The sequence below is a fragment of the Mercenaria mercenaria genome, chromosome 4, assembly GCF_021730395.1.
Source record: "Mercenaria mercenaria strain notata chromosome 4, MADL_Memer_1, whole genome shotgun sequence".
Lineage (NCBI taxonomy): Eukaryota > Metazoa > Mollusca > Bivalvia > Venerida > Veneridae > Mercenaria > Mercenaria mercenaria.
Window position 1 is genome coordinate 6,473,755 of NC_069364.1, and position 144,179 is coordinate 6,617,933.

Here is a 144,179-nt window from a genome sequence, read left to right on the forward strand (position 1 = left end):
CAAATTGACTCAGTGTTGGTATTATTCCATTTAACATTACAATATAGTTCTGGTTAAGCCTGAGCTAGATGGCACGAGGGCTGTGGCACATTTCACTATCTCACATAAACAGACTCAATTACATAGTCTACTATTATTTTGCTTGGTTTCAATTAACGCTTACTTCTTTTTCTGCGGAATTTTTAGCTGAGACGGAGAAAAATTGGATAAACTTGTCCGGGGCGCAAAAATAAAATAAGATAAAAAAAACAGAATAATGCTAGTCTAATATGTTAATTTATGTCCAAATAAAGATCTGCGCCGTTTAAGACCACAAGTAACAGTGTCACCTCGCATATATAGAATCTTTGAAAGGCATCACTAAACACGTGACATGGCTACATTCAAGGTGTAGCGCATGCAGTGTATTGAACCCATGCCAAAATTTAATTACATTAATTCTTGTTCCGGGTTTAAAGTTTGGCCACGGAAGAATTACCAATCATAACCAGTGAAATTTCCAACAGAAGTTATTGAAATCGACAAAACAAATTCCCCTCATTTATAATTGTACATTGATTACAATCTGAATTAACATAAATATACCTCTTTAAAACAATTTACTTTATATCTTTTATACTACATAAAACAAGGATGAATATCCAACAGGGAAAGCCACGTTCTAAAAACGCAGCCTCCCCAAACGTACACGCGCACACGACCAACACACACACTTGCACAAAGCAAACACATAAAGACAAAACGAACAAATAAAGGAACACAATGTGGCACCGCCTTGGAACAGTCAGTGGCAAAACAATCACTGGGGAGCTTAAACCGGTTTATGGTGCACCTAACCTCACTGTTACCCCACCACGTTCACCGTAACCGTAAATAAAGAATCATTATTATACTTGAGTCTCATATAATGGTTGTTAGAAGAAAATCTGAAGACAAGAACTTTAGCTTATTTGCTCTAAGAGAAAAAGAGAACATGAATAGCTTTAACGAAAAAGCGACTAAAAAGAAACAGTCAAAACTCTTTAAAAATTAATCATGTACTAATTGAATGACAAATAAACATGAACAAAATACGATTTAAACTGATCATGACAAAGGGGCATAAAACGTAACAAAGAAGTTATTATATATGGTCTATAAACTGATCGTGTCTTCCGTATTGGCGTGAATACGAATGCCAAAACCTAGTTTTTGTCTGGGATCGATATTTGATTACGTGCATTTAAATGATCTTAATATCACTGTATGGTAGGAAACAATGGCATAGGAAGCTAAAATGTATATCACATGGATTTATTTTTTATGGCTTTTAATTACAGTCGGTAAGTAGATTTTGGATTTAAAAAATATATTTTACACTTTTATGGACTGTAAAATGTTCTCAAATTTATAGACTATATGTCTTGAAAATTAAAATTAATTGAATCGGCTGAGTTTAAAGGAAACGATTTTTAAAATCTATGACAGAAGAGGCAGGTAACGCTTTAGTTTAGGTTGTAATAGAAAGTTTTAACGAATGAATACGTTTATTTTAACGATTTCAACGGAACTATTGTTTACATTGTTTTGTATTCTGCTAATCGATCTTCCTTTATCAGATATGTTCTAATTCTCTTCTGGTATTGTAAATACAACAATAGTAAAACTGTCAAATGAAATAAAACCTTTCTTTTATATTTTAAATGAGTTAAATTTGACAATTTATTATTTACTATAACGCCTTTTGCGCAGTTACGGGTTCCAGGCATTTCGTTAAAATGAGGCAACCGACATCCTTGTAAGATCATTTAACCACCCTCCCAGCTTTTCACAGTTAATTTTCAGTTCATATCATAATTGTGAACTAAATTTTTTATGACAGACAGACAGAATTTATCTGCTATGCATTTAAGTATTCATAACTAAGAGTATGATCTGTATGAAAGTATGATGAAACTGTAAACTAGTCCACTGAAAAATGCATCGAATAATACTAAATAAAGAAGTTCAGAGCCATGAACATTTCTAGTCAAGCAAAGTCAAAGTTTTGATACTAAATTACTCCGGATGACTACGGGTATGGGGTATAATAGCTCAGAACCATCATAACGTTATCGAAAAAGTTACAATAAAAGCTATTTAAAGTAACAACAAAGCGAAGTAATTCTAAAGAAGGGAACTGCGCATGACACTTCGTCTCATGATGGTGTATAATTGTGCCAAGTTACATCAAAATCCCTCCATGCACGAAGAAGAAATGCTTCAGACAAAGTCATTCTTGTATCTGACCTTTGGCCTCTAAGTGTGACCTTGACCTTAGACCTAGTGACCTGGATCTTGCGCAAGACACTCCGTCTCGTGGTGGTGAACATCTGTGCCAAGTTATATCAAAATCCCTCTATGCATGAAGAAGAAATGCTCCGGACAAGGTTTTCATTCTTGTATCCTTTGACCTCTAAGTGTGACCTTGACCTTAGACCTAGGGACCTGGTCCTTGCGCATGACACTCCGCATCGTGGTGGTAAACAGTTGTGCCAAGATATATCAAAATCCCTCCATGCATGAAGAAGATATGCTCCGGACAATTTTTTTAAGAAAATATGATAAAGGGGAATAACTCAAAAAATAGGCAAGGTAGAGTTATTGTTCTTGCATACTGCACTTTCTCCCAATGTGTTCTATCAGTGTATGAAGTTTGAAGAAAATCCCTCCAGTACCTTTTGGGTTATGCTCCGGACAAAATGTTTTAAGAAAATATGATAAAGGGGAATAACTCAAAAAATAGGCAAGGTAGAGTTATTGTTCTTGCACACTGCACTTTTTCCCAATGTGTTCTATCAGTGTATGAAGTTTGAAGAAAATCCCTCCAGTACTTTTGGAGTTATGCTCCGGACAAAATGTTTTAAGAAAATATGATAAAGGGGAATAACTCAAAAATAGGCAAGGTAGAGTTATTGTTCTTGCACACTGCACTTTCTCCCAATGTATTCTATCAGTGTATGAAGCTTGAAGAAAATCCCTCCAGTACTTTTGGAGATATGCTCCGGACAAAGATCGTTGCAGACACACGGACGGACGGAGGCACGCACGGACGGAGAGCATTTCTAATATCCCCTTCGCCTTTGGCGGGGGGATAATTATATAAAAATAGCTTAAATTACTGGAGTGCATGAAAAGGGATAAAATCGAAATTGAGATATTGGTACCATTTTATAACTATGACTGTATATCACTAATAACGTCACAAGGTTTTATAAAAAGTGCATAGTCCATAGTACAAATGTAATACTGTTTTCCTATAAACTAAACGGATTAATGCCACGAAGACATGACTGACTGAAGTTCGTGAAAACTTTGGACTTGTTTGTTAAAACGTTATGATTTATAATAAATATTTTGTTAATTATAAGAACGAGGAAGAAACACTTGCCTTATTTCTTTACAGATAAAATGCTCGTCCCGAGCCTCGCGTTTTATTATGTTAATTAAATAGTTGAATAAATTCATTAAAAAAACTCACTTATGCAAGATCATCTATGTATTTCACTAACATCTGTAAATTTTAAGTATTAAGACCGTCGACATTTTCCTTTCAGATAATTCATTCATATGAATGTTTATCAAAATTATGTAATTCTGTATTATGTTGAAAGAATATACTGAATTTGAAATTTCCACCCTTTCATTGAAATCAATGAAAAATAGAATGAAAAGTTGGTTGCTTCGATGAATTGTTAAAAGTTTATGATTTTAAGCAGTGTAGTTTATAAATCTGCTAGAGTGTATGTTTCATTAAATTTGGTAATGCATGAAACATCGCTTCAAACATCACCGGGTGAACATCGCTATAGCTTGCAAACTACGGGGACCCACGCATATATTTTCTAATTAATGTTGATCTGAAAGCAACACATGATAAGTATAGTACATTAGCAATTTTGACTAAGTTACGTTCAAAATGTTGAATTATATTTTACTCGTCCAAAATACTTCTGACCGCCGACCTGTGTAGATCTAATTATTTTACGAATCTGTAGGGACTATACTCTCCTCTCTTATTAATATTCAATAAAGAAATTGTCAATATAGTTATGATATCTCCGCATTTCAAAATGCTGTTGTTAAAAGAACAATAAAATGCATAGAAACTCATTTTAGTAAGATATTTAGCTTCTTCTGACAAGATGTCGGATCTTTACAAATTTACACATTTGTTATGTGATAGAGGTAGCTCTTCCTTCCACATGACCATGTAAATAATGGAAAGTTTATCCATTGTGGATATTGTTTATTTTATTGCAAAAAACACGGTTTTTAGCGTTATACAGTATTTCACATATAAATGACGTCATCAGTGACGCCACAACTAGAAACGCTAATAATGTTATTATCACCATGACGTTCAAATACTTGCTTGTAGATGTATAAGCATTATTTATATATCAAAATATTTAATTACAGAAAACCATGCTAAGCCCTTTGAGAGAAATTTACATTCCTCATTCTAATATGCACATTTTAATAGAAAATAATGAAAATGGATCCCTCTACGGTAACATGCGATATACCGAATTAAGAAATAATAAGATCCCAAACGTGGTTTATCGTAGAATAACCCGAGTTTTGAGTTCTTATGCGTAAGAATATATCAGAAAGGCCGTAGGCCTGAGTGATATATTGTTTCGCATAAGAACGAAAAACTCGGGTTATTCTATGATAAATCACACTTGGGAACTTATTATTTCGATCCTAACACGACATACTAGTATCAACAGTGTTAGAAAAAAATGGTAACTACTTTTTACGACCGCGCTACGCACCTGGATCGGATGACGTCATTGCACGCGAGTGGTATATTGCAGAATAACCCGAGATAGATTTTGCTCTACATGTATGTAGGTTATTTGCTGGTCGTGTTAGAATGAGATATATACCATCGAATTAAAAAATTGCCTACTTCCGGCAGGTGCACAGAGCGTCTGACTTCGGATTTTTGAAGAATACGCCTTTTCCTTGTGCCTAATAAGCGTCTACATAACTTGTCCAAACCGCAACGTCTTGTACATCATACAAATATGGACACTGTTGTCTACATTTAAATCGATAGGGAATCGATCCTGCGCGAAGATCGATCCCTCTACGGTAACATGCGATATACCGAATGAGATATTTACTATCGACTTGAAAAATGCGTCCTTCGGTCCGTGCCGTTATTAGACAGTTCTTTTCAAAGTTTAGTTTAATCAGTTTAACTTCATATTTGATTGTATATGTATATATACATATTCTATACACACACATACAACAAGCATACTTAAATACATCAATGTAAATATACAAAAGGGTTGGGCCAGAAGTTATAACAACATTATCGGGTCATGGGATGATCGATTCCCGATTGAGGCAGTGCTTGATTTCATATTATGTACAGCTGCGTTAATATTATAATACACCCTGAAATATTGGCACATCACTACTGTTTTTTTCTGAAAACAAAAACTTCACAATGAGAAAAAGTAAATGCTAAAAATTGATTATTTCTACAAAAGTGATACAATGAAAATTTATTACCTCTTGTAATGGTAGATTGAATATTGATAAGGAATTGATGCCTGTCAAAAATGTTTGGAATATTGAACGAATATTAACTTTACGTCCCTGGTAGAATGAGCTAAATTGTACGACAATAGATGTTTGTATGTCTGTATTGTCTGTATTCTTTAATGCCCGAACTGTGTTTTCATGTAATGTCAATCATCATTCAGTATTCGTAGATTTTAAAATATATCATTATTTATAATCTTATTGAAATGTTAGTCTTGCTTACGTTTCGGGACAGGTTGGTTTTATGTAATACATTTCGTTTGTTTTAAGTATTAGCTCATTGCACATCATTCTTCAGTATGAGATCTTGTGACGTCCTACAAATTAGCGCGACTGAGTATGGAAATAAAGTTACATTTACCAGCTCAAATTAGTACGAAATAGGAAAATATATTTTATAGTTAGGTCTAAAACATTCTTTGTTTCCGGTAACGTGCTAAAAAAATTAGGGTAGATAGGTCGGATTTTTTCTTTGTGGAAATATTTTTTATTAAGTGAGACTTTTCGGAAATTATTTTTATGTAAAAATGAATACAAATAAGGGGGTTATGCCTTTAGAGCAAAAGTAAGTTGATTTCTAACATCACTGACCATGTTTAAAGCATAAAAGTGGAGGTTTGTAACTTTTTGTTAAAAAGTTGGAAAAAAAAATCTCCAAGGCCATAAAAACATTTAGGGTCGGGCCAAAAATTTAGGGTAGGTCGGGATACCGGAAACAAACAATTATATATTTTTTACAAAGCGATGACAAACGTCTGTATAATGTATCACTATTGTAGAAAAAAATTCATGTAAACTTACGGCCTTCACTTGATCCCGTTGTGATGCTGTCGCTCTTAGAAAATGTCAGTGGGTTGCAATTTATTTCGAAATATTAAATATTCGGTATAGATCTATTATCAAATTAACGCAACTGTCCGTTAAGTAGGCCTACGTTAACTTTCTACCACGTTTTTCTAGCCACGGAAAATCTCTTTTGCCCAGTAGCGTATATCTCCTATGTGAAGACAGAACTAAAACAACAAAACAATAGGACAGACTCCCCATTTTATCAGATTTATCAAAGTAAACGAACGGTTTTATTTTATTTGATCGAACAATATATTTTTGGATTGAATTAATACTTGTCATAAATGGAACTAAGTAAACTGGTTCATACAATTTGCAGTCTACATGTTGGGACTATTTAAATTGGGTAGATACGATCTCCTGCATATCTCTGTATTTACATTGCACTGAACGGAGTGTTGTCTGGTACACTTCAGCCGACAAAAACATGTTTTTTTATACAAGTAAAATAAACAATGTCTACTTCACGGCAATATAAACTTCAGACCAACGCAGTTTTTAATGAAAAAATATACAAATACATGAAAAAGGTAAAGTAACGGGACAGTATTTAATTCTAACACGATCCGATTCATTTTCCTATTAAACAAAGAAGGCTTGAAACAGTGAATTATTAAACAACAATTTACTGTTCTGACGTCACAATTATTACGTCATAGCGTCAAGCGGTGTAGCGGCGCGCTGGAAAAGAACCCGATTGAAAACGGGCAAATATTTAATGCATGCCGACAAGGGTGTACTTCAAAGTCCTTGATAACGTGTTAGAATCGAAATAATAAATCTCATTTAGTGATTTGCTCTTGAATAAATCACTGTTTGTCGATCAAATGCGTAGCATTAAATCACCCGGGCTGCGCCCTCGTGATATATTAAAATTCCTTCGCATCTGAACTCCAAACAGTGATTTATTCAGCGACAAATCACTGATGAGATATATTATTTCTTAAATAGTGTCCAAATAGTTTACAATAAACTCAGTATTAAAACGTGTAAAAACAAACCCATACTTTGTCATATTATCATGTTAGAAAGTTACCATTGCCTTTGATAATAAACATCGTATTATATGAAAAGTACGAGGAAAAAATAAATGATACAGTATCTCTAGGGCAACACCTCGTGTGTACAAATAACCGCCCTCAAATCGATATCCTAATAGCTGTATATTAGAAACAAATTGTGTTAATATATCAATCAACAATTATGCATTTAAATGAAACGTGTACAACAAAAGAGACTACAACTAACCTATAAAATTAACAAAACAAACAAACAAACACACGTAACATGTATAAAACATATAGACAAAAACCTAAAATCGTAAATTTGTTTGTATATTTGCAAAAAATGAATAGATAAAAAATAAAATAAAAAAGAAAAGAAACAAAAAGACGCATAACACTAAACGACATTCGCAATGCCATAACAACAAAAAAATAGTCATATCCGCGGGGTGAATGCGAAGGTGCTTTTTTATCGATGTGCACGTGCATTGCACTTGTTGCATTCACCCCTCAAACTATATGTGCAAAAATCTAACACATACAAAAAAGATAATTATTTTTCTATTGTACGACTGCTATTTCTTTGCAAAAAATACTCAAAAGCCTTACCCAAGGTAAAGCATATATGCAATACTAATTTAAGATATTTCAAGGACTGTATCACTTCAAACAAGAGGGTCATGATGACCCTATATCGCTCACCTGAGTAATATGAGCTACATGTTTCAAATGTCAAACTGATGATTTTTAGACATTTTTTGGAAGATTTACCGACGTACAATCAAGTAACCCCTGGGGCGGGGTCAATTTTACCCCGGAGGTCATGATTTGAACAAAATCTGTAGAAGTCTACTAGGCAATGTTACATATCAAATATCTAAGATCTAGGCCTTCTGGTTTATTTTTAGCAAATTTATGAAGATTTCCCTATGTACAATCAAGTAACCCCTGGGGCTGGGTCAATTTGACCCTGGGGGGGGGGGGTCAAGATTTGAACAAATTTTGTAGAGGTCCACTAGGCAATGCTACATGTCAAATATCTAAGCTCTAGGCCTTCTGGGTTTTTTTTTTTAGAAAATTTTGAAGATTTTTCTATGTACAATCAAGTAACCCCATGGGGCGGGGTCAATTTGACCTCGGGGGTCATGATTTGAACAAATTTTATAGAGGTCTACTAGGCAATGCTACATGTCAAATATCTAAGATCTAGGCCTTCTAGTTTATTTTTAGAATTTTTTTGAAGATTTTCCTATGTAAAATCAAGTGACCCCTAGGGCAGGGTCAATTTTGACCCCGGGGTTCATGATTTGAACAAATTTTGTAGAGGTCTACTAGGCAATGCTACATGTTAAATATCTAAGCTCTATGCCTTCTGGTTTATTTTTAAAAATATTTTGAAGATTTTCCTATGTAAAATCAAGTGATCCCTGGGGCGGGATCAATTTTGACCTCGGGGTCATGATTTGAACAACTTTAGTAGAGGTTCATTAGGCAATGCTACATGTCAAATATCTAAGCTCTAGGCCTTCTGTTTTTTGAGAAGAAGGTTTTTTAAGATTTTCCTATGTAAAATCAAGTGACCCCTGGGACGGGGTCAATTTTGACCCCGGTGTCATGATTTGAACAAATTTGATAGAGGTCTACTAGGCAATGTTACATATCAAATATCTAAGCTCTAGGGCTTCTAGTTTACGAGAAGAAGATTTTTAAAAATTTTCCTTTCGGTTGCCATGGCAACCAGAGTTCTGCATGGAATTCAATCTTCGAATAATTTTGAAAGGGGGCCACCTAAGGGTCATTTCTGTGAAGTTTGGTGTAATTCTGCCCAGTGGTTTTCAAAGAAGAAGATTTTTTTTAGAAATTGTTGACGGACGACGCACGACTGACGACGGACTACGCACGACGGACGACGGACATCAAGCGGTCACAATAGCTCAACCATGTCACTTCGTGACAGGTGAGCTAAAAAGACATAAAAATAGATTGATATATTTGCATAATTACAGGCATTTAAAATGTAAAGAACTTTTCTATGGTATAATATCCCTGACAGGACTTTTGAATTAATACAGGACATCTCCTAAGTACCATTTACTGTATAAGGTCTTGAGTAAACAAATGGACCTCTGTTAAATGCTACAAAACTAATACTGCCAATAGTCAATTACATTGTATACATGTGCAGATGACATATGATAAGCTACAGGATTTATGTAAAACAACCATTGACTAAAATCATGAACGTGTCTGGTAACATTTGAGACCTGTGCAAAAGTTCCTAATAAACAATAATGCGTAAGGAGCACCCTTCTTTTGTATTTCAGCCTGTAATAACATAGAGAGAGCCACATACTGTTATGGAGATAATTCTGCAGGTTCAAACATTGTTGACGTGTCATGTACCAGTGGCACCGTCTACATAAATGATGTCATAGCTGCAACAAAGCCTACATCTTTGAGTAAGGAACAGATTTGCAAATTCTGGCCATGATCTAGACCTTTTATTTGAGAGCACTTAAAGTGCCTAGATATATTGAACACACTATTAAATTTTAATAAATGTTGACATTAATTTTTTTTTAATTTGACGAGCAGTGTATTCATTGATCCATGCGAATAGATTCTACATTATAATTATTGTACTTTCTGTTCACAGAAAAAGTCCTAGGAATATACAAGTTATTATTGTACATTTGTAACTGGTAATCGCTTTTCGACAAAACTTTGGCATGGACTAATCAGTAAATTAAACATTTGTACAGTTTAAGTGGTCCTAAAACATATTAACAAAATGGGACAAAAACGGTATCTTAATTTAAATTTTGAAGACAGCTTTCTCAAAAATGTACTTTTCTTTTAAAACATGGTTAGGTTTTTCTTACGCTCAGTTCCAAACATGCTAATCTATTTGAGCGTTTTATGACTAAATTTTATATTCACTGTGCTACTATCCATTTAAATAATTTTTTTACAATCGTAACAAATTTGATAATTTGCTATTTTGAACGAATTATTTTAAAATGATAAGTATAAAGACTAAGAAGACCTCTTACCTTCTTTAATGAGAGATAGTGGAAAGGGCAAAGCCCCTCACGCCACCTAGAACTATCATAAGTAATCATTGAACAGATTCCAACATCCCACATCACCAGAAAAGATAACGACACTGAGTCCAAGTAAGGTAAGACTGTTTCAATCCGCCACATGTCACTTAAATACCATGGTTTCAAACTTTTCCTGGCAATCTGTTTACTTATTATTATTAATCATTATTACTATTTACTGTCATGGACCTTGATTTAAACGTAAACATTTTTACATGTCTGTGCACACTGATTTGTTCACAGGCTGTTCTCCTGAAGACCATATAGGAAACCCAGCAGGTCAAGAGAAATGTTGTACGTACAATGAGACCGACTGCATGAAATCATGGTCCGGATCATGGGATGCCTATCGGAACTGTATAGGAAAAATGACTTGTTATGGTGCTCCAGTTATCCGTGACGAACCTATATGTTCCACTGGTGATTTCCCCAGATTCAGCAACTATATGATCCTCGAATACTACTGTATGCCAGGTATTTCTCTTTGATATTGAAGTCTGAATGTGATTTTGGAGGAAGTAAGTTTTTAGATTAATGCAAGTCGTATTCTAAGAGGACTCATCTCTGTGAGTCTTGACCATTCAGATCAGTCAGTTTCTTTTAACCTTTAGCCTGCTAAATTTCTAAAATGGACTGGTCTATCATTCAATTTGGGCAGTACCATTTACTATTTGAAGGGGTGATCATTGAAAAATTTACTGACAGAATAGCGAACTGTGCAGACCACACAAGGATGTGCAGGCTGATCTTGGACTGCACTGATCGCAAAGGCAGAATTCCTTGCCACCAGCAGGCTAAAGGTGAAACACATTGATATACCAATGAAAATCCCATTTCATTAGTATGAAGCAGTAATATGTCTGTAAGTGTACGTAGTTTGGTCATCAAACCTTGTCTAATAAAATAATTTTATTACGAAAACAGTTATTTTTTCAATTCAGATATGATTATCATTTTATGAAATCATGTATTTACACGAAAAGGAACACTTTTCATTTCGTCAAGTCTTATGTTTGTTTTGGTATAATACATAAACCTTGTAAAGTATTTCCTTTCAGCTGGTTATATCTTTGGTCCATGCAATAGCACTGCTGACTGCAATAATCCTGCAGCAATGTGTAATGAAACTTACTGCGCATGCCAAACCGGGTATACCACATTCTCTGCCTTCGACGATTGCTGGAGAGGTACGTATGGCATAAATAGTGCAGCTTTATATTGGTATATACATAAACTCTGCAAAAGTTATAGTAAGTAAGCAAAGACATTTTACGATTTGGTTTTTTCGCTTCACCCACTGCCATTTAGTATAATGCATCTCTATATGTTTCAGATGGAGGCCTAAATGGATCTTGTACGGGTGCAGTCGGATGTCAAGACGCCAACACATTCTGCAATTTTACATCAGGACGGTGTCAATGCGATGTTGGGTATATTGCTTTTAATGGGAGCTGTCGACAAGGTAATAATAAGTTTAAAGTACAAATTTGATCAAAGTAAATATATCACATTCAACTTTTGTATTTCACTTTAAGTATATCCACATGTATTGCTATTTTCAGCAAATAATGTTCACGTCTTTACAGCCTACTTCATTGTCTGTATGGAATCATTTAATTGTAAATTAGCGGTATGTGTCTAAATATCCAATGATCATTTAAAAAAAAACCAGTAATTATGACATATAACCAGGTCTATTTTACAATAACCTAGACAATCTAATATATATAACACACATATTTCCGGACGTATTGTCAGTAACAAAGCATTACTAAAATATTCCAAGGTGGACATAACTTTGGCTTCTGTGTGGACACGGCTGACTGTACGGATCCTCAAGCGCTGTGTGACAAGAGTGTTTGTGTTTGCAAGGGTGGATACACAGCGTTTGCCGAGTTTGACGACTGTTGGAAAGGTATTCAACGAATAACACTTTGTTTTAACATGCAATAAATCGTTTCTATGATAGCATACAGCCGCCTTATGTTTTTCAATCCTGCTTTATGGATTGGTATTTTCATAATCTGCACTCTTTAAATGACACGACACAGATTGTTTGGTTTAAACAGTATTTATTTGGAAAACTGCACATATAACAATATACTTGAATTTGTACACAGATTGTTTCATTATACTTTCCATTAAACACACGTGTTTAAACAGAACTGCACTGCTTCGAACATTAAAATTAATTAACCATTTGTAGATTAGAAAGGAGAAAGGAATTGGCAACCGAAAATATCTGGACAGAAGCTTTAACTTTCATCCACGTTGATGAATCGTATTATTAAATTATTCAACGTGTTAAGTATTAAAACTATTAATAAACACTGAGCAATATTTTGCATTTAGCATGACAACCATGTACAAAAACTGACGAATATACATTCTTTTATTGAGCATTTCATACTTTAAAATATTATTTTGCTTTTAGCCAATTTAGATAGAATTTTAAAAAAGCGCAAGAAATTTACGTCCGTAAACTAAGAAGACATCGTGACATTTTAAGGGCGAAAAACAACAGAGGGCCCCGGGTTAATCTAATTATCTAGAGCGCAACGTTATGCATTTTTCTTAAACTATTTCTAATCTAGAAACATACTGTACGGGACAGAATGCGACTCTAAAGGTATTCCATCTTTATAACGTTTTACTTAAGAAATGAAACATTACTACATAGATTTACTAATTTGGTAGAGGTTGGAGTATATTCTGCTAGTAGATTGCTGTTGTACATGTATTATGCTTGCAGTTGTAGATTGCATTATACATACTTAATAGACGTCAATTTCTATGCCATCTTTCTTACTTTTCGCACAAGCACCATTCACTTTAATAGTATCTGCACAAAGTAGCATTATCACAGTTCACAATTTCTCTTCCGTTCTGCCAGATGGCGGCTTGAACGGTTCATGCACGGGTTCTATTGGTTGTCATAACAACAACACTGTTTGTGACACCACTTCTAACAGATGTGCTTGCAGTACTGGATATTCAGCTTACAATGGTTTGTGTTATGCAGGTAAGTGTTTTACAATTTGTATATATAGCTAAACCTCGAAGTTTTTTCAGCACCTCATTCTCAGATATGAGCGAAACGTTATTTCTTGATAGGCTTCCTTAAATACGACCATTACAGTGGAAATTATGTAGTTGTTTTCATAATGCGTCCAGCCTTTGTACCCCATCCCAGTTTTAAGTTAATATATTTCATTTGACTAAAATATACTTGCCCATGGCTATTTGAAGTAGCCCGTCCACTATATCTTTCCACTGCAATGTTTGTGTATGGATTGGATTGTGTTCTTTAAAAGAATTTACTTTTACATTTTAATATTTTGCTATTTGAACTTTCTAAAAAGAAACAAAATGTGTTATGACATTACAGAGCTAGTAGTTTTTAGTGATTTTAGAAAATTTTACCTACTTGTAACATTCGGAAAGATATTTAAGTTTTTGCAATTTGTTTGCTACAGGATACAATATGTTTCCCACATGGACTTATATATATTTCTTTCATGGTCAGCTGTGTAAGTTACTTGATTATACATAAATCAAATATGCCATTCAGATATGTGTTTGTACATACTATACAATTCAATCATGAAATCAAATTTATCGTGTAAACTGAAGTCTTTAGCTGTAAAGGTGACTGTTTTTCATGTTTTCCACGAACAAAACCGTGGCAAAAAAATGTAGGTCGTACTGAAGAGATAATCCTACCGTGCAAACTCATGGAAAACATGCAATTTTTTTTTTTCAAGCTTGGATTTCATTTCTAAAGTAGACACGATATTGCGCGTCTGTTAATTTCACCCTGTCTTTGCACATCGTGGAAATCATGCTGTGTCTTTTGTTTAAATAAATGTACACATTCTCTCCCCCCTCTCACCAGCTTTCAGTGAGCGCCTAACTTGCAAATTACACTATTTCATTAGAAAAGTATTCTTTGAAGTAGTTTTTCTCCTGTTGTCGAATGTTTCAATATTCCAAAGATATTTAGCTTTCAGTCGGAAATTATGTAATTTATGTTGATTCGTATTGTTTCCATAAAAAGTTTGGTGAAAAATCAAAGCTCTGCCTGTTCTATTCTGTTCTTTTCATTCTTTTCTATTTTTTTTATTAATTAGACAATTATGAACGTTATTATTTTAAAGACTATATTGAATCGTACGTCAGTTGTTGATATATGCAGTTCCGTAAATTAACACGGTTTAAGTTACATCAGAACTTTAAGAAATCCACAAGTTTTTTTTATTTCTTGGTACACTTTGAAGTAAAATGGAAGCAAGAAGCCTTTACCCTATTACACTTAAAATTATATTATTGTATTGTTTATAAAGTCAAAAATACCTACATATGTGATAATAAATTGTCATGCTTTGGAAAATATGATTTATTTGCCTCTAAAGTAGAAGAAATTGAAAAGTTTACTGTTTTTCACTATATGTTCAATATAAGCGACGGTGATACTTTTAAAACAAAAGTGGAAGCAAGAAGATGTTCAGTTAGAATAAATATTTTCACATTAAATTGAAGAGAAGAAATTGAAGTTTTCTGTCATATCTGGTAAAATATTCACAAACCAAAAGACATATTAGAAATAAATCATTACAAATAAATTTCCTATATAATCTATTGCTCAAAGTAATGTCAATAGGGAAACCAATATTGAGTATCGGATAATTTTCAAGGGGGACAACCTACTATAATAAGCCAGTCAAATATAATAAAAGCTGGGGATGAATAATTATTTTGATATAGAGATGGTCATATACAGAATATCAGGATATGTATGTATTTTGATTTTTATAAAGACGGAGATTTACATGGATTTTGCAACACCAATGATGACTGTGTAGATTACAATGTAGAATGTACAAACCAGAGATGTGAATGTATAACTGGCTATAGGGATATGGGTGGCACTTGTCTTGAAGGTATGGTATACATGTCTTCTGGTGTTCCAAATGTATATCATAATTTTATTTTTTCCTGACCTGAGTTCTGTCAGACAAACAAATTGTATTCCAAAGAAAAAAATCGTAATATGTAAGATGAAAGATCAGATACATTATAATATAAAAGTGTGTAAAAATGTACTTTTGTTATTTTTAAAGTTGTCTGTTTTCATTGCTGTATAATTTACTATTGTATTTAAATGAAAAAGTAAACCCAGAACGATTTTAAATACTAATGTGCTAACTCAAGATGGCCGTCTCAATGGGTACTGTGAAGCGTCTGTCATTGAATGTGTTGACGATAATACAACTTGCCAGACTGAAAATGGTACATGTGAATGTGTAGATGGATATACAGAAATAGGTGATACTTGTGAGAAAGGTAAGCTTGCTGTCGGTTATGCTTATAGATGTTGATTATCTACAGTCCGATACTTTAAATGCATGTGATTATTCAAAAATAAAAATCAACTATGCCTTTTTGTAGAAGAAATATATGTGAGTTACAGGGAAAGGCGATCAATATTTCAAATGAGCATAAAGCTTTTGCACAGAATTTCACTTAAGGTATCCGATCCACAAATAAGCAAGTTCTTCATATCAGTGCTATTAAATTATATCAAATATTAATGCCTATTAAGCTCATATTATTTTGATATCATTTGAAAGTGTATTGTCTGCTGAAAAAGAAAATATAAATCACATTAAAATTATATTATACTTTATAATCATCAATAATACTAAACAGAAATCCAGTTATTACAGTGAAAATTTTATGATTCGCAGTCAAAAAAAAAGACGACTGCAGTGATTCTTGCATATTATTTATGGCCATTTATTTTATTAATTCTTGTTGAGCAGACACAACTCTTTCAAATGATACCAAAAAACATACATGGGGGTTACCAGCGTTGAAATGTTACCTGTTTGTGGATCGGAAACATTAATTAAGTAGTCAACAAATCGCTTATACGATATATGTGTACATTGAAATCCACTTCATATTGTCTGTCTTGCAGATGGAGAACTGGGAGGAGTTTGTGTTGTGGATGGAAACTGTACAGATACTCATGCTGAATGCGTTTTACTGCAGTCAAATCCAGCACTTTCAGTGTGTGAATGTAAAGATGGATATACAGACATAGATGGTCAATGTATTGAAGGTATAGAAATAATGACCTGTTTTGAAAAGTAAACTTACCACTGGCAATGTTTACTTTCTTACAGTTTCAATGTCTTTTGTGATACTTTCTTACATTGACCTATTTTTGTTTAATTTTAAAACGAACACCTAAAAGGAAGCTTGCGTTAAACAATGATTGGTTAAGGAACACTATGACGCATGTCTACCTTTTCATTACTATACGAATGAATGGAGTTTAGCATAACTTTTGTCGCCTTTTTTAAATGTACAATGAAAACAAACAATGCCTTCTTGCGGTATATTATCGTTGTTCAGTTCCTGCGTACCTGAACTCTGAACTGTAATAATTCCGACCATAAACAAGGCATTGATTACTTGATATTCCCATGATGAAATTACTACCGAAATTACAATGTATTAATAGTCCTAAGCAATACTGACCTATTCTGATTGATACAGACGGAGACCTACATGGGTTTTGTAACACCAATGACGACTGTGTAGATGACAATGTAGAATGTACAAACCAGAGATGTGAATGCATAGCTGGCTATAACGATATAGGTGGCACCTGTCGTAAAGGTATAGCTTTAAGTGTTGTTTTCACACGCACACGCAGACGCAGATGCACACACGCATACACACAAACACACACACACACACACACACACAAAACGGAACAAACTTCATATAATAAGATGCAGAATGAACGTCTAGAGCCTGTATCAATCAATATTTTGACTCTGAAATTTAGACAGTGCTTTTACATTTTACTTACTACAGTTAATGTTTTACACCACCGTTGAAGCTTCTACTCGCAATGTTTGCATGGTGCATTGGCGCTTTTAAGTCTAATTATAGTTCCTGACACAGCGTTACGTTATGTCAAATAGGAACTCGTAACCCTTAATTTCATTGATAAATGTATAAAATGTTGTCTAGGTATGAAATTCGAAACAAAACTGATTAAATGTGTATAGGTGTCTGATAATTATTGTAGACGGACACCCTAAAGGATATTGTGATGCGGTTAACATTACATGTGTGGACAATAATTCGAATTGCTCAAATGGAATATGCGAATGTTTTATGGGGTATACAGAACTAGATGGAGAATGTAAGAAAGGTATGCATGCTGTGACCGATTTTCTGTAATTGTATAGATGTCTTTAGCAGCTTATTAGAAAAGAAAATACTTATTTGTATTTTTAAAACGATCCAGTAATACGTGTATGTGTTGTATAAGAGAGAGCAGAAATACTAAATCATTTAAGCGGTTGTGTGAACTTTATTCTTTTCTATGTTGTATCTAAGTCAAAGTAACTGCTCCGAGAATGATTCTTTGAAAGACATTCTGTGTTTAAAAGTCCATTTATACTTTAGGATATTATTTGCAGATGGAGATTTAGGAGGGGTTTGTGTTGTGGACGGAAACTGTACGGATGCTGACGCTGAATGTGTTTCACTGCTGTCGAACCCAGCGCTGTCAGTATGTGTATGTAAAGGTGGATATACAGACATAGATGGGCAATGTATTGAAGGTATAATACATTCTGACTGTCTTTTACTCTCTCACTTGTGCAACTAGTTAAAGCTATTGCATATTTAAAACTAAAACTAACGTTATAATGTTTCTATCTAGTCTTTTTACACCATTTACACTCTTCCCATTCTTCTTTGAAGACCTGGTATTTTTTTCTGCAATGCAAGCACGTTTAAAGCTTATAATGACACTCTTCAACATGACATTAATCGCAGCTGAAAATATGGCGTGAACCTTAAATCATAAGTTTGATTTTACTGGTGCTTCGAGGGCCATTATTGATAAAAACTGAATTTGCTGTCACTTTGCTTGGCTGCATTGTTTGCTTTAAGGTAGTTCTGCACGTTACGATCGAAATTTTTTCTACAATGTAGAATTTGATTAAACTTCAGAATCTACTAAGAAAATTCAGCAAATAAAAAAGATAGGGTCGTGTGCTTGATTTTTGGCTAGACTGATTTGAAAAATTTCGGCCTCATGCAAGTTTTCGTAATGGGAGTCTATGGGAAAATCGCAACTTTTATAACATTTTGGCGAATAGAAATTTTTCTACAATGTAGATTTTAATGAAACTTCTCACAGTTGTAAATAAATATATGGCCTATAATAAGGTGAAATAAAATGTATAGGTTCGTGTGCTTATTTTTGAGATATTTGGCTATGATTAAAGTGAACCGCCTATTTTAAGCTAATTTTAAGACATTATTTTGAATTATTTAAAGTGTCAGATATTTTAATATCATATATTAACTTTATAAAGATAGTAACAGTGCCATTTTAATAAATTTACTCACTGGTTGCCATTAATTCATAAAATGATTTTCGTTTCCGTACGCCGAATCCAGACATTATTCTACGTTTTCCGGATAAATGACGTTACGCCATGACTTCCGGTTTATCAAACGTGCAGAACTACCTTAAAAGATTTTTTATAGATTTAATTGACTGTCACAACAGAAGTTTTAAGTTGCGTTAGGAAGTCGTAAAAATATACTTAAACGTACCTCGACTCAATGTTGTTATATTTCTGTTTCTTTAAGTCCCTTAAATGTTTTGATTAAGTGAGTTCCACTTGAGCTCATGCTAGAGTGTGTGAGGGAATTTGCATCAACGGAATTAACCAAAATGTCTCTGCTGTATTTTGTGGCTTCGTTGCATTCAATACTTCCAAATTATCTTACAGATTTTGTTATTCAAATAAGGTATCAAATGTGTTGTTCTTTACTCTGCAACTTCTAGAGTCTCACTGTATATTGTTTATATATAATAAAGAAACTATTTTTAAAGTGACCTCGTTACATGTCTTATTATCTGAATAATAATAATAATGATATAGTTCGAACCGAGCGCTATTACAATAGCAGTGTGTATCAGCAAACATTTCATATATGTCAAGCTTTTTGCAAACTTTTCCATGCACTTTGTGCACAGGCATCTTCCTTTCAGCATCTGTAAACAATTGTCTTTATTTATTTTACAAAATAAACTTGTATAACATTAGATGGTACACTAAATGGTATATGTAATGGGTCGGTTGTGTGTAAAGATAACAACACAGAGTGTAACACAGCAACAAAAAGGTGTCAGTGTTCGTCTGGATATGTTCCCTATGATGATATATGTTACGGAGGTAATGTTTCTCACTCTTTCAATAAATGACCGTGCCCTTAATTTTCATCGCGTAACGTCAGAATTAATTTCTCGATATTCGTATCGTAGATTTTACTGGAAACCAGCAGAACTACGACTCCTGCACTTGTATACCTTTATTAATTTTTTTTTACAAAATAAGTACGTTTTGTCTGCGAGGAATATATTTTACAAATACTTTTTGATGATTCACACATGTTTAACTTAACCGATGTTCATTTGCAATCACGTTGTTTAATTTAGTCTGAAATTGAGTTTTGCCAATTATTCTATGAATATATCTTTGTTTAAATTAACTGGTTTATTTTTTTCAATGCAGTTTTTGTCACTGACCATTCCAATCTGGTGCCCCATTTTCTTCCTTTATGTATTTGTTTTGTTCTTGTGGTAAAACATTTTGTATTTACTTTACTTTATCTTTGTACTTTTGTGTAAATATCTGTCACCTACACAAGTCATCCTTACACATGTGTTGGTAGGTGTGTTCTTGGAACATGGCTGATTGGATCTTTCCTTAACTTTTTTTTGTAAAATGTAATTATATAATAGCAATGATCCCACCGATCATTTTTAGCAGTTGTGACCAAAAGAAAATGTACATATTAAAGAATTTTACCTTTAGCTTTAACAACGTTTGAATTGATTGAATAGAACAATCTGATAGTATATATGCAGCTATATGCGCTAAATCCAAATTTTGATAAAGTATAATTAACCATTTAGATGGGGATCTTCATGGGTTTTGTGTGCAAGATTCAGACTGTTTAGATGACAATGTGGAATGTATAAACCAGAGATGTGAATGTATAACAAATTATAGAGATATAGATGGACAATGTCTTGAAGGTATGGAACAGTGTAATATTTGGTAAAAAAAACAACAGTTTAACAGAAATTAAGTGAAATATTTACTTAATGCAGTCATGATAAAGTTGTTTTAGTGAATTTATTCATGTACAGTACAACCTCTCCAGAGCGCCCCCTCCACTCTCTTAAGCAAAAGCCTGTCTATAACAACATCATCAATATTTCCCTAAGCTGTAATATCCCATCAAATTTTACTCTCCAGAACAACAACCTCTTCATAACAGTCAATATTTGTATCTCCCAAAGGGTGTTGCTGTACAGAGGTTGCACTGTAATTCCCTACGTTAGGTGGTTATGGTAACAGACTTCTAATAATTTGTCCCTCACCAGTATGGGTTCAAACCTCGCATCGGATTATATAGAATTATTACATATGAGGCATACAGCTGGATTACGGAAGCCGTAAGGTCGATTGTTCTACTATGGTGTCCGCTCGTGCCTAAAATTATGTATATGAACTGGATAAAAGTCGGAAAATCACCATATGACATAATACTGTGTCGGTGTGACGTTACACCCAACAAATACAAAAAAAATAAAAACAAATCCCACTATAGTCACATTTATATCATAGAAGTAAAAACAGCTTTGTTGAATAACGAATTTAAAGGTATAGTTTACTTGAATTATGAGTTATATCTGCAGATTGGCATCTTAACGGTTTTTGTGAAGTAACGATCGACTGTGTGGATGAAAATACTGAATGTTCAGAGGGCATTTGTGAATGTATAGACGGATATACAGAAATCGATGGAACGTGCATGAAAGGTAAGATGTGGTTTGAAAGTAAGTACAATGAATGATTAACCATGACAGAAAATGAATACATAAAAACACAATTTGATAATATCTAAGAAGTCGCTTGGTGTACGGAGGTAGATAAAACATACTTAAAATAAAAATCTGCATTATAAGATATTGGTGTAAAAATAAATGCAACGCCCATGTCAGTTGAGATTTTTGTTGCAATGCAAGCGTAAAATTTGGTAAATAGGTAGTTCAGAATATGGTAAACATGCTACTTATAAAAATGTTTCTCTTTTCTCTTTATGTCTGTTCGTACATCTGTCAGTCATATGTTGAATTCTTTCAAAAGTGTTCTTTCATGAAACCTGTCGCATAGATAGAAAGCAATCTGAAGAATACACAGGTCATTTTATTGTGTCGTGTTATTGGTACTGTTTAGTTTCGCAGCTTGAACATTTCGGCCTGGGTGGTTTCAATACTCCTACCACTTTCACATAGCTTTTGGTATTGTATAATCACCCCTTGGATATAGTGCCTGCTTTTGGCAGTTCCTGTGGTGTGATGTACAGGCTCCATAACCACAGATTCTAAATTCCAGTTTGTTTAGTTCTCGTTTAGGACAAACCCATTATTTTAACTGCTTTTCATGGAATTACACGCTAGTATATCATTGAAGGTTCCATGTGCACCGCCGTATGAACACATTTGCGGATGTCTATAAATTGTTATTTGTACTTGAAGCATGTGTAAATGTTGAGTTCTGATCAACCCGGGGCTAGAGGGCGCGGACGATAGCATGCAATCCACTACCGTCCATGAACAGGCTCAACCAAACCGAGCCTGCAACATTTTCGTTTTTGTCGTGTTGAGCGACCTGTGGAGTTTCCACTTTTTTCTATTTTATCCTTGCGTTCTGCCGTCTGTCTGTCCATTCGTCAGTCACAAAAGATAGATAATTAAGCGTTAAGTACAAGAAAATATTTCCATATACTCTACAGGAAAATATTTCCATATACTCTGATTTACAGATGGTAGGTTATTTTGAAAATATACAGGCCACTTCCAGATCGTACGGCAAGCAAATAAAAAGAATGTTTTATGATATCAGGAAATTATTGCTGTATTCCTTAAGACGGCTTTGACACTTAGTACTCACAGATTATATGTTATAGAAACACATAGGAATTAGTTGTTTTCACTTATTTTCCCATTCAAAATTGAAAAAGCATTTTTTTCACGGGCTAGCGAAGGTAAATTGCCGTAATTATAAAGCTTTTTATAAACGGTTGTTAAGTATGAATTCCTCCGTGGTGAATTAGTCATGATTGTAAGAAAGTTTTTATTGTCTGGGCAACTCGGATTTGGTTACTGACTCTTAGCTTTTTTAACTGTTCTGTAACTGCGAAACATTGCGGGTAATAAATTTAACAGGTTAGTGATGTTTTGGCCACTAACCGTACCAAGGCGGTGTTTCACTCTGCTCCTTGATGTATTTATTTATTTGTTTTACTTTGTCCATGTTTTATGTTTATATGTCAGTCGTTTACTAAACGTTGTTGGAAGGTGGGCATTCCTGTTCTTGAACTATTTTCGTTCCAATACTTTTATTATTGGGTATCTGTATACATACTCTTATGATTTCACATTTGTATAAAGTGGAAATAAACTAAAACATCATTGATTGTGTTATTTACTTTTTGTAAATGTTTTCTTTGTGAAGATTGGGATATAGGAGGAGTTTGTGCTGTAGACAGTGACTGTCTAGACGATAATGCTCAGTGTGTCACTATGTCATCAAACACAGCCATATCGATATGTGAATGCAATACCAACTATACAAATATTGAAGGAGAATGTAAACAAGGTATAGTTAACATGCACTTGTATAACATCTAACACGAATATAAAGAACGTACAAAGTTAGGCAAATTGTCTTAAATGTTTGGTGAGAATGTATACAAGATACAATTTACTGAAAGTTTAAATGTGATACAAGCGTAACGTAAACAAGAATTAACCTTTACCCTGCTAAGATTCTAAAATGGACTGGTCCTTCATTCTTCATTCAATTTGGGCAGTACCATTTATTATTCGAAGGGTTGTTCACTGAAAAATATACTGACTCAATAGCGAACAGTGCAGACCATGATCAGCCTGCACGGATATACAGGCTGACCTTGTTCTGCACTTGTCGCAAAGGCAGAATCACTTGGCGCCAGCAGGATAAAGGTTAAGTACAGCGAAATACTGATAATACAGGTGTGGACCGTAAACAAGGCACACATTACATTAAGAAAGGTACTGGAGATAAAGGCAAGTAAACAGGAAACTGTTTACAGAAAATTTGTAAGAAACAAGTAAAATATATAAATAATGCTAGCAATTTCTAAAAGGAAATAGAAGAGAACTTTTCACACAGGATTCTGCTGAAAGAAATTTGTATATATTTAATGTTTTGTACTATAGACGGATTGTATAATCATAATAATTATGCAAGTGCAATAAAAGTAAGCGGTATAGAAAGATAGGTGAATGTAAACAATATACTTTTTACAAGTGGCATAAATTCAAACACGGAATGCTATTCGGGAGAATTAATTAAAATGCAAAAGGGATCTATTAACGAGGTACATTTAAACCACCAATCATTTTAATACTGACAAGGTACAATGTAGTACCAGTTATAAACATAAATTTAGGATTTTTTTTCATATCTAAACAAAACACAATTTAATCGTTAGCATTTAATGACATTAGTGTGTGTTCGGGTTTAACGTCTTTTTCAACAATTTTTCAATCATATAAACGACGGTGTATTGTCATTAGTATATAATTATGGATACAATTATATGTACAAATAGATAGTTATCTTCTGGAAAGAAGATTAGATGCACATAACACCGATTTCGACATAATTTCTAAGGCTGTTTTCTCTTTCTTTCAAAGATCGTCGTCTCGGTGGACGGTGCACAAACACTGCGTCCTGCTTAGATACGAACACCAACTGCTCAACAGAAGGTATCTGTACATGCATTGCACAGTACTCCGAGGTCAACGATATTTGTAAAGAAGGTAATTCTAAATTCTGTGTCTATTTTTACAGTTTAATCAAGCTACTGTTCCAACCTGGATAATCCATAACAGACAGGCCCGTGCGCAGGATTTGTTTGCTGGGGGGAGCCCAACCTGGGGTGGGTTCGGGAGGGGTACCCCCTCCGGATTGCGAAAATTTTTTAATATGGCACATGAATAGATGCATTTTCCTGCTACCTGAAACACCTTTAAGGATGCATGAATGTATCATATATTTAAGGAAAAGTCTATTTTTTAATCATTTCATCAAGCCTTTTTCAATATATGTATGATTGTACAGTCACAGTGTATGGACTTATTTTTCTGTATGATACCCAGTTGAAAAAAATGTTGAAGTTTTAAGATGATTATTAAGAAGACTAGCTCCTAGACTATGATAATTTTTTCCCCACATTTTTATGATTTCATGTAGTGAACTGAGCCAGTCTATATACTATGTCCAATATTACAATTTTAACATCAGTCCTCTTAGAAAATCTCTAGAATAGACTGGCTTTTGTCTCTATGAACATAAAAAAGAGAAAAAAATCATAGAAACTAGTGGCTAGTCTAATTATTAAGGGTATCCTATTTGCAAAATGGCCAAATGTTTTTAGATTTCCAACAAAACAAACGAAGTTTTATAACAATTACTATTTACATCATAGATTTCAAATGACAATGAACTCTTAACTGTACCAAAGATTTATAAAAATAAATAGATGTGTATTTTATACTTCTTTGACTGTACAAACTATAACATCACAGCACATATTAAATGATATTTTTATGTGTAAAACCCCTCATAAGTAACGAGTTTTAGATGCGTTTTGTGAGATTTACTGAGAAACTACTTTTAAAACTATGAGAGTTTTTAAGTAAGGTTATTAGACCCAAAAGAGTAAAATTGATACAGTAGTTTCAAATTCATAATTGTTGTAAAATAAAAAGATAGGATAAATATCTATCAATTTAATAAATTTGGGGAATGTGCCTTAATGTAGAAACAAAATTCAACCATCATTATGTTTCAATTTTCAGATTCATTTTAAGATTTACTTTACAAAACCAACAATGTTCTGCTCATTTTATAACACTTCCAAAGAGTAAAAAACATAATAGTTTCTCCACTACCCAATCAAGTACATGTACCGATCAAGCAATCAATGAAGCATGCACAGATAAACTTTTACCTGTGACATGCCTGGGGCTAATTTCCACTACCGGACACGGTTTTATGGCTCTTTAGCCTGTGTATTGCTGTCAAATCAAGCCAGTTGCGCTGGTGTATAAATTTGTTAACTGAGGGGCCCATAGTAATAAAAATCGTAACTGGGCAGCCAGCTGGGGGGGGGGGGGGGGGGGGGCCCCCTGGCCCCCACCTGGACACGTGCCTGAGTCAGAAATGGATCATTCATTTTTCATTTCGTTAAGAACAACTCCATGAATAGCGGCTTTATTTTGCAAGATCCATCTATATATTATGCATCATTCTAAAGGTCTCGTGTGTGGTAGTACAGTTAAAATTTTCTGGGATGTCTTTAATAATGCCAATGTCATGAGCAAAAACATTTATTTTCATAAGTAAAAATCGGACAAAGTCACAAGTTCGATTATTGTTTCCGAATTTTAAAGCTTACACGGAAATATTGCGTGTATGCTACGTTATAACAATCCGTGTACAAACAATGTTAAAATGGAATTTTAAGATATTGTTAAGACAGAAATTTAGAAAGGAAATATCCTATCAAAATCGTTTTTTTTTGGACGAAATATTCAAAACTAGTGAAAATATTTTGAAAATTTCCTATTACTAGCCCCTCTTAGTCCTTTATCAATGAAAACTATTATTACAGAAACATGTGGATCAAATAGTACATATTGTAAGTGTCAATATTCCTTCACTAGAATTGAAAGCTGTTGTTGTTAGTCTTGAAATTTATTGTTGACTGCTCTTTATCTGTGCTTTAACATAATGAGATATTGAGTTTTGGACGTTTTACGTAAACCATTGATAAAGAGAACATACTTTGTGCTTATTTCGATCATCATACACAAGTGGAGACGGACAAACGAGACAGTGGTTCACATTCTGATTTATTTCTGTAGATGAAAAAGAAGGCGGAGTTTGCGGTCAAAGTGTCCAGGGAGGACATGTAGGACAGTGTACCGAGGACCATACCGTATGTGAGGTGGACACACAGTTACAGTGTGGAGGCTCCAAGTGCACACCAGGCCTCTGTCAATGTAAACAGGGATTTTCTATTGGATTTGACAGTACTTGTACGAAAGGTAATATTTATCTCGTAACATGTTATAATAGCGTCAGTGCACTGGTCAGTCTATAATCAACTGCGCAGTCCGCTCCTTTTTACATATCATAAAGTATTATATCAGACACTACGAATTACATTCAAATCAATATTGTGTCACATTAGGTTTCTATAAATTTTGTATGAATTGATTTTCAAGTATCTTGGCATAAAAATTTACCATAACTAGACAGTATGTTGCATGCAAGACCTAGACCCATAGCTAAAGGGTCAACATCACCCTTTGAGGAATATATCTTTAGTATAAATGGTGGAATATGACCCGGTACAAACATTCACCATTACTACATGTTGTGTCGCGTGTAGCAGCCTAGTTCGAAGGTCAAGGTCACACTTACAAAGATGTTGTATCATTTTTCTTGTCTGGTCTATAAATGTTATATACATAAAATGATATTCGCAATAAAAACATCGTTTGTACTGGAAGGAAGCATGAATCATATAATTACAAGGTAAAGAATACTCATAAAATTTTAGATGGGGATATTGGCGGCGTATGTAACATGGACAGTGATTGTGCGGATGCCAACGCCAACTGTGTTGGTACACCTTTGTTCTGCACTTGTTCTACCGGATATAGAAACGTGGATGGCGCATGCGTAAAAGGTAACTGATATTAACGTTACGTTGGTGTCAAAATATAATTAAAATACATAGTGTATTCTGTTATCAATTTAATGACTTTAACTAGGCCTATACTACAATTTGTTACATGAAGTCGAAATACTCTTATAAGTATTAAAAATAAATATCTATTTAAGCCTTCAAATTGTTCAATGACAATATTTATATCGGCAGATAACTGAAATGATATTTCATATTTTATCTATAGACTATTGCTTCCCTTTGACGTAATCGTTACAGGTTTTCTTTATCAATAACACATTTACAATGTACACTAACATTAGATATTATACACTAATACATGTATATCATACCGGGAAATATCTATTTGATTGTATTTTTTTTTTTCAAAAATACACTTAGATCTACATTGTATTGAATTTTTTCTCAGTAGAACCTTGAATTAATTTCAAGTTGAGTATGCATATTATTATAGGTTAGATTTATATATTAAAAGGTTGAAAGTAAGATAGACAGTGAGTTTACGACTCTAGCTATTATACTTGCTTCTTATGTTTATAGATGGCGATCCGGGCGGCTTTTGCCTGTCAGGAAACATGTGTACAGATTCCCACTCTATATGTGTAAATGGAACATGTATTTGTAATGACGTTAGAGACTACGTCATCAAAGATGGAAGTTGTCAAAGAGATGGTAACCTTAATACCTAATTTCATTTATATGAAAGCAACTTTATTTACCAGATGGCAAAACCACAACGAACACTGTTGACTTCTAGTTGTTGGGGCTCGTATATTGCTCTACAGTTATTTTCTTTTAATTCTGTTTGCAATAGCCATCTCTGCAGTGTTTTTTTTTTCATTTTAAAAGATTCGAATGATGAAGAGAAACATTTGCAGTTCAACGCCAACAATTCTCGGCAACATCATTTTTGCAAAAGCTGCAAACATGCAATAAATCCAATGCATCCTGTGTAATAAGAAAACATGTAATTGACACTACAGAAATTTTACAAGAAATAATTGAAACCTTTGTAGCATAATTACGTCTTTTTTAATGAACCGTATTGAAATTAATACAATTAGATAATACGATCAGGAAATAATGTTTAGAGGGTAATATGTACATCAACACAAAATCTCTATTCACTGATCAATACTTCTGATACGGCACACACATAGCCGTTGGTTTTACATTTGTATATAGTGATACAACAAAGCTAACTTGTGAATATGGAGCTAGAAATATATTATATCATTACAAGATTTTATGAAATATTATAACCTTATTATAATTGAGCCGCGCCATGAGAAAACCAACATAGTGGGTTTGCGACCAGCATGGATCCAGACAGGATCCAGGTCAGGATCCATGTTGTTCGCTAACAGTTTCTCTAATTGCAGTAGGCTTTGAAAGCGAACAGCATGGATCCTGACCAGACTGCGTGGATGCGCAGGCTGGTCTGGATCCATGCTGGTCGCAAACCCACTATGTTGGTTTTCCCATGGCGCGGCTCAATTGTTTACTTTTGATTTTCCCATTGTTATACATTGTGAGAACTGCTTCCTTATTTACTCTTCAAAAAATATTCGTTAATCTACGCGGTTGACCCATTTCTTGAATGCCATTTGCAGGCTAGACACCTGCTATTACAATTTAAAAGCGATAATTTAAAATTTACCTACTTCCTTGTAAAATATTCCAAAGTTCACAGAGTATATTTCATTGCTTTATTGTTTTTTGCTTTTGACACAAAACATTATCCTTTTATACATATTATATATTCAGAAGATGTTTCATTGAATCATACGGGTTTCCTTACATTTTTTCAACCATTTCAAAGCCTTTATGTCAGAACAACCTGACCTAATGCCAGAACGACCTGACCTAGCGTCTGTATTTGTTTCCCTTGTTTTATTCAGAACAATGATATCAGATGACATTTAACTAATAATTATCAGGGCTTCTATGTTCATTTTCCTACATTTAACCACCTGGTCGTTTCATTTGAAGCTACTTTAATTTACTGGTGCATATTAATACAATATTATATTTTCTCTAAATGTTTTTTTTTTATATCATAGAAATATGATATTTAAATTCTCTAGAGAAAAACATGAAACAATTATAAAATCTCACATAGAAGCAACTTTAATTATATTTATTATTTCAAGAAGCAATTTACAACATTTATTCTGTCAGACTAAAGTTAACAGATGACCCCCCCCCCCCACACACACACACCAAACCCCCTCCCCCTCGCAACATTCACCTAACTCGATAAATAGATAACTTTGTTGTTGATGTTCCGGGAAAAGTATCAAATTTTGTAAATTTAACATTTCTGAAAATTTATCCCAGTCCTTAACAGTTGTCATAAAAGTTATTCGTTTGCAGAGCACTTATATACTGAGATGCATTTAATGAGAACGTATAATATAGCTGTTTTCCTGTTTACAGACAGTTACATCAGTGGTGAATGCGAGGGCGGTATTTGTTTTGATTCTAATGCAGTGTGTTCAGGAAACAAATGTATGTGTAAGTCAGGGTACTCGCAACACAATGGTATATGTACAACAGGTTCGTACAATTTATTTGCATTATATTGCTAAAGAGCATGTGTTTCTTTAATTGCATAGTCATATATATGTTGTTGTATGTTTTGGCTATACATTGTGATTTTTTAATTTGCCAGAGACATGATATATATGCCAATGTTCCACACAAAACTGTAAAAAAGTCTATAGAAGTAAAAAAAAAATAAGCTTTTCTTATAGCTATGCTAGGGATAAACAAAATTAATGATTTTGCACTAACTTTGTTCAAACTAATTATGTCTCCCACCGCACAGTGGTGTGGGAAACATATTGATTTACTCCTGTCTGAGTGGGTGTGTCACAAATCTTGTCCGAGTTCCAAGTCGAACATTTCTCATCCAATCTTCACCAAACCTGAACAAAATGTGTTTGACCATAAGTCTTCGGCCAAGTTCGATAACTAGCGAAATCGGCCAAGGTACTTTGGAATTATGGCCTTTGAATAACCGGCCTTTTCACTATTGTCCGCACTCTAAGTCAAACATTTCTCATTCGATCTTCACCAAACTTGAAAAAAATGTGTTTGACCATAAGGCCAAGTTCGATAACTAGCCAAATCGGCCCAGACATTTGGGAATTATGGCCCTTAAATTACCCAAAATCGGCTTTTTTACTCTTGTCCGCGCTAAAAGTTTAACAGTTCTCATTTGATCTTCACCAAACATGAACAAAATGTGTTTGCCAATAAGTCCTTAGCCAAGTTCGATTACTAGCCAACTCGCCCTAGGCATTGCAGAATTATGGCACTTGAATTACATAAAACCAGCCTTTTTACTCTTCAAAGGTATATTTGTAGTGAGTAAACAGTATATAAAGACTGAATTACTATTTAGATGATTAGTCAGTTGTGGGAGACATGCGCTTTTCTCAAAAGCAGCTCTAGTTAATTTATGCTGATGAAACGTAAAGTCTCGTTGAGTCATATTATGTCATGTGAAAGCGCTGTCAGTGTTCTCTAAGGTGGCTTAGCCACTACTACCAGTGAAATGCAAAATGTTCCATTCAATTAACATATTGTAGTCAATTTAGAATGTACTGCTTTCAAATATTTTATCAAACTTTAACAGGGGAACTATCGTCAGTAACGTCATGTAACGGAAGTTCACCATACAATCAACTATCTCCAGACTGTGATCAAGACAGCGTTCCTTTAATCATAGAACAGTACCAGCGCGTGAAAGCTGCTAGCAACAATTGTTCTGGAAACGTGTCTGTTTATTCAGATGTAATTTTCATGATGTGTTGTTCTTACGATGTTGGAGATTGTCGTCTGCACGGATCAGAAGCAGATGCTTGTAGTCCAGCTGACTTGGTTGGAGCATACACTACATACAATGTCATTGATTACATTTGTGCTAAAGGTAAGTGAATAACATCCCATCAACTGATACATACATGGATCACTAAAATCGTCATTAAAACATATAAATCCAGCTCAAATAAACATCCATACACAGTTCTTCTGTATAACCAAGGATAACAGCTACTCGCCTTAAGAACGCCGAAACACTGTATGTATGTAACGTGCATGACAAATATAGAAAAAGTTCAACATTTTATCAACTAGGACAAAACAAACACGAAACGAACCCACGTTTGAAGACTCCGGACACCAAACCTGCAATACCGTTTAGAGAAGCCTTTTATGACATTTTACTGAATACCATAGAAAATGTGCCATGTCTCAGAACCTTACGATGTTTGTAAGTAACATCCCTGTAAAGGTCTGGTTATCATATACATTGTCAGATTTTTAATTGCGATAGTAGGATAGTTAATTATTACTATTTATGGAACTTTTGATAACGGAACCCTGGTAAATGCGTTTATTGGTAATGTATTATTACGGTCATAGAAGTCACCAACATAACTACACGCTCAAATAAATCTAATTAATTAAAATATATATTCTATAATTCGTTCAAAATTTTACAATACTTTAGTACAGCCATAACTTACAATGGAAAGTTATAATTGTTCGGAGTCATTTGTATGACCATTTTAAAATTTGACGACGAATGCCCTTTTATAATTGATTTACCTTTCAATTTTCTTACTACATCCAAATATTCGATACAGTTTTATTTGTTTATACATGTTATTAACTTTTACATATTCTATGCTTCGTTACCAGTGCATCAAACTATCTTTTTTTTTTTTAGTCTTTGATATTTTAACAATAAGTACCCAATTTCGACCTCTTTAAGTATATAAGAAGCTATTTAAATATTTAAAGCTTTTGAAATAATAAACGTGTTTTCCACATTAAATATCAGCTGACTCAGTAATTGACGCATCTACCAATGACGACGTAACAAGCAATCAAGTTTACGTTACCATATCAACAGACAACGTGGGAAACACTGGGAAAACAATGTGTTCAGTTACAGCTTCTTGTCAGACAGATATATCCGTATATTTGGTCTTCTTAAATTTTGCGAAGGTAACGTTTACATGACAATAGGTTACTGAGTTGATAGTAATGAAACTTATGACACCCAGGAAATACCAAATAAAACAACCAAATGCCGTTTTGTTTCCTTTTACAGCGATTTGTGTGTAACCAGTTTTTTTATTTAGATCATCCCATCTTTAAGACATAGTAATTGTTAAATGTGATAAACATTACTCAGATTTTAAATTGCTTTATGTTAATGAAATGTAGTTGTTTAGATAATCGTACGTTTATTCAATATCAGATAAACCATGACATGACTATTTTTTAATAATACATATTTGTATATTTCGCTGTTTTAGGTTAATAATCAATGCAGCCAGACACTCACCATAACAGAAGGAACAAGTTCGACAACTTTTGACTGCGATTACACTGTAGAAAATACAACAATGGCTGTGTATTCGACATCGGCAGGTTTCTTCACGTTCAGAGTAACCAATCCGGATCAAGGCGGACGTTTTGTGTTGAATATTGAAGGTTGTTGATACTGTATAAATGGAAAAGTTCGCGACGCGGAATTTTTTTTTTTTTTGATTTAACGTCGCACCGACACATGATAGGTCATATGGCGACTTTCCAGCTTTAATGGTGGAGGAAGACCCCAGGTCCCAATTCTAGCCTGAACTACGCGAAAATATCAGCCATTGTAAATTTTCACGTTTATCAAGATACATAAATATAGTCAGTTATAGAGAAACAGACTTTGCCTTTGGCTTTTCAATTTTCGGCGATTTGCGAACTTTTCCGCCCGTCCGGAATTTGTATTTCGCGGACTCTATCTATTTATGCAATATTCATTGTTTCTTTCATCAAGACGACCTTTTTCTGCACATATTTATTGATATTTAATTTTTAAGTCATTTTCTGATTACTGTTAAGTGAATATACATTGTAAATGTTTTGTTTGAAAGTCGCCACATGACTTAAATGTGTAGGCGTGGCTTAAAACTAGCAAAACAAAACAAGACAAACAAAAAAGAAATGATTTTCGTTATGTTAGGATTGTGTTTGAATAGCAGCCGAAGATATTCTAGCTGATTATTATCACGTTGAATTTATGGTTAGTATAAGTGTCTAGACAGTTTAAAACCTCCCCTTTCATAACTGACATTTTCCAAAGAAATATCCCTTCGCCATTTTATCATTTATATTGCATACCATACGTTCTGTTATTTGCTTTATACCCTCGGTCGTTGGGACCCAGGAGTAATATAGTGTTTGAACTATGCGCCCGTCCGTAAGACCGTCACTCCATCCGTCACTTTCTTGTGTACTCATTTTTTTGCAAATGAAATGAAACTTGGTATATACCATACATTTGCAGTTGACATGCGCATTAATATCATTAGGAAATTTGAGGTCCGATTATCACTTTTGGAATTACGGCCCGTTTTTGAACTTTAACATGATATAGCTACATCAGAACATTGTGTTACACTTTTCATTCAATTAGAATGAGACTTGGTGTACATCATCAGTATAAAGTGGACATGCGCATATTATCGGCACATTCATGTCCGTCCGTTTACCTTTTTTAGTTGTTGCCTTTTTTAGACATCCAAATATAACATCTACATCAGAACATTTTGTACTGAACTCCTACTGTTTGGGTCCAACTGAAAAGATACTTAGTATACATTATGAACACGAAGGGGATATGCGCATATTGTCGGAATTTTCATGTCCGATTATTACCTTTTGAGATATGACCCTTTTTGGGCTTTGAAATATTACAACTTCGTCAAAATATTATGTACTCAACTCTTCCTACATCTCCGATCCAATTGAAATGAAACTTGGTATACATCATCAGCATTGTAGTGGAAATGGAGCTTTTATGTCTGATTACTATTACTTTTGGAGTTATGGCTCTTTTTTGGACTTTGAAATATTACAACTTCATGAGAACATTGTGTACTTAACTTCTCCTACAACTCCCATCCAACTGAAATGGAACTTGGTATACATCACCAGCATCAAGTGGAAATACGCATGTTTTCGGGACACTTATGTCCAATTCCTTAGAGTAATGGTCTTTTTGGACATTGTGTACTCAGTTTCCATCCATCTGAAATGAGACTTGGCATACGTCACCAACATGCATGTTTTCGGCACATTTGTGACTTGTTATTTTTTTCTGGAGTTTCAGACATATTCTGAACTTTTGTATTCTATTAAGCATTTTCAGGGGAGGGAGAGGGGTTCACATGAATACAATTCCTAATTTTTTATTTCAGCTGAAACAACAACAGCCGACTTACTGGTAGCCTGTGGAAGTGAAGCAGATTCGGAAGGTCCTGGGTCATTTGGAACATGTTCACCTGAGGCTGGTAAGCAACCATTTATTATCTGTAGGAAATTTAATAAGACTTCTTTGCCTAATTCTGTACATGTGAATCTGTCGTTCCCTGATTCTTAACATGTGAAGCGGACAGTTGCCTGACTTTAACATGTTCAGCAGTTGGTTTTCTGATGCCAAACATGTGAAGCGATCTAAACATGTGCAGTGGTCAGATTCCTGATTCTACTAATATGAAGCTGTCAGTTGACTGATTTTAGCATGTGAAGCGATCAGTTGCCTGATTATAACATGTGAAACAGTTAATTTCCTGATTCTATGCAAGTGAATCGGTAAGTTTCCTGATTCTATGCATACGGAGCGATCAGTTGTCTGATTTTAACATGTTAAGTGGTCGATTTCCTGATTGCATGTGAAGTGGTCAGTTTCTTGATTTTATGCGCGTGAAGTGATCGGCTGCCTGTTTTTAACATGTGAAGCGATCAGTTGCTTGATTTCAAAACTTGAAGCGACCAGTTGCCTGTTTTAACACGTGAAGCGGTCAGTTTTCTGATTCTATGCATGTAAAGTGATCGGCTGCCTGATTTTAACATGTGAAGCGATATCAGTTGCTTGATTTCAAAACTTGAAGCGACCAGTTGCCTGATTTTAGTATGTGAAGCGATCAGTTTCCTGATTCTATGCTTGTGGAGAGGACAGTTTCCTGATTTATTTAACGGCTACAAACTTTTTCCCAAAAGAGTGAGTGAGTGAGTTGGGTTTTACGGCGAACCGACACAAAAAGGCCATATATCGCCGAATTTCCCAAAAGAAGAAATACGGGCAAAATTTAAGATGAGAGGAGAAACCTTACGTCTCTTAGAATGTTAGTCTGTATAATGAATTGAAATGGATGTATACGTTGGCTGCATTTCATTATTATGCCGGCTGAGTTGCTGCAAGTTATTATTAAGTCTGCTGCGTGTCGTTGTTATGTCGACGGCGTGTAATAAATTACACATTTTGACAGCAGAAAATTTAATTTAGCGGACAATTTCACATGAAATCAGGTTAAAAGCTCTACGAAACTTCTTTACTGGTTATATCTAGACAAAAAATAATGGGCCCTCCTCTCTTTAGACTATTTTACGCATTTTGAAATTAAATTAATAAATTCCTTATGACGTTATAGAAGACTTTAACTACAATTTTGCTTGAATAACATGAAATTGAAATCTTGCTGAAAACTACTTTTTTACGTAATAATATCTTGATATTTATTTAAAGGTCCAATACTAAGGAAAGTGAACATTTTAATTTCTTTTAAAAAGCACAGAAACTATTTCATTTTATTGGAAAATGAAAGTTGGTATGTAGAAATTCGAAATAAATCGCAGTATATGTACAATTATTTTTCTATGAAGTATGAAGAAAGTTAAAAAGACCTGGGGGGTCATTCTGTCGATTCATTGAAATTTCAACATAATACACATACATTTCTTTGAGTTCCAAAGACCTTCTGTAAATTTTGACCTGCCAATCTTCATTATTTAGTATCTTGCAGAAGTCTATGCACTGGCTATGAAAAAAAATTGCCAACTCACTTTCCCTTAGTAATGGACCTTTAAAGGTATACTTAACATAGGAAGGGTCAATAACGACATTATATCTGTACACGAGAATGGTAGCAGATTGTACATTTATCTTCATATTTTTTTAAAGCATTCTGACTAACTTCGTGTTGTATAGACATGTAGGTTGTGAGTGGAGTTTAAGTAAATACAACGTTTTTGTGCACCATGCTTTCCCTAAATTGACTTGAATATTATTTTTACCACTATAATTGCTAGGACGTTTTTTTCACTTTATGTTTTTGTCCCCCGCCTTTTTCGAAGAAAAAAGGGGACATAGAAATAGGCTGCGTCCTTCCATCCTTCCGTCCGTCACACTTCGTGTCCGGTCCACATCTCTGTCATCCATGAAGGGATTTTAAAATGAATTGGCAAAAATGTTCCCCATAATAAGACGACATGTCATGCGCAAGACCCAGGCCTTTAGCTTCAAGGGCAAAGTCACACTTAGAGGTCAAAGGTTAACAGGGTCTGTTTCGTGTCCGGTCCATAATTCTGCCATTCATCCAGGGATTTTCAAATTACTTGGCATAAATGTTACTCATAATAAGAGGATATTGCCAAGGTCAAGGTCACAAATAATGGTTAAAGGTTAACAGGGTCTGTTTCGTGTCCAGTCCATAAGTCTGCCATTCATAAATGGATTTTAAAATTACTTGGCACAAATGTTCCCCATAATGAGACGACGTGTCGTGCGCAAGAACTAGACCCCTAGCGTCAAGGTCAATATCACACTTAGCAGTCGAAGGTTAACATGGTCCGTTTTTTGTCCAGTCCAAAACATCACGGGATTTTAAAATTACTTGGCACAAATGTTTCCCATAATGAGTTGATGTATATTGTGCAAGACCTGCTCTAAGGTCAAGTTCACCTTTGGAGATCTTTGGATTTTTTGTCTGGTCTAACTTTTATGTGCTTTTGATTATATTCAAATAACTTGGCAGGTATATATTCACCATTTCAAGACATTGTGTCATGAACAAAGGTTAAGGTCACAAGCACCCAAGTTAACTATCTTTTTTTGTATGTGAAATTACCTCCCTTTTATATGATAAAGTACAATACTTGGTTTTTATTTCAGTTATCCCACTAATTAAAAAATGAAATTATGTTTTAAGTAAGATGATTGGTAGTGATAGATTGATATGTAATGCAGCTCTGCATAATGACCAACAGTAGAATTAACGTTTTCTTGTGTTTCATTCAAAACCAAGTTTTTTTTAGTACCGTATGTCATGCATTTCATTTGTTTATTAATTACCTCCCTTCAATATATAGAATATTTCATTATATCTTCTTTCTTATTAATTTAAAAATAAGATCAAAATAAATTGTTAGTATGTTGCCCTATTACGTAAAAGATATTGTACTGGCATGTAGTATGTTTTGTGAAAAATGTCCCTAGGCGGGAGATGTTGGTAACTCTGTTACAGTTTCTTGTTTATTTAAATGTTTCAATCAAATATTCCTTTAAAGCAGTCCATATCTGCTTTTAATCTGTTCTTTGTCTTGGCCAAATTCAGCACTTTACTTTACGGTCCCATTTCTTTAAGAGTTCATTTATCTCGCACGTGAATGACTTAATACTTTACCCGCAGGGGTCCGGCACATGAGTGGATTTAGTTTAATGACTTATTTTTGTGTCCTAGAGCCATAATTATGAAACAAAAACATACCAATATAACTACGCCCTAGACAAGGGTTTTAACCTCTCAGAGGCTATGTTTTCAACTACTTTCTTTGTATGGCCAAGAAAAAATATCATCAGCTATTTTCCCATTCAAACATTGCCTTCAGTTATTCAAATGAATCAACTTTTTAAAATTACCTCAACACATTTTCATATATTTATCTGTTTTTCGACAATCCGACATCGTATCGAACAATACACAGAGCGAATCCTAAGTCTGACAACATCGCGAAACAACGAATCAAGCTATAAGCAGTCAGTAAAGTCAACATTCTGGACCTTCCGCGGACAAAGCAACCATTGCAATAAAAATGTGAATAAAAACAATAAACTAACCGGCAAAGTTCAATTCTTGTAAAGCCAAGGTTGTCTCCAACACTTCATTATTTTAATTCGATCAAATGTTTCATTCAAGTAGCTGTCATTACAAATCACGCGACTTTGGAAAAACCCGTAATACAATTAAGTCGCCTATTGGTCAGTTGAAAATAGTGAGACAGTCAGAGCGCGTATGTGTAAATATATGACGTACAAAGCAGAATGGTAGAGGTTAGAGATTTTAGAAACAAAAGATTGTGGCCGATGTTGGAGCTGTGCGAATAGAACTTTGGCGGTTAGTTTGTAGTTTTTAGTTAATACTCATATTGCAATGGTTGCTTTGTCCGCGAAAGGTCCAGAATGTTGATTTACTGACTGCTTATAGCTGGATTGTTGTCAGACTTGTTGTCGGGTCTGTAACTTTGTTATGGATGGATGTTTCTTGCACACCGGACTGGCGGTGATTTTGCCAATCCCGGCAAAACCCATCTGGCCACCCCCCCCCCCCCCCCCCCCCCCATGCCAGATGTCTCTCGTGCTGTTAATGACAACTTGTTTTTCATGCACTGATAAAATATTGTTTATGTAAAAATATGAAAAAGCAGGTACCTTGATAGTTTCTCTCCGTTCCTTATAATATATTTCTCGATTCAAAATACGTTAGTTTACCGAAAGAACATAATGTTACGCTACAAACGATAAAACTAAAGTGGAACTTTGTTGTTGTGCGTAACGCAAAACATCATGACGTCACTTCTGTTTACGGACGTTAATTTCCCGGGCTCTACTATAAGAAAGAGTGTTCTTGCACATCGGACTGGCGTTTCCGGTGATTTTACCCATTCCGGCAAAACCCATCTGGCACCCCCCATGCCAGATGACTCTCGTGCTGTTAATGACAGCTAGTGGTTCATGCACTGATAATATATTGTTTATGTAAAATACGAAAAAAGCAGGTACCTTGATAGTTTCTCTCCGTTCCTTATAGTATATTTCTCGATTCAAAATACATTAGTTTTCCGTAAGAACAGAACGTTACGCTACAAACGATAAAACTAAAGTGGAACTTTGTTATGATGCTTAACGCAAAACATCATGACGTCACTTCTGCTTACGGACGTTAATTTCCCGCTCTCTACTATAAGAAAGAGTGCTACAAAAAAAGTAGTTCTACTTGTTGTTTGTAAAATACGGTATGCAAGAAAAATAATCTGCCAGAATAAAATGCTAACATGTATACGATACCGCCCAATGCGCAGGTGCCCTCTGGATATTATTACTACAAAGAAAGTATTTCTACCTGTTATTTGTAAAATACGGTATGCAAGAAAAATAATCTGCCAGAATAAAATGCTAACATGTATACGATATGCAAGAAAAGTATCAGTCATGTGTTTACGAATCGGATAGAAATATCCGTCCCTCGGCCACCTGCGCATGGGCGGTAATTCGGCAAACCTCATTACCGACCAAGCCTCATTACCGCCCATGCGCAGATGGCCTAGGGACGGATATTTCTATCCGATTCGTAAACACATATATACACAGATATTATTAATATTTAGATAAATTGGCATAAATATTTATCATTGCAAGACAATGTCTTATGTGTAAAGGTCAAGATAAGAGGCACATAAGTTAACTTTCTTTTTTGTTGTTGGTACATGAAATACCTTCCTTTTAATAAGATAAAGTACTACACATGTGTTTGAAAATTGAGAAAATCAAAGAAATAACTACGTTTTCCTGCATTGGAGATAACATAGACAGAGTTCTTGTCCATTGCATTAATATAACATGGACAGGATAAAAATTGATGTTCATTCAATTAAAAGGTGGTTTCCCTTGAGTAAAGAGGGTTTATGACAAGTCTCACGATTGCTACGGGCTGAGTATTTATGGAGATACCTGAATAACCGTGTTCGAATCCCGTCTGGTGCCGCATTTCCTAGACAAAACTAAACACAAAATTAAAGAAAAAAAAAAGCTATTTTCATAGTTCACAACAATATTTAATTCTGTTCAAATTATCATACTAAACTACTAGTAATCCTTAGTGACACAATACTAGTACAAGACTTCCCTCCCCCCTCAGCTGCCTCTCCTCCGTCACCTCTTCCCCTCCCCCTCCGCTCCCTCTCCTCCGCTCCACCTTCCCCTACCCCCTACCCCTCCGCTCCCCTTCTCCGCCATCCCCCATACATCCTGAGATACATGGAAATGAATCTGTACATGTGTAAGAACTTCCCAACTTAATCACCTTCAATGAGGAATAAATGCAATTTAATTTGCAACTGGTCGCAAAAAGTGTTTGGCAATGTCTTGGAACTAGTACACTACGGTACGTGCAATTAAATGCTGTATGTTTCTAAACAATGAAATGTATAAGAGTGCAGCTGACATATGCTTGTCTTATATAATGTAACCGAAAACAAAGAAAAATTTAATTTGATGTAAAATAACCGCCGTGTATGATACCCGTCTCATGCAAGGTAACCAAAACAAAAAATATTTTAGACAACTAAATTGCAAATTAATATCTGATATCTTATTGTATAAAGATTTCATTTTCAGAATAATAACTTCTCGTTATGAAATATGATATGTTTCAAACTAGCCATTTGATAGACAATGTTTATTTCAAACAACAACGGATAGTTTATTGTCCTTTTACGTCGAAAGTACACTATATTAACGAGTAATAGGCAAATATATTAGATATAATTTTTAAGACATTTTATTTCAATATTTTGTAACATATACAGGCCGCCTCGGAGGCGAATGCTCCTCCGAAATTATCTGTGTAGATCCATACACAGTTTGCCAAAATGGAGTTTGCCGATGTCAAAGCGGATACAGCGAATCCAACATGGAATGTTTAGAAATTGGTAGATTTTTGTTTGATTGTTACCTAACACGGTGTACATGGTGTATGGTTACACTAATTTCTGAGCTGCTTTTGATATTTCATTAGAATAGTTGCAATAGGCTATTTCGTCTAAATAATCACATTGAATGCTAACTGTATATGCAATGAATTATGTTTCGTAGATTCAGTGGTATTATTGAAATTTGATACTCTAAACGAAATATGTGCTCTAAAGCGACTAACCCATACATTGTGATTTGTGATTTTTTAAAGTAAATATCACCGAAAGGCAAAATGCTGTCACGGTTTTATATATTTACATGAAACTTAATGGTTTTCCAGAATTACGGGAACATTCGAGTTTTCGAAGTTTTTCTCCTTCACTTTTATAAACCGTTGGAACGCTTTATAAATGTAAACATTGACAAAATACAGAACGAGAGGCGACGGTATTTTAAGACACTATCATCACGTGGGTGCGCATGGCAAAATGTGGCGTAATGAGGCGTAATGCTGTATAATGTTTGTTAAGATACAAACACTTTCTAAATGAAGCTGATGAATAAACATTTTATTGGAAATGGAATAATGAGTAACGATTTTATGGAATACGAAATAATTAATTAACTTCCATATTAATCCTCATTTATTCCTTACGTTGGCAGAGCATTGCAGAGTTAATGTTTGATTCAGCCCTTCCCGTATTAAGGTTTGTTGGGCATTGTTCGTAAGATTCAAGTATGAACTTTTCATAATTATAAGTATCCCAATGGATGTTTTTATGAAATCTTTTCATTTTAAGATATCTTAAATAATGTAGTGTTTTCTCTCGTTTAAAATTCCGTGCAATTTTTCCAATACAATCTAAAAATGTGCGACAACTTTTCATAGTAATCAAGCAATCTTGAAAGTAGATGCGTAATGATGCAAAATGAGAAGAATCTTTAAGGGATTTCATCCTGTGTTTTCCTTACAATAGATTCAACAGTCATCTGATTTATTTTCTCATTAAATCCTATCCTATGATTCTAACAAATATTTTGTTACAATTTACAGCAACAGCTTTATTAAAGATCAGTTATTTAGCAGACTGCAAAATTTGTTAAAATTATTTTACGCAATGGGAGTCAGAAATCGAAGTGTTTTCGTGTATTTTTATTATTCCATTTATATATCATTTTGTTAGTATGGGAAAGTCGCCAAGTGTATATTATCTACGTAAAGTGATAACTGCCTTACATAGTTTATGATTTGAAACTTATTTTGTAAGTTGTGTAAGAATCCAAATATTTAATACTTTTAAACTTTGATCAAGTTAGCTCACACGCTAGGCATTTGGCGTGGCATTCTTTTCTGCAAGATCCGCATGGAAATTGCACTTGTTTCTCCTCGACCCATAATCACAGATCACAATATTCTATATTGTTCAAATAATATTGTTTATATATTCCAATAAAACAATCACAATGCTCGATTTTTAGCAAATGCAAAGCTACGTATATTTATTTAGAATAAAGAATTACAATTAAATAAATCGTAAAAAAGGCATTTATATTGATAATAGTAACTCAGAGGCAACCAATCTTCAAACACTTTTTAAAATCTGAATAGTTTCTTTGACCAGTGACATTGTTGGATTAAAGATGCCTTTCATTTTGATCATCACCATGCGATCCTAATAGAAATTTAAATTTAAATTGGTGCTTTAATAATTTCAGTGTTCTTTTAAGCAGACTAAAATTTTACGATTAAAGACGACACATGTGACATTACACGGCAGTTGACTAAAGACGACACGTGTGATATATACTCTCTTGATTAATAAACAATCATGGATTACAATATCATTTTGATTTGATCAAATGTAATAACGATTTTGTTGATAAAAGTTGGAACAGCGGTATCATTTGAAAATATAAAGTTAGTAAATGGCATTTGACGCAATACTTACAATAAAATTGATATTGATTGTTTTTAATTGATCTCGAATGTCTTTGTATTCTTTCATAATATAATTATAACTACAAAAATAAAGAGGAAGAATTTATATAAATATAAGAAGAACAAATGTCTAAATATAAGAAAAACATTGACGTTCCCTTTATCGAACTGATTCAAATCAGTTGATGTATGAAAGAAAGAAATTGACCTAAAAAGGGTAATAACGGGCCGAATATATAAAGAGGGCAGTCATAAATAGTTTTGAATATATCTATACCTGATTTTTAGGTTACAAATATATGATTTAGTGCTAAATAACCTTTTTCCTTCCATTATAAATATCAATCTAAGATATATATACATTATGCGCAATTCCCACATTTACAATCAGAAGTACGCCTATATATACTAGGCTTTCATCATCAATACGCCGGACTTCGCTATGAGTGCTATCTATATAATGCAGTTTACCATAGATAAAAATATCATTTCTCATCAATTTATGAGAGAAAATATTTTTTATGCAATACACCATGTCAATCTGCAAGTATTTAGCTCAGGTATAAATTTCGTACATACATTACGCCTCTACTAGCCTTACTGATCAGCATTACGCTTAGATGGCTGTACAGGGCATCGCTACATAGCTTTGAATGCTACCTAGATAATGTGTTTTACCATATATAAAATAATAATTATCATAATTCATGAGAGAATATGTTTTATAAGCAAAACAAAACATGTCATTGCGCAAGTATTTTAGCTCTAGTATTAAATTTTTTATACATTACGCCCCATTTTGCTACATTACGCGTCATTTTGCCACATTACTCTACATAACTGTATTTTTCTCACTAACGCGTTGTGTTAAGAAGATGCTCGCTGAACATCCCGTTTTTTGTAAACTGGGAAACCCTTATCAGAAATCGTAGACGAATGCTTTTATTTTAGATTTATAAGAAAAACAACGATTTTCAACAGAATTCATAAAAACATCAAATATGCGACATAAGGGTATATATAAGGGTGAAAAGTTCGATATTTTAAGATCTCGCACCACGATGTGTGGGTTAGTCGCTTTAAATAAAATAATTATTTAAATTAAAAAAAATATCGAAAGCTACTATGATTTCTTTTGATTCATTTTTCGACCGAACTTCAATTTGAAAAAAGGAACAAAATACAATGTATACACAAAAGTCGACATTTAAAGCAGCATACCTCCAGATCGTTCAACAACAAAAAATAAATTTTTTTAGATATCTTGAAATAATTGCTATATTTCTTAAGAAGGCTTTAAAACTTAATTACTGACAAACTTTATGTTACGGAAACACATGAGAATTTGCTGTTTTTTATACTTTTTGCGATGAAAATCGAAAAGCGTTTGTCACGCTTTTACTCTAGGTAAACTGTTTCCATTATAAATATCTATATTTTGAAGTCATTATTCACTACTTCAGCTATAGCGCTATTATATTGGTTACGACGACGGGAAAATGTCTTTATTGCCGCGGCGGTCCGGGGTTCGATTCCCAACGCGGTCATCTTGTTTTCTTGATTTGGAACTTTTAAAATATGTTAGAAACAAAAGTTCATATTGTAATGTTCATAATATGACCAAACTTCAATTTGAAAGAAAGATTATTTTTTAGCCAAATCTGGAGGCATGCTGCTTTAACAAAAGAACGAATTTTATTATATAACAGGAAAGTCATGGCAAAAGCGAAATGACTTCTTTATCCTGCCATATATTAGAAACAGCTTTAATATAGCTTGAAACTTGATCATATATCGAAATAATCAAAGAGATAACGCTCTGCTTCCCTTGTTAATTAAAACATTATTTGAACTATTCAGGTATATTTTGTGACTTATATTGCACAAACAATTGACCGGCGTCATGTAAATAAAAACCATAGATTATAAGGATCTTACATGCCTGCCTGTGTAAGACGGGGTTTTCCCTACCCGAGGGACAGTGTGGAATAGAAAACCGAGCGTTAGCGAGGTTTTTTATCCATGCTGTTCCGAGGGTTGGGAAAACAGCTGTCTTACACAGGCAGACATGTTAGATCATTTTTCTTGCCTATCACTATCAAAAACGATCGTGGAGACAAAAAGACTTGGGTATTTCCTGACATTATTTATAGGTTATAATGCAGTAATTCGGTCCAAAATGTGCTTCCGTGGTGTAGTCGAAAGAAGTCCCTAATAAATAGATCCTAATTTTTCCATTTTTCGCGCATTTGCGCGTAAATCGGGGGCCAAATGGGCATTATTTCACTCGTGGAATGAATTTTACATAAAATAGGACACGTTTCATGCTAATACTCGCATGTTTTCGAGTTGTTTACTTGAAAACGAAAGTAGGGTGTTTATTCTGCGGACCGCTTTCTGAAATGCGGCAATATGAGGGTACCTGACTTCAGTTGACTTGCATTTCACTGCATACTATTCAACACCCCTTTTTCTTTTCGTTTTCTTGAAGCAAATGTATGGATATCTTGTGGAAAATAGGTCTACGATGGAGTGAAAATCTAGAAACTGTAACAAAATTGGTCTGAAGTAGCTGAATTTTATATGAAACAAAGAACAATTTCTTTTGTTGGTATATAGCCTATAAGAGCTGAAATAAGACTTTTCTCGAAACACATCACAATTAGTCTTCATAGTCATAAATCGATTGTATATGTTATAAAATGATGTTTTCAATGCAAAATAATCATTAAATTTGAAATTTTTTGAATTTTGACCATATTTTGAGTAGATGCGCCTATTTCGGCAGCAATTTCTGCAATAGAAAGGCCAATATTTTGTCTCCAGAATGTGTGAAAATGCACAAAATGCGTCCAATTGAGTCATATTCATGACGGAATGAATGCTATTTCAGAATCAAAGTGAAAATGATGCATACAGGTGAAACTTTTATCAAAATTTACAATGAAGCGACTATAGAGCCTAAATTTAGCCCAGAAAATGGGTAGGGGGTGGCCTCACTTAAATGCCTATATTTCTCTAAAATCTCGAATTTTCACAATGAAACTTGTTAACATGTTCGGTATTACATCTTTCTTGAAAATAGAGATGAAAATGTTATGAAATTTGATAAAAAGATATCTCTTATAAGAGCTGAAATAAGACTTTTCTCGAAACACATCACAATTAGTCTTCATAGTCATAAATCGATTGTATATGTTAAAAATGATGTTTTCAATGCAAAATAATCATTAAATTGAAATTTTTTGAATTTGACCATATTTTGAGTAGATGCGGCCTATTTCGGCAGCAATTTCTGCAATAGAAAGGCCAATATTTTGTCTCCAGAATGTGTGAAAATGCACAAAATGCGTCCAATTGAGTCATATTCATGACGGAATGAATGCTATTTCAGAATCAAGTGAAAAATGATGCATACAGGTGAAACTTTTACCAAATTTACAATGAAGCGACTATAGAGCCTAAATTTAGCCCAGAAAATGGGTAGGGGGTGCCTCACTTAAATGCCTATATTTCTCTAAAATCTCGAATTTTCACAATGAAACTTGTTAACATGTTCGTATTACATCTTTCTTGAAAATAAGATGAAAATGTTATGAAATTTGATATAAAGATATCTCTTATAGGTTATAATGCAGTAATTCGGTCCAAAATGTGCTTCCGTGGTGTAGTCGAAAGAAGTCCCTAATAAATAGATCCTAATTTTTCCATTTTTCGCGCATTTGCGCGTAAATCGGGGGCCAAATGGCATTATTTCACTCGTGGAATGAATTTTACATAAAATAGGACACGTTTCATGCTAATACTCGCATGTTTTCGAGTTGTTTACTTGAAAACGAAAGTAGGGTGTTTATTCTGCGGACCGCTTTCTGAAATGCGGCAATATGAGGGTACCTGACTTCAGTTGACTTGCATTTCACTGCATACTATTCAACACCCCTTTTTCTTTTCGTTTTCTTGAAGCAAATGTATGGATATCTTGTGGAAAATAGGTCTACGATGGAGTGAAAATCTAGAAACTGTAACAAAATTGGTCTGAAGTAGCTGAATTTTATATGAAACAAAGAACAATTTCTTTTGTTGGTATATAGCCTATAAGAGCTGAAATAAGACTTTTCTCGAAACACATCACAATTAGTCTTCATAGTCATAAATCGATTGTATATGTTATAAAATGATGTTTTCAATGCAAAATAATCATTAAATTTGAAATTTTTTGAATTTTGACCATATTTTGAGTAGATGCGCCTATTTCGGCAGCAATTTCTGCAATAGAAAGGCCAATATTTTGTCTCCAGAATGTGTGAAAATGCACAAAATGCGTCCAATTGAGTCATATTCATGACGGAATGAATGCTATTTCAGAATCAAAGTGAAAAATGATGCATACAGGTGAAACTTTTATCAAAATTTACAATGAAGCGACTATAGAGCCTAAATTTAGCCCAGAAAATGGGTAGGGGGTGGCCTCACTTAAATGCCTATATTTCTCTAAAATCTCGAATTTTCACAATGAAACTTGTTAACATGTTCGGTATTACATCTTTCTTGAAAATAGAGATGAAAATGTTATGAAATTTGATAAAAAGATATCTCTTATAAGAGCTGAAATAAGACTTTTCTCGAAACACATCACAATTAGTCTTCATAGTCATAAATCGATTGTATATGTTATAAAATGATGTTTTCAATGCAAAATAATCATTAAATTTGAAATTTTTTGAATTTTGACCATATTTTGAGTAGATGCGCCTATTTCGGCAGCAATTTCTGCAATAGAAAGGCCAATATTTTGTCTCCAGAATGTGTGAAAATGCACAAAATGCGTCCAATTGAGTCATATTCATGACGGAATGAATGCTATTTCAGAATCAAAGTGAAAAATGATGCATACAGGTGAAACTTTTACCAAAATTTACAATGAAGCGACTATAGAGCCTAAATTTAGCCCAGAAAATGGGTAGGGGGTGGCCTCACTTAAATGCCTATATTTCTCTAAAATCTCGAATTTTCACAATGAAACTTGTTAACATGTTCGGTATTACATCTTTCTTGAAAATAGAGATGAAAATGTTATGAAATTTGATAAAAAGATATCTCTTATAAGAGCTGAAATAAGACTTTTCTCGAAACACATCACAATTAGTCTTCATAGTCATAAATCGATTGTATATGTTATAAAATGATGTTTTCAATGCAAAATAATCATTAAATTTGAAATTTTTTGAATTTTGACCATATTTTGAGTAGATGCGCCTATTTCGGCAGCAATTTCTGCAATAGAAAGGCCAATATTTTGTCTCCAGAATGTGTGAAAATGCACAAAATGCGTCCAATTGAGTCATATTCATGACGGAATGAATGCTATTTCAGAATCAAAGTGAAAAATGATGCATACAGGTGAAACTTTTACCAAAATTTACAATGAAGCGACTATAGAGCCTAAATTTAGCCCAGAAAATGGGTAGGGGGTGGCCTCACTTAAATGCCTATATTTCTCTAAAATCTCGAATTTTCACAATGAAACTTGTTAACATGTTCGGTATTACATCTTTCTTGAAAATAGAGATGAAAATGTTATGAAATTTGATAAAAAGATATCTCTTATAGGTTATAATGCAGTAATTCGGTCCAAAATGTGCTTCCGTGGTGTAGTCGAAAGAAGTCCCTAATAAATAGATCCTAATTTTTCCATTTTTCGCGCATTTGCGCGTAAATCGGGGGCCAAATGGGCATTATTTCACTCGTGGAATGAATTTTACATAAAATAGGACACGTTTCATGCTAATACTCGCATGTTTTCGAGTTGTTTACTTGAAAACGAAAGTAGGGTGTTTATTCTGCGGACCGCTTTCTGAAATGCGGCAATATGAGGGTACCTGACTTCAGTTGACTTGCATTTCACTGCATACTATTCAACACCCCTTTTTCTTTTCGTTTTCTTGAAGCAAATGTATGGATATCTTGTGGAAAATAGGTCTACGATGGAGTGAAAATCTAGAAACTGTAACAAAATTGGTCTGAAGTAGCTGAATTTTATATGAAACAAAGAACAATTTCTTTTGTTGGTATATAGCCTTATAAAGTCTATGACGTCACAATGGTGCCAGTACTATCAGACGTCACCTTAGTACACGCTATTTTAGACAAGGTTTTTCCCTAGGGAAAGACAGGAATATCTATCCCGGGCGCGTGCTCGGACAAATGTATACTTTACCTACTTTTTCTTGCCTACCTATCGGGGAAAGTATACATTTATCCAAGCACGCGCCGGGGATAGATATTCCTGTCTTTCCCTAGGGAAAAACCTTGTCTAAAATAGCGTGCACTAAGGTGACGTCACATAGTACTGGTACCATTGTGACGTCATAAACTTTATAAATAATGTCAGGAAATACCAAAAACCTATTTGTCTCAACGATCTAGATTTTGAACATGATAGGCAAGAAAAATGATCTAACATGTCTGCCTGTGTAAGACAGCTGTTTTCTCTACCCTCGGGACAGCATGGATAAAAAACCTCGCTAACGCTCGGTTTTCCATTCCACACTGTCCCTCGGTTTGGGAAAACCCCGTCTTACACAGGCAGGCATGTAAGATCCTTATATTCATCTATATTTGCTTGCTGGAATGGAATAACGTCTTTGAAAAGCGATATGTGTTATTTTCTAGAATATATATTGTCCGCTAATACTCGTACTGTTCTCTATTATTGACATCGCATCATAGCTAAGCAGTTTATAGATAAGAAACTTGCTTATATCGATTTTTAGAACGCTTAATTTTCCAAAACGCATGAAATTTATAATATTATCTTGTTTACAAATGGAAAGAAAATGTAATGTAAATGTAAGTAATGAAACTTTTTCCGGTGTCTATGCGAAATGAACGACATCATAGGATCGGCAAATTAAACATGAATCTAGCGCAATTCATGGATTTGCCAATCCTATTCTGTCGTTCATTTCGCATTAATACCGAAAAAAAAAACATTTCTTAAATATGTCCTTATAAATTACAGGCTAAGATAGAAATATACTGATGTTAACTTTCTGTTTTTCTAAAATAAACTTAAAGACTGAATTGCCTTTACATGCAGTGCAATTGAATAACTAGTAGGTCCTTGGTTTATTTTGCTATTTTGTTATGTATCACAAAACAACATGAAATTCAATTCGGCTTTTATTTTAGTATCAGTTAAAAAATCTCTACCTGTTTTCCGAACAAACGAATATGATTGTTCATGTTACACTTTATTGTATTAATTGTAAATGTTCAGTGTTTTTAAAAACGTTAAATTCAACAACTCAATGCAAGAAAATGATATGTTGGTAACAGGGCTCGTTTATGCTTCTCCGGTTCAGTTGTTCGTTATCTATATAATTATGTTCTTTATACAATGTCATTACAGTGAAATGATATAATTTCCCGCCAAAATAAATGAAAAGAAACCTTATTAGACAGTAAAACTATTTTCACAAAAAAGAAATACATATTAACTAAAGTGATTAAATAATTAAATTTCATTATTGATCATGTCCACGGCACTAGCAAACGTCTGTACGTGACGCTACAACAACAACTTCGCCCTGAAACTAATTATTCTTTAAAACAAGTGAAAATAAACATCATTTAGGTTCATCAAATTCTGTTTGCATAAAACTGGAACATGTATTTTTCAAAAGATATATTTATTGTGAGCAAGAAAACGTTTGCACATAAGGTTTTACATGAATGGTTTTAAATCAGTTTTACTGTAAATGGCCATATATATGAGTTTTTAACATCTTATATTGAAAACAAAACGGGAATAAGACAAAATAAAATGACATTATAAATCATAGTATTAGTCAGCCAAAATAGAATATAAGCTTTATTTAAAAATATGGCACGGGTGTATGGATTAACATTTTGTATTATTAAGAAGAATGTGTACAAACCCTTCTTATTGTTATACAAAATATCTGACCGCTATTCATTTTCGACTTGAGGAATACTCTTCGGACGTAAAAGGTGGGGGTGCCCCGTGGGGGGGGGGGGGGGGGGGGGGGGGCGGGCGCGTTGATTGTCATTACTTAACTTTTCCCAGCCCAAGTTGCCAATTACTATGTAAAATGGGTTTAAAATTATCATGTTATGCAGCTGTATATGCAGTTTTATACAGTTGCATAACATAATTTTCAACCCATTTTTACACTGAGAACATTTGAAATAACTATCATTTGTTGGGGTTTTTTTTCAATCCAAAACATCAAAAGTTCTCTAAGAGTATAAGAATTAATTGTAAAGCTGATTCTTTTACTTGGTCGTGGATTTACGTAAATGACAAGTACCACACATTATTTCTTACAGAAATTGTTTATGTTTCAATATAAAATAAATTCTTTTAAGGCGGTGGACACTCGACTATTGCCATGCCATGAGGCTTTCACGTGTATCTATTTTTTTCTCATTTTCATCGTACCATCAGAAATTTGAGATTGTCACGTGTATTTATTTTTCATCCATCCATTTCATTCATTGACAGTCTTATATGTTATTAAATATTTCATTAGATTTTTACCAAAGACAAATGCTTGGTTTTAATATCACATTTAAAACAGTTCCATCCACGTATATTGCTCCTGATGTCAGCCGTTTAGTTAACTAAGAAAAATGAAATTAAAAACCTTCATATCAGTTCAGATTACAAGGAAAATGCCATATAAAATAAAACAACCTTATGTGCGGTTGTCATGGTAATACATGTGTGAATGCGGTGTCTAAAGACAGAAATTATTTTTAAATTATCATTTTATAACTGATTTTTGGTATCCTTTTTGCAGTTTTTATAACATTTTCATTTTCAATGTTGTTATGTTGACTTTTTCTTCAAATTAAAATTACATTTTGAGATTTGTTGTTTTCTGGTAACAGTTAAAATATTGGTAACACTTCAACATATTTTTTTCATTCCGCCTTCTCTCTTTTCATAATAATATTTCAAAGAAAACCAGTATAGTAAAATGTTTCATTTCAATAACATTTTTATTATTTAGCCATCGTTACCCTTTCATCTGTTTTGATTAATATTTTACCATATTGGCATTTTACTGTTTTGATAATTTTGCATACACCTGTTTAATTCTTTTTCAGCTTCCAAAGAAGAGGACAAAACGAACCAAAGTAAGATATGCTTTTAAAAGATTAAAACAAACTTTTTACTTGACTGTGTATTTGAATGAGTTGCCAGTAAGTTCAAATGTGTATACCGATGTTTTCTTTTAATTTGTACATCCCCAGTCCGGTCAGTTAAATTATACTTTGTGCGTCTAAATGGGTATAAACGACACTGGGACTTTTTGCAAATCTGAATTTCGCCAGAGGTTCTTGGGTGATTTGCAAGAATTCTGAAAATGTTTATACTCGTCTAAACGGATTATAAAAATATCTTCAATTCTTTTACGTTTTACAGCGGTTTGCTACAAAATTAAGTAGTTTGCTTTCTATGAGTTTAATAAATTCAAAATAAATGTCAGGACATAGATCTAGATCTTTTCAACATCTAAAAGACAAGCCCATGTTAAGTAGTAATTCGTCGTCCTTTCAAAAATACAGTATCCGCGCAGTCTGGTCAGGATCCATGCTGTTCTCTAACAGTTTCTCCGATTCCAATAGGCTTTAAAAGCGAACAGCATTGATCCTGACCAGACTGCGCGGATGCAAACCCACTATGTTGGTTTTCTCATGGCACGGCTCAAATGATAAACGTTTCTGTTTATTTTCACAGCCGCTTTACTAGCAGTGATTATTCCGGTGGCAATTCTTGTTGTCTTGGCAGTAGCTGCCATACTTTTCTGGTTGTTCAAGGATACCATACGCAAAAGATGTTTCCCTAAACAGGTTTGTATAATTTAAGATAAAAATATGTTAGTTACCGTCACATTTTTTTTTTTTTTGGTAGACGTAACATATGTAAGCCTTGTTAAAAAATTGATAATGTGTAAGACATGTTATTCCACTTATTGTAGGATCAGTTGTGCTGTATTTGTTAGAGATTGAAGCACCTTTCAAAAATGTGCGGTGTTGCACACTTACTATATAAATATTTGAAACCATTGCAAATTTTAGCGAATAATATTCCATAAAGTGTTGTTTATCTGTATAAGCTCTCTCAAGATTTTATCATATAATTTTAGATTTTGTTAGGATTAAATTGTATTTAATGCATTTTACCGGCGTGTGCCAAGTATTATTTAGTTATACCAGTACGTTGAATTTTTTAACGTGACAACGCACAGTTACATTGCGATATGAACTTAAACTTAAAATGAAAAGAAGCTGATACTACTGTAGTTATAGACATGATAGAGGGGTACAATTAAGGCAGGAAACAGTTTTAATGAGTACAAAACACGTAGATACGTGAATCAACATGGCGGCCGTTGTAACTTACAACGGCCGCCATGTTGATTCACGTATCTACGTGTTTTGTACTCATTAAAACTGTTTCCTGCCTTAATTGTATCCCTCTATCATGTCTATAACTACAGTAGTATCAGCTTCTTTTCATTTTAAGTTTAAGTTCATATCGCAAGATGCCATCTCGTTAAATGAATATTTTTAATCTGTCTTCTAGAACGGCAGTATAATGTCTAATGATTTGTTTTAAACTTAGCAATATTGTCAATATTCGCAGCATATATGACATTGTTACTGTGTACACACACACAGAACATGTCGTTATATTGATAACGTAGTTTAATTGACGCCATGTGTTTGTAAACCGGTTCCATGTTAAAATCGGTGCGATGAAAAGTTTCGGTTGCGTGCTGATATATTTAAACATGCGTATAAAGATATAATATCAATAATTGATTGTCCTTTGCAATTATATGTAAAGAGTCAGTCTCATGACTTCTTCGGGCAATTAACCCATAAATCGCACAGGGCAAAAAGTATGACTGCACAGGGTACAGTTTAGTATGGCATAAATAAGTAATCAGCATATAACCTTGTGTGCAATATTACACTCAGAATAAATCTCAAGTAAGTAAGTACGAGACATTTAAAAAAAAAAGATTAAAAATGCCCACTCGTGACTCACGTCTTAGAGAATTTGTTGTTAAGTGATTTAATAATGGCCTTATTATACACTGATCCGTCGTATGGTTTGGAATGTACGACTATCCTCAGCTCAATACCAAGGTCATTATGACTTCATTTCGTAATGTAAATCATAAGAATTAAAAGCTCTGTAATCTGCATTTTTCTGGTGTACATGTAGTGTCACTGTACTCTAGGGTCATTAAGACCCCACCTCAATGTTCCATAACATGACACTATACAGTCAGGCTATTGTTTTGTCAATTTTAATGTGCCCACGCACTCTGTAATTCCATAAATAATGTTTTATTTCATATCTTCAGTACATTTCAGCGGCTGTTTCTTTGTGTGCGTTTGTATAGGTTAGCTTGACATTGCGGTTAGCCTTCTGTTTAGATTAGATCTCGCTAAATTAAAGAAACACCCGATTCTTTCTTTAATAATGTGGGAAATCTAGAACATGACTTTTTCGGAGAAACATTTTATCCTGAAGTCGCGTAGTACATGGCCGCCATATAAGAAAGAAGAAAAAAGGCAGTTTTTCTCGTTTTAATATACAGCATGCCCAGTGACAATAACTTTTGATGCAGATAAAGCTTCAAAATAGCTTAGCTATATAACATGTAATAGGGATGTTATTCTTTTTTTCCCAATTGTTCTTAAAGTGACTGACATAGTTTGTTACCCACGTATACTTGAAATATTTTATTGTTAATGTGTTACCTAGCTTTAATTACCATTTCATGTATTAAAATGAATAATTTATAGCTGAAGCAATGAAATTAAAGATACATGTCTTAATAAAGAAATACGACAAAAAACATTCTTTTATGACAATAGCAGTCTAGGCCGGGTATTAGAGTGGAAAATAAGTACAGACAGGAAATATAATGCAAAAAAAACAAAACAAAAAAAAAAAAAACATTTAAGGACGCATGCTGCAGTGTTGGGTAAAAAAAAATTCCCAATAATAGAATTTGTTCAAACTTTGTATATGAACACAGTGTTAGAAACAGAATTATGAAAAAAATGAAGGTCACCATGCTTGTTAAGGAGTTACCTGCCCTTGAATATGCAAATTTGAAGAAAAATCTAGTTTTAAGAGCTGATAACTCCTAAACAAGTACGGTGACCTATGATTTTTTTTGCATTTTTCTGTTTCTAACATGAAACTGTGTTCATATACAAAGTTTGAACAAATTTAATAATTGGGAAATTTTTGCCCCATCTCTCGTACAAAAATCTGCAGCAGATGCCTTTATGAGTTACGCACCCCATCTCATGCCATCTATCACTATGCCATGTTTTATTTTATCCCCTTCAGCCGTTTTTAAGTAATAGTCTTGGCGGCAAAATTTAGAACAAAATGGGGTTCATTTCGAAAACTATGCAAGATAAAATTAGGGTTTTTTCATTCTGCACTAACTTTCATAAATACGTCAAGTTTCATTACATTACCTTTAGAGGCAACGGTTAAAATTATCGTCTGGACAAAAGTTTAACAGCCAAAGGGATATACGGTCAGACGGCCTGAATAATTATGCCTCGCCCCCCGCACTTCCGGGGCGGAGGATTTTAAACAACTTATAATTATTATTGAAAAAAAAATCATCATATTACCTTAAGTCGTTTAAAGTTTTCCCGCGAATAAAAGAAGTTAAATACAAAAATGGGAAATAACTTAAAACATTATAAAATGTTTGGTTATCATGGTTCGTTCACATTTTATCACGTTGAATGAAATTCCTTTCAGTGACATTTTAATTTATCTTCGACTTCGACGATATACTCTCCAACGCCTCTGTGGACATCGACTGGACATTGACAAAAACTTTGATAGATACAGGGACAGGCGGACTAAAATCCCTCTTTTGCTTTTTCCCGGCGGGGATAAACAACCAAATATATCGACTGAAAAAAATGAAAAGTTAAAAAAGTAGTTAGCTCTTGAGAATAAAAAGGACTCTACACAAATGAATTAAAGGAATAGAAAATTGTTTCATTCCATACAAAGATAGAGAAAATACATTAGACTGATACCTTCGGATATGAAAATGTCCATTTATTAGAGCACATTGTTTATATTAATGAAACCTTAATGTCATCTCAAACTGATAAAGACGCTTGTTTTGGTGACTTTAGATGTGTAATCAGCCTGCTAAGCGAAGTGCAGACAGAAAATAATCGAGAGGACGTCCTTCGCGGCGATATGACAAGAAACATTGCAAATATACTAAGCTGAGTGAGGCAATTGTCCGAGATGATCATTTAGATGATTTACAATTTGTCTGATTTCTATACCGTACTGTGTGGGTAAACTGTAGACGGATGAAACTAACAGTAACTAGATGTGTGTCCATAGGACACTGGTTTCCCCACTACCTTTCACTGTATAAGGTCTCTACCTGCAATATTTTTTAAGAAATAAATGAAACACGAACTTTAAGCTCTTTATATTTTTTCACTAAGCAAGGACCATAATTCTTATCTGGCTGAGTGAAATCCCAAGGAGTACACCAGGTGCACTACTTCAGAAGCTATTTAATAATCCTTGCATGTTTTATGACTCTTGGTCAAGTGCATTTTGAGATACATTGGACACAGACTTTTATGCCCTTGTTGCATATGTTTGACTAAGTGAAGGGCCTTAATTCTGGTCTTGCTGGGTGAAATAAAGAAATAAAGAAAAACAATGCACACATTCATATGCTGAATAATATTCCTACATAGTTTCATGACTCTATGTGAACTATTTTAAGACTTTTCAGCACTTTATGTGATTTTTACTAAGCAAGGACCATATCTCTGGTCTGGCTGAGTAAAATTCCAAACAGAACACCAGGTACACACCTTCATATGCTATTTAACGATCCCCTAATATTTTATTACTCTTGGTCAAGTACATTTTTAGATACATGGGACACAAAATTGTCATTTATATAGAGAATAATAGGTTAGTGCCGTAGATGAGAAAGTTTATCTGGCGAGGCGGAGGAGGCTATCGGGTGAGCCGAAGGCGAACCTGATAACGCCCGGAGCCGAGCCAGATAAACTTTCTCCATCTTAGGCACTAACCTATTATTCTATTTATCTTGTCATTACTTCATTTTCCGATATTTGGCAATTTATTTTACAAAAATAAGTGTGCGACAACCGCTTTAATGACGTCATATTCGTAATGATATCACTTATATAATGACGTGATTACCAGCAAAATCGCAGTAACTTCTTCGTTTTTGAATAAAAACTCATTATTTGACCACTCATTTTTTTAGTTCGGACATTTCCAACACAATGATGATGGTTTCGTTGCAAAATTTCTTAGGACAACAATATCGATCATAAGGTCACATGATCAACTGACCGTATATCACTGGTCACATGATCAACTGACGGTATATCAAGAAAGATATACGGCACCCTGATATCGGGTAGAAAATACTGCAAGTGACAGGATAAACATATTTTTGACAATCAAGGGTCATAACTCTGGTCTGTCCGACAGGAAGCCCAAACAAAACCCGATATGCACAACTTCATATGCTTAACAATATCCGTATGGTGCTTCATGACCCCTGGTCAAATATGTTTTCAGATACATGCGACACAAACTTTTCTGCCCTTTCATGCATATTTTTGGCTAAGTCAAGAGCCATAACTTTTGTCTGGCTGAAAGAAATCTCTAACCAAACTGAAGGCGCACGACGTCACATACTGAATAATAATAGTGACGTTTCATCATTCTATGTCAAGCACCATTGATATCCCCGCTCATGCATCACATCTATTTAATGTGAGTCAAATAAATCGTATATTAATTGACCGTTGTGACATAATTGGTAGACATTTTAGAAGTTACCGAGTAGAAACAAATTCTTACCGTTTGTTTTCAAGATTTTATTTCAATATCATAGCCCTAGAGCTTGTCACATATAAAACGGACCATATGTTTTGGCGCTGAGGATCAAATACATGTATACAGAAGGCCAATAAGTCCCGTGTATTATCTATAATTTATCAAATGGTACCGAATAAAGATAAACAAACATGCAGAGGCAACACAGAAATTTCTTTTTATGCCCCGAAGGTGTGCATATTAAAATTGCACTGTCGGTCCGTCCATCCGTCTGTGCGTAACTTAGCATAAATTTTCACCACAATGAGACGACATGTCATGCGCAAGACCCAGATACCTAGCTCCAAGGTCAATGTCATACTTAGAGGTTAAAGGTTAACAGGGTTTCTTTCGTGTCCGGCCCATAACTCTGCCATCCATGAAGGGATTTGAAATAACTTGGCATAAATATTTACCATAATGGGACGACGTGTCATGCACAAGACCCAGACCCCTAGCTCCAAGGTCAAGGTCACTCTTAGAAGTCACAGGTTAACAGGGTCTGTTTCGTGTCCGGTCCGTAACCCGGCCATTGATGAATGGATTTTGAAATGACTTGGCATAAATGTTTCCTACAATGAGGCGACGTGCCATGCACAAGAGTCAGACCCCTAGATCTAATGTCAAGGTCACACTTACATGTTAAAGGTTAACATGGTCTTTTTCTTGTCCGGTCCATAACTCTGCCATTGATGAAGGGATTTTAAAATTACTTGGCATTAAAGATCCCTATATTGAGATGACTTGTCATGCGCAAGACATAGACCCCTAGCTCCAAGGTCAAGGTCACACTTAGAAGTCAAAGGTGTTTCTTGTCTGATCAATAACTCTTCCATTTATCAAGGGATTTGAAAATAATTTGACACATAAGTTAACCATATTGAGAAGGTGTGTCACACTTATGACCCAGGTCTCTTGGGTAAAGGTTAAGGTCACGAAATAATGTGTGTGTTTTTTGCGCAGACAACTGTAGCATTCTCGGGCATGCTTCGGGGATATTTGTCACCAATAGTGACAGCCCTTGTTTACTGTTTATTTCAATATTTTTTTTACCTCATCGGTGTGCTGAAATATGTGCGCACGTGTAAACCAAGAACCTAGCCACATGCAACATGGATTAAAGAGCTAATGACGACATATCGAGTCAAAAGGGAAATTGGAAGTGATGCATTTGTATAAACATTTATTCGATAAACAGATAAAAGTCTGCATGCTCTGATTTATTTTACAGGAATCAGCATTACCAGTCAAGCCAGTCATTGAAGGACCAACTCCGATGAATGTTAAGTACACGGGTACTGGTGTACCGTCCGATGTCAAGGTACCAAAAGCTATGCCACCGCCATGGTTAAACTCTGGCTGGTCTCCATCGAACGAAAAGTTTCATGGAAATATTCCAAAAGATTCAAACTTGAGAAAAACACTTCCCCCTATAATCCGCCCGCAAATAGGCGCCACTCCAATGAATATGAAATATTCTGGCAAGTTGCCAAATGGATCAGGTCATTTGAATGAGGCAAATTATCTGCACAAAGAAGAAGTAGAAGCCGACAAAAATGTAAACAAGGTAAGGTATGATTTTGGACATGTAAGGTGTTTTAGAGTACACGTAAGATATGATTTATGGTACATAACAGAAAAAAATAAAACCACTGAAAATGTTGAGTCATATTCATTAACGTGTATTTCAGAATTTACATTTAACATGATGACATTTATATAAATCATTAGAAGACAAACAATTACACACCCAGTGAATATTTAGCTCTCAAATGGATTGTTCGGCTCTACAAGAATAAAAATTAAACGTTATACACATTAACTGCATGACATGTTCTAATATAAGATTCGAATCACAGTCATGAAGGCGGTTAGTCAATATAAAATGTAATAACAAAACATCTTAAAGTTTTATAATAAACAAATGCGAACACAATGGACGTGAACTGAATTTGCCATATCTCCAGAATATTCTTCTTATAAAACATAAAAGTATTATGACAAAATATTCGAAATGATTTCCTTTTAGAAAACTTCTGCTTTTGTAACATTTCACTAATTCTCCATCTATAATGTGGTAAGTACAAAATTCTAACATAACTCGGTTTGATTTCCAGTTAAACAAAGAAGGAAATCAAAATCTGTATATTCTGCGATAAACAACGGTTGACGCGCGAGAGCATTATGACGTCAATCATGACGTCAAATTGCCGCATGACGTCTGATACGTTACTCCTCGCGTAAATGAAGTCCAGCATAATATCTATTAAAATATATCAATGATCATGTCAGAATGAAAACAATCTAGGTCTTCTTGTGATTTATCGTCTAATTTACCACGGTTCATCGTTCAGATGCTTCATTATTTAACCACTCGGGCTAACGCCCTCGTGGTTCAATTCCTACGCATCTGAACTCTGAACCGTGGTAAATCAGACGATAAACTACTCGAAGGCCTAGATTGTTTGTTAAGTAACGTGTAACGCATTATAGGTAATTTCTTCCTCTAATAGCATCTTCTTGAACACAGATGTTAATGAAATGCGATGCAGTGTATACATTTAGTGTTTAATGATATATCAGGTTATTTATTATCTGATATATCACGGTATTTATTATCTGTTATATCACGGTATTATTATCTGATATATCACGTTATTTATTATCTGATATATCACGGTATTCATTATCTGATATATCACGGTATTTATTATCTAATATATCACAGTATTTATTATCTGATACTAGTATATCACGGTATTTATTATCTGATATATCACGTTATTTATTATCTGATATATCACGGTATTCATTATCTGTTATATCACGGTATTTATTATCTGTTATATCACAGTATTTATTATCTGATATATCACGGTATTAACTATCTGATATATCACAGTATTTATTATCTGATACTAGTATATCACGGTCTTTATTATCTGTTTTATCACGGTATTTATAATTGTTCTATCACGGTATTTATTATCTGATATATCACGGTATTTATTATCTGTTATATCACGGTATTTATTATCTGTATTCAGAAAAAGCAGAAGAAAATAAAGAGAAATACTATCAGTCCTATTAACGAAAATGACGTTCTACTGGCTAATGGAGCCGCAGGGTTAGCAAATACCGCTAACTTGAAGTCGAAAGGCAAGAAGAAGAATAAAAAACTGAGGAAGGTACAACTTGGAATTAAGGCAAAACAAGCCTTTGAATTACCAACACAACTGGGCAATTCACAAGCAGGGGTTTACAGACCAAATCAAGACTTTTACAATAGAAGCCTATCAGGAATGAATCATATGAATGGTACACCGGCTTTTAGTCAGTCCGTCCCAGGACCGAATATGCAAAATCTCAAGTCACCTGTTGGTCGATTGCCACCTCTACAAAATACTATCTCCAACACATTTGATCCTCGGGCTTCCTGGAGAACTACAGGATCAGTGGTCTCTGTAGCTGTTCAACCTAAAGTGAGGAGGCCCTCTGTGATAGACATTGCTTCCGTTGATGATCCATCGAATATTGAACATTTTGAGCTAGCCAATAACTGATTTACTTGATAAATTTTGTACTAACAATTTACCCTAATGTTTAGGCTTAAAAAGATTAGTCCAAGCAATTTCAGTTCCGGGCAGTGCATTCTTATCTTTTAACAAGCGTTTAGTCCATGTTTAATTATATTATTCTTTGATGTGGCCGTAGCCTCGTACTACATGATCAAGTTTTCAAAGCTTTGAAGTTAAGTGAATCAAATATGTAATTTTATTGACACTGAAACCGCATTATGATATGCAACGAATTTAAAATTTGCTTAATTTTACATGTAATAAGTGAAGATGCCATTCAGAGTTTAAAAACTGCAATATAAACTGAAATGTATTTCAGTAATACTTTGTCTGGTCAATAGATTTTCATCAGTCTAGCTCATCTGCGCCAAAGTATCAGTTTGAGCTATTCGGAACATTCAGTATTCGTCGCGGGTTGTCGTGAACCTTAACTTGTAGACAATTGAAACTGAAAGTGAATAATTTGATTAAATGCCTATTCTTATACAATGATATATTCAATGGCGTTGTGCATAATAATAATAATTATTATTATAACAATATTAATAATGACAATAATAATAATAACAGCCTTACTGTAACAAACAGTCATGACCGCCCCCCTCCCTTCAGGTCATTTTACCCCTATTGCGAATACCAGTGTTTAAAGCATCACGTGGTAGGCCCAGATGAGCTGCATATAGAGGTTCAAACTCCCCGGTTAATGGTGACATCATATACTATTTAAGAAATAAATACTACACACTACCATACCCATAGAGCTTTACCAACAGGTGCGTTTATTTAAACAAACCTTGGAAATTTAAATGTTGAAATGTGAAACCTTTTACAACATATATATTATGCGTCGCCTGTGGTAGTTATTCTTAACTTGTAGATGACATCCATTATTCTCTGTGATACAACCCTTTTAAAGAAAAAACACGTTCAAAAGCGCTTTAAACAGTAAAAAGGCAACCACTCACGGCGCCATATTCATACTCTACAGGTACAGACACACAGTGATCTGACAAAATGGACAGAGGGAGAGAAAGCCTTCAGAACAGAGATATAGAAATCCATTAGATATAGGCCTGTCATGCTAACTTAGCTTATCTCTGCGCGAATTCGTTTTTACAAACTGATATACTAGTACGCGAAGCCGTCTTTCTTATTATTATAGGAAGAACCAGTAATTGTCTCCAAGTTAGGTGGGATACATTCAAGAGAGATTATCCTTTGCCTGTCTCTATAAACCTGCACTTGTAAACAATTTTCATTGTCCACCGTCTGGCGTCGTAAACAATAACTTGTAGACAACAAAACATTCCGCTTAGACCAAACTCGCACAATTTTTAACCAAATTAAGGAGAATTCTATCACAATTTGGACACATGCCAGAGAGTTATGCCTCTTTAATTGTCAACTGTTACATTTTGTTAAAGATACTGTAGCACATCCAACCAAACTTACACAGTCGTTGTGAGACTATTAAAGCGACATTCATTTTATTGCTTTAAAAGGTGCATTTGGGAAATTTAGGTATTCAGGACAGCTACTGTATAGTTACCATAACTCTCTCGTGTACACATATGCCAATATTTATCAACTCTGGCGTATACAGGGAATTATACAAGACATTTATTCAGTTATTTGTCAAAACACTATTACATCTCCGGAACAAACAATAGAGCCTAAACGTGGAAAATGAAAGCTTATTTCTTCTTTTCCTTCATGTCATTTCTTAAAAGCGCCTTTAAGGCGTCATATCTCACCTCACGATGACGTTACTCCATTGGGTCAGGATGTTTCTAAAACGTATGTTATTTTTGATTTGATTATAAAGTTGTTGTTTATTTTTGTTACTTCTGTTTTCATTAAAGTATATTTTGTTTGTATTAGATTGTTGCTGCTTTTTGAGTGAGAGAAGTGCAGAAATATGTTTTCATCTTAAAGTCTTGTAGGCAATTCGTATAAAGTCAAACGTATATAATGTTTGTTTAGCTAGGGATTCAGTCGCACTGCCACAATTGCCACAACTGATGGTAGAAAAAGGGCCCTAATTGTTCCTGCAGACATTATTTCAGGAACTGGATAGAACCGTCCACATTCTGAAGCTAGCCATCTAGTGATTTCTTTTAACATGAAAAAAATTATATCCATAATACAGAACGAGTTTGCATGTGTTTATATAGTTTTTATAGCTCTTACTCTTCGGTAGAGGTCACTTGTACCTTGCTTAATGGCACTGCACTGTTTACATGTGTAACGGCAATTGCAAGTCTTTAGGAAATGCCGACAAAAGAAAGCAAGTAAACATTTGTTAAAATGAATCTTTACTACAAAGGTTAATTCCTTATCTTGAATAGAAAAAGCTATGACCCCTCGGACTCGGTTTGAATGAGTCTGTTCGTGAGAGGTAATTAATGGACAGTTCAACAGCCCTCGTGCTCCCTAGCACCGATTAGAGCTGACCTCTATTATACAGGACTCCATAATCCCAAAGAACCTGAAGACAGACTACCAAGTACTTACTAAAAGAATACATATATATAAGCTGAAAATATTTCTTGCATAAAAGCGAGGAATGGAATCCAACACGAAAAGCCACTTTCGAAAAAAGCAATCTCCCACAAACCAATTAAAATAAAACTACATTTTAATTTTTCTATTTTCGTTTTCACATGAGACTACGCAATAATGCAAAAAGATACCCGTATCAAATCAACATGTCTTCGTGTGGGCGAAATGAAAGCGAATCACAATATCTAATATGCAAATCAACCTCTCAAATATAAGATAGAAGATCTAGTATAGTTTGCTAATATAGAAATCATTTCACCTGTATCACGACAAACTAAAATATAACTATTTAATTATTTTGTCGCTTTGTGTGTCAGTGTCTGCTTTATATAACGAGATAACTGACGACATAACTGTATCATATTCCTTAAAAAGCATGACATTATGTTTATTTTAATTGAACTTTCCGAATATCTTTCTTCGTGACAAAACCTGTAACTGATTCACTTGCTATTAAAATATTTTTTGTTTTATGAAACAAGCAATATGTAGGTGAAAGCTATTTAGTTTTTATTATATTTCATAGTGTCTGGAAGAAGGTAAATATTCTGCCTATTAATCCAAAAAGAGGTATAGAGACAGTAGCCTTTGATGTCATTCTGTGCTAATACTCGACAGCCATGTTCAATGTAAACTTTATAAAAACTGGGAAAAACTTAATTAAGAGGGTCTGTCACCTTCGAAGAGTCATAGTAAGGTCAAAGAACAAGTTTAAAGGTAAAAAGTGCGTTTTTCTTCCAAAGGTAAGATTTTCGCCATTCAGTCTACTTTAGTGATATAACCTTCCGAATTTTAGGCAAATGAAAAGAAATTTAAAAAGGACTGTTATTCCACAAAAAGGTCTAAAACTTTCGGATGCGTTGATATTTTGTTATTATAAGGATATCCTACTAAAACTGCCATTTTTAGGCTAGTAATTCTAAAATGACAGGCTTGTCAATTGTATGACCATAACAGGATGAAAAAATCAACTAAGGCAATTACTAATTGTTGATACTTCAATAAAATTTTCATGTTTTGTTGTATTCAATTACTGTGAAAATGATACATTTCATAACTTTGAATAAGGCTAGAATGTTGTTTTTTTTTTACACACTAACCTAGAGCTTTAGAAATTGAAAAACATGAATCCAAACTTTCAATTATTTGCCATCTGAGCCTGACATCTACGATTGTTAAATAATTGTTCACGATTTAGATACAAAGTTGGGTCTATTGATATCATAATTTGCTTAATACTAGTGTCATAGTATATGACTTTTCATAAGCATTATGATCTTCATATTTTAAATGAAACAAATTGACTTCTTTGCAAATCAACTAGGGTATATATTCCTATGGCATGCTCATTATGATGAAATATCGAAGATCTGTTAAAAATGAATAGTCTTAGATAAACCGTGTCGTCTGCTCGCTGCTGGTTCTTCTTTAATTATTTCACATAATATGCCTAATTCTTTAATCTTATAAAATTCTTAATCAACCGCTTTGAAAGTACATGCATGCATCTTTCCGCAGTTGACAATATATATTATGATAACCATATAGCTGTCTAGCATCATCACTCATTGCCATCAGAGGTCACTTTTTTCAGATATATAGGCAGACTTTAATTAATAAGCCAATAAACAATGAAATATATTTTCTTGATATTTTTTTATCAATCTTATTAATAAAACATTCTAAGGCTTTAAACAAATTAAGGAGGTAAGTTAAAATAAAATGAGTGCACAATAGTATAGTCTATTTGTAAATGAACTAATTTGACCGCAAATATCTCAAAAGCAAGCACATGGACCTACACATTTTATTTCACCATCATAGTTTACAGACCACACGTTTATTTACACGTTTATTTACGACTGCGTGAAGTTTCATTAAAATCTACATTGTACAAAATTTTCTATTCGCGAAAATGTTAGCAAAAATGTGATTTTCCCCATATATGTCCATTATGAAAAATCAAGCATATGACCTTGTCTTTTTTATTTGTGGAATTTTCTAAGTATACTGTGAACTTTTGAAAAATAAGGGATTCATCAAATTCTACATTTTCTGAAATTTAATAACGAGACAGATACATTATTAACACTGGCTAATTGAGCCGCGCCATGAGAAAACCAACATAGCACTGCGTTTGCGACCAGCATGGATCCAGACCAGCCTGCGCATCCGCTGTACGTTGGTTTTCTCATGGTGCGGCTCAGTTAGGTTATTCGCAGTTATTAACGAAATAATATTTTTTCTTTTACTTGTCGCCAATTTAAAGCCTACATTCATTACTTTAAGTACGTTACTATAAATACATTGAGCGGGACACCAGCGAATTAAAATGTAAACATCCGGTTTACTGATACTGTAGATAGTGAACTTGGTATGTTTATTCATCATTTGACAGTTTACAGTTTAGTTATAGGATACTGTCGTAGACTAAGTGTACATAATGGAACATTTGTCCACCAGGAAGAGGATTCAAGCAATTGAAAACAAGGACAAGCGTGATCTGGTGTGTATACACACATTTTTTCTGCATATACTTTGCATAATATCTTGCCAGTATGCGATATATTTTATGTATATCGTTTATTGTAAGACTCAATATCTTAATGATTGTTTACATATGCACATAAACAAATCAATACAATATCACAAACGGGACACGTGTAACAAAATTGGCTAACTGTTAAGACTACTGGTTTTAAATGATCTTATCTTTGAGTTCATCAAGTGCCCTTAGTTGTCAAAAACATACTAAATGTCATCCCATAACCCGAATTTAACAGTTAATACAATTCTATCGAAGCTCTAAAATCTTTACATTTCGTAGCCGTTCCATGTTCCGTTGCTGAAAGTGAATTAGACGGCCGCACAAACAGATATGCATATACATATATTAACATCTACATATACTGTTACATATACATGAACGTATACATTAACGGTTAAAGACTCTTCTACATACTCTACTTCCATGACAGTTGATGCAACAGAGGAATTTATATATGCATACTTCTATATTTTGATCAAATCTTCAAATATTTAAGTGAAAAAAGTACATAAATCCCTACCTGCCTACCTACCAGTGCTGTCGGAGATATATATTGTTATACATTTACCTATGTAAAGAAAACAAACTATGCATAGCCTTGTAAAAGATGATTTCAGTCACCGGGGTTTATAACTAGAATCATTCGTAAACCTCGTGATTATCGTTAAATATTCGTAGCCGTAAAAATTTTGCTATTTTCAAACGTTGTAATATCGTACGGCCCCTTAGACAATTAAGGCCCGCCCAAATTATTTTCAGCGCTTCGTGATGGGTAACAGTATACTTTTAGTATTCATTTTCATTACTAATTACAGGATTTGTATCAGACTAAACTCAATTATTTGGAAGATATCAATTACATTTACGTTGCCGAGGAACACTGAAACTTCGTTTTGACCTTTTTCTAATATTAATTAATTCCACATGGATAATTATTGTTTACATGTGTCATTCAAAATAACCTTCAAATGATTTTTTTTTCTATAGATTAAACATCTGTTCAAATAATATTGCAGATGATGCATGTATTGAGAAAGCTTGATTCAGTCTTAATATAATTTTTTTTGTTTAGTTTACGTACATATTTGTTGTGTTGTTGTATAAATTATCACATGACTGACGTTGCAGGAGTGAAATATTTATATTGATTAAAGAAAACAGAAATTTTTATTTTTCAGCAGGAAAAGCTAACATGTGATGAAAAGAATGATACATTTGTGACTTTCCACATTGAATTTATTAAACGAGTTAAATAAAATGATAAAATGCTAAGCAGAGCCTCGCATTTTATTATTTCATTCAACTCGTTTAATAAATACAATATGAAAAGACACTCATGTAATATCCACAATTAATCAGTATAACGCAAGGCCATTTTAGCGCGTTTACAATTGCAAATATATTCTAATTCATTGTACATTCATTAGGTTGCTAATTCATTGTACATTCATTAGGTTGAGAAGTGCTTGTCTCCAGTAGTATTTGACAGTGTAAAACTTGAACGTATGATAAAGACGTTCGAAGATGAGATAAAGCTGGCCAACAGCACAGATGAAAACTTAAGGAAAAAGACAGATTTGTTCTGGGAAAATACATATGTGAGGAGACTGCTAGATGGAACTGGTAATCTTTACACAATGTTTCGATGTTCTAACTAATATATCATACATTGTAGCAAGATACTACTTTTATTTATGAAGTATCTCAGAAAGACAGAAAGAAGTGTATTGCCAATAAAGTTCACACAACGGTTTTAAATCCATAATTATATCTCCCATTTTAGATTGAATACATTTAAGGTACCTGTACTTACTCGCTTTAAAAGTGTTATTTTTTCATATGCATTTAAAATTTATGATACAAATGTCTATTCAATTTTAATAGACTGAATGCGCTAAATAACATTGGAAGTACCTCTCGCATGTCTTGCAATGTCGTCCGAAATCTGAAAATACTAAAATTCGTCTGGAAAAGCTGTCCAGTTTGAAACTGAAACAAAATTAGGCATAATCTACACGCACGCGCACACACAAACACGCACGTACGCACGCACTCCTGCACACCAATTATTCTTCAGTGTTGATATTCACTCACTGTATCACGTAGGTTTAGGATGAGAGGCATAATGTATTTAGTAATATCCTTTTCAATTTCGCCTGATTCTGTTCTGACATCAAATGAAATGGAAATATTTGGACTATTACAACATTGCTCTTTAAATTTATACTGATACCAAGGCCTATATCGAGTCAAGAAACCAAGGACTATGTAGCTAATTTAAGCATGGAATAAACTAAGTACTAGCGCACAGTAGAAACGTGACCAATGTAGACTGACTTGCAAACACTTTTTGCAGAAAATGGGACCTACCTGGGACTGGATCTTGGTGGAACAAACTTTCGTGTCGTACGAGTCGACATGAACAATGGTAAAGCTACAACACAGACAAAGTACTATAACCTGGAGAAACGTTTGCTGACTGGTCCAAGCTCTGTTGTACGTATACAAAAGTTCTCTAAAAACATTTAATGTGTCATATGTAAGGGATATATATTGTCTTTTCATAATAAATATATCAAACGAGCTGAATACAATAATGCGAGGCTATTCGAACATTTTAACAATTGTATTCAACGAGTATGATGAATGTAATGTGGAAAGACAAAAAAGTATTATGTTAATGTATTCTATTTTTACATATGAAAGACACTGCAAAACCGTCAAAATCTTCTATACTTGAAATGACGTCAACGTCAGTGTTATTACACTAGCGCAATGCCAATATTATGTAATGGCTGCGTAACATATATTATGTAAGAAATTGATTACTCATTGGTCGACATTTGTTTTGATTAAAGAATTACATTACTATTGCTGTTTTCGTTAAGAACGCTGTGACTATATAGAAGTTCATCAGGGCTGCTTTTAAAAGTTACGCTAGAATTATAGTATCCATCGAAAAGTTCTTTTTAATGTGTCATTTAAAGACAATTGCTTGTGTTATAAGTATTAATAAATAACGAAAATATATTATCAGACGTTTGAAACTTTATTTGTATCTAAGATTATCTAAAATTTTAATTTGACTGCCCAAATCGCCAGCTGTAATTCCATTTGAACAAATGTCTTTTATTTATATAGGTTACTGATCGTTCGGGGGCGGTGCTCATATCTGTCCATTTCGCTTTATATGTTATAATATGTATTGTCTTGCATGTTGGTTGTATTTCTTCCTTTCATCGCACCCCTTTTTTATACCCAAACTTTCTTTTGACGTTTTTAATCCCCCATATCCCCCCTGCTTCTCCTTTTACCCCATCCTCATTTTTAATATCGTTTATTAAATTAAAATGTTCTGTATTCATAGATATTTCAAACAACCCGCATTGTTGTTGACGTACTTTGTGATGGTGTGACTCGGGCTGTGATTGCTGTGATCATTGCTTACAGAGAGTGTACACTGTCCTTTTAATATTAGAGTGGGCGATAAGAATGCATGTATAATCTTGATTATCTCAGGCAGGCTAGAATTTCAGATTGTATTAGAATTGTTTTATACATGCAAAATTATATTATATCTGAATATTAAGTTGTTATTTTCTCTTTTGCTCTATTTGGAGATAGCCAGTAATAGTCATCAATTCGTTAACCATCTTGTAAGCCGATCATTTCAATTTGTGTTCAATGTCGCCGAATCACAAATCGAATCCGATTGACTCATAGTGGCCGCCAAAAATTTACGACTGGTTCTTGTTTAAATTTCAGAAACAGATAAAACGTACAACCTACGGCAAATATCTTGCTAGTCACTTACCTTTGTTTCACCGGAGACTGTCCACCCATAGGCCAGTCCGCCGGTCAGTCATAAAGAGTAGAATCCTGAGATAACTTTAAAAGTACAAAATATTTTTCCTGAAACTTGTCGACGTAGAGAATATGCGCGCTCTTTTATTTTATTGTTATGGCAAAAGTGCATTAGCTATACGGTTGCTATGGCAACAAATAGCCAAAAATATGACAAAATGTAGCGAAGTGGGATTCTATGATAAAAAGTTTAAAAGCTAGAAACATGGGTAGATGGCACAAGGAGAATATACATATTTTTATTTCGATGCTCTGGCAACAAATGTTGTTACTATGCCAATAGATAGCCCAAAATAAATTGATTCTGTGATAATTAAAAGAACAACTTTTTTATTTCATGAAATGTGGTAAATTGGTAAAACACTAGTAACAAGTATTGTTGAAAACATACACCTTATTTTATATTCCCCATTTTTTCGACATTCCTTCTGTCAGTCACAAATGGTGGATATTGTCATAACTTTTAAGGAATAAGCTATTTTTCGCGAAACGTTGGACATAGATAGAAATCAATATGTTGAATATACGGATCATTTTATTTTTTCTCTTTATCCATCCAGTTATCCGTTTGTCTATCCCTATTGGTAAATGAACTATGAAACTAAAAAATGAAGCAGTTATTATAGAAGTAATTGGCGAACTTCATATGAGCCGTGCCCTGGGAAAACCAACATAATGGGTGTGCGACCAGCATGGATCCAGACCAGCCTGCAAATCCGCGCAGTCTGGTCAGGATCCATGCTGTTCGCTAACAGTTTCTCCAATTCCAATAGGCTTTAAAAGCGAACAGCATGGAGCCTGACCAGACTGCGCGGATGCGCAGGCTGGTCTGGATCCATGCTGGTCGCACACCCACTATGTTGGTTTTCCCATGGCACGGCTCATATTATGTGGTTGATGTATAAATTCTCTAGAATAAATCTGCACCTTATTTTTGTCACTTGTCTCAGGTGCAGTTTATCATTTTTCGTAGTAGCATGAAACCAGAGGCAGTTTATCATCGCTGTTCACAGTAGCATGGAAGTGGAGTTATTTTCATATGATATTGACATTATAAGCTGTACGCAGCAACTATCCTGACGGTTATATTTTGCAACTTTCTATGCAGAACAAAATTACTTGATAAAACAAAACCACCATTGACACTTTGATATTTATTAGTATTCATTCATATCGCTAAACCTTTTTCACTTTGGACACTTTTACAATTTGTTTACATTATTCCCTGCTTCGAGACGTAAAGAACATCGTTCGGTCCCGTACTTGATGTTTTAATTGTAAATTTCCCTGCTCTTGGTGATGTACCCCGTAAAGGTTCTTATGGGGTTTATTTCACATCTTATAAGATTTGCCAAAGCATTCACCGTCCGATGACGGGATAGTTGACGGACCCTATGACAATTATGTCTAAAATCCTCCAGAGGACGGAACGATTCATAAATGTCCCTGTCCTGATTTGTCATTCCCTTAGGAATGTTTCTCTCTTAATTAAATTGTTGATTTCACTGAAAAGCAAATAGCAACGAGAAGAGTATAATTGTCGCATGTATAAAGTACATTTTAGATTTTAGAAATTGACTCATGTGTTTGTCGATTTTTCCAAGTCATTTATTTATCCGTCTTTGTAACATGATCATGAATTAACTTCTGTTTATTTCATTTCAGATGTTTGACTACATTGCAAAATGTTTGTCTGAATTTCTTTCCAAGGGAAGTTACTCGCAAGAAGAACCCCTACCTTTAGGTAAATATGAACAATTTTTGTTTAATATAAACAGGCCAATATCGTGATAGCGGTTATTTTGAATTGTTGCTCCTTTCTGGTTGAAATCCGATCGATTATTGTCATTGGTCAATAATTATTCCGAAAGACATCCCTGTCAAATCGACAGGCCAGTTTCATTCATACTGCCATGCGCTTTTAACACCCTTAAACAAAATAGCTAAACTAATGTCAAAACCTTTAAATTGTAAAACTACAAAAACACGAGACAAAAAGTTAAAAATCCTCGAAGAAAATAATGGTTAGGGTTTGATATTATTTCAGGGAAATATATGAGCCGTGCCATGGGAAAACCAACATAGTGGCTTTGCGACCAGCATGGATCCAGACCAGCCTGCGCATCCGCGCAGTCTGGTCAGGATCCATGCTGTTCGCTTTCAAAGCCTATTGCAATTAAAGAAACCGTTAGCGAACAGCATGGATCCTGACCAGACTGCGCGGATGCGCAGGCTGGTCTGGATCCATGCTGGTCGCAAAGCCACTATGTTGGTTTTCCCATTGCACGGCTCATATCTTAGTCGTTCTCTAACAAAATAGCTATTTAGATATAATAGATATTTGTTTCAGTGATCATAACAGAAAATTAATGCAAAGTACGTTGAAGAATTGAGGACATTAATTTCAGCCATAAACGGTAAACTGGGCCACATCATACTTTTGGATTTAGGTCAGTTTTTCAGAAACGGCAATATAGGAAATTTTGCAGAGAAAATAGCGGAAATACAATATTTTGATATAATTTTACAGAAAATATCACACGTATGCATTGAAACAGTGGCAAATGGCTACATGATATGTATAAAATACATTGTCGCAAGGGGTTGAGTCGGCTTTTCTCATATGAGAATATAAAAAAAGTTCAAAAAAAAAAAGAAAGAAAGAAATTACATATCAGAACTGAATTTGAAAGTATTTTAATATCACATAACATGTGTATTCGTTTTACACGCTTTATTGTATTTTTGAGTAAACATTACCCATATACTCATCAATCCATATACTGCTATATGGAGCTGCGCTTGAGGGCTTATCCTGATGGATATAAAAAAAGTTTCTTGTACAACGAAAGTCCCCACCAGGAATGGATGGAACAACTTATTTCCAGCCGAGCCCACGGCAGGAGTGATATTTACTTCCCCAGCATCCAGTCAAGGCCGATACTGCCAGATACAGTACAAATTTAAGTAAATCACCCAGCATCGAACACTGCTCGGGATATCAGCCGCGACTGGGAATCGAATTAGAACCCGGACCGCTGGTGTTGTAGTCCATCCTGCTAACCACTGCGCCACTGACTCCTTAATTGATATTTATCATTGTTTTATTTTTCTTCAAGTTTTTATTAAGACAAGTTGAACGTTAATTTTATTTGTTAAGCACAATAAAATACATCAACTTCTTTATCACAAATTAGTATGAACTGTCAGAAACAACATATTATTGCTCTCGGCAGAAATCCGGTTCTGTAATTACCCTGATTTTTGTGCAGTGAAAATATCAACTGAAATTTCGGTCTTTGAAATATTTTGGCTTAAACCCCTTCACTATTTACACGGGATTTTACGACTTAGGGATCTACTTTTTTGCCCATAAAAACTTCATGAAAATCATTCTTACAATACAGGTAATATACAGCTAACTACAAGTTTTCAGGTGGACTATTTAGACCCTTCCTGAATAAATGTGTTTACACAATTATCTGCAAACTTATTTAGTCAATCTCTTTTCAGCAAAGATGAATAATTGTCTTACACTGTAGGAAAGACCTGCGCACGGGCTTCTTGTACAGAGAATACAAACAAAATGCGACTGAAATTTAACTAAATACACTGATTTATGTACATATTACTACATTAATTCAATAAAATGTTAAGACATTAAACACATTGTCTTAGCCTAATATATGTCACTGTTAATTTGAAACTAAATTCTTATATATCTCATATCTTTCATGAAAATCATGTATAATTACCATCATGGAAATACAAAACAATACAGTTATTTTGTGGTACGTCTTTAGACTTATAAATCTTAAAGACTTATAAATCTTAAGAAACACCACAACCTGGTGGCCTACTTTTTCCTCTTCGTGAAAATCATTCTGATAGTACATGTATAAATCAGTTATGCTTCAAGGTGAGAGGTGGAAAATTAAAACCACCGCTGAATTAATAGAGAGTTTGAGATTTCAACCTTCGCCTTCCCCTTCAACGTCTCTTGCGAAGTTAACGTATGAAGTTGAAGGTCGATTAAAAGTCCTTGAGATTTCAAACTTTAGAATGAACCTTACTTCGTTTAATCCGCCAATTCAATTTATCGATAATTATGATCGTTTTTTTTTTCGTGCATTTTGATATCAATTGTCCGCAGGACTTTTATAAGAGATTTTAAAAAAGAAAATTAAATAAAAACATTTCAATTAATATAATAATCGCATGGATATTAGTGCGATTACAATAATAAAAAAAAAAACAAAAACAAAAAAAAAAAAAAACGAAACAATGTGAACAGTGTAAAAACTCGTTGGTGTTGCTCCGAAACATTTAGGTTTAATATAAAATGATGTCAGTATACAATACAAGATTGTAAATCATACATGAGAGGAAATAAAAATGATAATCATATCAACGTATTCTATTGTTGATGGTGTTCTTGAAAAATAATACATTTAATATTTTTTAAACAAAAACATGAGACACCAACAATTACAAATTCGTTTCTCGATATACTTGTGATAAAGCAATCATGCTGTTGACTAGTATTTCATAGTTTTTTCTTAAAGTTTTTTTTTTTACTTAAATTTGAACTAGTACTTTGTACATCGAATTCCTTAAAAGACGCGTTTTACTTGTAGAATCTCATAAACAATTTACCTGATGAACATCTAACATTTTAAAAGATGTGTTGATAACATGAGCCAATATGCACAATTTCTGAATACATTTAACAAGCGATTTGAAACAAATGTAAGATACTCCCGTGATACCATACGTTTTGGCATCATGACACTCTGTATGACTCTGTATAATGCAAAACTCTCAGACAGCACAATATAATCGTGCCAAGTCACCAATTGTGTAGCGGAACAGTCAAGAATTGTTAGGTGGAGACGAAAATTGTAGCACAATATAACATGTGGTCATATACACGTATTTGTTTGAATATACTATTTCATAAGTAAAGCATGTGCAAATCCAAGAATTTTGGTTAGAAAATGTAAGAATCAAAGGGGGGATTGACCCACAATGCCCCTCTGCCAGGTTCTGGGTTCGTGCATGTTAAGAATGGAGTTATCCCATACGGCTAACAGGAAATTTCTCGCATCATGATATCATAGATCTGAAATTGTCTGATACTTCAGAAGAATTTTCCGTCTTACTAGTTACATTTTATGTTTATAATTAAAATGCAATTGTCATGTCCGACAGAAACGGATTGATTTTATTTGGAAGTGAAAATAAAATGTTCCGCCAAATGATAATCGCGCGTTATTATTCCTTTTTCAAGTAAAATGACTGTCATGCCATGTGCCTCAATCCAGATTTCAGTCTTTGATGCCGAGTATGTGGACAGAGTAGATGTAAAAAGACTGAAGTTTTGACTTTCGTGATATCACATCTTCGGACGTTCAAAACTTCATTTCATACGACAAAAAGGCCTATCTGGTATAATCGATACCGCCTGGGGACACAAATATGCCGGAGAAGTTAAAGTTTGAACAAAATCTCAAAGTTTCTCAAAATCAGTTGATAACTTTATACTTCCAGGTTCAGTTCAATGTATTTAGTTAAAATCACTAGCCATACAAATCTGCATTATTCTTATATATATTGATAGTGTTTCGCATCAAATTTAGTCTAATTATATATGTGGAAAATCGAATAACTTAATAAGCAGAAATCGTGAAACTAAGCTTTTTATTTCACATAGTAATAAAAAGAAGTCTTAGGCTTACTTGATATTACATGGAAAACTTTTGTAGCAAAGTCTGATATAAATAAAATACACGCATATCTGTGACGTTTTACCCCAAATATATATGAGCGACGTTGAAGGGGAAGGCGAAGGTTGAAATCTCAAACTCTCTAATGTGTTTTCACAACTTCGTCTGAAAACTTATTCAATCAATCTTTTTTCAATATAGTTTAAAAACATATAAATAACTGCCTTACCGTGTAGAAACAAAGTGTAGTCCTCTATCAACTTCATACATCAAATACTTGCATGCTGCTACGTGCATTCAAAAAAATATTAATACATCAAACACATTGCATTGGCCTAATATATGTTAGTGTCAGTTTGTAACTAGATACTCTATTTTTTTTCATGCAAATCATGTATAATTACCATCATGGTTATACAAAAGAATACAGTAATTCTGTGTCTTTAAAACTGCAATATTTTCGCAAATGTTGAAAGCCCTAGACTTTTTCTCGGATTTCGCATCTTTACCATATGATGCGGTTATTAGTTTCTTTTTTTCTCTTTTGCTTTTGTTACAGTATGCAATATGTAAAAAATATTCGCTTTAGTATTGGAATTATTTCTAGCTATACAACAATAAAGCGTGTCAAAGAGTACAAGTTATAGATCATATATTAATTTTTAATTAATTTGCATACCCCACACATTACCTTAAAAAAACTCATATTTTCTATCAGCTTTTTTTTTAGATTTTATTAGTTAAAAATGCTGGGGATTAGTTTACAGTCTGTGGTATTTACAGCAGGCTTTTCAAGGATTGGTACGTACCTGCTGTATTAACACCGCTTCGAACTCTGATTAAGCCGTATTTTAGTTGTTTAGACCATCTTATATAAAACAAAGCCTAGCTTACTTAAAATCACTTGCCCCTCATCGATGTGGGGTCGAGCCTCGCTCGTGGCGTTGAATTCTTCATGTGAGGAAGTCATTCAGCTGGCTTTTGGAAGGTCAATGGTTCTAACCAGATGCACCGCCCGTGATGAAATAATGCACGGAGGCCGGGTACCTGGGGCCTTTCTCCACCGCAAAAAGCTGGAAAGATACCATATGACATATAACTGTATCTGTATGTCGTTAAACCCAAGAAAGAAATCAACATAACTTGTTTTGCAGGTTTCACATTTTCCTTCCCTTCACAACAGAAGAGTTTAAAACACAGCACGATATCTACGTGGACAAAAAGTATAACATGCACGGATGGACCGGGTCTCGATTCCGTTGTACTTCTTGAAGAGGCAATACAAAGGCTAGGCGTGAGGATTTTTTTTTATAAACTTTTCTTTACTTGGCAAAAGTTTATTCTTTGTTGTATCTTTTTTGTATTTTAAATGTGTTCATATGTTACAATTTTATTACTATAATAATCTTTGTAAAGCTTTATGATAACTATTATGATATGTACATTGTTTAGTGAAACTCCACTGTCTGGTTACGTATTTGTGTATCCATGAGTATTCTATAATATATCAGGGCCTACCAGTTCCGGTTGATGTTGTAGCAAGGATAAGTGATACTACCGGGACACTTTTGGCGGGGAATTTAGCCGACGAAAAATGTAGGATAGGTCTTATTATTGGTAAATATTAAATCAAGTTTTCTCATAAAATCATACTAGCATCCACGAAATATAAGTCGGTCTCTTAGTGGTAAAAGTAAAAGTAAATGTATGATTTGGTATTACATAAACCAGGTCAGTTTAATAAGTGTCATAACTTAAAACGTTTCGAATTAAGTATATTGCTCAGAGCATATATCTAGCACAAACATTTCGATTTCGTACCTTTGTAAAAGTTTGATGTTAACAACAATCCCTGCATCTATAATGCTTCTAATCCGACCCATTTCTGTGAATTATATATATACAACAGAAAGTATTTAGGTAAAATATAGCACAGGAACCAACCATTAAAACAGGTTCCATAACTCTGTACGTAGTACATAAACACTTGAATTTAACGGAAAAATGATTTTCTTCAGGTACAGGATCTAATGCAGCATTTGTAGAATATACAAGGAATATAGAAAAATGGGACACTTGTTACAAGGACGACGATCCCTCAGATATAGTAAGTAGCGGAACCGTGTCTATTTCTACCGACCGCCTTGTGTAACAAAGATGTATAAATCATACATATAAAACGAACAAAACACGTTTTATTTTATGCCGTTCCAATCTGTTATTAAAAATATTTACCGTATATGATCGTACCAGCGTAACGTCATGATAATATTTAAAATGCAAATATATCGTGCGTAAAAATTTGATACCAGAAGAAGGTTTGTTGATCTTTTTCTATATCTCATTATTCAAATTGAATATTCTATTGCAATATTGAGTAGTTTCTTTCAGGTGAAACTCCCTTATAAAATAATCTTACGTAAAAGAAAGGGTATTAACAAGGCACTTCACGTGCTTTTCAAACCTGATGGATATTTAAAACATGTTCACCGTTTACCTGAAAACAACAAGATGGTAAATAAAAAAATACCTGAATTGTTAAGAGATAACATAATTATGAAAGCAATACATTTAGTCTTCGTGTCATGTTTTTTATGCAAGCATAGCGACAGTATACTTATGATTTTTGTATTAATGTCTGCATTAGCCCTTAGAATATAATGGTGACCTGGACCTTCCTTTCGGTCTGGGTCATTACCAGCATTTCTGCGGGCTTCTGCAGACATTAATACACAAGAAACGTGTATTATCTATATTTATCACATATCTGACGTCGTGGGAGTGTAATAAAGCCGTTACATAAAAATGATAATACACCAGACGTTGTTGAAATTGACTTGTTTATATTAGTTAAAGAAAATAGGTTATAATAACAGTAGCTCGATCTGGGATGCTGTATTCGGTTCGAGTGGATTTTGCCAGATCGGATCTCACGTGGCGTGCAAGCGCCTAGTGTGATCCGCCCTTGCAAAATCCACGAGAGCCGAATACAAAATCCCAGATCGAGCTACTGTTATAATGACCCTTTTATTATATACCTCTACATTTTTGTTTAACAAATAATTAAGGCCTTCGAGTGGTTTGTCGTCTAATTTACCACGGTTCAGAGTTCAGATGCGTAGGAATTGAACCACTAGGGCTAACGCCCTCGTGGTTAAGTACTGAAGCATCTGAACGATGAAACGTGGTAAATTAGACGATAAATCACCAGAAAGCCTTGATTGTTTTCATTCTGACATGCTCATAGACACATTCTAATAAATATTATGCTGGACTTTATTTACCCGAAGAGGAATGTATTGAACGTTATGCGCAGGTTGACGTCAAAATTGACGTCATAATGTTCTCTTACTGGTCCGTGCGTCAACCGTTATTTATCGCAGACTATACAGAGCTTGATTTCCTTCTTTGTTCAACTGGAAGTCAAATCGAGCCATGTTAGAATTGTTGTATTGTTATTGAACGAAATCTTTAATGTTTATCGACATTAAATGGAACTAAGTGAAGGTTTTATGTGCGCTATTTATAGAACTGTGTCAGGTCATGCATATTAATGAAAGTAGTCCGGCAACATACAATACAAAAGGTACAATACGGAATTTAAAAGATACAATACGGATTTTTTTCTGCCTGTTCATATTTAATTGTGAAATACAAGCCGATTTTTACAGAATTTATATAGGTACAAAAATGTATATAATAAAGTAGAATATTTGATGTTCCGACAGGAAAAGCTTGCATGTGATAAATAGGATATTACAATTGTGACTTTCCACATTGAATTTACTAAACTCGTTGAATAAAATTGATAAAATGCTCGGCAGATCCTCTTATTTTATTATTTTATCCAACTCGTTTAATAAATTCAATATGAAAAGACACTCATGTAATATCCTTTATATAATCCCCCATTACTTTGAGAAATAATCGATTAAAATTGCTTAGGCTGTATGGATTACTCATTGTTAAAGTAAATGTTATTTAAATTCGGTCTATATTGTGTAATTTCTACAAACTTTTAAAGGTTGCAATTAACTGTGAATTTGGTGCCTTTGGCGACAACGGCTGTTTAAACTTCCTAAAGACAGAGTTTGACCATGAACTGGATAAACACTCGAATCACCCATATTCTTACACGTAAGTGAGTCTGTAAACCTAATCATCCATATTCTTACACGTAAATTAGTCTGTAAACATAATCACCCATATTCTTACACGTAAGTTAGTCTATAAACCTAATCACCCATATTCTTACACATAAATTAGTCTATAAACATAATCACCCGTATTCTTACACGTAAGTTAGTCTATAAATCTAATCACCCATATTCTTACACGTAAGTTAGTCTATAAACCTAATCACCCAGATCAGTACACGTAAGTTACACATAAGTTACACATAAACATTTTCTTCTTTCATTTTTCATGGTGACTAATGTCAGTAAAACTGATTAGGTTTGAAGCTTATAAATACTTACTCAAGTTACTGAAGAATAAATAAATGAGATCAATTCTTCAAGTCTTAACTGTTTGAAAATACTTTTGGAAATCAGCGCATATCATACTTTCAGTTTTATTAACCCCCCACCCCCCACACATTGTTTTGCCCTGTCCGTCCGTCAGGCAGGCAGTCCATTCGTCCTTCCGTCCGTCCATCCCACTTCATTTCTGATCAATAACTGGAAAACCAAGATTTGACCTAGAACCTTCAAACTTCATAGGATGGTAGGGCTTCTAAAGCAGACGACTTCTTTAGTTTTTGGGGTCACTCCATCAAAGGTCAAGGTCACAGGGGCCAGAACATGAAAACCGTTTCCGATCAATAACTTGAGAAGTACTTGAGCCAGAGAGCCCGCCCGCTTAGCTCAATAGGTAAGAGCGTTGGTCTACGGATCTCGGGGTCGCGAGTTCGATCCTCGGGCGGGGCGTATGTTCTCCGTGACTATTTGATAAACGACATTGTGTCTGATATCATTAGTCCTCCACCTCTGATTCATGTGGGGAAATTGGCAGTTACTTGCGGAGAACAGGTTTGTACTGGTACAGAATCCAGGAACACTGGTTAGGTTAACTGCCCGCCGTTACATGACTGAAATACTGTTGAAAAACGGCGTTAAACCCAAAACAAACAAACAAACAAACTTGAACCAGAATATTAAAACTTCATAGTATGATTGGACATGCATAGTAGATGACTCCAATTGATTTTGGGGTTACTCTGTTTAAGGTCAAGGTCACAGGGGCCTGAACATGGATAACCATTTCCGATCAATAACTTGAGAACCATTTGACCCAGAACCTTTAAACTTAATAGGGTTGGTAGAAGGTCCCTATTATTTTTCGGGTTACTCCATCAAATGTCAAGGTCACAGGGGCCATCTACCTGTCACACTTCATTTTCGATCAATAACTGGAGAACCATTTGACCTAGAATCTTCAAACTTCATTGGGTGATAGGGCTTAAAAGTAGATGACCCCTACTATTTTTGGGATTACTCCACCAAAGGTCAAGGTCACAGGGATCTGAACATGGAAAACCGTTTCTAATCAATAAATTGAGAACGAACCACTTAACCCAGAATGTTTAAACTTCATAAGATTATTGAAAATGTAGAGTAGATGACCATCAATTGATTTTTGGGTCACTTGACCAAAGTTCAAGGGCACAGAGGCCAGGAATTTGAAATCAGTTTCTGATCAAAAACTTGAGAACCATTTGACCCACAAATCCAAACTTCATAGGGTGATAGGACTTACAGAGTGGACGACCCCTATTGATTTTGGTGTCACTTGGGCAAAGGTCAAGGTCACATGGGCCTGAACATGGAAAACTCTTTCGATAACAATAACTTGAGAACCGCCTGGCCCAGAAATTTTAAACTTCATAGAATGATTTGGCATACAGTGTAGATGACCCCTATTGATTTTTAGGGCACTCGATTAAAGGTCAAGGTCACAGGGGCCAGACAATGGAAAACCATTTCCAATCCATAACTTGAGAACCACTAGGCCCAGAATATTGAAACTTCTTGGGATGACTGGACATGTTAAGTAGATGATCCCTGTTGCAGCCAACCATCGGTGTCTCTTGGACATTTGCTCCTGTCCCCTATTGACGTCTTGCGTATTACTACTATGCATTGGAGGAGACATGCGCTTTTCTACAAAAGCATCTTCTAGTTTAAGTCACTAAATTATTAGCTGAAATACTATATTTAAAAAAATGCTAAAGAAGGTCAATAAAGGTTTTTCAGTCCATAGAAGACCTTTAAGATTCTGATTCGTCTGTGTCTACACGTGATAATTTACGTAAATTTACACCTTTCTGCCATATAAAACTCTTAGTATACAGTAACATAATTAAATCTTATTTTCTATATTCGATGATTCAGATTTGAGAAACTGTATGCCGGTCATTACCTTGGGGAATTAGTAAGACTAACACTTGCTAAGCTTACCGGTGCTGGAGTACTGTATGGAGGTAAAGGCTCGGCCAAACTCATGACGAGATGGAATTTTACTACCAGTCATGTAACTGCTATAGAAAGGTATTTTTTATACATATGTATAGATTTCAGTAGGTCATAGTATCATATTGCTACTGCATTTTCTAATGACCAACACCTTTACCTTAGTTTTATTACACTTCAGTTCATTATAAACGGTCCGTGCTACTTTCATTGAAATATACATTATGTATTGATTATTAATATACAGAACTGTTACAGATAATAATTAGACAAAATGACTATACTGTCTTATATGTGCATGGCATAATAGAATTGTACGCAATGAAATGACGTCATTTGCACCTTCTGTATTGTTACGTGATGCTGACATTTACAATGCTCTACTTCTAGTGACCAAGTTTAACACCCTAATTTTTGTAATGTGTTAATTATATATTAGTATGCGATACTTTTTGGCAGAACTGAAGTATAATGAAATTAATTTGATCAAATGCTGTTTTTGTTCTAGATAGTGTGATTGTACATTTTATGAACCCATGACAGAAATATATATTCTAGAGGTTTTAGAGGATATTAAGTCTTTTTAGACAGACAGGCTGTCGGACTCCCAAGCGGAAAAAGCAAAGCAATATCTGGTCATATATTAATAACAGGTTTTGTATAGTTATGAAGAAACCCGTATATGTTAGTTGGGTGTTCCACTCAAACCTCTTTTATCTGATTAACTACAGGTATTTACAGCTGCATCAGTTGAAGATTTGAATAAAATATATATATTAATAACTTCATAAGACTATGTAAAAGCCATAAAAAATTGATAATAGTCACCGTGCTAAAGAATATGACTGACGTGCTACAGAATGCTAATAATTGTTTTGTGAAATTCTGTAGTTTTGTGTTGTTGATGTTTCAGTGATACAGACGCTGATGCCACTAATACTGTATCTGTTTTGAAAGAGATGGATCTGTTAGACCTAGCCACTGATGAAGATATTTCTCTTACTCGAGAAGTTTGCGAGTTAGTTTCTAAAAGAGGTGCTTATATTGTTGCTACAGGTTAGTATACAGGACTATTACATGTTTTTCATTGCATTATCGAACTATTAGATTGAAATATATCTGATATTTTAACTGTTTCACTGGTAAGAACTATGCACTGGGTAGATTTAATCAAAACATGAGATAAACAGATAATTTGTTTATTTTACATGTAAGATCAAAATATCTTTCAGTCATGAAAACCATATCTTACATTTTCACGAGTGGCACACGTGAAAATATTGCATCTGGTGTTTACTTGTGAAAGATATTTCGATCTTACATTGCCAAAAAAAAATCAAATTTCCTCTATATCACACACCGAGAAGTTTACATTCTAATCAACTTACTATTTCGTGGTCTACTTTTAACCGAAAATCCTGTTAGTAGAGCAGCAAAACCTAATAAATGGCTTAGTTAATGATTAACCTAGCCACAAAAAGTACAAAACATGTCATTATACCAAAATGTTAGGCAGGGTCTGAAGTTTATCGGACTGCGCATTAAATTGCAAAATTTTTGGTGCGGACCGAGAAATCCATATGGGTCCAGATGGCCCGCATTTTAAGATTTTATACGTAACTTTAAAGATAAGGATGTAAATAATTTATGAAGAAAAATAATGTACATTAACTGTATACAATATTTAAACTAACAATGTGTAAATCAAGTTTATTTCTTAGGTCACTCAAGGTCAGTTTAAGGCCGTAGGCAAGGTCAAACGGTCAAAAATATCTAAAATTACTATTTTATCTGCAATCGTTTTACATTTCTCCAAACTCTATGACATAACTGTAAATTTTAATATTAGAACAAGTTTGGTGCATGACAATTTCATTACATATTTTAGAGGTGTTACATTTGCCTAACATGGTTACCATGGTGAAACAAATTGGTTCTAATATATTGGTTATTAAGATTAGTTGTGCAATACACTACACATGTGAAAAAAAACACATTTACAAACTCCTTTAAATTGATTGTAGTGAAAGATTCTTTTAAATGTTACATTGTTGAAAGTGATTGAGGTCATTCAAGGATAGTTAGTCAAAATAGCAAAAGGGACACATAAAATCTTTTTAATATACCATTGTCACAGGGTAGATAATGTGCATCAGTCCGGCTCGAACCCGGACCCCGCTTACAGGGCGAGAGCTCTACCGACGAGCTATCGCTGTCGAAAACATCTTCTCCCCTAACGTGACCAAGTTCGTACCGTGTATTACACCACCCCCCCCCACCAAAAAAAAAATGGAAATTCGTCCTCGAATTCCGGAGTATATTAATTTGCAAGCGTGAGACTGACCAAGCAAGCATGCCACGGTCCAATGTTGGACGCCATTATGTCACAGGGTGAGATAAAAATGCAGTCAGTCCGGGGCTCGAACCCGGGAACCCCCGCTTACAGGTCGAGTGTGCTCTACCAACCGAGCTAACTGGCTGCCGGAAACATCTTCTCCCCTAACGTGACAAAGTTTGTACCGTGACACCATACACACGTTTTCATTCTTTTTCAAATGGTACAGATTTTCATTTCAGAATAGACCTATGTGTTTTACAATTTCATTTGCAATCTTAATTAAGATATATTTGCAGTATACTCAAATGTTTAAAATATGTTATATTTTAGGTTTATCAAGATAATTTTTAAGGTCATACATATTATGAATAAAATGTCAAAATAACCATTATCATTTATATCATTTTTTATCTATTAAATTGTTTCGTTTCCAAAAAGACATCAATCAAACAGAGCCTGCAACATTTTCGTTTTTGTCGTGTTGAGTGACCTGTGAAGTTTCCACTTTTCTCTATTCTACTATATTCATATTTATTTCCTGGAGTTTTGACATTTTCACTGATTGTGATGTTTTATGAAGCCTAAAGTTAAATTTGCATTTGAAGCTATTCTAATGATAAGTCAATGTTTTCTAACAACTATTTGACATGACTGTGGCTTTAAAAGTTTGAACACTTGTTTAAATATATTAGTTTCTACCAGAAGGCAAGAGTACATAATTCTGTCAAGTAATTTGGCTGAATTATGGCTCCTTTTGGATTTAAAAATTGGTTCAGATTTCGTACAAGTCCATGTTTTGTAAAAACTATTTGAAATGTGGCTTTGTAACTTTGTTTATTATAACAGTACCTACCAGTAAGCAAGAGTACATAACTCTGTCAAGTATTTTGGCTGAATTATGGCTCGTTTTGATCTTTGAAATTGGTTCAGATTACGTACAAGTCCATGTTTTGCATCATCTATTTGACATGTGGCTTTGTAACTTTGAACACTTCTTTATTATATTAGTCTGAATACTGCTTAAGCCGGTGCTAGGGGGCGTGGGCAGTGTTGCATTTTCCATTACTGTTCATGAACAGACTCAATCAAACCGAGTCTGCAATTTTCACTGTTTGCATTGTTTTCGGTGCTTTCCAGGGATTTACTTTTCAGATTATATCTATCTGTAGGCAAGAGTACTTAACTCTATTACATTTTGACTGAATTATTCCCCTTTTTGGACTTGAATATTGGTTCGGTTTTCGTACATCGTACATGTTTCGTCAAAACTATTTGTATTTGACATGTGGTTTTGAAACTTTGAACACTTGCTTTTCATCATGATTTCCATCTTTAAGCAATAGTTCAACTATTTCGGCTGAATTATGACCCTTTATGGACTTGGAAATCAGTTAAATTTTTCATACCGGTCCATATTTTGTCAAACATGTTTGTCAAATGGCTTTGACCACTTGTTTCCCATCATAGCTACAAATGTAGGCAAGACTATATAACTGGACAAGTACTGTAGCTCAGTTATGGCCCTTCTTTGACACAGAAATTAGTTAACTTTTGCAAACCATTCCATATTTTGTCTAAACTTTTTAATATATAGCTCTGGTGGATTCATGTACAAGTTTTTGAAAAGAACAAATGTTACAAACTTATTTCTATTGTATGAAGTAAGAGAATCTATTGAGTAGGAATGCCACAGGCCACTCGAGAAATTGTAGGCATACGCCTTTAGAAGATGTCTTAGTGGTTTACCTTTTGAAATACTAAACTTAGGTCTAGCAAGATCAAGCTAGTTTGTTTATAAATGGTGATTTTTCTAATCATTTCATCTGTTAAATTAAATACGATCAGCTGAGTCAGACAATACTTTGTCATGAAAGCCATGTTGGAGGTCATGAAGAATGTTGTGTTACGTAAGGTGAGCGAAAGCTTAACCAAAACATAGACATAAGCCAATAGTCTGCTAAGTTACTTGGGTCTCCCTCTTTGAGCAGTGGGACTAATCCGCTAGGCTAGTAACCACAGGAGAGAGGTTTGGACAATTATTACCAGAACATCAACAATTTCTACCCAAAGCGCTTAAGAACAACTGGGTGAATACAGTCTTATTCTGAAGCTTTTCTTAATTTAAGGTTAGCTAGCACTTTTAGACCATGAAATACTCCCAATTAGAATTTAAGAAATATTGAGATACTGGCAATGTTACAATAGAAAGATATAGACCCTCTGTTTTTGAAAACCTTTTCTTGTTTGAAAATTTATGGTGATTTGTTGGCCAATACAAATTGAAACTTGGTATCTAATAAATTTGCTTTATTGTTTGATTTCATGTTTCCTGAAACTGCAAATTTAAGTTGGATGTAAATAACTATCAGAGTTTAACTATAAATAGAACAAGTGGCAATTTGAAGGTGAAAAGCCATTAGCAGTGTCAATTTCCAGTGACTTGCAAAATATTTTATGCTGGTGACATCTGTTACCACAAAAGATCTGCCTTTGTACAACCATTTTACGTTTGTAGATGTTGAAGCCGACGGAAATTGATAGATATCACAAGAGCACCGCCTTGCAGTTGCTGACGTTCATCTGATTTTTTTTTGTATAATAGAAAAATTGTCCTACCCATGATTTTCTAAGTCCAAAAAGGGCCATAATTCTTGCAAAAAGCAGGATGGAGTTACGTTTCTTGATGTACATAGTCAACTTATGACGGTGAACAACTGTTGCAAGTTTCAAAGCAATAGCTTGAATAGTTTAGGAGAAAAGCTGACTTAAACATATTACTCAACCTAGAAAACTGATTTTCTAAGTCCAAAAGGGGCAATAATTCTTGGAAAAAAAACAGAATGGAGTTATGTTTCTTGATGTACAGGGTCAGCTTATGATGGTGAACAAGAGTTGCAAGATTCAAAGCAATAGCTTTGATAGTTTAAGAGAAAAGGTTGACCTAAACATAAAACTTAACCAAGAAATCTGATATTTTCTAAGTCCAAAATTGGCCATAAATCTTGCAAAATGCAGGATGGAGTTATGTTTCTTGATATACAGAGTCAGCTTATGATTGTGAACAAGTGTTGCAAGTTTCAAAGCAATAGCTTTGATAGTTTAGGAGAAAAGCTGACCTAAACATAAAACTTAACCAAGAAAACTGATATTTTCTAAGTACAAAAGGGGCCATAAATCTTGCAAAAAGCAGGATGGAGTTATGTTTCTTGCTGTACAGGGTCAGCTTATGATGGTGAACACGTATTCCAAGTTTCAAAGCAATAGCTTTGATAGTTTAGGAGAAAAGCTGACCTAAACATAAAACTTAACCAGGCAACGCCGACGCCGATCAAGTGATGACAATAACTCATCATTTTTTTTCACAAAATCAGATAAGCTAAAAAAGATTTGAAGATAATGTTGATGCTGAGATGAAATATCAACTAACAGTACAAAGAAATACTTCCTTTGGATTGGAAAATGTCTTTTATAATATGTGGTTAAAAATGCTAAAGGAAGTGTGATATCTGCAATATTTTGTAATATATCATTATGGCCAGAACGCTCACCGCAAATCATATATTAAATTCGTGATCTTGACGTCTACAATAATTGTCTTCTACACAGCCAAACAAGCAAAATATGTGTCATTATATATGTTTAAACAAATATACAATCTTTAATATGAAAATTCGTGTAATTTAACATATTGAAAATGTGTATAGGGTTTAGATGATTTTAGGCTATTTTCACCCTTTGACTTTGAATATGACCTTGAAAATGGCCATGACCGGTTTCCACTAACTAGATCTAAACTAGTGGTTATATTGAAACGCATTTGGTTTCAACATGGTTACTGTATATGGTAACAAAATTTTTCTCCCTAAAATAATGCAAATGAATTGTCATACACACAAGCCTAGTCTGACATATGAAAAATAAACTGTAATGATATTCATTTTGGAGTCTCGGAATGAAGAAAAGTTGCAGCTGAAACGGTGATTTTAGACCTATTTGACCTTGTGTATGACCTTGTATGCCATTAGGTCATATGTGTTTTCTTCATTGATATTTAATAGCCTTATTTTTGACGCGACCTAAAAGGACAGTAATAGCGGCCATTTTAAAACACTGCAATAACATTGACCATGGACCAGAATATTCTGTATGTTAAAAACTGTCTTTCAGAAAAAAACAGGTTTTCTGTTACATGCCTTTTCTTCATAAGTATATCTAAATCTGCCTAATAGTTATAAAATTCCGGCTATAGTGAAGAACATAATTTAGGTGTTACTATAGTTACCAGATCTATCCTCTCAATTTGTAAGTGAAAAGGTAATTTTGGTCTATTTTGACCTTGACCTTGACCTTGAAATGACATTGACCAGTACCAAAATTATATCACTTCTTCTTACTACACACAACAGAAGTAAATTTGTAACATTTGCTCTTTTCAAAAACTTGTACATGAATCCAACAAAAAGATCTGAAATAACGGCTATATTGAAACGTATTTAGTTTCAACTATAGTAACCATAGTAACCAAAATGTACTCCTGTAAAATATTGCAACTAAAACTGCAGTACACACAGATCTACTCTGATATGAGAAATGACATATTACGTAATTCAGTTTGGAGAAAATAAAAATGATTTTAGCTAAAACAGTGATTTTAGACCGATTTTGACCTTTTGACCTTAAGTATGACCTTGACCTGACCTTGAGTGACCTCGAGAATATAACAATTACTTAACACTTTCTTAGTTTAGATACTTGTATGTGGTTAAGTCACTTGTGTTTTCTTTATAAATATTTACTAGCCTTATTTTCAAATCTACGTATAAAGACTAAAATGGCGGCCATCTTGGACGCCATCTTGGATTTCTCGGTCCGCACCAAAAATTTGCAATTTATGCCGGCAGTCCAATAAACTTCAGACCCTCCAAAACATTTTGGTATATGACATATTTTGTAACTTTTGGTGGCCAGGTTGAATGCTAAAACTGGGGGTTTGCTGCTCTACTATGTATAATACCGTACATTTTGTGTAGTCACCGCACTTTGGTATTTGAGGCGGGGTTATACATACTTACAGACCAAAAAAAAAAAACCCTAAAAACCCCGATTAATCAAAAACAAAAACAAATAACCTCATCAGGACGACGTGCATATCGGACAACCGGACAATTCAACCCATGTCACTACCTGCAAGGTCGAGGTAACACTTGATGGTCGAAGTTAGATATGCAGGGTGCACAATTCAGGTCACTTGGTCCAAGGTCATGCTGACACTTTAATGTAAAATGTCATGAACAAAATCTATCAAAGAGGCGTCTGTGGTAGTGTCGGGGGAGTTATCGCCTTTAGCGATAGTTCTAGATTCACTCTGTTACGGTCAACCAGCTTTCACGAAAAGTACAATGAAGGCATAAAATAAAACTGTTCTTGTATTATCACCGGATTGTATTGTATATAAGGTCGTGACAGTGATATACACATTACCAATATTTTATATAGTTTATGCATATTTCAGTTTCATAGTATAATTTGATAGTAAATTCTAATAAAAAATGTTAATACTACTTGTCGTTGTTAATACCTTTCCTGAGTTGTTGTCTGAATAATCAACATGTAGAACTAGAACATGTAAATGATATACATTACTTCTGCTGCTGTTACACAGGCTTTCTGCTGTTTATAAATCAAGGATACATAACTCTTGACCAGACGTATATCAAAGAAATCTATTACGAGCAATGGTGTTAGTGGTTTTCAAATCATCTGCAGACTATTGGTTCACGAAATAATTCACTGCCTTGTTTAGACAACTTATTTCTGTTATTGAATTTGTTGACTAATACTTTTATTAATTATTTTAAGCTATGGTAGTATTGTTAAATCACATAAACCTACCGGAAGTTACGATTGCAATAGATGGTTCACTTTATGAACGCCACCCAAAGTATCACCAACACATGATGGAGGTGGTTCGAAAGTGGAGGCCTCAAACACAGGTAATTACCTCCAGTTGATGAGTGCAGTTAATTTATCAGACCTTAAGTAGATTCCTTTCAAAACTTCTCCTATCAGGCACGATATTTTGTCATTTAAATTTATGTAATATATACCTGAAATTGCTTTATTATTATTATCATGCTTACACAGTACAAAACGTACACCGCGAAGTAAACTAAAGCGGTCACAACGTAGTAAAACGAAGCAAAACAAACAAAATTCTTTACCGATCAAAATCCCACATTCTTTTTTGAACAAACCACTACTTTGACGGTTAAGCTTGATAGGAACTATTATCTCCTGGTCCCAGACTAGAAAAAAACAAACAACTGAGGATGAAAACAAAGTCTATATAAAGATCCTTTAGAAGCGTAAAACGAAACCAAGCAAAATAATAGTCGACTCGGTTTGACTGAGTCTGTTCTTACGTGGTAATAACATGCAACACCCCTCGTGCCTTTGGTTCCGATTAAGTGGAACTCTTTCTAGTGTACACAGAGATGAAAAGTAAAATCACTGCGATAATTCGATAAATTGTGTATACTTAATCCGTGTCGATCGTTTTATCTTTGTAAAAATAATATGTATTTTGCAGACGACCTTGAAACTTATAAAAGATGGGAGTGGTCAGGGCGGTGCCCTTGTTGCAGCCATTGCAAGGAAGAGATCGCGTGTTCCTGAGGAAAACTAATGTAAAATAGGGCTTATAGAATTTTTTTTCTTTCTTTTTCACATAAACTTGCAATAAGTAAAAGTACTATCTATTTGATCTTACCAATGTCAGACATTTTATTAAAAAGTAATATTGTTTTATTATCAACGTAGTACAAAGTTAGCGGGGCTATAAAAATGTGACATAAAGTAGGAAAAGCAAAGTAAAAAAGCAAATATGAAAAACATTATGACTAGATAAAAGTGAGAACATGAGGTAGTGACACACAGATTAATTCAAACAGAACATAGCAGCAGAACTAGTTGGGCGGTGGAGTGGTAATGTGCAAAATAGAAAATAAATTGTGAAAAACTACTCTTTAGTTTTGTCTAATGTTTTCCACTTTGAACGAAACTGAAGTTAAAGAAAGGAAAGGGAAAAGGTCCGAAAGGACAAATAAAAACAACAAAGTGGCAAGACCCGCAGGTCCTGCTATTATTAGAACAGGTAAATAATAGTAGCTTAAAGGCGTTCGCTAGAGTTTCTGTATATGAGATGAGTGAAATGATATAAAGTAGTTTATATTTGCCTTTAAACGCGTTCGCTAGAGTTTCTGTATATGAGATGGGCGACTTTTTCCCAATAACAGAATTTCTTCAAACTTTGGATATTGAAGGACAATCATTTAAGAAACAAAAGTTTGAAAGAGAGTTATCTCCCTTGAAAACGGCTTTTTTTTCGGGGAACTCTTTTTCAATATTGGTTACCTTTGACTTTTATTGCATGTTTTTGTTTCTTAGATAATTGTCATTCAATATCCAAGTTTGAAGAAATTCTGTTATTGGGAAAAAATCGCCCATCTCATATACAGAAACTCTAGCGAACGCGTTTAAAGGCAAATATAAACTACTTTATATCATTTCACTCTATAAATTGTGGTTTGATTTTATTTCACTATTATGTTGCTTTATATTGCATGTTTTACATGTTGGCAGCAAATACGGAGTCAGAATGACTATTCAAAAAGTACCAATATGGGCAAACACTATTGGTCGCACTTAACTATATGCCGTGAGATGAAATATCCACAAAACCCGTATTGAACAGAAATCCGTAAGAGCACAGACTGGCATTTTATTTTTCTGAAAGAGTCCTAGAAAAGTGCTTAAAAAAAGTCATTTTGTTCTATACTATTAATATTAAAACATTTTTTTTTATCTATTTCTATTTTGAGCGTAGATTTTGAAATAGCGTAGATTTTGAAATAAGAGAAATATTTTGAACAAATTTAATAGATGAATAAATGAATAAGAGTTACGCAAAAGATTCAGTAACAGATTGAATTCTACACGTCTGCAGTTCACGTCTTTTAGATTGAACGAAGTTAAAGTAATTGTCAAGATAGCTTTCAGTTGGCCTGGCCTTTCCGCTGAAACTGAAATTAGACACCCACATACACGATTCAGAACGTTTCAGGTTTTATACAACCAAACAATCTCTGAGAATAAAACTTATTTAAGGTGGAGTGCGACCTTTAATTTTTTTTATCAGATTTATGAAAAATTAAAAGAGGAAAATTGAGGATACTTTTGATTTATTCCCGTTTTCTGTTTGGCTCTTATTTAAGCCACATTTGTTTGGTGCGCTGTCAAACATGGCCACTGACTGCACTTTTTGAGCGTCATTTCTTGGCGTCATTTTCATTGTTTCTCTAAGGTTTTCAGGATATCCCTGTTTTAGTTAGAAGCGGACACGAATGAAATTAATATATTTTTAAAAGATTTAATATTTCCTTTTCTGTGATATAAATTTCGTGAATGATCTATGACGTACGTTAAGATTATGACGCATTAAAACGTCAGCCTAACAAAGTTTAGCTGGAAAATTGTCCGTTTTTCGAGTATAACATTTTTTTCGGGTCCAGGAATTTTGTTTAAATTTCAATCATAAATGCGCAAATATATTTGCTTGCGTTTGATTAACAAACAATTGTATGTCACCGAATTCGTTTTTTCAGTACGACCGATTTTGTCCCCCCCCCCCCACCCCAGAGCTAAAATGCGACGTTATTTGGTGTTATTTTTAAAATTACGCTAATGTTTCGGACGATTTCGGAAAACTTGTACTATGGAACATATTGACGACATTCTATCGTAAAGATATACGTTCAATGAAAGCATATTCTGAATTATAAGAAATAGCATATACAGTAAATCGAATTGTAATAGAAAAAAGAAATCCCGGCTAGTTTTGCGCTGCGAGCTTTTGGTTTTTACTTCAATCATAATAAACTTTGTTAGCATTCGATTTTAATACGTGATTTTAATGGAATTACTTCTGTCAAAAAGCGCATTATAAAAATCTTTTATTATTTTCATTATCAGTATTTGGTGTGAATATGTGTTATAATGGACTCATGCATGTTACCGTTTCAAAATTTTCTAAAGCACAACGAGACTGTACATACATGGACGATATCAGTGTAAAATATTACCACTGTGCGCCTTTGGTGTCGGATTGTTGCTATATGTATGAAAGGTAAAGAATTACCCACAAGTTGAATTTTTACTGTTAACGGAGTTTGTTTACTTATTCATTTTCAGTTTAAAGAAATACTGTATATTTTTCATCACTGATTTTCTGGTTGTATCTCGAGCTCGGTTGCTGACTTGATATGACGTTTCTTCCATTACATATTAGAAAGAAACTTTAAGATATTAAAAAGCACCTACTTCGTTGTACTCTGAGTTCTTGAAGGAGACATATCATGCCCACTGTGATGTCGAAGATGCATATGCACCCTTAAAAGTGTATCAAGCGGCAAGCTTTGATCGAAAAGCAACACTCAAGTATTCAGTTACAGTAGAAGATGCGTTTAAGTTCAGAAATAATGTCGCAGAGAATCACGATTGGCATTCAGTTAGAAATTTGCAGCTCGGCTAATATGTAATGGAAAAAACGTCATATCAAACAATCAACCATACGAAAAAAAGATGGCGAAGCGTGAGAGTGCGATAGCAAAGTGTTGCAGTACTGCTTCACCATGGTACTGTCGTGCTTCACCATGTTACTGTCGCGCTTTGCCATCGAAGTGTCACCATCGCAAGGCCACAAGGCTTAAACATTTTAGTGTCACCATCACACACTGTCGCGCTTAACCAATGTAGTGTCACCATTGCACTGTTGCGCTTCGCCATCGCACTGTCGCGTTTCACTATCGTACTGTTATGCTCCGCCATCGCTCTGTCATGCTTCTCCAAAGTAGTGTTACCATCGCACTGTCATGCGTCGCCATCGCTCTGTCACGCTTCTCCACCACCGCATTGTCACCATCGAACTGTCGAGCTTTGCCATCGCACGGTCGCGCTTCACTCTCTTTTTTCTGTCTATATACCTTATTTGCAATGTACTGTTCAAGAATAGGCTCCGTTGGTCTATTGTTTTCATGAGGTCTAAAAGATAAATATCAACCGGTAGGGTGTTGTTCAAACGAATACCACCGGATCGAATGTTACTTGTAAACAAAATATTGTATTCAAAATTAACCTCTCTGCTGGAAAATAAATAATAATACAGGAAATTGTAATTAATTATTTTATAAGAAAATGTTTTAACCAGCTCTTATATTTCAAGCCATGGAACTTAAAAATATTTGTTATCAGGTTAACATCATAAAAACTACACTTGCCTAAGTGCGTTGGCGAAATACGACAGTACAATGGCAAACCGCAACACTAGGATGGTGAAACTACGATGGTGAAGCGCGACAGTTGATTCCGAAGAGTAGTACAACAGCGTACTGTCGCGTTATCGCCATCGTTCTTTCGCGCTTCGCCATAGTACCGTCGTACCTTCGTGCTTCCCGTTTACAGGGAGTAGATGCTGGCCCTAACGGAACACCGTAAATCCCACATTTAAATCGAATACTAATAAAGCTGAAAAATATTTTTTTCTTCATATCAGTGATGCATTTTCTGATAGGAGCAATTCAATCATATTCACACATTAAACTCGAATGCTGATTAAGTTAATTATAACTGGAAAAAACGAAAGTTAACAGCTCAAAACTTGACTTCTTTTTTCTGTTATAATTCGAATTATAGGCCTATGTTATTTTCTTATATTTCAGTTTATGCTATCATTAAATGTATAAATTAACGAAATCATGTCGACAATAAGTTCCATAGTACAAATTTTCTGAAATCGTCCGAAACTATCAGCGTAACTTTAAAATACCAACAAATAACATCGCATTTACTTAATTTTTCTATTATAATTCGATTTACTGTATATGTGTTATTTCTTATATTTCAGTATATGCATTCATTGGAAGTATATTTTAACTATAAAATGTCGACAATTTGTTCCATAGTATAAGTTTTCCGAAATCGTCCGAAACCTTGGCGTAACTTTACCACCAAATAACGTCGCATTTAAGCTTGTGGGGTGGGGTGGGGTGGGGTGTGTGTGTGGGGGGGGGGGGGGGGGGGGCGACAAAATCGGTCGTACTGAAAAAAAGAAACGAATTCGGTGACATACATTTGTTTGTTAATCAAACGCAAGCAAATATATTTACGCGTTTATGATTGAAATTTAAACAAAATTCCTCGACCCGAAAAAATGTTATACTCGTAAAACGGACAATTTTCTAGCTAAACTCTACGTTACGCTTTGTTTAGTCTGACGCTTAAATGCGTCATAATCTTAACGTACGTCATAGATCATTCATGAAATTTATATCACATGAAAGGAATTCCTTAATCTTTTCAAAATATATTAATTTCATTCGTGTCCGCTTCCAAATAAAACAGAGATATCATGAAAACCTTAGAGAAACAATGAAAATGACGCCCAAAAAGTGCCGTTAGTGGCCAAGTTTGACAGCGCACCAAACAAATGTGGCTTAAATAAGAGCTAAACGGAAAACGGGAACAAATAAAAAATATCCTCAATTTTCCTCTGTTAATTTTTCAGAGACCTATTAAAAATTGTTTTAAAGGTCGCACGCTACTTTAATGTAGTTCTGCACGTTTGATAAACCGGAAATGATGGCGTAACGTCATTTATCCGGACAACATAAAATAAAAAATATTGATACAGACATGCAGAATTACCTTAAACCTGGGCAGCTTTGTGTTGATTAGGTGTGCAGTGTTGTTAAAGTACTCGTGACGTCACTTACCACGTTCGGATATTCCATGTAATATGATTATTTCAAGATTTTGTAAATGAACAAGGCGTGTATTATTACGACCAAGAGTATGTACAGAAACAACCATTTTACATGATTTAAAAGTAAATGGGTTTTGTTTTGTTTTTAAGTAAAATCACTATAAAGTGTAGGGGAGACCGGTATTAGTTCGGCCTCGGGGCATGTTTGGCATATGGTTATATATAGCGCGTGAACCCAGATAAAGAGCTGTCATCAATAAAGTGACGTCACTTGTGACGCTTTTATCTACGTAATTACAAAAATGGCCGCCTTGTGATGATTTATGTCGTTTTGGAACCGAAACTTCATTTTTTTTCGATTGGTGAGTAAAATTTCCACATCCATTTTAGTTTTTTAGTTTTCTTGAGACCCGTTAAGATTCAGATTAAACTTTTACATGTGTATTATCATAAGATAATAATGTAATATAATTTTTTCATTTATTTCAGAATTACACCATGGTGCATACGTACAAGAGGAAAAGGGGCGACACCACGTCAGAAGACGTTTTGAGAAAAGCGTTAGATCACTACAACAGTACTTCTGATGGGTACAAGAAAACAAGTCAATTGTTTGGTGTACCACGCTCAACCCTAAAAGATTATGTGAAAAAATTCAACAAGTTACCCGAGTCGGATAGAGCTACATCAAATATGACGTTCGGGTATCAAAGACCTAGACAAGTGTTTACCAATGAGCAGGAATCTATACTTGTGGCGTATTTTAACACGCATCGTCAATTTACTTCGGACTTTGTCCAAGAGATGTTAGACAATTAGCATATGAATGCGCGAAGCAGTTTAACATAAAGATGCCAGCGTCGTGGTCTGAAAAAGAAATAGCAGGTACTGACTGGTTCTCTTCATTCCTGAAGCGTCATTCGAAGCTTTCATTGAGGACACCAGAGGCAACAAGCATTGCTAGCGCGACAGCATTCAATAAAACTAATGTATCTGAGTTCTTTACAAAACTGGCTGAAGTGATGGACAGACACATGTTCGACGCATGTAGCATTTGGAATGTGGATGAGACGGGAGTCGTGACGGTGGTGAAACTGAAAAACGGGGTAGCGGTTACTGGTGTAAAGCAGATAGGATCTTTGACATCATCTGGGAGAGAGCAACTAGTCACTCTATGTGTAGCAGTATCAGCAAGCGGTAACACTGTTCCACGGTTCCTTGTTTATCCACGCGTCAATTTAAGAGATCATTTTCCGACTGGAGCACCAACTGATTCCGAGGGAACGGCCCCTCTGTCTGGATGGATGACAAAAGATAACTTTCTTCTGTTTCTGAAAAACTGTGTGCAACATGTAAAATCAACAAAGGATAGGCCAGTGCTCATTTTGCTGGATAACCATTACTCTCATCTCTCTTTAGATGCTCTGGAATATGCCAAGGAGAACGGTATAGTTATGTTATCTTTTCCACCGCATTGCTCCCATCGTTTGCAGCCACTGGACCTGTCGGTATTCGGACCTCTGAAAAGAAAACTGTCAGTGTCTCAGAGTAAATGGCTACGTAACCATCCAGGGAAGCCAGTATCAATCTATGACATCGCAGGTATTTTATGTGAACCTTGGAAAGAGACATTAACTATGTCTAACATATGTAGTGGATTTCAGAAGGTTGGGATTGTCCCATTTAACAGAAACATATTTACAGATGAAGATTTCATGCCGGCAGACGTGGCTGACAGACCATTGGAAGCCGGATCAGTTAATGCAGATTCACACACAGTGGCTGTTCCAGTATAACAAGTTATTGGCAGCTTCGATGATAGAGATACAGATTCAGAACAAGTAGGTAGTACCCAAACTGACAGAAATATAGAATTGAATCGCTACCTTCAAGAACATAAAATTTCAGCCATACCAGTAAGAGGCGATGGGCATTGCCTCCTCTATGCTATTATCTCATCTCTGCACGCTGCTGAAAATAAGGTTTTACAGACGAGGAGTTGTGAAAATGTTTATTTGAAGAAATTCGCACGAATCAGGCATTCTATCGGGACTTCTCAGTAACGGGCGACATGGATATGACGGTTGCAGTCCAAAGGTACATACAAGAAAAACAGTATGTCAGTAACGTGTGTAATCTTTACATCAATGCTCTCTGTAAACACAATGAGCATGAAATTCATTGTTCTTTGAGAAGTGAATGATGTTGCTATCTGGCATCCCCGGAGTAGAACCTCAACGCACTATGTATATTTGATATTGCAAGGTTCTGGTGCTGACGCACATTACAGTGGTGCTGTTTTTAAATCATCAGAAATCACAGATGATTGTGAAGAAGTACCATCAGTTACTAAAAGTTCCTATGATCCAATGGAAGTTAACTCATCATCTACCTTCTCGGGGCAAGTTCGGTCACCTGGACCTGATCACTTTGAGCAAACATTACCCTTATGAGGATAGAGAAACACTATAAAAATTGTAGTACAGTCCAATTATACCTTACCTAAATATACATTTTTCAGAGATCTAGCTTTATAAACCATTTATAAACTATGATTTTTCTAAAATGGGGCCGCACAAGCCCCGGTCTCCCCTATGCTGTGGGAGCAGGGAAGGGCGCGGCGAGCGGTGTAGGGCGGTTATTACACAGACATACAAAACAACGCATGCACAGTAGAAGAAGAGGGGAAAAAAATCTATTTGAGAAAATGTACACCGCCCTGAGAACGATTAGTGATTAGTATCTTTAAAACATGAAACAGTGGTTGCAGATAGCCAGTCTTTGACTTACATCAACTTCAATGTATTTAACGATACAGTGAAGTAGTCTAATAGCACTAGTAACCCATGTAAAATGATTTTGGCGACGGAGAATGTTGGTCACGAAAAATGTTGGCGAGGTAGACCGTTGCCAACGAAGAATGTTGGCAAAGAAGAACATCTGTGACAAAGAATGTTGGCAGCGAAAAATGTTGGCGAGGAAGAATGTTGGAAAGAACAATGTTGGCGACGGAGAATGTTAGGGACAGAGAATGTAAGCAACGAAGGATGTTGGCGACAGAAAGTGTTGGCTACGAAGGATGCTGGCGACTGAGAATGTTGACGACAGAGAATGTTAACAACGAAGGATGTTGGCGAGGAAGACCGTTGCAACGGAGAATATTGGCGGCGAAGAATGTTGGCAAAGAAGTATGTTGGTGACGAAGAATATTGGCAACGGAGAATGTCGGTGACGAAGGATGTTGGCGACCGAGAATGTTCGTAACGAAGAATATTGGCAACGAAGAATTGGTGCGACGGAGAAGTCGTCGACAAAGGATGTTGGCCACGGAGAATGGTGGTAACGAAGAATGTTGGCGACAGAGAATGTTAGCAACGAAAGATGTTGGCGCCGAGGAATGTTGGTGACAGAGAATGTTGGCAACGAAGAATGTTGGCGAAGGAGAATGTCGGCGACGAAGGATGTTAGCGACGGAGAATGTTGATAACGAAGAATAATGCCTAAGATGACGAATGTCGATGACAGAAACGCCATCGACGATGAAAAATAAATGTCAACGACATAGAATGCCGACGACTAAGACTACCAACGACGAAGAATACCGAGGAAGAAGACTGCGGATGACGAAGATTGGTGATGAAGAAAGATTCCCAAATTCATCCGCGTACAAGTATTTTTCTGTTGGCAAAACAGGGTTCTAGTGCTTCTTCATGAATATCAATGAGACTATGTACTTTGACCATTGAATATAATAGAGAAAAACCTAAATTTTATGAAATTTAATATATATATTGCTTCGCCGATTGTTCTCTTGACCATTGAGCTACTTTTAGAATCAATGCATAAGTCATATAATACTAGTATATAAGAAACAGAAAACTAGATGACATTTGTTTGTTTTCCGAAAACATGTAATATATTTTACCAATAAATAAAACAAATTTTACATTTTCACGAGAAACAGACATTTTTTTCTTTTCATTTTATGCTTGTTTACGTTGAATACGCATTTTGCAACAAACAGTAACTTCAATGAGGAAAAAAGACGCGCGTAACTGACAAGACGTCAGGCATCTACTGACGTTGCTTACAAAGATGCACACGATATGAAGTTCCATTTCATTTTATTACTTGCAGTAAAAAGTTATGAAATTGTTAATTAACGTTATTTAATCGAGAAAAATGCTAAAAAACAACAAAGCACGACTACAATTTCACTCCCGTTTTACGTAAAAAACAAAGAAAATAATACACAATATACAAGTAGATCGTCCAAGCTATATTATTGACGGTATGGCTGATATGAATTATATTTCGCTGACTTTCCCATTTCCTTTCAACTAAAAGCAAATAATAAATCACCGTATTACTGACTTTTCTTAAACATTTCATTCTTTCTGACTTGTGTAATCTAAATCAAAACTTAATAATTCTAAACTCTGTTAATTTTATTGGAAGTGAGCCTTTGAAAGTACTAGTATAACGCGTATCATCGTTGAAATGAAATTATCCTAGCAGACGCCAATAAGATTGCGACACTTTGAACAAAAAAAATAGCAACATTTAAAAGCACCTCAAGCTTTCATTAAGTTCAGATAGTAAATTTCTATCTCAGGTAGAAGGATTGGCGCATACTGTCTCTACCAATATTTGTCATCTGTTTGATTAGGCATGATATACAAGTTTGAAAGGAAGCTAGAGAACGCAAAGTAAATATCATTCGAGATTTGGTGCTATATCAGGTACTTGTTTATTTTTTTACTTTTTTCAGATTTGTTTATTTATACTTGTTTGTTATTATTAAAGATACTGTTAAAATTCATTAACATAATTAATGTTTTATTTATTTCTAATACTAACAATAATTAGGCGATTACATATAAGAAATTATGAATATAACATTTGTAATTATTGTAAGTGTTATTTTTATCAGGTTGTCAATTCATCCATATTAAGGCATCATAAAATTCTATCTACATGTACTTGCCACTCTTTGGCAGAGTTGTTAGTGACAATTAAAGAGATAATAAGATACTATCACAGTTTTCAATAATTACAATATATTCAAACCTAAGTAATTCTTGTGAAAGGGTATTAAGGAGCTGCTATAAAGAGAAAAAATCAACGAAGAACTGCAATTAATCAAGATCAGTGCAAGACTTTTTAATGGTCAAATTAAAAAAGGGAAAACTCGTGTGAAATTTGATTGACAAGAGTGCTTTAACTTACGAAAAATATTACAAACCTTGCTCTACACTTTATACATATTGTTTTTTTTTAAAAAGGATTCAAGATTATGTGTAAAGTCAGAAACCAAAAGTATCGACTTAATTTTCGTATTATCAGTCACTAATTTGACTGTTTTGATTAATAATTACTCAGTTACCTTTTTTGACTAATCACCCCGTATTAATGAGCACAACTAAATGTACTGCCTTTAGATTAAAGTTCTTCAGTCCCGTATTAATGTACATAAATAAGGACTGTGGTTTGAAATTTACAATGTTGCACATACTACAGTTGATGACCATACTATTCAATGTACGTATTGGTAGGAACATTTAACATAGACCGTAGGTCCTCATCATTCTCGCCAATAAACACTAAATAGAAATATCTTTACTAACAGCCAAGCCATAATCTGCAATACTAAGTCATTAAGAAAGGGGTTGAAGAGCAAAGATGACATCGAGCATCCCTGACTATAGCCAGAGCTTACTGAGAACCAGTCTGAACAATGGCCATTCATCTGGACATGCAGATACTCAGCTGTATAAAAACTTCACCTCTCACAACATTTTAGAAGATAAACAAATGTTGTTAAACCTCATACACAGATATCATCTGTCAATACCGTCATATGCTCGTCTAAAATCGCTGAAGGAACAGAATGCTGATTTTCACAGCTTTTGACAAATCTCAGTAACATTTGTGAGTGTATAAATATGATATATATAGCTCTACGTTGTTTTAGAAAGCAATTCTGTTCATCCACAATTTTAGCATTGAACTAACCAGCATGATAGTTTATTATTAAGAACACTTGCATAGAGTTTGTACATAGTAGAGGCCATGCTAATGCCTTGGTATTTGAGGGTGTCTTTTGTATCAGTGGAACTCGACTTTGGAATCGGGTTTATAATCTTTCCACGGTGAGACGGTACTTTTCGAGATTCAAAACATACACAGAATAAAGAGTACAAAAACGGGACATACATATCATTTATCAGGACCCCGTTAGGAATGAGCCCAATGCCAGAAGCCTTATTCAGTTTTGCTTTATCAATGCCCGCTTTCTCCTCAAACAAACTGTGACTATCTAGCTTACTCGTGTGAAAGTTGAGAATTCACCATTCAATCTTACTAACACATCTTGTAATTTAGAGGAAACTCTCCCATTGTCTAGCAGGATATTCAAAGGCATTCCCTTCATTTGTTCTTACCCATATATCTGACCAAATGTTGTTGATGTATTACTCCAATAAGGCTTACCGGCCCGTCTGTTTCTCCTACTAGAATAAAAAATAAATTGGTCTGAAACGAATCTTTTCATACATTTTTTATGTTAAACCAGTCTTTAAAAGCTTTGTTAATATCAGTTTGGGTTTGATATCCTTGCTCCAATTCAGGGGATTGGGCCCCCGTGGCCAAGTGGGTAAGGCCACTGACTTAAATCACTTGCCCCGCGTAACTTGGGGCGTGGAATTCATGTGAAGTGGCTTACGGAAGGTCGGTGGTTCTACCCAGATGACCACCCGTGATGAAATAATACCTGGAAGCACCTGGAATCTTTCTTCACCATGAAAAGCATGGTTTTTACTGTTGCTGTGACATTAAACCCAAATTATTTTCTCTAATTTAGAGATACAATTGTTATTTTGCCCAATTGCACCTTGGCCAGCAAAAAACTGTCCGGCACCTTTGAACAATCAAACGTGTCTACTGTTGGTGAGCTGACCATTTTCTTAACATCTGAAGATTTTGCACCCAGATGTATTTCCCCACTCAAACTAGAGTGATAAGAAATACTGGAAGGACTGGAACTATTAGATACAAAAGACTTATACATAACACGTAATATTCTATGTACATATGATTGGTTGAACAACAATAATTTCTTGCGGGATAATACAATAATCTAAAACTGCACACCCCTTGTTGATACAGACGTGTAATCATTCTTTTGAGAAGGAACACTTAGAATTGGTAAGTTACACTTGACTGAGCAACTGACCTCGCAAACTGTCATCATTACAAGCTGGCCAATCGAACTCCGTGACCTTGGAAATAACCTGTGACGTTAAAATTATTCTTTCCTAATTGAGGTGACTCTTTGGCTGAACGCGCTCCGCGGATTACATATTACTAAACCCGATGATGAAAAAGTGGCGCTGTTTAAACATGCCAAACATCTTATTTGTCACAAAGGTTAATATACGTCGTTACCTTCGAATGCATGGTCAACATGCGAAAACAAACCCTATTGCGACCCTCTGATTGTGCGCAACAAATTCATGCATCGAATGCCCGTATGTCACATTCACGAGATTTAGGACAGATACTACTAAATTATAGCCATGAATTACTTGATCAATGGTCACTAAGTTTGTTGTGTGCAAGGACGTAGACAGTTAGTGCTTCAAATCACTACATTAGGATGTTAAACAGAAAAAAGTATATGTCAATATGGTAGAATGGTCTAGTACTTCCGTCCAATCCTGGGGTTCCACACACTGATGACCAATATTTAAAACAGACATTGCAACTAATATTTTACAAGATGATCATTATATATTTATATAGATGTGCCCTAGAAGGAACTCTTGCTATACTTTAACTTGTTATAACAATATAACGATGTGCCCTAGAAGGAACTCTTGCTATACTTTAACTTGTTATAACAAAATGCAAATGCTACTATTTATCAAAAATCAATTAATTTATCACTATTTTTATTTTTTATACTTGTTTTAGTTATGCGTTATATGGCCGTTATACTTAATTTATTTTGCCATTGAACGTGCATATATTAGAAGATGTGTTAACAGCACGCGCTCAAATTGGATTTTCGCGACCCTATAAATTGTAAAGTCGGGAAAGAAAACATACATCATAGCATTTCTTGTACAATATTCACAATATGCACTCTAAACCTATGGAATGCCTAAACTGCCTTGGCATGATAATTACAGTAAACCTCACTTATAAGGAACTCGGATATAAGGAACACTCGGTTATAAGGAACAGTTTTCAATTCCCCGATCTAATTCATTCTTTATTCAATGTAAAAATCCTCGGTTATAGGGAACTCGGTTATAAGGAACACTCGGTTATAAGGAACACTTTTTCTAGCCCCAAAGTACAAAATTCAGTGGAAAACCCCTTGGTTATAGCGAACAGACATATAAAGAATAAAGATTATTGAAAACTGGAAATTAACAGGTGAATCGCTGACGACGTCAGAGTAACGTCGGCAGTTTCATGCGCTTTTATGCACATGAATAAACACATATTATTTCATTTCTATGACCTTTAGTTTGTTATATCACGAATATGATAAAAACAAATAAATAATATCATCATGAACTTATATTTAAAGGAGATTATGTATGAGAGCAACATGTATTAAGTATTTCATGTCAGCAATAGTTAACGAAATCAGTCGCGGACAGGATCATGTCATACTATCCTAAATAAATGTGTTAATAACGCGTGATTAACAATGGCAAACAGTCCAGTTTACCAAATTTTCAATTGTAAAAATTATAGCAGGTGCTAAAATGGACAATAGCAAAACTATAGGTATAATTTACACTTTAGTCCGTATGTATGGCGCCGTTGTCTAGTCGTAATGCACTGCATGTCATAAACACCCTACTTGTAAATTTTAATTGGTAGTCTAATTTAACATTTTTGTATTAATTATTTGAACATTCATTTTATATTAGTATTGATGCCTATTCACATAACATGCTGTCGAGCAAGGTAAGGGCTGCAACATATCTTATAATTATAATGTAGTGCTCTTAAAAAAGAACATAGAAATAGCCGACAAAAATAATTTAAATAAACACAAATCACGTCATTCTTACCGACGTACATTTGGGCTTAGTTTAGGTTTAAGTGCCGTGTTTCAACATTTTATCAGTCATATACACGCAGTCAGTTTACCTTACCATTTCTCTAGGAAAGGACCGGTACTAGACTCACAACTTTCTCACATAAAGATTCATGGTCGACCCGGAGCCCTTTTCAAACGTCAGTCAGATAGTGTTCACTATACAAATTGTGTTCGTTATACAAACCTCGGTTACAAGGAATTAGTTCGCTATACGGATATAAGGAACCTCGGTTATAAGGAACAATTTTTAGAGGTCCCAAGCTGTTCCTTATAAGCGAGGTTTACTGTATTAGTTCGTCATGTGCCTTTTCCATTATATTCGGTAGTTTGTCCAGTACATATCTTAGTTTGTGTTGTGTATTCAGTAGTTTGTGCTGTCTAATAAATAGTTCGTTGTATGCTTTTCTTAATATGTTCGGTACAAATCATAATTTGTTATGGAGACAAAACAGTTTGTTATGTACATTATCTAAATTGTCCTGTACATTTTTTGGTTCGTGTTGTACATTTACTAGTTTGTGCTTTCCTCATATGTCCGGTACAAACCATAAATTGTCTTGTAAATAAACAGATATGTATTAATTATCTTTTCACAGGTTAATGAAAATAGATAATTTCCGAAAAAGAATTTAATTATCAATTATCACAAGTAATATATATATATATATATGAGAATCCAATTGTAATTTCACATAAATCGGACATTTTTAAGCAAGATTGTTTTTAAAGTTTTAGGCATTTCAAAACGTAAATTTCAAAATGATCAAGATTAGAAGAACAACGTTCCCATTCCATCAAACTTTACATGTTAAACTACGAAACGGGCAAGCACTTAACACTTTTACATACAGTCATAAATGTAGTTTTTAAAGTGAATTAATATCCGTACTTTTATGCAGAGCATGCATATATTTAACATCATAATTTATTCAATATTTATTTGCAAACATTGTTAAAAATAAGTATTAAAAGGAGAGTTCGAGAAGTGAGGGCGACGCGACTAATTTGAAACAGTCAAGGGGGAAGAGCTGACTGGAGAAAGAGAAGATTGGGGAACGAGTTGACTGTAAATCATCAATCCCTCTATTTTTGCCGGTGCAGTGTCTAATACTTACCTGTATAAATAAACCGCATAACGAATTGTTTTTCGTACAAGACGAACTGTTATCTCCGCATGACAAATTGATAAGTAGACATTTTTCAGATCGTAATTTGCACCGAATATATTGTGAAAATGTTCATGACGAACTATTAACTGGACAGCACAAACAAGTCTATGCACAGCCTAAACTAAGAAATGTACTGGACAAACTAATAAATGTACATAACAAACTGCTTTATCTACAAGACAAATTATGATTAGTACCGAATATATTGGAAAAAGCACATCACAAACTATTAATTGGACAGCACAAACTAGCAAATGCACAGAACAAACTAAGAAATGTACCGGACAAACTAGTAAATATACATATCGAACTGTTTTGTCTACATAACAAATTATTATTTGTACCGGATATATTGGAAAATGCACATGACGAACAACACAAACAAAGAAACGTACCTGACAAACTAATAAATGTACATAACAAACTGCTTTATCTACATAACAAATTATAATTTGTACCAAATATACTAGAAAATGCAAATGACGAACTATCAATTGGACAGCACAAACTAAGAAATGTACAGGACAAACTAGTAAATGTACATAACAAACTGTTTTATCTACTTAAAAATATAATTACAATCTGTACCGAATATATTGGAAATGCACATGACGAAGTATTAATTGTACAGCACAAACTAGCGAAAGCACAACACAATCTGGAATGACTACGTAATAAAATAAAACATATCATGTCGAGGCAGTCTAAGCGTTCCATATAAAACTGTAATATATTTTTTGTAATGTGGAGGAGTTGCCAATATATTGAGAGGCGTAAGAAGTTTTGTTTTGTATATATGAACGTATCTTTACGTTTTATCTATGTGTTGATGTCACATGCTTTATATTATAAGTGAAAGGTTTCCTTTTTGGATCATTGATAACAGAAAATCGCTTACTCTGGTCTAAATGGAATGGAGATTATTGCACATTTCATTTGTAAAATCAGAAAGTAATGAAACGTTGCAATAAGAACACTGAACGTTTTTTATTCTATACTAACTGGCTTTAAAGCATTTTACATATTTTCAGAGTCCTTAACCTAACATGAATCTTTTCAACACACTTCTCATCATCTCAGTGGCTGCGGTTTCAAGTGTCCTAGGTATTCAAGTTTGTGGAAAATTCTTGGCAAATATGCTAGACTTCGTATGTGATGGAAGAGGATTTCATTGGATCAATCCAGACGGTAAAGTTTAAATACGAGTGTTTAAAACTGAAGTCAATACAGTGTCATATTTTCTTTCATTTCAGATCTTTTGGGTAGTCCATTTGATATTTAATTATAATAAGAGTTCCAATTTAGCCGCTGCCTGGGTTGGGTATGTATGGGGGTAGGAGACGTTTTCGGGGTGTCACACTTGTTATCTCTCGTGAACAGAGTTCTATTATTTTGCTTAGTTACGTTCGAGTCTTCCAAAGACTTTTAATAATCAAAAGAGCAGTCTTTAATTGGCGACCATAAAATAATTATATCTGGTCCTATGGGATTGCCGGTCTGTTGTGCTGAAGCTGGCCCTGGATGGGTGTGAATATAAAGGATGTACAATATTAATGTAATAAAAACGATGTGCACTTTATTCTGCTGTATTACTGTATCGATTTGAATTTCTGCCAATGGCTATGTTCAGTAGAATTGGACGGAAGCATTACTCCCCTCCGGTCAAAGAACTGATAAACGCATGTCATTCTGGGATGCAAAAAGACGACGTTCGGTGGTGCGCCATAATGACGATGTGGAGCGAAGTTTGGCAGGACGACGACCAGTGGCGCAACGTTTGTCGGGACGCCAGAATAACGTTCGGCGGTGCGATCGGCGGGGCGCCATAACGACGTTTCTGGTTGTGTCGTTACGACAGACCGACTGATTGTCTGATTAACTGAATACATACAATCGCCACCTTACTTACAGAGACCCCTTGTGCTATCAAATGAACCTGAGAATAATATTTGCGTTTCACAAACTCTGTTGTCATTCAAATTCATTCTTAAAAAAACTATTTAAACCTGACATACCAAATTTTAGCTTAAACGGCGATAGCTTTTTTACAGTGCATCATCATGTTCATATGTTCATAATATATTCAATTTTAAAGAAAGACATTTTTAGCCAAAATCTGAAGGACAGTGCCTTTAGATTTGACATGATTACGCCCTTTATTCCTTTGCATTAGGTAATATCTAATGAAGTGTAAACATACATAAAAGAAGTCAGATCGATATAAAAAAACCGATAGTTACTTATTTATTTGTTTCGTGTATCCCTTGTTAAGTTTCGCATGTAATATACTTAACAGGTAACGTATTGGAAGTCCAGTAGTTGAAGTCGGTCGGTCGTACTTCGGTTTAGAACAGATCAGAAAAAATGCGTCCATTATTCAAACACTCGTTGTCGTTTTAATAAATTAACTCACGGGTTGCCATTAATTCATAAAATGATTTTCATTTCCGTATTTCCAGTCCAGGTTTTATTCTACGTTAGTGTTTGAAATTATTTTTTGTCCAATTGCATCGCAGTACTTTTCAAATTTTCGGGAAATCAGCATTAACTTGCAGTCGTGTTTTAATCAGGTTAGTCATGTGTATAGAAGGGACAAGAGGTGTGCTATTGATTTTATTCGCTCTGGCTTCATCCGGAAACAAAAAATAATTTCAAACACTAAGTAGGTTAGCACCTACGCCGCTCGTAGCTGATTAAACTTTGTAAATGCACATTAATAAACACTAACCTATACTTATCCAGATAAATGACGTTACGTCATACTTCCAGATTACCAAACGCGCAGAACCTTTTACCTTTAAGGTACAATAGTACATATAATCAAGGAGCACTTCCGGACTAGTCGGATAATGGCGGAAAGAAATAATCCTAATTGTTTTCCCAGTTAAAGTGGCATGTTCAAATTTTATGTAAGCCAGTTCCTGTTTTTATTTCATTGTGGACCCAACTTGACATTTTGGTAGCATTTTCAAGGAGATTCTTTGCATTTATAGAAATGTAAACAAACCTTATTACTCATGTGTTCATACCAAAATTTTAGCTGTCAGTTTGGAAAGTATTCAACAATATGACCTGTCAGACAAAAAATCTCTCTTAGAAGACACATGACCCCTACTTTTTTGGTGTTTTTTTTGCGGTTAATAGGTCATTTAAGAGCATAAATCTAGTAATTCTTTTTAAGATGGGCCTAGTTATGTGCTACAGCTTGTTAATTGTATATAGAATATATGGCAAATTTAGTTACTACTGTACACCCTAAATACTTTTTATTTCTTTATCTCACAAAGTGCAAATGATATAAGTCAAAAGTATTTCAGTTTCTTCGGTTTCGATTGGCGATAAACATATAAAAGCGTGCATTTATTTCATAAATGGTACAGTGTTGACTCTCACCTGGGGATACAGTCTAACAATTTCGGATTTTCTTTCTTCGAATTGGCGGTTGGTAATATCAGAAAGTTACGAAATGTTAGTGAGCACTAATAAGCGGAATGTTTAATGCATACATTATACATACATTAGACATGTTTTACTGACACAGCATGAATAATCAACGACTTTCCAGGCACATGTATCTTTACATATCTACCTGTAAGTCCGTGCAAACGTGTCTCTTTAATGCTTGACTTGCACGCTTCAATCCTTACCATTGTAACGTGATACCGATATGCATTTTTAAATCATACTAGACATCAACTAAAACATGCGATGTTTATAAACAATACTCTAACTAAAAATCAGGAAAGGCGTGGGGACTATAATGGTTGTTTTTGGCCCCATCTCGGAACTTCAAGAAATTGACCCGAATAATAGATCAAGACATTTTTTGCCATAAAACGAAACATTTAATTAAATACCTGAAAGATGGTTTCCATAGCAACCAGTCGACATTAACATCTGAAAATTGCAGTTCTGCACAAATTCATTTGTGTTTGTAGCATATACGTTAATTAATCGGGAAAGAGTTTAATACATATCATTATTTCAATGTCTAAATGATTCATTTAATGTTGATTTGTTTCCGATACTATGGTTACCGAAGGTTGAAACTGTCAACAGCAGCATTATAACGATATTAATACATTCCCAATTTAACTGTCGTTCATTGTAATATTACTTTAATCTAAAAATTTTGACATTTAATAATTTATTACGGAATTAACCAATTGAATACTCCCATTCTTCCATATAATGCATTTTAATCTATTCTTCTTCTGTTATATCTGGATTTGATACAGTGTCATCATCACTTGAACCAACGTCATTAAGTTGTCTGTCAGCCTTTTGCACAAAGTCAAGCCAATTTTTATTTGCTTGCCACTGTTTTTCCTAATATCGAGCATACCCCAGGTACCAGACTAGTACAATGTGAGCACGTTCCAACAACCCTAGTTCTAGGTCTGCATGTACAATACCATGTGCAAACACTTGCTTCATTGTATTTGATATAAACTTTGTAAAAGTTTGATGATGTATGCCTGCTTTGTAATTTTGCTCTCAAAAAGTGTTCGTCGTCATTATTCACAAAAAGATCAAATCCACAGTGCGTATTAAAGTGTTCCTGTGCATATATTTTAGCCATGTTGAGTTGGTACACACCAACCGTTAAACTCCTTATTTCATAGTGACTAAATGCAATAGGAATCGTCTTCTCGGCATGTCCAGTCATCCTATGAAGTTTCATTGTTCCGGGTCAAGTGGTCTAGAGCCCAAGCTGCGTATACACCTGGATATCGCGGATTAAAAATTAAACTCCCTCCGCATGCAAGAACCAACAGCAAAATTACTCAAAATATGTATTAAAGATCATAAAATATGTACTTTGACAATTTCATTGGTTCTGATTTGCGGAGGTATGTAAATTTCATCAGATACGCCAAAATTACGCCTAAAAATAGCTTAAAATACCATTTCTTGCTATTTTTAGACCGTTGGCATAGAAACGGAAAATTTATTTCTAAACATTTCTGCCTGAAAAATATTAGTTTAGGTGGTGACCACTAAAACTAGATGCTTTGTTGTAGTTTTCAACTGATTTTTAATTTTTCAAATTTTGGGGCCAGAAACAGCCATAACAGTCCCCATGCCTTTGTTAACATTTTATTTGATAAAGTATACACTAACTAAAACATCAGGCGATTTGTCGCCAATAGAAGTGTTTGAATGTTCGAAGAGGACATAACGGGAATATCGTAAAAACTAACCCTTTATCAGACATATAGATTAACAAGCGTATAGTTCAGTGTAGAAAATTATCCCCTGCTTACCATGTTTTGTAAGAAAACAGCCAGATGCCAAAGAACAGAGTATAACGTCTTTTTTCAGATTTGCCAGCAATCACGAAACGATCAGCCAGCCGATATTTATCTCAAACATCTGGTCTCCGCCAAAGCAGGGGTGTAGTCGCAGAGTGTTGCTGGAAAGCATGTTCATTGGGAGACATGGAAAGATATTGTGCGGCACCCTCTGGGACATACTTTGATAACCCAACAAGTGGACCAATAGTGTGTATATACTGGCATTTTGTTCGTAACATCGAATTAATGCCATAAGTAACACGATCATTTGCATATAAATGTAAAAGGACTCTCTGCCGCCGAGTTATCAGCTATACGAATTTGTCAAGATTTAGTACCTTCCAAAATCTGTTTACCTCATAAAATACGTTAAAAATGATAAGAATACATTTCCTAAACATGATTAATCCATGTAAAATTATTCCAAATAATTTTGAAAGTAAGAACAATACATATAACTGATAGTTTGTCCTAATGCAAATTCTATTTCTTTGACCTGCAGAAGAAAATAAATTTGTTACATTGATCCTCTTTGACACAATTGTCTCATTATTATAAGCGATAAACTTTTAAATGTTATAGCTACCAATTAACGTTGTTTCGCCTTTTCCACTGTAAGCGGGCTTACAATGTCATCATGAATACAGGCCTATTTACTGAAACAATCTACTGCAATTTCAGACTGAAGAAGTGGCAAACCAACTTTCGGAAAGTGAATCGCACATTGATTTTCCTACTTCCCTGACGACAGCGCCACCACAACCGATCCGTACGACGCCAAGACCACAACCGACACCATCCAGCACTCAACAAAGACTTCCCAATTCACGAAGTTTATTTTCAGGAAGTATATTTGGATTACCGCGTAATCAAGGTCCTAACCGTTTAAGAAACAGCCCATATTTCGTGGTTCGGTTTCAAAATCCGACCAGAACACCAGGTTTTGTTTAGCTGTTATATCACTATTCAATTAGATATTGTTACTTTTAGATGATACAAGTATTTTAAATACTAGTGCACCGTAATGCGTACTATGTATCAGAAAGTAATATGTGGCTAAGTAGACCAGACTTCACTTTAGTTAAGACAAAACCTGGCAAAACATTCACCATAAATGGACATTGTATTATTTCCAAGAATACAAAAATTGTATGTGTAAATTGATAAAAGACTCGCCAGGATAATATTAAAGTCGCGTTGTAACGTAGCGTGGCCATTTAATACAACAAACATAACCTTTTAAACAGTTTTATTTAACATAGCAACAGTCTTTATTATTTTAAACATAACATTTTTACGTAGATATTATCAAGTGAATGTGACCTTAGCATTTCTACCCCATCTCTCTCTAACTCTAACTAGTCACCTTAAGGACGTATGCTAGAATTTGGTGAAAGAGAGTTATCTGCCCTTGAAAACGGCATTTCCCCCAAAAATGACGTTTTCAAGGGCAGATAACTCTTTTCAATACCGGTGACCTATGATTTTTATTGCATATTTTTGTTTCTTAGATGATTGTCCTTCAATATCCAAAGTTTAAAGAAATTCTATTATTGGGAAAATTTTCGCCCATCTCACATACAGGGAATTCTAGCGTACGCCTTTAAGTTATGTTGAAACATATATTCATGAGACAGTCTAGCCGCTATGTAAAATTACGCAATTCGAGTGTGCCTTTTTCCTTAACATAATTGCTTTGATCCCGGAAGTAAATGATATAAACAACGAAGTATACCTGTTTAACCATTGGGCTACATCTTTTGTGACAGGTTTGACAGCAGATACAGAAAACTATATTCAAATTCTTTTTGTAGTAAATTTATAAAATAGGACAGAATAAAATATATGTTTAATTCAAGCATTATAGTTTATCATCAGTCTCCGTAACATATTAACAATTGATTTATAGAAGAATACAGAATCTCTCAAACCCTGTTACATTACATCCCGAAATGTTATTTTCAGAAAACCAGGGACAAATTATATGAAAAGTTAATGATGAAAGCGTCGCTCGTGTATAACTACGTTTTTTTATTTCAACAGTTAAAAGTATACTTTTGCTGATAACCAAACTGGCCATGTTTTATCAGAAAATGAGTGTCTGTTTTCTACAGTCCGATCCAACACAGCAAGTGCAGTTAACTGTACAACTCGTTTGTTGTACTTATAAAATAGACTGGCCCGGTTTATAGGTTGGTCAGGGCTACGATATGTATTGTATTTTGCCATCGTAATATTTCTATAAAATGCTTCTTCCCCTTCCGTTTGGATCCGTCCATGTTTATTTTATGGACTGTGTAGGTATATCTTAGAAATGTATATATAATGATTATTTTTGTGTATCAAAAGATGTTTGTCATATAATCATCTGCGGTCTGCACTACATTGTCAAATTGTCAACTATTAATAGATGAATTTAGCATTATGCTTGAAGTTCAAACAAGATTGTACTTTTTACACTTACATAACAATGCTCATTATACAATGGCAGTCATGGTGGGGGCATGATGAATTGTTTGTACGATAATCACATCTGAAATCTTGACCAAGTTTATATTGTCTGATGTAGATGTACTTAAGAAGTAGTCCATCAACACCTGCTGTGTAAAGGTAGTGTGACGTGCATAGGCAAAATTTATGCGACAGTTCGATTTTAGAGCCGCAGGATAAAAACTGACCTTTATGACCTTAGTGTCACTGGACGGACGGAGGACGAACACACAAACCACGATAGCTTATCGCAGCACTAACACCCTGTACAATAATTACAAGTTTATTTAAAAACTAAATAAAGACGAAATATTTGCAGGGAAAGAAAAAGGGGAAAACTTCTTTAAGGAAAGAAGTCGACCTAGGTGCTACTTAATTATTCGTCTACTGTCTTTCGGTGAAGTTATTTACTTTCACATAGTGTTTATAATGCATAGCACTTTAAGCAACATACTGTGTCCTGTTGATTACAATTGAACTTTGAACTTGTCCTAGATCTGGCACGAAGTAAAAAGGATTCTTTTTCACCGAAAACAGTGCTCTGTGGATAAGGTCACACCTTCAGTCAATGTCGCCTGTATATAGAATCCGTGAACGCCTTAGGATCCTCCCAGTAACTGTCGTCCGGTGTAAAAAGCTAAAATGTTGAACACGGCAAAGAACAGCTCCCTTGTCGGGTATTTCCTTACATCTGTGGGTTGGTATCTATAATCAAACGGGCAAATTAGTTCCCTCTGATACACCATAACATCTACACTGTGGTGTAACAGGGTCTAAGGTTCACGCTACTAACTACAGCAACAACAACGGCAATTGTTCTCTATAATAACTACTATTTAATATTCTACTAACTTCTAAGATAATATATACATCAATGCCTTTCTTCATAATTCTCTAACATAGTTCACTAACATTTTCTCAGTTATTAACAGAACTTCTATTCTTCAACGTTAATTGCCTCGGTCCTGACCTAACTTATTCATTTTGCGTGTATCGGACATACATGTCTAACCTAACTGAGTACCAGAATGATACTAAAGTTCTGTCTCAAAACTTCTTCTTATGAAAGAAATGATTCGTGACTTGAGTCATGCGGCGTGATCAAAAGACCGGGTGTCTATAATTACTCTGTCATTTATCCAGTTAGTCAGTTGTCAAAACGATTAGTAATTTAGAAACATGCATTGCTGGACAATGCATTAACTGGGCGATATAATGTAACCTGTCATTTATTGCACATGACTAATTTCTAGACCGGAAAGCTAAGTGTGAAAAGGAATGCGACATATATTCTTCAAGTAGATGACTTATTATTGACCGATAAGCTATGATCTGTGTCAGAATAATTTGTATGTTTGATATATTGATAACGTAACACATTAAGTACATATAGTGCTTGACTCCCTTTTCATACTATCATTGCTATAATTATTGTTGAATTATTGTTGAATTGCTGTTAATAATAGGGTTTGGGTCATTTCTGGCTAATTTGGGTTCATTATGTTGATAGCTGGATCCCAGCATCACACACTATGTCATATACAACAGTTAAATGGAACCAGATATTTGATAGAGCAAGTACTCGTTGTAAAACGTTATGTTTAAATTTGGACCAATCAGAAACAAGTTCTAAAAATAGCACGTCTGCTTCGGTATAAATAGGTAGATGGATGACATTCGGTATCCAGCGGTTGAAGTGACACATCGATTCAACTAATAATCTATCCCAGTACCTTGATAAGGAGACTATTGCAGTTATCCTGTCAGGGCGAATAAATTACTAAAAAGAATCCTTTGGAAGTTCTTAGACAAAAGAAGAGTTGCAGAATTTCAACAAGGTTTCGAGCTATAGGGCCAGCGCATAGGAGTACATGTATTACCTTAAGGTGACACGCTAATTACCGATAATTACTGGCCATTTTATCATAACAAAAGGGGATTACACCTTTGGTTATCAGTTTTAATTGAGAAGCTCATGTCATTTTGTCGTTCTTGTGGTGAAGTCCCGCGAAACTTAGCAACCTCGTGCTTCTCAAAATCGGGTATCTTCGGCGATTATTGCCTAAAAATAATTGGTTTTGGAAGAAAAATGGCCGCTGAAAGGGGTCAAATACGGCGGTCGGGAGGCAATTTCGGTGGCCGCTGGCCGCGGACGGCAGGTGGCCGCTGAATAAAGTGATAAAATAGAGGAAAATCCGTCGGGGGCGTCATAAAATGGCCGCTGAACGGAGGTGACCGCTGATCGGAGGTGACCGTTAGTACAGGTTAGACTGTATTACCTTAAGGGTAGTTGAATGCTGTAGACGATAGCAGAAATAGGCTGAGCATCGGGAAGCTGAGACAGAGACCCATGCCCCAATTTCACGAAAAAACAAGTAATTGCTTAGTCTGTTATTTCAAATGCTTGTTTTTGCCCTTTATGCGTCTTCAATGCCGACTTTTTCATCTATATCAGACCCGTACATGACTATTTCATAGATCAAAGCACAACAACTCTGAATTTTACAGAAAATGAAGAATAAAAATAAGAAATATACTCAAGTTAATACTTAAGTTCGTTATATTGTGCTTAAATAGAAATATAATATTTGCGTGACTGAAATAAGTACTGCAGACAAATACTACTAACCATAGTTTAATTTAGCTATAAATGCATTGGTATAGAAAAAATCAACATTAAATAACAATAGCTTAAGCAATAGCATGATTTTAAAATAACAGATTTAACTAAGTAATTACTTAAGTTTTTTTCGTGAAATTGGGGCCAGAGTTTGGTAATCTACTGAGATAGTAGGAAAGTTCCAGCTTATAGACAGTTCAGCGTTATTGGCGAAGTACAGCCAAGGCATAGGGGATATACCTATATGGTAGATGAATGCTACATGTGATAGCATATAGGCGCTGAGCATCCAGGAGTCAGGGCATTCATATAGAGTTGTAACTTCAATTAAGAGGACAGAGGCCGAGCATCTATGCGATAGGACTCGTATGTTGTTGATTCAAAGACATTGTCTGACGGGAACTTCAATAAAAAGACCAGTCAAGTATAGGGTCTCCAGCCTATAGGAGTTTGAGCAAATTATTGTTAATTAAAGATTGTTAGTTTGAAACATGTAGTGATTAGCCTGATCCCTGAAATTATCGAGCTCATAATTGAAATTATTTAAGAATCATTGGTACACGAATCATTTAGGCAAGGTAGCCAGAGGAAAATTCTATATCTGAGATATTTGGTCTCACCAGCTTTACGTTTTAACAAAGGACATTCTATATCGTTTGTCAGCTAGTCTAAGACATAGTCACCATAGCGATTGGACCTAATTCATTGTTCAAGATACTAAAGACGTAGGCACTTCCCTGGGTCATATAGTTCGTATCCTGACAATCTGAAAAGAATGCCTTAAAAGTATTTGGTATAATGGACTCTTTAAACCATTATACCACAACACGTTAACATTTAACATGTATTGTACAGATATTTCGGAAAATACGTTGAATACGGCTTTGGTGCAAATTTTGTCTTACCAAACAAAATCATATATGATAAAACTGCCTGAAAAAGGGAATTTATTATCATACAAATTCAAAATCTTTAACTGCTGCCTATTGCTTTAAAGTATAACATGACATCAGATAAAAGAACAAGAATTTGTGCAATGCTTTGATGTATAATTGATGATAAATAGTGATAATGTTCATTTACTATTTACTATTAACACAGATCGATGAAATTATCTAAAACTGAATAGTAATAATAAACCGGTATACTGGTAATATTATATTAATACTGCAATTCCGAGAATGTGATTTGAAAAAATGCTCAACCCCGAGAAATATGAATATTGACAGAGGCGTCATAGTTAGAGGCGTGGACATTTTTCATAGCACCTTCTCTGGATTGCAATATTCATCTTATTATATCGAATAATAATGGGTCTAAACACTAAGTGAAAAGAAATCAACGTAAATAGTGAAATGATTTATTGATTAATCTATAAAAAGTAGAATATTATATATATGGCGGCAATAAAACATATAAATATGACAGGTTCCTGTATTTCACTTAAGAAAAAGTATATTCCAAGCAGTAATTTCTCAATGAATACAAATATTCTGTGGAGATCAGATACGGTACGATCTGGAATGTGTATAAATACGCATATGAACAACAAACAAGTTTTTAATCAAGAGAAAATCACTGTTTGAGTATTGTAATTTCGATTTTAACACGATATCAAGGACTATTATCTATATCTTTGACGACATCCTCCAAATATTTTGCCCGTTTTTGTCTGGTTTTCTTTTTCGACGCGCCGCTGTAATGTTTGACGCTTTGACGTAAAAACTGATTTTGTTGCTAATAACACACACTTTCGGCCTTCATGAAAACAAATCGGGCCGTGCTGGAATCTTCTTTTTTGTTTTTTATTTTTTTATTTTTATAATCTCGTCTTTTATTACAAGTTAAGTCCACTTTTATAGTTGCAGTTTGTGACTCAGTGCGGAGGAATATACGATATATCTTGGTATCATATTCAAACGGGTGATACGAAACAACTGTCATATGCGATGGAAACCCAAGTATCGCTTTAGCGCTAATGATATTGAATTAATTACTACACTAGTGCTTGGGGAGTGAATGCTGTTGCACATTTTATTACCACTCACGAACAGACTTGGTCAAACCTAGTCTGCTATTGTTTTGGCTGATTTCATTCTATGCTTCCAAGGGAACTTCAGATCTGAACCACTGGGAAATTTGCATTGAGCGATTGTAAGAAATAATAAAAGATAACAACTTCAAGATAACACACTTTCAGGAGCTGTGCAAATAAAATGTTATACAGTTCTAAAGACAATAGCGTCACTCCAAAGTCTTTTTATTTTGTACATTAATTTCGTGCATGCTAAAACGATAAATCACGCCAGATTTTACCAGAAATCTTCGAAAAAAGCATAGATTCCGCTTGTTGAAAAGATTTCCTACCGAAAACGAAAAACTTACAAAAATGGAAAAAATAATTCCAACAAGCATTCAAATTATCACACTTTAGCTTGCACACGATTTAAAATTTAAAAAAAGTCCTTCAAGTCATGTAAAATACAAACATTGAAAATTGTTGTAAAAATCTTTATGATGAAGAAATAATTTACTACATCAAATTCAACCTATTTCTTATAAAACTGTTGTACCTTGCAAGCTAAAAATGTCCAAAATATAAAGACAACGGCACCGGGCCAGAAATAAAATGCCATTGTTCATGCTATACCCTACCCTTATGTGTACTATGATACTTGGTCAGAAAATCCTCTAGTCCCTTTCCGGTCCAGACGACAACAGATGTTTTGACTGGCTGATGTAAAAATGTCAAGTCACGGTCACACATGTTTATCAGAAGGCACATATCAAATGGAAGATATTTAGTTTTGTTACCCAAAACTAAAATAATTTATTCTAATTTCAAAGATTTATTAATTTATTACCACAAGAGAGCCGAAAGTAAACTTCTTCCCCCGTTGCGAACCTTGCTTACAGATGAATGACTGGTGGCTGGTTGTAACTGTAGAGTCAGTGTACCCGGTTTCGGACTGTACGCGGTTTCGCACACACGTCAAATTCATGTTCTTTGTGAAAATAAAGCAGAAAATTTTACAATTCTTTGTTATTATTTAACGAAACTGAGTTATTCCCTACATAATTTTACACCAGGGGTGTTTCCCCACTAAAGCCTCGCTCTGGTAAGTGCAGATGAAAACAATAACAACACCAATGGAGGCCAGTAGGTCAGCTTAAAATCTTAACTTTCATGAAAATAACGACTATACAAACAACAACAATGTGCAAATTAAATTTAAAAATCACTATTCCATCATATATTATGTAAGTATTTACCTATTACTTTACCCAAATAAAAAAGCTTTCAACATTTATTGAAGGTCGCCCAATGTTTGATTTTTGGCCTTAAGATTTTTTAAAACTGAGAACTTAATCAAGTTATTAGTTATGGGGATCACCAGTAGGTTTTATTTTTATTTCAGGTATTCAACTGTTTTAGCCTTTTCCTGACCAACTAACTGTATGCTAGGCATAATTTCTGACCCTACACGAAATTATTTCAGAATCAGCCCAGGACGTCAAATCATTTTGACCTTCTATCACTGAAAGGATACCTATTGATCATTTAAATTTGCTGCTTAGTTGAAATATTTGCAAATGAATAGTGTGTTCGTATATATGCATATCCAAATATTTTCTGTCTCTACATCCTGTTTAATTCTGAATTGTTTATGCCCAAACATTATTACCTCTACACCGTTTGCATTTTTTTTTAAAGACATTACTTGTTTAGCTTACTTCTGTGATGCTTTTGTCAGTTTAAGTAATACCTGATATCAACATATCTCGGTGTCATTTTTTTTCATTCTTTCAATTATAAATTGTTTGTCCGATACACCACACTTATATAATCTAAATTTACACATCATATGGAAACTCACGTTCTTGTCTTACATAGAAATCCCACGTAGACAAATGTATAAATGTTTGTGAACTCTAAATTGGATCTATGTAACGCGAGGAACGGTTGGAAGACGATTAGTGTTACTGTCTGATGTCCATACATATCTCGTTTTTGTGCGTTTTGTTACGGTTCATATAAAGTTCTTGGGGTTGTTGCTTTCCTGACCACCGAAAATGATTTATAGTTCAGTTTCGAGGTCGGTGCTATTCATTTTATAACGACTGAATCTAATGTTCTGGCTTTCTTGAGCACCGCGAATGCTTTATTTTGATAAAATGGTTTATTTTTCTTATTCATTTCTGAGAACAGCTTCATAGGTTGCAAAAGTAAATTTATTCAGACAGTCCAAATAACATATTACATGAATTCAGTCAAAGTAAAGTTGCAATATTTTACTTAATAACATTTTTAATGCTTTGAAAGATTATTTCACAATGTTTTGTCTGAATGAGCGTATTAATTTGTTTGAAGTGTCACGGTTGCATGATAAGTATGTAGCAATTTTGATGTCCGTTTAAATTTTTGGACGATTTTGCTCTCAATTAACATCTCGGTTCTAGGTCACCTAGTAGAAAATTATTGAGAACGAGAAAATCGAATTCTCGATCTTTAAATGCCATTTCGTCACATAAATATATAGTGAGCAACTGTGGACCATTCCAGCAATCCGTTTCTGAAAAAGTCTCACAAAATTTGCAACAAAAAAAAATCGTAATGATTTCAAATGACTAGCATATAACTACAGTGCAATTTCTATGCGACTGTGACAAACAACTTAATTATTCTCCACTTTTACTAGAAAATGCTGGCCAAAACAATTTTACGCAAATACCCATTTTTAACAAACGGTTTTTAAAACGATATAAGCTAAAATTTATCGATAGCTTATAAAACAACATTGACTTTAATGTTTTGTGATAGTGTATGTTGTACCCGTAACTTTGCGACGTATTTTCTTGATTAGAGATTTTAGACACAAAATAAGAACAAAAGTCCAACAGGAAATTAGGAAGTAATCAAAGACTCGAGACAAATTATGTGTAGTTTGTATTGTTCTTAAGTAAAAATTAAAACCACAATTACTTGGTAAATACTGTGAGCAGTTTCGTTTAAGCAGATACGTAAATGTGAAAACGTAAATATTTTACTGTGTTATAAAACTGAAGGTTATTTAATCGTTAATCTTAAGCCTGCTGGCGGCAATTAATCCTGCCTTTGCGACCAGTGCAGACCAAGATCAGCCTGCACATCCGTGCAGGCTGATATGCAGGCTGATCATGGTATGCACTGTTCGCTATTCAGTCAGTACATTTTCAGTGAACACCCCTTGGAATGATAAATGGTAATGCCCAAATTGAATGATGGACCAGTCCATTATAGAAATTTAGCAGGGTAAAGGTTAACTAGAAACTTGTGCAAAGTGTTTATACACGTGACGCACAGACGGACACCAGGCTAGAAACACTGACCTTCTGCAAGTCGGATGCATGGCTTCCTCCTATGTTGTCTCTTTCAACATAGACTTGATAGACAGACAGGCCGAATGACGGGTTCTATGTCAGGTTTTACAAAATTATAAGTGTCAAACAAATGAGAAACAAAACACTGAATCCAGTTTCATGTTTAAGATATGCGTAAAAATAACTGTTTAATGTTTTCATCCACTAGCGTTTATGTCATCCGAGGGCTTGTTTTCATATAAATTATCATTGTATGTGCCATTGAATGCACTATTGGTTCTTTGCCTACAGATTTGTCTTTAAATGGTGCATCTTAAACGTCAAAGTTCTCGTTCCGAAACAGGTACCCACTCGGCCTTCAACAGAAACTTAAAAATCATAATCGTTCACTCAACTGAGACAATATGACAAAATCCATTTCTTGTCAATAAAGGTATCAACTTTCCGTTCTTGAGGTATCCGATTAGTTCATTTATCATTCTCATATTTCTACGAAAATCTATGAAAAAGACAATCTTAATTTGCTAATGCGAATATCTGTACCTAAACATGTTATAGTTGAATAAAAGCAAGGTTTATTTAAAACATTCCTGCACCAAACATGTCTTGGAAGTTTTGGTCGTCTTTTTATTTTTCTAAACAAGGCGTACAACCTGTCGAACGAATAGACACATCTTCAATCGCTACAGTCGTGACAAAAGGTATACAACCGAGACATCCACGGTCATCAAACAAAATCAAATCATAGAAAGAAAGAGTTGTTTTACATGAAAATTGAACTAAATATAAAACATGTATACTACTCTACAACACAATTGTCAAATCTCTGATACCTGCATTTAATACTGCGAAAGGACTGTACAAAGCCGATAAAAGGGGTCAAACTAGCGCCTTAAAAAAAGAACATTTTCAAACAACTGTTACTTATCTTCGTTTAGATGCATTTGCAATAACATCCCAGTGCTGAAATTTCACATAACTAGGTTTAACACAGCATCCAGCAATTATTTATTTAGTAGCATTATTTGTAAAGAGGACACCTTTACGGGAATGTTTTAAGTATCCTACCATACAAGAGAGAGCGGTAAAACATGTATTAGACAGGTAAATTGTTGATAAAGATGTCGTCAGTTTATCAAGAATTTCTGTGGTTTGTGGATATGCTGCTCACTTTTATGCCACATAAAATATATCACCTTGATAACCGTGACAGTACAGGTATATATCAACATTTATATTTTGTGGATGTGGGTTCTATATTCAACAGAGTACAAAAATCTTTAAAGTTATGAAATAAAACACGAAAGCGTCGTCAGCCTATTGAATCACCAGGCCCCCAAACAGCAGCTGGTCACTAAACGAAACATTTAATAATATAAAGTAAATCGACAAACGCGTCTATCCAGCGTTAAAATTGAACTATAATTGTTTTCATTTTCATGGAAAAGTAGGACTGTGTTTTTTTGGTGAGCTTTACTGCGGAACATAAATATATGTTCATACACCAGACATTTTAGGAATTAGGGGGACTAAATCGTAATACTGATACACTGTGGTATGTTATTTGGCCCAAATTTTATGCTAAAGACTATGTTGTATATATTTGCATGCAGTTAGGTTCTGTTTAGAGTGTCAAAAAACTAAGGAAAATAAATTATATCTTAGTAAAATTCCCCATCTGTCTTCAATTGTTTTAGCGACGCATGTCAACAAATTCATGTTAGGACGCCTTGATGCTTAGGTAGCTGTGTGAAGTGCATTATTTTGTAGACACAGTTTTACATTTTAATTGTGAAGAATCATACATTGATCAGTAAGATACGGATATTTTCCTTTCTTATAGTACAGTCACAATTAATTTACTGTGGCTTTTTTTTTCTTTATGGTCAGGTGCCAGTGAACCGCATAACACCAGTTAAAAATAATAATATAGTAAATTAATGAATGATTAGAAACTTGGTGATTAATCATTTCATTGTAATGTCAGTTTCAAAGGTAAATAATGAACAGTTTGTTTTTCTTGTTTTTCATATAGGGTGTAATATGGTACAAAAAAAACGTTATATTGATATAGTGGATCTGGAATTACTTTAAATTTAGACATTATGTGATGTCATAACAGTATACATGTATTTGACATCTATTCATATAACTTCTTCCAGCAATAACCCAATTATAAAGGGATAAGCTTGATATGTACTACTATCTGCGAGAGGGACTACATGGAAATTAAATCAGAAGTTTCAGAAAACATTAATCAGTATGCTTAATAACGATCAGGTCAAGGCTTCGCCCCGACTTCATCTCAGTGTTGTTATATTTTCTGGTCCTTCGGGATCATTGATTTCAATTCATTTAGATTTGAAGATTGAATACTGCTTAAGCCGGTGCTAGGGGGCGTGGGCAGTGTTGCATTTTCCATTACTGCTCATGAACAGACTCAATCAAACCGGGTCTGCAATTTTCACTGTTTGCCTTGTTCTCGGTGCTTCCGAGGGATCTACTTTCCAGATTTTATTCAATATTATACTTGGTCTTAAATATTATATAAAAGCACTATAGTGATGAGAATCTGATAGCTGAAGCAGAATCGATTAATCGGTCCGATTCTGATCTCTCTCCGATTCGATTGATCGGAAAGAATCGGAACCGAAAGACCAAAATAGACTTATGTAATGTAACAATATGGTAGAAACAACAAACCTTTCTGAAGACTTTCACATTATTGTATGACTACTTTGATAACTTTTGGTGAAGAATTTTATGACACAGCTGCTGTAGTGTGCAGCCTTTAGCAACTGTAGGGCAATCAGGGCTCAGTTGTTGGAATCTTTAACCGGCTGTTAAACTAACTGCTGGTTAGAATTTGATTCAAAATGTTTGTCTTGATGGGAACGATTAGTATGATTTTTTTATTTTACTGTGAATGCATTTTATTGTTCATAGTCCTTAACTCATGCATTTATTTTTCAAAGTCTTCTAAAATATCGATATATATAGACTTAAATGTTAACCAACCGTTAGCTTAACTGGCTGTTCAAAGTTTTGAACCACACAGTCCAAACTGCGATCTGGGAGGAACTGTTGGGCCAAATGAAAAACTAACATGAATTCATCTTTTTTCTATGGCTAAAGACCTGCAATTCAAGTCATGCTAGATACAATGCCAAATTTGACATGGAAAATATGTTGGGGACATTCCTGGCTGGTCTGAAATTAGTTCTATCATCTGTTTTGAATTATATCCACTATTTTGTATTGTAGGAATAATAAAAGCTTGTCAAATAAAATCTGAAAATCGTTTCCAATAAAAGAAATGGGTGGGGTACCTTCGTTAATGTACATTTTAAGCATATTTTGTAAATAGCTCTAGCAGTATCAAGGGTTTCCTTAAAAGGACCCTACCCCCACCATTCAGGCTTCATGCAGAACCCGAAATATTTCCAGGCGTCTGTTTCTGTGCTGCCAGGACAACGATTTTTTTTTATTATTGTTACGATCATGAACTGGCCTAATACAATGTAGTTTCAAATACTATTGATGCTTCAATAATAAAAAAAGAATACGGATAGATATCTTTTGTAATATATTGCTTTTTACAGTTTCATAAATAAGTGGTGTATATAATTTGTGCCAAAAGAGCGCAACCTTTGCTGCAAACTCAATCTATTTTGTATTACATTTCCGGATGGTTTTTGTTTCGGATACTTGATTGTACTTTTAATGTAAGACTAGTGTTTTACTCTTTTTATTAGTGGTAAATATAGCGTATAATTAGAGAAACATTAGTGTCCAATAAACGGTCAGTTCTCACTTTTGATCAATAACTTTTATGGGGTTAATGACCAACGAATTTCAAAATTCATACCGAACCACTATATTTACCAAACGGGAATACCTAGAATGTTTGTCAGTGGCTGAGATGTATGACATATGTTGTTCAACGCCAATAGAATGGATTAAATCTGCTGAAAAAGAACGTTCCAAAACATATAAAATATAATTTAATATACCTATGAAAAACAAATGTGACACTTGTGAAGAGATGGTTGATGACTTCCAGCATATAGATGAAAGCATTAGACATACATATGAACAATACTTACAGGACAAAATCGATACAAAGAGTGAGCAAGAGGCTTGTAATAATACAAACAGTTTGGTTATATGTTTTTATCTAGATAGTGTCCTTTCATGTACTAAGGGCAAATTTTAAAGACTTTTTTCAGCAAAAGAAAATTGAACATTTACAATCTGACCGGTCTATTTTTCTATTGATAAAACTGCTTATCATGCTGACGACTTGCCGAAGAAGCAATGAGATAGCCAGTGTTTTAGTATTTGTATTACATTTAGTTAACAGGTCCTGGAGCATTCAACCATTATGTCGAACTCACTTTGGTCCCAAATAAGAATTACATAATTACATTTGCACTGAAAAGATTCATAATTGGTAACAATAATGACGAGATATAATAGAAGTTTTGTTGGCCAGGCCATTTTTATACAAAATAAAAATGATAGTGTCCATAGTAACATTTAATATTCTTTACTGTTTCAAGAAGCATACAATATTTCTTATATATATCTAAAACATTTACGACGCTGGCAACAGTTGTAATCAAAATGTCTTGGAGTAACAGTAGACTGTTTAAAAAACATTCTGTGTTTTTAGTTGACACGCACATTTATACTGTGTTCAGCTTTACATCTATACAAGATTTACTATTTTTATCCTAATGCATAGTACTGTTCATACACATAAACTTTTTAATTTTATGTTTATATAAATAGTATGCAGTATTTGTATGAAATTTGGGTAAAGTATACCTTAAAATTTGTATTAAATTTAAAGTATCGTACGTTGAAATTATGCAGTATTCATACTGCTATTGCGAATCTGTGTTAAGGTGTCATTTAATTTAAATATCTGTACTATCTATAAAGTTTCATACTATCGATGTTTTATTCTAAAATTAATTAAAAGATACATAATTATGTTTTTAAAAGCTGATTCTGGTAATGGTGAAATCTATAGGCCTAAAGTCTATAGACTGGTATACTGTGTCTTCTTGGTTTTGTTACAATTTTCATTATGAATATGCTGAGATGGAAGTTATTATTTCTTGAATGCTAGTTTAGCAGGTAACAGTGGTTACATTGAATATTGAAAGTCATTCAATAGTTTTGCTCAGTATGGGTTGTTAGGAATGTTGACAAAGTATTTTTGTAAGGACATCATTTCGGTGAAGTGCATTATAGAAAAGTGTTCAATAGTTCTTTGTAAGAAATAATGCTTGAAAGTTACTGAATAGGGCTTTTTCAGTTTTCATTAAGACTTTAATATGACTCTGTATGAATATCCATCGCAATAATGTTTTTAGCCTTTTTAATCACAGTGTTAAACATCGAAAAAGACATTTTGCAAGGCAACTTTACTTATTTTTTGAAAGTTCTTTTCATTCCACAACGACCTAACTCGAAGTTTCATTTTGGAATTAACTTTCAGTACTTTAATATTCATTTTCATGTGATTTTTGAAAATCATTTTTTTAATTTCCTAAAATTTTATTTTATCAATTCTTTTGAAAGTTTTACATAAGTCTGAAGAATATAAACTAAACAAGTTCTGAAATTTTCAGTTTTTTTGACCAAATAGTTGCAAAGTTATTGATACTTAAACTTTTGATTTGCATTTCCCAAAATTGCAAAAATGGCACTTAGTGCATTGTGGAAATAATATGTGTTGTTTCGCACGTAAAGTATTCGCATAAGGCGTCAAATTATATTCATATAACGCCTCCGTGTCTGACGGAACTAAAACCTACCTAGAATGAAAATAGTACGTGTCGTTTTTTTGAGACTGCTCTAAGTAAACCAGGGTGTCTGGATGATCAGATGTTAAACAAGAATATTTTCTAAGCTAATATAACAATAGTTTCAGCATTCTCAAGGTGACACCATCAAGTCGGAAGATTTTCTGCATAATCAACAGCCTGAGCACGGCAAGAAACAAAATCAATAACCGAAGGAGTTCTGTATTTTAAATGTGCTTTAAAGAATGAATTAGGAATGAATTTGTCCAATTGTAAATACATCCATATAACCAGTTATGACCTACTTTGGAATTGGAATGTTTGAACTTTTATATTTACAGCAAGTCGGGTAATTTGACTGTACATATAATTAAGGAACACTTTAATTTAATTGAATTAAATGTTTCTAATAGGCATTTTTTATCATTTAACGAAACCTTTCGATATTTAGGAACAGAGTCGATGAAATCAACTCTTGTATTCACAACTAATATAAAAAAAATGTATGTCATGCTCAGATTCAGTGTGTCAATAAGTGGCAAGAAACTGTTTTGTGTTTTAAATAAAACTTTGGAATGAACTGCCGTTAGAACTATGCAAAAGTAAATCATTTGACACATTCAAAAAAATCATAAGACACTGTATTTCAGAGATTTCGCGGCATTGTTTTAAATTTTTTGATAACTATTTATTATGAGAAAACAGCAGATGATAGTTCTTAAATTTTTGTAAAAGGTTTTACATTTCAACATTTATATTTCCAAGGTTTGTTTAATTAAACACACTTGTTGGTAAGGCTCTACGGGTAGGGTAGTGTGTAGTATTTCTTTCTTAAATAGTATAGGATGGCACCATTAACCGGGGGCTTTGAACCTCAATATGCAGCACTGGTATTCGCAATAGTGGTAAAATAACCTCAAGGGGAAGGGTGCGGTCATGACTGCTTGTAACAAAAATGCTGTTATTATTATTATTGTCATTATTAATATTTTTATAATAATTATTATTATCATTATGTAAAACGCCATTGAATATATCATTGTATAAAAATAGGCGTTTAATCAAATTATTCAGTTTCAGTTTCAGTTTCAAATATGTTGCAGTATAAAACTGATATATTTGAATGACGTATCTGTCCGTTCTCTCATCTACTTTTAAAGGCATGAACCAATAAACAGGCCAGACGAGAAAACATATAGTGTCTACAAGATTCACTAAGTATTAACGTATGCAACATTATGTATTTATCCTAGATTTGCGTTCGTCTAACTCCATGAGACCTAGACATTCGGTTGCGAATGATCAAAATAGAAAACAATCAACGTTAGGGTTTCTAGGGATAATCCCAGGGTTTCCAGGGATATTCCTTTTTTTTATATATATACTATCACTTCAGCCTGATGGAAAAAAGTTGGTAACTTTTAATCAATTTGAATTCTATTATGTGTGCCTGGCCTTGATTTTAGAACTAGAAGTTAAATAGATACATTTTGTATATATGTAATAAACGGTATACTGTAACATGATCAAAGGAATGTGCAAATTTACGAAAGTATTGGTGTTATCCAGTTTGACCAACATATAGTTTGCCACAATAGGGTGCATTTCAAGTAATCCCGTGAATTAAGTAGGGCTGTTTTTTTTCTAAATTAGGTTTAACAGTCAAAAGAAAACAGTTTTCAACAGGTAGTGTCGAATTGGCAAATCAATATAGTTTCCTTTGAAAAAAGAATGGCTTGAGGTGTAGTAGCAAGCTGACATATGTTTGGGTAATCTGTTGTTTTTATGTTTTTGTCATTAAAAATATCCCTTTAAACACTAATTGATCCGGCCACAATGTTAGAGTAGACATTTGCGGCAAATTTTCCACTGAGAGACCCATTTGGCAGATTACATTATTTCAGGGGTGTGATTACTACGACAGTTATAATGTCCAAAAAGTCTTTACAATAGTAACTAAAATAACTGAAACATGTAAAGTCAGAAATGAAATGATGTTCATTTTCAATAAAAACTTAATATATGAAATTCATTTAAATTTTGTTATCATATTATTGTTCATGAAACACCCTCGAATTAATAATAGACCGTCATAAAACGCAAACGCCCGTTGGACCAGAGCATGTAGGTGTGACCAACCGGTGGACTCCTTACATCCTGCAGCTTTGATATATTCTGCTTCCCGGCTTCTTGTAGTAGACATGACTACATTTGGAGAGGCAAAATAACGGAAACAATATATACAGGCAATTCAGCCTTAAATATTTGAGCAAGTTCTATATCTTTGCGGAGAAAAATATTATTTTACTTAAAGTGTTGTACTTAAAGGTAATAGGTAAATTCGCATTGAATTCCCAAAACACTAGTAAAATTAGCACGAGGAATATGAAATAAAAACAGTTGCATCAAGGTTGTAAACCACCAAACCATACCATGCTTCGTGTCCTGAGAGGTAATGATACGTACATAACCCCTCATCTTGAGGGGAGACGGCCGCGTGTGTGCCCCTAACGTTTTCCATATAAAATCACATCTACATTCCATGGTGATCATATTTAAGAAGTTTCATTGGAATCCATTTAAGTAAGTAGTCAAAGTCATCCAATAGACTTATGGCACATGGTTGACGTTCGCCTCGCCTAAAAAATGAATATTTTACGCACCTCTACACTACATGATGGTCATCTCTTTTAAGTTTAATTAGAATCCATTTAAAACTAGAAGGAGTTCACATAACATACTTAAGGGGTGACGAGGTATGTGTGCTCAAGTCTTGTTTTATAAAAATATGTCGCGCACATCTTCGCGCCATGGCGATCAAAAGTTCTAAAGTTTCATTATAATCCATTTTCAATTATAAAAGCTGTTCATGACACGAACGTTTGGCAACGGAAGGACGGACCGGCAGACTGATCGGCGTCAGGACAAAGCAGCGGCGGACCGTAAAATGATTTCTTTATAGCCTTAAACTTCTTTTTGGGAGTTAAAATAAGGTCCGTTCCAAGTATCAGCATATCACTACTCACAATAAGGAAGAGAATCCTAAAATACCCGAGACTAAGATAGCCGTAAGCCACACATCAACAATAATATAATCACAGGTGTTTGAAGCTCAATCAATAAAAAATATATGCAGGTTAGATATCTTGAAGAGATCGTAGATATCTGAAAGAGATCCAGGTTGGCAACTTCACGCCTCGGTTCGATTTTATGAACGGCGATTTTGAAGGCGAATGATGACGGATTGCTGTCAGCTAAACACCATTTGAAAGACGGAAATTTAATTTTCAAAGAAACTTACAAAACGGGTCATAATTCTATCTAAAATTTACATATTTTATCTAAAATATACATGAGCTGTTTTGGTATTCGGCCATTCCGTGTTCAACTTCCGGTTTGTCAGGAGTGAATGATCCGTAGGCATTGCTTAGCAATAATTTTAGAATCTTTGCATCACATAAGTTATGGGCGAACATGGTAATTGTTCAGTCGGTCCAAAATTACAAAGTGGGAAGTGTCATTCATGGTGTCAAACAAACAGAAAACAACAATAACAACAATAACAAAAAAAAAAACGAAAAACAAATAAAATTCTATAAAACTTACCTTGTAGAATCTACAAATAATCCTTGAAACTTAATACTGGTACCCAAGTGGTGAATTGTTTAATGAATATATTTTACACACGCTAAAAGAATTAATATTTCTTCATTTTAGCCTACGATGTGTAAACAGTGCTGCAACAACAGACTTTTCCAAGTATTATGCCACGTCATTTGCTATACATTACGTCAGAAGTTAAATAGAAAAAAGAGGCCCGTCCAAGTGTTTTTGTAAATAACTGTATTAATGTCCAATGGATGGTGTTACGGTTACTTAACATAACATTATGTATGTCTCTTATTCAAATCCGCAATTTTTAAGTTTTTAACACACCAGTTTTCAGGACGCCAAAACCGCCAGTGCATTTTCCAAAACTTTACATGAAATAATGAACATTAGCCTTGAACTCGAGACGATCACAATTCAGATTTTTCTCCAGTTAGTAAGTCTAAATGCGTTTACTAATAATTAAGGTGAAGAAGGTGTGATTCAGCGACGTCTGGCGGAACGCCAAACGTTACGCTTCGCAACGTCGCGTCAATACGTTCTATTAAGAAACAAAATGGCGCCGAGCGATGCGGGAGGGCGATACACCGGACGTTTTCTTTTCTTTCTCCTTTTTGTTTGCTTTTTCTTCGTTCTCGGCTGGATAATCTTGGTGGTTATAGGTGCCAAATAAAGACGAATAAAAAGAATAAATCTTTAAAAAAGACTACACATTTTGAAATATACTACTAAACATTACAATAGCCGTGCAAAATTCGTTTGAAGTCAAACATGTGCAGAAAAACGAATGATGATTTTTTTTGTTGTTTTTATTTTGTATTTTCTTTGGCTGACATATGGCCAGTTTTTCAACTATTAAGTAATGACTTAAGCTCTGACTTAAGCCGTGTCGGATATATTTACGACGATTTAGTCAGCACGTGAATAATGGGGCTCGGCAAAAGTTAAACCTTCAATTGGATTTTTCTACTTTGAGCGGTGTCAGCAATGGCTTATCTTTCTATTGTTATTTTAAACCTGGGGCATAGGTGGTTTAAGAAAAGATGGAGGCGGAATATTAACACATGGATTTAAATTTCCAGTATGAAGTTAAAGCAGAAATGTTGAGGAGGGAGGGAATGATACGGGACAGAGCAAACCCTTACGTTATGTACGACGATTTGGATTTTGGATAGATTTCGTCTCAGTAAAGCTAGTATTACAGATGTTTTACTTTATATCAAAACAAATTTTTAAACCAACGGCGACGCCGACACCGACGCTCGAGAGAGGGCAAAAGCTCTATTTTTTTATTCGAAACTCGAGCTTAAAATGTAACAGATTCAACTTTTCAATTTTAGCTACGTTTGTACACGTTTCAAAATATACGTGCAAGCATAGATATGTATAAGTGCATGTAATTAATTATAAGTACATGTAACGCACAAATATGTAGGTGAACACATATATATATATAAATGGATACGCACGTCTGTATATATACGTCTCCTTTCAATGACGTGTGGATTTTGAAATTTATGCAAGGTTCCCGCCGAAACGCGAGGACGATTCTATTTCATGATAACCGATGAAATACCAACCCATATAATGCTTACACATTACCTTCTAAGTAAATATTAGTATTTCTTTCAACATAGCTCAGTCGGGTAAAACGCAGATAACAATTGAATGTAAGCAAATCATTTTGTGGGTTCGAATCTTCGTGAGTTTTTTTTTTCAATTTTGGTCTTTTTGTGTTTTTTTTCCTTTTCGTTTTCATTTTTGTTTCCGTATTTTTGTTTCTTACTTTGATGGTTTGTATTTGTATGTATGCTTTTATATAACACAACAGTATGTTTATTATTTGCATGGCTTAAATGCATGCATTTAGTCAATATCATCTTTAATATAATGCTAAACTTTTCTGATCTGCCATATCGGCTTAAGATACTTCTCTGTTGTGTTGACACATTAGTTTATGAAGGAATCTAAATGTTTATGAGAAATAAAAATTTAATGTCTATGCTGAGTTTCGAACCCACACGGCGAAACATCAGTTTAACATGGACTGTATGCTTTACCACTGAGCTAATTTGCAATTGGTACAAAATCTAGAAATATTTAGGTTGTAACATGTTAGAAAAATGTTGAATACCCTATGTTCCATTTTAATCTATTTATAGTCATGTTTGTAAATATCAAGTTATCGTTGGGGCATAGTAGCACGTTTTATATATGAAAATAAAATACAGCGAAACGGTCCGATGACTATATCTACATGTTTATAGTGTGTGACCAAGGCTTAGCTAATACATCGCAAATATACCCGCCGCGTATTAGTAAAGTATAGGATAGACGAGTGTCGTTGTCTACGGGATATATACAACGAGCAAAGCGAGTTGTATATATCCCGTAGACAACGGCACTCGTTGTCTATCCGACTTAAACCACGTGACATAAAAATTGCAATCATTGAAAACTGTCCCACGCGTTCTATGGAAATTAGGATTAACGTGTTTTTATAAGAGCGATATATCTTTGTACCGTTAGCGCTTTTTGTCAGTAGGGCATGTAAAAGAATGCAGGTTACTTTGTATAAATTCAGTTTTACTCAAATACCGGATTTACTAAAATTTGACGTTCATTAACACTTTGAGTCATTTGCAATCGCAATTGCTAAACAGTTAAATATGGATTTCTCAAAAATACTCAAAATTGAACTACTGAACAATTAGTTTTTGTGAGGAGTTTGCATGTTGGCGAAACACGATGACAGGTACGTTGATTCAAGAAGATAGCCATGCAAGTTCCGAAACTACAAAAAAGGCTGACAGCGAATCGGAGGTAAACATGTTGGATAAAAAAAAAATACTGTTATTTTATGTTTTTCTGTGGTTTATCGAAATATAACGGTGAATTATATCCTGATAAACTCACTGGCCACTCAGTGAAAATTATCAAATCTGATACCCGGATTAACGTCAAAAAGTTTACCGAGCGTACTGAAAGCCGGAAACAATATGACGATGACGTCGTTAAAATGACGTCATCTTTGCGATGCTTCCTGATAAAATTTCCCGCAAATTTCGACATTTTATTGAAATAAACACAACAAAAGTAGAGTTTTAGACATAAAATAAACAGAAAAATTGTTGGTATCGATGTAATATCACGGTAATTTCACTCGTGAACACCAAAAGTTGTTATTTTCACTCGTGGCTGCGCCACTCGTGAAAATATCACTTTTGGTGCCCACTCGGTGAAATTATAACGTGATATTACACCGAAACCAACAATTATCCTCTATTTGTTTGAAGTAATCTGGTATTTTAAGTATGGACTAGTGCTTACTGGTAATATACATAATCACATATAAATTATCAGATTCTATTAGAAATCACTTTTCAACAATCGGTATAAAGTGACAAAATAATTATGGCTATATTCATTTTTGTTCTTGTAAGAACAGGAACGAGTGTCGGTGTTTATTTACTTGTTTGTTTATTTATTTATTTATTTTGTTTATCAGGAAATAGTTAGCAGGCTGGTAACATTGCCCGATCGGGCTTATGACACAAAAAGTAATATTTCTTGAAAAATAATGAAGATATTTCTTTCAAACTTGGTCCATTTGTTAAGCATAACAAATGATACAAATTAGAATAAAAATAACTTGGTTGCCTTCAGTTTTGGTAGAATTATTTTCCCTTTTCAGATTTTTATGACGCATAATCTTTGAAGTCCAAAAAAACAATATTCTAATGCTAAGTTTTAAACAAAAAAGGGTTAAATGGCTTTCTAATGCTCTAAATTATTGCGCTAGTACATGAATGTAAACATTTTACTCTGCTTTCACTTACAACATTATAGAGAAATGTTAGTCCTAAAAAAATTGCTCATACGTCTGCACTAGAAACAAAGTATTTACCCTAGATATATAGAATAAAGGTATTGGCGCACAAGTTTGGAGCACTAGAAAGCCATTGAACCCTTTTCTGTTTTAAACATTGCATTAAAACATAATATTTTTGGACTTCAAAAATTATGCATCGTAAAAATCTGAAAAAGGGAAGTAATTCTAACTTAACTGAAAGCAACAAAGTTATTTCTATCTTGATAAGCATTATATGTAATGCTTAATAAATGGATCAAGTTTGAAAGAAATATCTTCATTATTTGTCAAGAAATATTACTTTTTGTGTCATAAGCCCGATCGGGCAATGTTACCAGCCTGGTTAGTGCGTAATTGTTCGTAGGACTACGAACACTTTTAACTATATCGTGCCTTTCTTGTAAGAATGATGTAGTTGTTCGACTTTCTAACAGGGCCCAGTTGTTCGAAACTTTAACCCCAATGGTGCTCGAACCCACGACCCCTGCAGTAAACTGTTAAACTAACCGCCTGTTAAAATATCTATCCAAGATACTAGTCTTGGTGGGTGGGAAACACTAGTATGATGTTTTAATTTTACTGTAAAGATGATTTAGTGTTTATGATACTTAACAAGTACATTTGTTTTTCTAAGTTTTATAAACTGTCGAAATATACTAATAAAGTTAATCGACCGTTAGCTCAGTCGCCTGTTAAAGTTTCGAACAACTGGATCCAGTTGTTTGCAAATGTAAGGATCGTGCTGACATGTCTATTTTATAATAAATGAACATAAAAAGTTACAACTGTTGGAAACGTTTCAGTGAATGTGTAAATTACGTATTTACCCAGTTGGTTCTACACTACAAATATGGAGTTTCTTGTAATTCAATTTGATTTTTATATGTATATTCCAGTCTTGTATTTCAGTCATGTGAACCCTTTTACTGATATCCAATAAAATGGGGTCATTTTTACGATATTAGTATTTAAACGTTGTCAACTGAATTTACCTCCAAGTCAATCTTATTTTTTATCCCATTGATAATTGGTGAGAATATTGCAAGGTCATTTAACTCCGGCGTTAGCCTGTATTGTTAGATGGTAAATTGACACGAAATTCACGCGTTTTTTGCCCAAGTTTCCCCCGATATATATATACAACGCTACAGTTGTATATGAAATATAGACGGGTACAAGTCTGCTTTGTGATTGGCTATTTACGGATTATCGTGGTCTAATATCCGTTAGAAAACAAGGTTGAGCGATGGCTGAACTAATACTGGTTTGAGCCTTTTTTAGTGCTACAGTTGAAAAACTGGCCATAGGTGGTTATTTTATCCTACTTTCGTGTTAATCGCTTTTCCGTAACCGGGGATCACGTGATTTTAAAATTCATTCAAACGAATATTCCGTTTTAAGACGCACCACTTGCACAAAATAACTGTATTTTTTGTACTTCCTTGATGGTAATTATACTTGATTTGCATGAAAAATACGAGATATACAACATTTTTAGTTTCAAATTGACAATGTCATATATAAGGTCTATATTCTTAAAACTATGCTGAAAAAAGATTGACCGAATACGTTTGCGTATGGAGTTTTGAAAACACTTTTATTCCGGAAGGGCCTAAATTGCACCCCCCCCCCCCCCCCCTCCACCCCACGAAAACTTGAAGTATAGCTGTTTATTACCTGTATTATAAGAATGATTTTCATGGGTTACAAAAATGTTGAATTCCCTATGTTTGTAAGCATTACCATTGGTGTTTGCATCTTAATAAGCTTAGATAATGTGGCAGTTGACCTCAATACAATAGACACTGTTTATTTTCCAGTACAGGTAACTAATAATTACTTTGCAATATAGCCCCAACATAATTTTATGACGGACTATCTTTGAACACCCCTGGACTTATTGGACTAAACTGCCACATTATCAAAGTTTATTAGTATTCATAAATTATAGCCTCGTTTCGTAGCATTCTTGCGGAAAAAAACCCGAAGATGCGCGACGGGTTCGCAAGCAGTCGGAAAACATACTTAAATGTGCAAGTCTTTTCTATATGATAATGGGTACACTTGAGAATTATGAAAGGCATGTCAAAATTCATATATATTTTGAAGACTGCTGATGTGTATAAATTTTATATATCAATTAGACATTTTATATCATTGTTGTATAACATACAACCATAGCAGTTATCAAACGCATTGTCATAATAAAAATGAAAAATTATGAAAAACTTTTGAGGTTTGTGTTTTGTTTTGTATTGTAGGTAGTAATGATTTACCGACAATTTAACTGTTATTGTTTCCGAACTCCCTAACGGTACCAACTTGCTCAACATTTGTTACTGACAACATCTCTGTAGCAGGTTTGTTTAGATGCAGTAGTTCCAAAAGATAAATAATAGCAAAAGCAAGTATTTGGCGGTCGCTCAGTCCCGAATATGTTACAATTTTACATGCTGCATATTATTCCTACATGGTTTCATGTCTCTATCATTTTTTAAAAATAAATGTAACAAAAATCTTGAAGCACATAATGAGCTACATGCGACACAATTTTATGTATATTTTAGACTACGTCAAGGGCCATAACACCGGTCTGACTGTGTGAGATCAAATTAAAACATTATATACTCAAATAGAAATACTGATAACAATCCTGTGAGGTTTGATTACTCTGGGTCAACACTTTCTTAGATATGTCCGACACTATTTCGGACTGACGAACGGACGGGCGAGGGGAACACTAATTGCCCCGACCAAACATAACTTGGATAGGGTACATAAAAAGATATGATTTCTGCATATATAGATCTCTCTTTTGTATTTAATAAAGCACCGTAACTCTAATATGCCATGAAACGCACGTGCACTTTTCCCGCCAAAATAAACGCTTATGTTTGTTGTCGCAATTGGGTAAACCGTGGGTACCTTTCAAGTCGCAAAGCGTTAGATTCGGAGCTATTTTATCACGTCATTAAAAAGATTCCGGCGGCACAAATAGTCCAACTAATTTGAATTTACCCTGGTAACAAGGTAACCTACCTCCTTAATTACATTAAATTAAGATAGTTGATCAAACTAGTTTATAATTACGTTTTACTTTCTGTATTTTATGTATTACATCCCTGTAGTATTCCGGGTGTGGGAGATCAAGGCTAAGAAGTCTTTTCAAGTTTGCGAATACGAATGACCTACTGGTTGGGAAACATTTTCCGGACACATTTTCATATTTCGGCTCCATTATTCCCTAAAAGAATATTTGACATAAATAAAGCCCACACTGCACAAACTTCAGCTCATTCCGCAACCGATGTTGTAATCAGTATCTCGTTGTGACGTAAAATATGGGTTCCATGGGGCTTCAAATGGGGTCACAAAAAGAAGTTATTTTCCCCGAGAGGTAAACCACTAGCCGGGCAAATATTTTGACAGTGTTTTTCTGTTAATTTGATACCGAAATAAGTAATTAAACTATTTTTACACATTTCTTTATCATTCATCTCTTCAAAAATGCACACGAAACATAACCCGACGTTCAACAGCGGCTACAAAAGCAAACCGATGTTGACTGTAAAATAATCGAATTTCGTCTAACACGAATTCTTGATAATTCCAATAGATATAGCATTAAATTAGTGCTAAAATCGACAGCCCTGCATTTTATGTAACTATAACCGTGAAATTAAAAGTAGCACATGTTATCAACTGTAGTTTAATTATTTCTTCCCCACTTGGTGCCTCGGCAAGTGTGAACTACTGCGCATGCGCAATGCTATCTCCATGCCCCGTTTAGACAGAAAGTTGTTTTGTAAACACAGGTGAATACAGTTGTGTAATATAGTGATTTGTTGTAGACATGAAGAACAAATATCTAAATGATCTCGACGAAACACGTACATGAATAATAAAGAAATAAAGCGAATATTACATGTGTCTGGAAACTGGTCCTGTCCGGAAACTTGTCCCAACCAGTATGCTGAAATAAAGTGAAGACTTTCTAAACTGACTGAATGCATATTTTTATAGTTATGTTAATAATTAAGGAGAAAATACAGGTTATGTTACTTTTCAGTTCAACTGCTTTAGTATTCAGAACAATATCAGCAATTTTTACAAGTAACTTGTCACGTTCTTTCATCGACTGCTGTACAAGACTCCAATAATATATACGTCGTTGTTAATCAATTATTATATAGCAAATTACTAATGGTTTCACATGAAGGAATTGCCACTCATATTGTACACGTGACAAAGTGTTAATTGACAAGTCTGAACGCCAATAGGCAGTCAAAGCTATTAACTTGCCATTTAAAAGCAACTTCAGCTTCCGTTCATGTCAGATAGTTCGGTTCTATCTCGGGTGAAAAAGGACAGACGTATATTGTCTTTGACAATACAAAAAGACAGATCTTATAGGCATGAAAACACTTTTAGACGGAAACTAGAAGACGTTGAGTAAATATTGCTAGCTATTTGTTGCTATACTAAAGGTATTTATTTATTTTTTCTTTCAATTTTGTTGAATCATTTGTTTATTTACTTATTTCTTTTTTTAAATTTGATTATTAATCTTATGTCCTGAAATATATTTTGATATTAGCTTTCTACATTTTAGATATGGTATAATATAGAAACACGTTTATCTGCGTCTTTTTAAAATTCTCAACTTCTTTTGATTGAAACTGCATGGGCTGGTTGAGCAAATTATTTACCAAAGTAGTGAACAATTTGTAACAACGCTTTGTACGATGTTGATGGAAATGATGACTATTTTCATCACAAAAACTTTAGTGTGCGTGTTACGTTGTGACAAAAATAGTTTGAAATATTCCTTGTTATTCAACGAACTTTAACATTATAACACTGAACCAACATTTATACGATTCACGTCGATTTTCGACTTACGAACATAAAATGAGCCGTGCCATGGGAAAACCAACATAGTGCGACCAGCATGGATCCAGACCAGCCTGCGCATCCGCGCAGACTGGTTAGGATCCATGCTGTTCGCTAACGGTTTCTTTAATTACAATAGGCTTTGAAAGCGAACAGCATGGATCCTGACCAGACTGCGCGGATGCGCAGGCTGGTCTGGATCCATGCTGGTCGCAAAGCCGCTATGTTGGTTTTCCCATGGCACGGCTCAAATAAGAGTGTCATTTTAAAAATGTATGTTGTAACCTTTCCTCAACCTCACAAGAACCATGACCGAAGGTCAAATTAACATAAATGCTAAAGGAAAAGAAACCGAAAAGTATTTATAAAAAAACTTGTAACAAACACCGACATCAAACAGTCTCTATCATAATTTCATAGACTGTTATAGTCTTAACATAATTGTCACATATTATAAACTGAATGCACGACTTTTAAATACAGTTTGTAACTTCAGATGTCTTTAGTAAAAGAACTATAAGTAGTATTCCATAAAATATGAGCCGCATTGAAATTCTGTGTAATAAAAGTCTGTTATCTGAGTGGTTTAGAAAACAGTTTGAGGTTTTAAAAATAGAGTCAATTTTGAAAAGTGCTGCGAATAAAACCCAATGTGAACGTGATTCGTACCATTTGTTATAATGTTTCTTTAAGTAAATTCGTGCAAAATGGCTCGTTTTTTTTCCATAGTAAGAACGTTTTGAAATAATTCCATTTAAAACGACTAGGATATGCAGATCAGCAGCGTAAATAACTGAAAGAACGAAAAAACCCGAGCAGTTAATAAATTCGACTTTAGTTGTTAATGAATTTTGAATGTTGTCCGAAAATTCAGGAATTGAAAATAGCAATATTCTCTGTACTTATATGTAGAACACTCAAAATATGTTTTCATATGGATTACTGTTCCTTCAAAGTGTCGCAGAGGTGTTCAATATTAGGGCGTTGACTGGTTAGGTTGTGTCTAATATGGTTGTCATTAGACGCAGTATGTTGACGTAGCTAGCACTGGCTTTGACACTTCATGTCACTCTACTTACTTGTGTAGACTAGTGGTTAGGCTAGGCATTCATCATATTGTTAATGTAGTTGTTGAAATATGAATAAACTCTATACTAAGTTTATACTTTACACTTTATAGTTGATAATGTGTATACATTCTTTTTCTGTAGCAGCATTCATATTCTCACAGCTAATTCATTTTGAACATACAAGCATATCAGTTTGAGCTTTATACCGGTAGTATAATTGTTAATGAACAAGAAGTGAATAACTCCTCTTGTTATTCGCCATTCAGTCAGTATCTTTTTGGTAAGCAACCATTTTAATAGTTATTGTCCAAATTGAAAGTTCATTATAGAAATTTAGCAGGGTAAGGATTAAGGTAACCTCTTATTTTCAAAGATTTAGTCTTAAGATGTACAAATTATACCATTAATGAAAAGAAAACGAAGCCATTTTAGTAAACAGATACCGGACTTAAACACATGATATGACAATATGTGTCCAAAACATTTATTAAAAAACTGTTCCAAGTTAAACATTTTTTTTTAAAGATGTGCCATATTTCATATTGTATCAAATCGTATGCAATATCTAATCAAAAGATAATAGGTAAAGGCAGATTTCTCGGAAGCACAGAGCACCAAAAGCACAGCTCCAGAGCCACGCATTTGCATAGTAGACCCACAACAAAAAAAAGCTGTAATGGAAAAATATTTCAAGTCCAGTTCGGTTAAGCTTGCAAAACTACGAAAATAGCACATGTTATAATTTATATTTATAAATCAATGTTTCTGTCATGAACATATTTAGCCAGTATTAACATGTTTCTGAGGAGTGTTTAACGCCTCATTAAACATTTCGAGGCAGCCATTAGTATATGGTTTGAAGATTCATATTGTTTAGTAATAATATCCGTACGTTTGTGACAGAAATGCGTTATAGTTTTCATTCATGATTATTGATACACATCCAGAGTGTGGAGTTTTCGACAGTTTTCTCCTTTGATGTGATGCGATATTGGATAGTGAGAACACTTTTATAATCCATAAAGTCCCATACAACAAAGTAATTCATTGACGGATCTTCGTGAAATTTAAGGCAAATATAGATGACTGTAGGACGGTGGTGCAGGTGCATCTTACATCAGGATCTCTTCAGTAAGTGCGTAGTTATTGCTCTTTAAATGATTTAAAAATCATAAATTTTCACAAAGCAAGGTAAACCATTGATGAATCTTGTTTTCTGTTACCTTAGCATGTTTATATATTAAAAGAAATAAATCACACAGCACACAAATCAGTCAGTGAAGCAGCAAACCTTGGCACAGTCCTACTGCACATGACTTGCTTATATCATTTTTTCAAAATATAGTCACCCACATTCATAAAACAACCATTTTGGCGGGGTTGCCTCATGTATATATGCCCAGTACAATGAAACAATGAATATAAAATTTGGAAGGTGAAGAAGTTATAAGTTGATTGTACATCAAAGTCATTGCTCAACCATTCTTAAAGTTGAAGGAATATAAACACTGATAGGGATATGGAAATCTAAAATTAAAGAAATTGCCTTGGCACGTAAAAAAGTCATATCAATGTTTATTGTGTCAATTTCAGCAAATATTTTTTTAAATAAAGGAGTAACTATATTTTCTTGAGTACAATATAAAAGAATACATAAAATACAATTTATTCTCAGTTTTCTTTTACGTCTCCATGGTAACAAAATGACTTCATTTTATATCAAATGTTCAAGAATCTTCACTTTCTCATTTCTC

The 144,179-nt window shown here is 34.4% G+C and overlaps 4 protein-coding genes across 7 annotated transcripts; all 4 read left to right on the forward strand.

Moving 5' to 3' along the window:
- Positions 1-1,168: 1,168 nt before the first annotated feature.
- Positions 1,169-63,659, forward strand: LOC123550916 (neurogenic locus notch homolog protein 1-like). 4 transcript variants are annotated; one of them, XM_053540289.1, is made up of 31 exons: positions 1,169-1,322; positions 9,761-9,895; positions 10,784-11,014; positions 11,599-11,727; positions 11,874-12,002; positions 12,327-12,455; positions 13,434-13,562; positions 15,358-15,480; positions 15,752-15,883; positions 16,521-16,664; positions 17,105-17,227; positions 17,646-17,771; positions 18,043-18,186; positions 19,690-19,818; positions 20,562-20,684; positions 21,351-21,473; positions 23,173-23,316; positions 24,399-24,524; positions 26,634-26,816; positions 27,335-27,463; positions 28,004-28,135; positions 29,903-30,022; positions 31,107-31,400; positions 32,316-32,482; positions 32,797-32,974; positions 34,735-34,827; positions 41,180-41,302; positions 52,360-52,389; positions 52,994-53,106; positions 59,436-59,771; positions 61,252-63,659. In XM_053540289.1, the coding sequence occupies exons 1-31, from the start codon at positions 1,277-1,279 to the stop codon at positions 61,765-61,767; spliced, it is 4,779 nt and encodes a 1,592-aa protein (XP_053396264.1). In that variant the 5' UTR covers positions 1,169-1,276; the 3' UTR covers positions 61,768-63,659. The 4 variants fall into 4 exon arrangements, with proteins under 4 accessions (XP_053396264.1, XP_053396265.1, XP_053396266.1 ...); XM_053540290.1 differs by lacking the exon at positions 41,180-41,302; XM_053540291.1 differs by lacking the exon at positions 19,690-19,818.
- Positions 63,660-66,666: 3,007 nt separating this feature from the next.
- On the forward strand, positions 66,667-92,311 carry LOC123550918 (hexokinase type 2-like). The gene is made up of 12 exons (XM_045339417.2): positions 66,667-66,850; positions 68,347-68,515; positions 69,249-69,388; positions 72,422-72,500; positions 77,637-77,776; positions 77,994-78,099; positions 78,501-78,589; positions 80,507-80,619; positions 82,875-83,030; positions 83,866-84,008; positions 91,150-91,283; positions 91,880-92,311. Exons 1-12 carry the CDS (start codon positions 66,788-66,790, stop codon positions 91,973-91,975), a joined length of 1,428 nt encoding a protein of 475 aa, XP_045195352.2. The 5' UTR covers positions 66,667-66,787; the 3' UTR covers positions 91,976-92,311.
- Positions 92,312-97,959: 5,648 nt separating this feature from the next.
- LOC123552643 (uncharacterized) lies at positions 97,960-98,904 on the forward strand. The gene has a single exon (XM_045342386.2). It carries the CDS (start codon positions 97,960-97,962, stop codon positions 98,902-98,904), a length of 945 nt encoding a protein of 314 aa, XP_045198321.2.
- A 2,645-nt stretch (positions 98,905-101,549) lies between these two features.
- Positions 101,550-114,668, forward strand: LOC123553182 (insulin-like growth factor I). The gene is made up of 4 exons (XM_045342929.2): positions 101,550-101,850; positions 108,430-108,586; positions 112,724-112,902; positions 113,377-114,668. The coding sequence occupies exons 2-4, from the start codon at positions 108,445-108,447 to the stop codon at positions 113,644-113,646; spliced, it is 591 nt and encodes a 196-aa protein (XP_045198864.2). The 5' UTR covers positions 101,550-101,850; positions 108,430-108,444; the 3' UTR covers positions 113,647-114,668.
- The last annotated feature ends 29,511 nt before the right edge of the window (positions 114,669-144,179 follow it).

What these genes read in the sequence shown, in the direction of transcription:
- LOC123550918 (XM_045339417.2), top strand. Translation starts at nt 66,788, where the DNA reads ATGGAACATTTGTCCACCAGGAAGAGGATTCAAGCAATTGAAAACAAG. An exon ending in CATGTAACTGCTATAGAAAG is followed by an intron (nt 83,031 to 83,865) that starts GTATTTTTTATA and finishes TTGATGTTTCAG; the next exon opens with TGATACAGACGCTGATGCCA. An exon ending in TGCTTATATTGTTGCTACAG is followed by an intron (nt 84,009 to 91,149) that starts GTTAGTATACAG and finishes AATTATTTTAAG; the next exon opens with CTATGGTAGTATTGTTAAAT.
- LOC123553182 (XM_045342929.2), top strand. Translation starts at nt 108,445, where the DNA reads ATGAATCTTTTCAACACACTTCTCATCATCTCAGTGGCTGCGGTTTCA. An exon ending in TCATTGGATCAATCCAGACG is followed by an intron (nt 108,587 to 112,723) that starts GTAAAGTTTAAA and finishes GTCTTTTTTCAG; the next exon opens with ATTTGCCAGCAATCACGAAA. An exon ending in ACCCAACAAGTGGACCAATA is followed by an intron (nt 112,903 to 113,376) that starts GTGTGTATATAC and finishes CTGCAATTTCAG; the next exon opens with ACTGAAGAAGTGGCAAACCA.
- LOC123550916 (XM_053540289.1), top strand. Translation starts at nt 1,277, where the DNA reads ATGTATATCACATGGATTTATTTTTTATGGCTTTTAATTACAGTCG. An exon ending in CAACGATATTTGTAAAGAAG is followed by an intron (nt 24,525 to 26,633) that starts GTAATTCTAAAT and finishes TTATTTCTGTAG; the next exon opens with ATGAAAAAGAAGGCGGAGTT. An exon ending in TGATTACATTTGTGCTAAAG is followed by an intron (nt 31,401 to 32,315) that starts GTAAGTGAATAA and finishes ATTAAATATCAG; the next exon opens with CTGACTCAGTAATTGACGCA.
- LOC123552643 (XM_045342386.2), top strand. Translation starts at nt 97,960, where the DNA reads ATGCCAGCGTCGTGGTCTGAAAAAGAAATAGCAGGTACTGACTGGTTC.